General features: G+C 42.3%; 3 protein-coding genes across 12 annotated transcripts in view; 2 read left to right on the top strand and 1 right to left on the bottom strand.

The window, feature by feature from the left end:
- SYNJ2 (synaptojanin 2) overlaps window positions 1–31363 on the top strand; it is a 92631-nt gene extending 61268 nt beyond the window's left edge. For 3 of the 5 annotated variants that reach the window (XM_019749347.3, XM_074333750.2, XM_019749342.3), the window contains 20 exons: window positions 2197–2369; window positions 3645–3726; window positions 4407–4556; window positions 4632–4797; window positions 7519–7710; window positions 9514–9595; window positions 10317–10457; window positions 12109–12301; window positions 14380–14538; window positions 15329–15485; window positions 16525–16642; window positions 19996–20214; window positions 20323–20401; window positions 21239–21407; window positions 21854–22024; window positions 23964–24098; window positions 25696–25808; window positions 26878–26986; window positions 28856–29007; window positions 30501–31363. In XM_019749347.3, the coding sequence (XP_019604906.3) occupies window positions 2197–2369; window positions 3645–3726; window positions 4407–4556; window positions 4632–4797; window positions 7519–7710; window positions 9514–9595; window positions 10317–10457; window positions 12109–12301; window positions 14380–14538; window positions 15329–15485; window positions 16525–16642; window positions 19996–20214; window positions 20323–20401; window positions 21239–21407; window positions 21854–22024; window positions 23964–24098; window positions 25696–25808; window positions 26878–26986; window positions 28856–29007; window positions 30501–31229 (3489 nt within the window). In that variant the 3' untranslated portion in view covers window positions 31230–31363. Of the gene's footprint in view, window positions 1–2196; window positions 2370–3644; window positions 3727–4406; window positions 4557–4631; window positions 4798–7518; window positions 7711–9513; window positions 9596–10316; window positions 10458–12108; window positions 12302–14379; window positions 14539–15328; window positions 15486–16524; window positions 16643–19995; window positions 20215–20322; window positions 20402–21238; window positions 21408–21853; window positions 22025–23963; window positions 24099–25695; window positions 25809–26877; window positions 26987–28855; window positions 29008–29468; window positions 29618–30500 lie in introns of all 5 variants that reach the window. The other 2 variants (XM_019749359.3, XM_019749353.3) reach the window with 2 other exon arrangements.
- A 10854-nt stretch (window positions 31364–42217) lies between these two features.
- SERAC1 (serine active site containing 1) lies at window positions 42218–104578 on the bottom strand. Of its 5 annotated transcripts, none has more exons than XM_019749382.3 (17): window positions 104438–104578; window positions 88454–88545; window positions 85828–85864; window positions 83645–83781; window positions 82343–82432; window positions 81146–81277; window positions 79241–79362; window positions 78099–78227; window positions 65104–65217; window positions 62636–62798; window positions 52779–52929; window positions 50726–50867; window positions 49657–49751; window positions 48390–48487; window positions 47145–47327; window positions 45893–46036; window positions 42218–44335 (listed from the first exon to the last, which is right to left on the bottom strand). In XM_019749382.3, exons 2-17 carry the CDS (start codon window positions 88542–88544, stop codon window positions 44199–44201), a joined length of 1965 nt encoding a protein of 654 aa, XP_019604941.3. In that variant the 5' UTR covers window position 88545; window positions 104438–104578; the 3' UTR covers window positions 42218–44198. The 5 variants fall into 5 exon arrangements, with proteins under 5 accessions (XP_019604941.3, XP_074189854.2, XP_074189855.2 ...); XM_074333753.2 differs by lacking the exon at window positions 104438–104578 and adding an exon at window positions 96067–96463; XM_074333754.2 differs by lacking the exon at window positions 104438–104578 and adding an exon at window positions 89693–89913.
- Window positions 104579–104616: 38 nt separating this feature from the next.
- GTF2H5 (general transcription factor IIH subunit 5) lies at window positions 104617–118729 on the top strand. 2 transcript variants are annotated; one of them, XM_019749406.3, is made up of 3 exons: window positions 104617–104717; window positions 105547–105620; window positions 118209–118729. In XM_019749406.3, the coding sequence occupies exons 2-3, from the start codon at window positions 105586–105588 to the stop codon at window positions 118387–118389; spliced, it is 216 nt and encodes a 71-aa protein (XP_019604965.1). In that variant the 5' UTR covers window positions 104617–104717; window positions 105547–105585; the 3' UTR covers window positions 118390–118729. The 2 variants fall into 2 exon arrangements, with proteins under 2 accessions (XP_019604965.1, XP_019604974.1); XM_019749415.3 differs by having other exon boundaries at window positions 104670–104746.
- Window positions 118730–133166: the final 14437 nt, after the last annotated feature.

Genomic DNA, 133166 nt, shown 5'->3' with positions numbered 1-133166 from the left:
TGGGGGTGGGGTGCACGGGGAGGCGAGGGGCCCTGCCCAGAGGCAGGCTCCTGTGGGGGACTGAAACAACAACACAGCTCTCACCATGTTTGGGAGGTGTGTTCCCCACCAGAGTTCCATCATTAGGTGATTTGGGATCCTGATGGGTGACGTTTAATTTTTATAAACTGACGGCTGGGATAATTTGCTGAAAGTCAAAAGAGAGCATCTCCTGCCTCCAGCTGCATTTCCTCCAGGGCTCCCACTGGAGCCTTGGGGACTCGGCAGCTGGGCCTGTCCCTGGCTCTCTTGGATGGACACACACACACACACGCATGCACACATACTCACCCCGCACACACGTATGTTTGGCTTCCCCCACGCACCCTTGACCTGCTCAGGGAGCCCGAGCTCCCCCCTTCCTTCCTTGGTTTGGCTCAGCTCCTGGCCGCAGCTCCTGGCTCGGTCTCACCAACACCCGCGGGGCACGTGTGCCTGGAGTGGCCCTTCTCGGCTTAAAGCAGGGAATCTTCCATGGTCTCCCCCTGCTACCTTGGAGCCTTCAAACCTTCCAGCCTTGTGTGGGCTGCCCCTGAAAGCTGCGTCCTGTGCCCGGCTGCCCATGGGCTGCCCATGGCTTCCCTTCACAGCGTCAGCAAGGTGCAGGGAGAAACCCGGGATGGGGAGGAGGCAGAGCAGAAGACGCTCTGTGTGTATTCAGTGTCCACTATGTGAACAGCTCCAGCTTGGGCTGTGGGTGCCTCCAAGTCCTTTCCCTGTCATCCATGGTCCCCACTTAATGGAGAAAAGTCCTCTGGTTGTTCACAGTCGAGGAAGCCCCTGAGGGAGAGAGTTTGAATTAATAGGTCACCAACGGGAAGTGGTATTTGCTGCCTTCTTGACCCCTGAGCCCTGGCTGGTGGCTGATGAATCCAGCTGGGTGCTCATTTCACTCAGTTTAGGTGAGCCATGCGCTTAGAGCAGACATTCTGGTTGCCAATTTCACTTGGCCAGACCTGCCTTTCCTGTTTGGTTTGTTGCTACTAGCAACAAATTTGAGAAGGATCTCTCCTCCACCCATCCTGGCAGCAACGTTGGCAGCTTATTTTAAGGAAGAAGAAGGGAAAAAAGGGAGCAGAAGAACCCAAGAATCTCTTTCCCTTTTATGCCTTAAGTTATAGGGAAAGGATGTCCTCAGCCGCCCGTCAGCTGTGGAAGTACTTCCTGTGCTGACAGGCTCTTTTGTCACAAGAGGGGCAAAAGATGGCAGCAGTCCCGTGGCCCAAGTCGGGAGGGCAGCCTCCCGGGCAGGTAGGAGGTAAGAGGCTGACCCCACCTGCAGGAGACCTCCCCCAGGTGTCCATGGAGCCCCGGCCCCCTCAGTCCATCAGCTCTGCAATGCTGTGGTCCATGCACCTGCAGCTGGCCTGCGCCCGGCAGGTATCAGGCCACAAGGGACAGGGCGCTTGCTCCAGAACAGAAAGCCACGAAACGACATACTGTTTGGTTCAGCTGGCTTTTTTCATAGCAAGACTTTCTTGATGATGGCAGCTGTGTGTTGATTTGCATTCTGGCCCATGGTGGACGGGCACTTGGAGTCATAGGGACCAGATGGCCTGAAGTCCTTCTAGTCCTTTAAAGTCCTTAGACTCTCTGGACAAGTCTGACCGGAAGCCCTGTGGTTGGGGGTGGGGTGGGGGCGGGCTGAGGCCGGGTCCCCTACTTGAGAGCACGCCCACCTGGAGGCTTGTGCTTGTCTGGGTGGGGCTGGTTACCAGGACAACAGTGGGCTGGATTATGAGCTCCTAGCCTGCTGTGCTGCCCTGGGCCTGAGGGCCTGTGGCACTCGGGGGCCTGAAGAACACAGTGGTCCTTCCCTCACTGGTGCCCTCGGAGAGCCCTGCAGAGTGTGATGTCGGGGCAGGGCTGTGGGCTGCCCCCGGGAGCCTCGCCCGCCGTTGGGGAGCTTCTGCCCTTCCGTAGGCAAGATGCTGTTTGTGGGTTTGTCCCCGGGTCTTGGTTCTGTGCTTCCCTTTCTGGGTCAGGACTGATAAACTGCTTGGCCCACCACAAGCCGTAAAGCTAAGCCATGAAGCTAACCCGTGTGCTCTAGTGAGTGATGGATGGGGTTAGCCGCTCACATTCCAGCCGTGAGAGGAGGTCCGCAGTCATCGTCCTTCCCTCGGTCCCTGCCACCCTCTCCCTTTCCCCTTTCAGAAGTTGCTCTGGGCTTCTTGCCACGCCGGTGACACGCCTATGATAAACTTTGACTTCCATCAGTTTGCCAAGGGTGGGAAGCTAGAGAAATTGGAGAACCTGTTGAGGCCCCAGTTAAAGCTCCACTGGGATGAGTTTGACGTGTTCACCAAGGGCCAGAATGTAAGTCCACGGTGAGTCTCTGCGTCTGCGTCTTCGTGCCCCGCGAGCTCGTGGAGAGGCGGGGGCTCCCTTGGGATGTGTGCTTTCCCTTGCGAGGAGCTATGCTTGCAGTTTCCTGGGCCACAGGCCCAGCAATGTTGGGGAGCTGGGGTCCCAACCTCTCCTTTCCCTTCCTGCAACCAGAACGTGCTTTTCAGTTTTGTGAGTAGATAGTAAAGCATAATGAATTTACTAATAAAGGGGAATCCGTTAACATGTGGAGCCCCAGTAACCTTATAACTTGTCCAAACTAATGAAAACCCATGAGGGAGAAGTGGGACAGCGAGCATAATCCCACTTGCCCAAGAAAACTGGGATCTGGATTTCCGTGCTCAGAGGAGAAAAAGGAAGTTCACTTTCTCAAATCACTATACAGTTGATCCTCATGGTTCACAGATTCTGCTTTTGCCAATTTGCCCACTCGCTAAAATTTGTTTGTAACCCCCGAACCCATGCTCATGGCATATTCACAGACGTGCTCAGAAGAGTGAAAAGTTTGAGTCGCCCAGTCTGTGTGCTCCCCGCCGAGCAGAACACGGCGAGGCAATGCCTTCTGGTTTCAGCTGTCATGCTGTGCACAAGTGTCCTTTTTGCCATGTTGTTAGCGCCACGCTTTCACATTTTTGTGCATTTTGTTGCTGATTTCACTGTTTAAAATGGCCTCCAAGTGGTAAGTACTGTCAGCACTTACAAGAAGGATGTGACATGCCTTACAGAGAAAATGTGTGTGTGTTAAGTACCTTCGATCAGGTATAGAGTGCTGTTGGCCGAGTTCAATGTGAACAAATGAACAGTGTGTATTAAATAAGGTGTCTTTAAACAGAAACACACATACAACGAGGTTATATGTGAATTAGTTGATGAAAATGTGTGACCAGAGGCTCCCATGAACCTAAGCCAGTGTTTCTCCCACCAGCAGTTCAGCCTTTGCTCATTTGCTAATGGTTCAGTTCACCAGTTGTTCACAGCAACTTTCTAGAACATGACGACTGTGAATCACGAGAATTGACTGTATTTATAATGGCCCATGTGCACAGGCTACTGAGAATGTGCTGTGGGGGCTGCCTGCCACCCCAGCAGTGCTGGGGTTCATCAGGATGTAAACCGGGATCCCGGTGAGCAACTAAGGAGGACGTGAGGGGGATGCGTTTGTTTGGGGGTCTACAGTCAAACATAGGCCACCGTGCTACAGCCGTTGCTCCTTTGAACCTAACGTAACCATTTGCATTTCTGGTGGTTTCCCGAAGTTTCCAGAAAGGCACGCTGCGGATGAACTGTCTCGACTGCCTGGACCGAACCAACGCGGTGCAGAGCTTCATTGCGCTCGAGGTCTGTCCCGCCGCAGCCCTGGGGCCACCTGTGTCACATCCGTGGGGCAGGCTGGGCTGAGCACCATCATCGGCAAGATGAGGGTGGCATCGCTGGGCTGACTTCCCAGCTGTGGGAGGTGGCACGGAATATGCAGGCATCTGCGGAGAGGTTTCCGTGGGTGGCTGGTTTGCCTTTGACCCGTCACACTTTTCACACTGTTTGGAATGCATCCCAGACATGGTGGCTCCAGGTGCCAAGTACACCTTGAGGAACAGGTTCTTTGTCAGGGCTACTGTGAACAGTGTTGGGCATAGTGTGGGGCTGGTGAGATGAGCCTGGCTTCAAGGCCTGGCAGGGAGACCTCGCCGGGCTCCCTGCTGGGGGAAGGGGTAGGGTTCACACCAGTTGCCCTCTCCCCCTGCCTGCTGTCCAGCCCTCTTGTGGTGGGTGGGTGCAGGGAACTCAGGAATAAGGGGGTCAGAGGCGGGCTGGGTGGAATGATCCAGTTAGATAAAATTGGGGGGACTTGTAGTGGAAGCCCCCATTCTCTGCTGCAAGGATTCCTCGTCCTCTGGCATGATCCACGATCTGCCGAAGAAGGAACTCATGGGCATGGCACCTGGTGACGTTTCCCTAGGCTGCTGTGGGGGAGCTTCCGTGTGAGAAGTCAGTGACAACTGGCCCTTACTCTCACCTAGGTCCTTCACCTGCAGCTCGAGAGTCTGGGGCTGAATTCAAAGCCCATCCCTGACCGTTTCGTGGAGTCCTTCAAAGCCATGTGGTCTCTGAATGGGCACAGCCTCAGCAAGATGTTCACAGGCAGCCGAGCCCTGGAGGGGAAGGCCAAGGTAGGGGCAGGCCTCGGGGGGAGGGTGGGGGCCTGCCCAGATCCCTCTCACGGCCCGTGGTCCGGCCCTCGGCAGGTGGGGAAGCTGAAGGATGGGGCCCGGTCCGTGTCTCGCACCATTCAGTCCAACTTCTTTGATGGGGTGAAGCAGGAGGCCATCAAACTGCTGCTGGTTGGGGACGTCTACACCGAGGAGTCTACAGACAAAGGAAGGCTGCTTCTGGACAACACGGCGCTGCTGGGTATGGGGCTCCCGCTCCGCGTGGAGGGCGTGGAGGGTGGTGCTGCCAGCTCCTCCCACCCCCTTGTGTAATCGCAGATGGTGTGGGGCGTAGAGCAGGGGGGCAGCTTCTGTGCTCTGCACTCTGGCTGCGACTTCAGCTGGACCAGTGGACATAAGCAGCTTGGAGCTGTGTTTCGTATTCTTTTATGAGGTGGCCAGTCACATGGGGCCACAAGAGGAAGCAGAAAAGAGGTTCAGGGAAAACCCAAAGATTTTTATACTCACTGGTCCTAGAGATGGTGGGTAGGGGGTGCAGGGGGGGCATACGGGACCACATGCAAAAACCCCAGAGTGGTCAGGAGGCAGAAGGCAGGAGCCAGAGGACCACTTGGGCCAGGGCCTCTGTCGGGGTTTCTGTGGGAAAGGACGTGTAGTGTGAACAGTTTAGGGTTGGTCAGTTTGAACAGTTCGATGGGCTTTGGGCTACGGGGCAGACTCTAGTTGACTGGTGCCTGGTACTGGGGTGATAGAGGCAGAGGAATGTTGCCTCCAGGGTGTGTGGGCCAGACAGAGGAGACATGAGCCTGGATTGGTTAGTTTTCATATCATATGCCTCCTCTTGGCTTCTTTACAATATATGGAAACAACCTAAGTGTCTGTGATCTATATACAATGAAATACTACTCAGCCGTAAAAAAGATGAAATATTGTCATTTGCAACAAAATGGATGGCTGTCGAGGTTATTATGCTGAGTGAAATAAGTCAAATGGAAAAGGACAAAAACCATATGACTTCACGCATATGGAATAAAAAATAACAAACGAATGAACAAAACCAAAACCAAAAGAAACTCATAGATACAGGCAACAGAGTGGTAGTTACCAGAGGGGAAGGTGCAGGAGAAGGGAAAACTTGGTAAAGGGGTCAATAGTATGGCGATGGATGGAAACCAGAATTCGGTGTTGAGCACACAGTAATACATACTGATATTGAATTATAATATTGTATACTGGAAACTTCTATGTTATTAGCCAATGTTGCCTTAATAAAAACATAATTTAAAAAAGAAAAAAGAATTGCTGCCCAGGAGGGGCAGCATCTCTCCAGCCAGGAAGGTTCTTTAAGATGTCAAACAGCCCAATGTATAGAAAATAAAAATACATATACAGAGCCAGCGGTCACTGTATTTCCCAGGAGTCTGTGCTTTCTGGCCTCGGGTGGGAACCCATTCTCGTACTTTCTCAGTTTGGACTGTTCTTCCAAGCCGAGAGGCGAGGAGAAATGGAATCTGTGTGCGACTCTAAAAGTGTCGGTTTCTTTGAATGCCGACACTTGTTCTCGCCCCGAATGGGTTCTTGGTCCCAGTACAGGTGTCTTTAGTTCCAATAAGTCTCCCATGAGGATGATGTCCTGTTTCTGTTTTGGCCCTGGGACCCTGTAGAAGTAGAGAGGGAAGGAGGACGTCTTCTCTTGGGGGCAAGACTGTCATGATTCTGTCAATAGTTAGACGTTTCTTTTTTAATTGAGGTATAATTGACATATTAGTTTCGGGTGTACAGTGTAATGATTAGATATTTGTATGCATATATTGGGAAAAGATCACCATAGTAAGTCTTGTTAACATCCATCACCATACAAAAAAATGTTCTTATGAGAACTTTTAAGACTTACTCCCTTAGCAGCTTTCAAATATACAATATAGTATTGTTAACTGTAGTCACCATGCTGTACGTCACATTCCCAGGACCTAGTTATTTTATAACTGGATGTTTGTGCCTCTGACCCCCCCCCCGCCCTTCACCCATCTACCCCACCCCCACCCCCACCTCTGGCAACCACCAGTCTGTTCTCTGCATCTGTGAGTTTCTGGGGGGTGTTTTGTTTTGTTTAGATTCCCTATATAAGTAAAAATTATAGGGCTCATAGAAAAGTAAGGGAGACCCAGTATTTTCCCTTACAAGAATGTAAGTTTTGTTTTAGAAGTTTTTGTTGTTTTCAAAAACTTAATTTGCCCATGTTTAAAATGGTTTCACAGCGCTTTTCCTACTTCCATTCTTCCGGGGGCTGTGGTGGGTGGGGGGTGGGGCTCTTACTTGGCCCCTAAGAGCCAAGGTGACATTTGTGGCTACCTGGAAATAAGGGTGGTCCAGTAAAAGCTGAAGGAGCTCCGAGTAGTATAGTGAGTCTCGTTTGGTAGCAAGGAAGATACGACTTACCTTTGAGTTATTAAGTCACTAGCTTAAAAAATGGACTATATTTTGGATATGTAGAGGATGGGGGGACATGGTTCAGAGTAACGATTTTTTAAAGGCTTGAGTCCGAGGTGAAATTAAACATTTCAGGCATGTGGGATGGAAGGGGGAAAGTGCACAGATAGGCATCACATGTTCAAAGCGTCATGAACATATTTAAAGCACGGTAAGCTGCAGGGTCCCCTTGCTTACGTCCCCCCTGGGTCACGCATTGAATGCCGAGGATGAGGTTTCAGTGCCCAGATGTTGCAGCTTCTGTGCCTCTGGTTGGGGGGAGGATGCAGGGGGGGCGGACTACCTGGTTCTGTGGTTTTAGGAGCCTGTGACGAAAGTGCCCTAGGGGAGTGTCCTGGTTATGGTGATTTTTAGCCTCTGTCTTTATACCATTGGCCTGTATCTATTGCTGAGGGACCCGTCCGTCCGTGTTTCTGGAGGAGGTGTGGGGTTTCGGGTGCAGACAACGTGCCCTTCTTATCCCCCCTCACAGTGACCCCGAGGATCCTGAAAGCTATGGCGGAGCGCCAGGCGGAATTCACAAGTTTCAAGCGGATCCAAATCGCCATGGGGACCTGGAACGTGAATGGAGGGAAGCAGTTCAGAAGCAACCTCCTGGGTACGGCCGAGCTGGCTGACTGGCTGCTGGACTCGCCCCGGCTTTCCGGAGTTGACGAACCCCAGGGTGAGTGCAGCCCCTTCGGCAAACTGGAGGAGCCCATCTACCAGTGCCATCGGCCTTCTCGACAGCAAATGAGCTCTTTGATGCCTTCTCTTTTCCAAATGCTTGGAAGGGTGATCACCGTGGTGGATCGCTCTTTCCTCTTCACGTTTAGAGGTTTGCAGTATTAGGCTTGCTCACAAGAACCTTTTTGTCGTGAGGAGGGAGAGGCGGCGTCTAGAGCCATTACTGCGAGGAGCCAGGCACACGTTTCTCAGTGCCACTGACCTGCCTTTTCCCAAACCAACCACTAATGATATACATTCGTTTTAAGTAGTCACGAAAGAATTTGTGTACCTCTTAAGAATGAAGTGATTCCAAATTCAGTAGCTCACCTTCTGCCTTAGATCATGCAAGGTAATATTTAATGACCTCAGAACTCAGGGTTTGAAGAATAAATGACGTTTCTCCGCCAGCACTTACCCGGGGACCTTACTTTTACCGGCTTCCTTGGACTCTGGAAGAGCCTGGTGATCCAGTTCTCGGCCTGTTGATGTGCAGGAACCTGTCACTCTCAACAGCTGCCTGGGGCTGCGGGTGCCCACAGCCACATGCCCCAGGTGGCACGCACAGTCTGCACCTCCCCCTTGCTGTCTTGGGGGGCAGGGTAGCTGGAGTCTGAAGTTCAGGGTCACTGGGCTCCTTGATTCCGTGGTGACCACACAGCGCGCCCACCGGGGCAGGCCCTGTACATGCTGAGGACGTTAGTGCAGCCTGGGTGGAAGAAACTGCCCTCCCCTTTCTCTAAAATGGCTCCTGTCATTTGCCTACAGAAACGGTGGGTGGCCACAGCAAGCTGGCTCTTACTTTGCGGGGGATTTTATTGGGATAGTGGGCTCACCAGGGCTCCCACTAAAATCACATTCAGGAGAGTGAAGCAGATCAGAGAAATAAGCTAGTTAAGCTTGAGGTGCCAGGTCGCCCTGTGTGGCCAACAGGAAAGGAAATGGGTGGCCTGGCCTTTCTGCTGGAGCCAGGGACATAGGGGTGTCACTTGCTGGAGCAGGTGGAACCACACTGGGCTCAATGGCTCAGGCCCACTGAGATGCGGCCAGCGGCTGCAGGGGTGTATTAAACCCTTAACTTCCCCGTTACAGGGAGCACCGCACAGGGAGCGGGGTGAGCGTCACCTCTCGGCTCGCGGTGCTTCCTGGAAACCAGGCTTTTCTGGAGCACGTTTCATCAGGACAGTGGTAGCTACCTTGAGTTGGGCTGGGTTTTCCCTTCTTTGGCCACCAAGTGACAGTCCCCTGGGCAGGACCATATCAGTCAGTCATTAACCAGGGAAGGCTAGGCCCAGCACTGTGGAAAGGACATGTGGGACACAAGTCTGAGACAGCGCTGCCCCCATGCAACTTAGGCTCTGGCTGGGGAGATGGGTCTGATGTACCTGAAAGTTATCCAGAAGGAAGAGGGACCAATGGGATCGCGCGCTTACTACACTCCAGGTGTCAGGTGGGGTGGGGACTTTACATGAGGCATCTGATTGACACTTCATGACCACACTGTGAGGTGGCAGTTACTGTGCCTTTCACAAAAAATGAAACAGGCTCAGAGAGGTCAATCACATGGCCCAGGGTGTAGACAGGGAAAGGCCGCGTGCACTGTGGGAGCAGAGAGGAGGCGGGGCCGCGTGGAGCTCTGCCCAGTGGTCTGGACGACTCTCCGGCAGTGGGACCCCTGGGCCCACAGGCAGACGCCGCTGCACAGCCCAGCGAGGGCAGGCCTTGGTAAGTCACCTCCCTCATTTCCTGCCTTGTCCCCCAGATGACAGCAGCCCAGCTGACATATTTGCCGTGGGGTTCGAAGAGATGGTGGAACTGAGTGCGGGGAATATCGTCAATGCCAGGTAAGCACCTGGGCACCAGGGGTGCAGCAGGGTGACGTGAAACCCACCAAGGTTTTCCTGAGCCAGGCGCCTGACCTGGAGCAGGGCCCCTGCACAGTCCGGCATCTGAATCCGCTGATCTGTGTCCCTTGATGTGTGGGGCCCTCTGACTGCACTCCCTCATACTCACACGTGTACATGTCCCTGATCAGCCTCCTCTGTTAATTAAGGAAATTGAAGGAAGGGCGGGTTGCCCGGTATGTTCTGCCTGGGCCACGTGTGCAGGCTGAGTGGCGCTGTGAGCTTGGAGGGCGCAGGCGGAGGGTAGGCTGGAGGTGGCTGAGTCACCTTTCCTGGGGAGAAGTGAGAAATAACAGGGCGGTGAGGGGGTACTTCTGGTGTCTTCATCAGGTGCAGGAGGAGTAACATCCAGTGTAAGGCCAACCGGACTTTTTCTGTCCTAAACTGGTGCAGCTTTATTTCGAGGAACTTCCTGAATAAATGATAAAACCTGACTCTATGGAGGTCTTCTGAGCAAGGCGGCAGGGGTGGGGTAGGGGGTATGTGCTGTGACGTATACGACACAACCAGAAATATGTGGAGAGGGTTAAGGCCTGGCACCAAGGGAGTGCAGGCAGCAGGACACCACTTCTGTGAAAGGAAGAGTTTGGAGGCGTTTGGAGGTGGGAGAGCCCACTGTCACCTACTCAGAAACAGCGTCATTCTTGTGTTTCTTTCCCAGTACCACCAACAGGAAGATGTGGGGTGAGCAGCTGCAGAAAGCCATCTCACGCTCTCATAGGTACATTCTCTTGACTTCGGCACAGCTGGTGGGCGTCTGTCTTTACATCTTTGTGCGTCCGTACCATGTCCCGTTCATCAGGTAAGAACACTGAGTTTACGCACATCTGGGGGACAGGGGTTGCTGTTCTTGGTGTGTTGTTCTGACTTCCTCTTCCTCCTCCCCTCCTGCAACAGGAATAAGGACCTGCCATTGTTCTAGATAAAGGGAGCAAAACCCCCAAGGAGAAGCTAGGCTGAATAGAATATTGTCTGTAACTAAACAGCCACAATGGGAACCTTCTAGCTCCGGAAGCCGAACTCTTTTAGGAGTGTCACGTGACCCTCATCACCTAAGCACAGCTTGGCACAAGGAGAGCGATGCCTTGTTGAAATTTTAGACAGGAAACCTGTGACCAAGAGCTGAGTAGCTCATCAGAAAGTGCTAATTCTTTTGCCAGTTTTTAAAGAATTCTAAATAATATGTGTGGGCAGAAAGCCTCTGCCACTGTCACCCCGTTATTAGTCTCTACAGTGACAGCTTCGTGAATGTCAGAAAGGGAAAAACCTCAGGAAATGGTTGTCCTTTTAGGAAAGGGTGTGCGTGGGTGTGGGTGTAGGTGCGTAGATGGGGGTGTGTTTTAGGGTTTGGGAGGAACTCACCTTTCCCATCCTGTCTCATAGCCACGGATTGCTAGCCCCCATCCATGTCGTTAGAATTCCCTCCCCTCCCTGCCGATACCAAGCCTGAAGCGTGCCCTTCCTCCTGAGCTGAGCAGGGCCGTGCCTGTGGCATCTGCACACATTTGGGGACCACAGGTGTAGAGAGGAACACTCGCTCTGTATTCATAATCCTCTTCTGTGACTTTCGGAAAGTGTTTAAGTCCCCTTGCCTGAGGCCCCTGATTACGGTGTCACGGCAGTTTGGCCGGGTTCACAGTGAGTGGGTAGAGGTCAGTAAAGCGTGGTGGGAAGGGGCGGTCAGGCTGAAGGTCAGGAGCAACGCTGAGGGGCTCGGATTTCCCAGGGGCTGCCTGCGGCCCTGGACGCCCGCCTGTCCTCAGCTCGCCTGTCCTCGGCCGCTTGCTCCTCTGGCCTCAAGCTTGTTTAGCTCACACGCCTACTGGCCAGTTATCCCCTCCCTTGTCTGCTGGGTGACAGCCCTAGGGAGGCGGTCTGCACTTTACTCTGTACTTCTGTTACCTGCGCTCTCCTGTGCGTTACAAGCTGGCATTTTAATGCAAGCCGCAGTCTGCATTGAAATCACCTGCCCAGTCTAACATAAGTAACTGGCAGTTTCCTGTTCCTTAAAATGTATTGATTACCTATGAAGCCTTCTGTGCTGTGCAGGAAAACCGGGTGGCATGGAGCGTGGGGCAGGAGATAGAGCAGGTGTGGGGGGAGCGAGACATGGAACAGAAAGAGGGGCGGAGGTGGTCCGGAGTCAGGGCTGCTCTGTGAGGTGTTCTTGTGAGTGCAGAGCTTCCGAGTGGGGGCCGTGGAAAAGATGCTGCCAGCCTCCCATGGGGAAGCTGCCGGCAGTCAGGGGTCAGGAGTGATGACGGAGTTGGTGGCGGTCCCCCGCTCGCTGTGTGGCTTGGTGCCTGAGGACGTGATGAGACAGCCTCGGACGGTCTGGGGAGTTCTCAGGGCCTCCAGCCTTGTACTGCTGTTGGATCTTTGGAGCAAAAACAGGTTTGTGCGTTTCCCGTAGCCACTAAGAAGCCACCGCATGTGCACGTCCTCTGTTCCAGGGACGTGGCGATCGACACGGTGAAGACGGGCATGGGAGGAAAGACGGGCAACAAAGGCGCCGTGGGCATCCGCTTCCAGTTCCACAGCAGCAGCTTCTGCTTCGTGTGCAGCCACCTGACGGCCGGGCAGTGCCAGGTGAAGGAGAGGAATGAGGACTACAGGGAGATCACCCAGAAGCTGAGTTTCCCCATGGTGAGGAGCCTGCGCGGGTGGGTGGCGCCCAGCGGTGGGGCGGCTGGCAGTGGTGTGGGCGCCGGCCTCCCTCGCCACTCCAGCCCCACACGTGGGGTTCTGCGCTGCTAATATGGGCAGGCCGTGCGACCAGAGGAGGTTTCCTGCCCTTGGGGGCTCAGCACTGGGGAGAGATGGGCTGCTGTCGCAGAGCCAAGCCCAGGGCAGCCAGTCCTGCAGGATTCTAGCCCCCATCTGTAGGTTTCCTCAGCATCCTTCGTCCCCTACATTTTCTTACGTGCATTTTCTGATTTTCTATTTAAGCATGTGGAATGGAAAAAGAAAACCAATGTGTCCATGCTTTGTCCGAGTTGATGAAGAGTATTTGAATCCTAATAGTGTAAGACTCGGTTTTCTTGAGAGTCACAGTCTTGGCACATACATTCTGTTGTGGCTCAGCTAAGAAGGCCCATTTTCAAAACCAGTGAATTCTTGCCTGAGGAGCCCTGGAGCCGCCCCACTGGTGGCCGTCGCCAATAACATGCGTCATGCTGCCGTCTAGTGGTGATTCCGAGGTTTTCATTTTGAAGCCCGCCGCTTCTCCTTTTAAATTCAGACTTCAGTGTTCTCCTTCCTGTGCAAACCTACGGCCCGCATTCCAGGTGCAGTGGCCCATCACCCAGCGGCGAGGACAGGCTGTAGCTGTTCTTGCCACTTGTTCTGCCAGTGTCTGAGACATGGTGGGCTGGGGCCTGAGCTCTTCATGTGAGGCCAGGTCACTTAAAACTGACATCCCATTTACTAGGCTGCACAGCACGCGAGGCAAAAATCCCTTCATTTTCATTAATAAGTGCTGTAGACCTTGTAGTTTTTATTTCTTGTATTAAAGAAGAAACAAATAAATGAGTGGGGAAATTTGCGATTTGTAGTTTTCCAGACTATGGGGGACATGATGCGTGTTTTCTATGTAGTTCTTAAAAAGTCCAACGCTTTCCACTTAAAAAGTGCTATTTGAAGTAGTAAACTTGGGACGCATTCAAAATAATTAAAGGGCGTATAATATAGCTCCTTTTTTCAATGGAAATATTGAGGGTACCTATAAATTAATACTCTACACCTTCACTGTCCAGTAGAGTGGCCACCAGCCACACATAGCTATGTAAATTGAAATGTATTAAATAAAACGAAAACTCCCCTGGTTGCACTGGCCACATTTCAAGTGCTCAGTGGCTGGTGGCTCCTGTTTTGGACACAGAGGATGGAGAGAGTTGTACTGGACAGCACGGCTGTACACACTCATTTTATTTGCTTGTGAGAATTTTAATCTTCTGTCCAGATTATTGTTGTGGGTTGGGGGCCATGGGAATGCCACATGGCATAAGAGAACAGAAACAGATTCTGGAGCAGAGGTCAGATCTTGTCTTTATCATGTCCTAGAAGTATAACCTGCACGTTTTTCTGAACTTGTCCATTTTTAATCTAAAAGAGAGCCAGCCGTGTATTATGCTTCATAGGGCTGCTGTGAGGACAGTGTGTCCCCAGAGCAGAGCCCAGCCCCTGCAGACACTCCCAGGGCTATTGGGCCACCCCGGGGCTCAGAATCACTGCACAAGATTTAGAGGCAAGGGGAGCGAGACTGTGATGGAGGATCACAGGATGACAATATATGAAGTCAATGGAATTTTGCAGCGCTGTACGTTCTGAGCATTTCCACTTGTTTCCTAAAACCTCATCCTCGTGACGCTGAATGTCTGGGCACTTCTTAGAATGTAGACATAACGACGGCAAGAGCACAGCCTGGCCATGGAGGTTTGATTGGAAGAGTAAACACTGCCATTCGTGCTGCCCCGGTTAGACTTGGCACTTTCTCTAAAACCACTGAAAAACACTGTCATTTAAAATAAAAAAGTAAGCCATGTGAAAGCTCCTTAGTAGGTTTATGGGATAAGTGAAAAATGAGACACTCTAGTAGGAGACTTTTTTAAGTAACATGTTAAGAAAAATGTGTCTGCCCACCATCTGCATGATGAGCTTTTCTCCCCTCTCCCACTTCCCTTGCGCGACGGGCCAGCGTGACGACGATTTTCTTTACAACGTAGGGAAGAAACATTTTTTCTCATGACTACGTGTTCTGGTGCGGCGATTTAAACTACCGCATCGATCTCACTTACGAAGAAGTTTTCTATTTTGTTAAACGCCAAGACTGGAAGAAACTCCTGGAATTTGATCAGCTGCAGCTGCAGAAATCCAGTGGAAAAGTAAGTTGTGCTTTTAAAATAGTTTTTCGCAGCTGCTCCAATGGGGAGTAACATCTGCTAAATGTATCTGCTGTGTTCGGCAAATTAAGTTGCACGAGTGGATTTAACACTGACTCAGACGTGGTAGAAAACATGTGCAGCCTAGGAAGGTAGAGAAACGTGAGTGTCCGTCCCCACACACTTCCTGTTCCTCGTCAAACGGGCTGCATTCGGGGTCTGTGTGTCCTCTCATGGCCAGAGGGGTCATTGTTGTGTGAGGGGACGTTGGTGATCAGGTACGCCAGCTGCAGGAGCCAATGACAGTGGAAGTCTCTCTGCTGACACCACGGCCTGTGCTCTGTGGTTCGAGGTGGGGCTGCTGTCCCCTACTCACCAGACAGTACATGGCTGCATTCAGTTGGGGTCTCAACTGTTTCAGACAGCTCCGTGGCGGCCTCGGAGCACTCCGCCGTGTGAGGAGGGCACTTGCTGATGTCCCCAAGCCCACCCCACCTCACACTCATGCACAAGCCTTGTAGGGACTGTCACGTACTTCAGACACACTAAGCCACTGGGTGACACATCAGACTCTGCTCCAAACACTTTATTTTCGTCATATCACTGTTTCTCATTGGTGAACACACTAACAACTATAACAATATCTAATCTACTTTACACACCAACTTGTAAATATGTAGATTCTGTGACTTAGGAATAGAGCCCTCTACAGTGTGCCTTTTTGTTTTTTGCATAAAGTAGAGAGAGTCTAAGAGAACTCAGGTGGTCTTGTGACTTCTTTTTCTCCCAATAGATTTTTAAAGACTTTCATGAAGGCAGCATTAATTTTGGACCCACCTACAAATATGATGTTGGCTCTGCTGCCTATGACACGAGTGACAAATGCCGCACCCCTGCCTGGACAGACAGGGTCCTGTGGTGGAGGAAGAAGCACCCTTCTGATAGGACAGGTGCGTGAGACATGCGCTTTCAGAGCTGAGGAGAGCAGGTGACCAGCGCCAGAGAGGGAAGGTCCCATTTATCCAGCCCGGTGCTCTCCGCTCTAAAGACAACACGTTCTTGATAACCCACAACTGTGCAAAACGCACAACTTTGGAAGTTGTGCTTTGGGGACGCTCCTCCCTCTGCCCTGTCTAGAGCCTGATCTGCACACGGACATGCTTCTGCTCCCCCCACCCGTGCCTCACGGCTGTCCCCTCACACCGCCCCATCTGCCTTCTGTTCTGGGCGGGGCACGGGGACAGAGCCAGGGGTCTTCCCCTCCACTGTTCCTGCCCTCAACACGCATGCACGTTAACACGCATGCACGTTATGCATCCCCTTCTGTTGGACCAAACTCTTATCTGCTTAGACCCCCATTCCAAGTGGAACATGTGTGAGGCACGGGGACGGTAAGAGTTGGTTATCGATTAGCTGCCAAGCCTGTCTTGAATGATGATTGATGCCCAGCCAGGAAGTGCTGCTGACTTAGAAGTAGGACCGCTACTAACTGGTACATCAACAGCTAAACCTTTCTGGTGATGTGTGTGCTGAGATGGCAAAGCCAGGAAATCACATCTGTACATTGAAAAGATACATTTACGTTCAGATCCGTTTGTGGACATTGCATGGCCCTGGGGCACCGAGTCAGGGATGCCTGCGTCTCCTCCTGTGCAGAAGTCTGCAGCTCTCCTGTGTCCCTATGCCCCTGGGGCGGAAACCCCACAGCAGCGATTTCTGTGCGCCCCCCTACCCCGCATGTGCCCGCTGGAGAGGGTGCAGGTGGCGCTGGTCTTGCTGTTTTGGACAATCCACATGGGGGGCGTTTTCACCCTCGGCCCCAAGGCCACCGTGGCATGGTTGCAAGCCCAAAGGGTTAGCCTGAATGAGTCTGAGGCCTGAGTGGCCCGTAACCTGGGTCCCTTTGCAGAAGCTCCACCGTCCGCATTCATGTATGTTGATACAATTTTGTGTTGTCTGTGGGTCTCTTGATTGGAATCCTGTGAGTAGCTGAAGAACTCAACCTTCTAGACAACGACCTGGATGTTGGCACCAAAGTCAGACACACCTGGTCGCCTGGGATCCTCAAATATTACGGCCGGGCAGAGCTGCAGGCCTCTGATCACAGGTATGGCCCTCGCTGCCACGGGCACATGGCCCTCCACTGGGGAAGCCAGGCCTGCTGCTCCCCACAGCGGACGACGCGCTGTCCCCGGCGGAGTGTGTGTGTGCGTGTGTGTGTGTGTGTGTGTGTGTGTGGGCGCGTGTGCGCAATGCAGCAAAGAACAAAGAATAGGATGACCAGTAGCTGTGTACTCACCACCAAGGATTAATCAACTTTAGCGTTTGATCATTGCTCTGCACCTTAAGTGACATTACTTAGGAAAATTTCAGACACAACCTGCAGTATTTTGTGTCATTTAAATTTTCATAAAATGACATCGAGCAACTTGCCTTTTTGCTGTTTAATATTTTTGAGACACAGTCACATCACTGTTGTGCACATGGCCCCTTCATTTGTAACTGCTGTCCAGGGTTCCACCAAATAAACCCCTGGAGGTTACCCACTCACCTATCGCTGAATGTGCGTTCCTAATATGATGACAAACACCGTAGGGTTTCAGCGTTTTTAAATGCACTGAGCTGTTGGGCTGGCCTTGTTTGTCACACGTTAAGGATGGAACACTGGAAACGGGTCTGTCACCCGGCATGCACTAGGACCGGCCACAGGGAGACGGGTCTTGTAGAATGTCTTTGAAAGGGCGACGGATGGCATTTGAGAGTGTAGACAGGAAGAATTTGATCTTCCCGTGTCTGCTACCAAAACCAGCATGTCAGTTTCAACTTACACAAGGAAAGAAATTAAGAAAGAGAGTTGGTGGTGACCAGTTAGTGCGTCAGCCAGTAGACCTAAATCTTTCCATACTTCTAAGTTCTTTAGAAACCTCTGGTTGCAAGTACATACCTAGAAATGAGCCTTGGGAAATCTTCAGCTGTATGACCTTCAGGTTTGCTGGTTTAGTGAGTGTATTTAGAAGCATTCATTTCACCACTGTTTACTGGGGGTTTTATGTGCTAAGCCCTGTTCCTGGCACTGAGGTTAAGCAGTGAACAAAACAGAGGAGATTGTGCTCTCCTGGAATTTTCTAGTGCGGACAGACAGACAGTAAACAAATGTAGGTTCTGTGAAAGAAAAATGTGGGGGCCAGGGTCAGGCAAGGGGTTGGTGCTATTCTATACCCAGTGTTTGGGGAAGGCCTCTCTGATAAGGTGACCTTGGAGCCGAGACCGGAAGGAGTGAGAGTGTGAGCCATGTGGGTATTAGGGGGAGAGCATTCCAGGTGGGGAGCGTGGCAGTGAACATCCAGGGCTCGGAGAATAGTGAGGGGAAGCGTCAGAAGGAGGTGAGGTGAGGTGAGCAGGCTGGATAGAAGCTTGTGGGCCATGAAGAGGAGCTGGGTTTTACTCTGCGCTGAGGAGTGGTGTTATCTGACTAGCTTCAGACAGACTCTGGTCGGGCCAGGGAGGAAGCCAACGTAGCGAGCACGGGAAGAAACGCTGCCGCCTCTGGCCAGGGTGGGTCACCTTGGGGAGCAGCGGTTGGGTTCTGGATAGATGTAGAGAATGGAGCCAACAATGGCTGATGGATGGGCTGCAGGGCACGGGGGACAGGAGTTGAGGGTGACTCCTGAGTTTGGGGCCTGAGCCACTGGAAGAGTGGAGTCGCATTTACTCGTCTGGGAAGACGGAGGTGCACATTGGGACATAATGGTTTGAGATGCACCACATTTATTGGTTTTTCTAATTACAAAAGCAGGACGTTTTAGTGATTGACAACTAGGAAAAAATATACATCACCAAACTAGCAAATCATCCATAGTCCCACCCTCTGAGATAGTGTCCGTAACGGCTTGTGAGGCGTCTTTCCACTACACTGTCCATGAGTGTTAGACGATTCTACACCAGAAGTTAACCTGTGTGGAGTGTGTGTCGTGTGCACACATACTTAGAGATGTAAACTGTATGTGAGAAAATTAGGATGATGGTATGTGAACTGTTAGCATTTGCTTTTTTACTTACTACTTTTTTTAAAACTACACTTGTCATTTTGAGGTGAGACCCCATACATCTGTAGTACAAGGTCACAGCCAGGAATGTGGACACTGAGATAGTCAAGACAAGCACACTCCCACCGCCACAAGGGCCCTTGCCTGTTTCTAGCCCTGCTTGCCTCCCTGGCCCCCACTGCTCCCCAACTGCTGTCCACCACTGATCTGTACTCCCTTTGCATAATTGTGTCATTTCAAGAATGTTGCATAAATGGAATCCGAATGGGGGCATTGGCTTTTTTCACTCAGCAGAATTCTCTGGGACGCAGCCCGTGTTGCACGTGTCAGTCGTCTGTTCTGTCTTGTTGCTGAGTGAACAGAGCTGCCCACTCCCACTTCCTCAGAGATGCTTCCCTTCTCGCTAATGAGTGGGGCTCTCTGAAAAGGTTTTCTGCTAAAAGAAGTTTGGAAAAACACACAGTGCATATCCCTGTGTCAGATTTTTCTCAACCTTTTTTCTTGCTTCTAGATGCAAAACAAGCTAACGAGAATAATATAAATTGGGGAGGGGGTACTGATATTTTCACCCATACCTCTTAATTTTTACAGCATTCCCTACTTTTAAAGGTTGCAACCATGTTACATACTATTTTGTGTTATGCTTTGTTTCCACTTAATAATATAATGTAAATGTCTTCAATGTTCTATGATCTTCATAACAAAGGATTTTTTAAATCTTTTGTAGAGTAAACCCATCCCTATATCACAATTACAATAATGATGGCATCGTTTCCTGCTGATCTGTTGTCCTGTGTATGTCAAGTAGATTTCTACAGCGTTCTTAATGAGCACATACCGTGTTATCACATGGCTGCATTGTAACTTTCCTATTATGGAAATTAGATGGTTTCCCCTTTTCCCCCTTCTCACCAGCAGTGCTGTAATGATCGGCTTTGTGCATAAACCTTGGTCTGAATCTCGGGTCAATTCCTTAGAACAGAGGCCTATCATTGAGCTTGGTAGGTCAGAAGAGATGAGTATTTTTGGATTCTTAGCACACATTACCACATAACCCTCCGAAAAGCTTGACCCCCGAGCAGAGGTCGAGAAAGCCCACTTCTCTGCATCCTCAGCCATCCTGGGAGGTTCTGGATAGATGGTGATTACCATGTAAAAAGTCTTTGCTGATGGCTGGTATTGTTTTCTCGCAACTCATCCTTAGATAAAAATGCCGAGGTGATACTAAGATTGGGGGGAAATGAAGACCTCAGCCAGAGGACACGCCAGGGAGGCTGCCGGTGCCCCTGCTGGCGCCACGTCAGAGGCTGCTGACGTTTACTGTTTATAGCAGAGCTCTGGGGACCCAGGCGGGGGCTGTGTGGCTTCTTGTCCCCGCTTAACTGCTGCCCGTCTCTCCTCGTGTCTAACACAGACCTGTGCTGGCGGTCATGGAGGTGGAAGTACAAGAAGTTGACGTGGGTGCTCGAGAGAGGGTGTTCCAGGAAGTGTCCTCTTTCCAGGGACCCCTGGACGCCACCGTCGTGGTCAACCTTCAGTCGCCAACCTTAGAAGAGAAAAACGAGTTCCCTGAGGATGTGCGCACCGAACTCATGCACACCTTGGGGAATTACGGGACAATTGTCCTTGTCAGGTGACTAGTGCCCCAGCTGGCGTGGCTTTTGGTGTGGGTGGCCGCAAGGACCCGTGGCAGCTGCTGAGTCTCTCTTGGGGTTGACTTGACGTATTTCCTTTATTCCAGGATCAACCAAGGGCAGATGCTGGTGACTTTTGCAGATAGTCACTCAGCTCTCAGCGTCCTGGATGTGGACGGTATGAAGGTGAGTCACGCTTGGTCGCTGTGGAGCGGGGGCTCCTTAATCGCCATGGGTTTTTTTGTTGTTGTTTTGGTTTTTCATTAAAGTTTATTGGGGTGACGATGGTTAGTAAAGCTAATAGGTTTCAAGTGTACAATTTTGTTATACATCACATTGTGTGTTCATCACCCAGAGTCAATTCTTCTTCTATCACCATGTATTTGATCCCCCTTACCCTCATCTACCACCCCCCACCCCCTTACCCTCTGGTAACCACTAAACTATTGTCTGTGTCTATGAGTTTTTGTTTCTTTATTTGTTTGTCTTGTTTCCATGGTTTTCTTTCACGGGGTCCTATTGCCCCCTCTCCTCACCCGTGTGTTTAGGTAAGGGTGCCACTTGAGGGCAGGAGCTAGGGCTCTTCATTCTGGTATCTAATTCTAGTATGTCTGTTGAGGTGTCTCATGTCCAACCCTGGCCACTTGCAGAATTTAGGAGAGAGAGCAAGTTGAGTACAGTTCCCACTGAGTTACGGGGTCTGTCTTTGCTCACACCTCCATGTGGGAAAGTGTTGTGATCTCTCTTTAGAGTATATAGTTTGCAGAATGCAGCTCACAGGTAGTTACCATGTTGATAATATCCTGATATTCTGTTCACGTGGAGTGCAAAGCTGGAGATGATAGTTCAACTTTTATTTAGAGCAAATGTGAGCCTGCCTGAGGTCTGGACGCTCCATTTTCCTTGGCAAATCAGAAGATTGGCCTGGCTCCCGATGCATGAGTTTGAGCAAGAAACACTTGGGGACCAAAGGGGGTTTTCTGGCTCCTGCATTTGTTCTCAGATGGCCACACTCCCTCACAGGTGAAAGGCAGAGCAGTGAAGATCCGACCGAAGACCAAGGACTGGCTGAAAGGTTGGCAAGAGGAGATCATTGGAAAGCGGGATAGCATGGCTTCCATGTCGCCCACGGCCAATTCGTGTTTGTTGGAGGAGAACTTTGACTTCACGAGCTTGGACTATGAGTCAGAAGGTGAGTATCGCTGCAGGGCCTCCTTAGTCGGTATGGCGAGGCGGGCAGGCAAGCAGTTCTCCCAGCGGCGGGTGTGAGATGGTCGGGAGCCCTTCGAGGACCCGGCCTCATAAAGGTGACGGGCGGTGCTTGAAGCGCAGGCATTCCATTCCACACGATGAGTGGGCGCTATTCACATGTGGGGTGATGCAGGACATGGAGATGTCTAAAATGACAGTGAAAATGGTGGTTCTGAGAATGTCGCTGCAGCGGGCTTGGTCCCCATCCCAGGCATGAATGAAATTCGGGTCCCGCCCTTGCTGACACATGGGTACCCGTGGGCTGCTGGCAGCTGTGTCTCTGATGTCCTGACACCAACCTCAGGCTTTGATGTTGAAACAGACCCACTGGTGAAAGGCTATGCCACCTCACCCTAACGTTTGCTGTGACTCACTTCCTTCCTCAAGGGGATATTCTCGAAGATGACGAAGACTATTTGGATGAGCTAAGTCAGCCTGTGGTCTCAGACAGTGAACTGGGGGGAGACGACCTTTCAGATACCCCCAGCTCCACAGCTGCGGCACCTCCCAGCAGGTCACCTGTGCTAACCAAGAAGAAGCAGCACCCGACCTACAAAGGTAGTAGCTTGGACCTTCCTTTTCTAAGTAGCCTCCAGTACTGAGTTCTCTGTCTCTCTCTGCACCCGTTGAGTGCTGCCATCCCATGAGAGGCTAAAACAATAAGTCATGGCAAGTGGTGGACACTGGGCTCCAGGAAGGTATCCGTTACCACCACACTGAGTTTCTCTAGCAATTTGTATGATTTTTGCAACTGCAACATCGCAGATTCACGATAATTCCTGTTTCTTGTGTGTGTTCAGATGGCTACAGCTCTGAACTGGTTCTACATTTGTGATTTTTTTTATTTTCCTCCAAAACTTTTCTGATTTCAATCCCATAAGAGACATACTCAATGTCTATGTCCTGAGTTGCTCGTGTGTTGTTACCTGCTTATAAAATTATATTATACAGTAATAATTTTATACGTTATATAATTATATGTATATAATTAACAACATTATACATTAGCATCATTATATCATTGTAGACTTAAGAGGGGCTGAAAGTCGTATGGATTGAACAGCATGTCCCTAGGTTATACAGAATAGTGATTCTTGAGTAACTCTTAGAACTCAGCAGTGGTACCTGGGCTGGAAACTAGGGCTGTAGACGCAGGAACTACACCAGACTCCTGTGCAGTTCCATCCAGTCGTGAATGGCCTTCTGGCAGTTGGTCATTGTGTCATGTGTTGGAGGAGAGCTATAGCCAGCAGGTACAGGACCTTTGGAGCTGGGGCTGAAAACAGAGAACAGGGGTGAAAGTGAATTAAAATGTTTCCCAGGAATGTACGTTGCCAGGAGAGGTGCAAAGACCCTCAAACCCCTTTGACTGTATAGCAGCCCCAAAGCTCATCAGTAGCCTGGCCGATTGACCCATCAGGAGCCTTTGAATTTACAGGTTGCTAAACCCCATCATATAGGTGTGGATTTGTCAGGTGGGCTGGGCCCTGGGAGTCTGGCACATGTGGAGCTCCCCAGGTGACTGAGACGCACAGCCAGCTTTGGGGACTGCTGCCCCATGCAGGCCCAGCAGCCTTCGTCTGCGTGTCGAGGGTTCTGTGCACTGCACATGCAGAGGGCTCCTGCTGGAGTGGGACTGGCTGTGTGGATGTGCTCTTTAGACAAGGGGGGCCCTTTTCTCCAGGGGCGGCCATTGCTCAGGCAGACGGAGAGCAGGTGCCTCTTTGAAAGAAAAATAGAGCAGCGGGCTGCCTGGCCACCTGGGGGGCATCGAGGAGCTGTATTCCCCCTACGGGGTTCAGGCATTTCCCTTAGAAGGAGAACCCGCTTCCCCTAGAGCAACCTCATGTCTTGGGGCGGAGGAGCTGTGGATTGAAGGGATGGGGTGTCTGAGCCAAAACGAAATGAACCAGGCTGTGTTGTCGTGTGGGAGAGAAGAAAGACTCACATATTCATGACTTTCTATGTAATAAATGTACAGGTAATCAGACAGAAGCAGTCCCCTCCTCATGCGCTCTTACCGGAGAAGGACGTGACAGGACAGGTGAGGGTGGCGGACACTTGTGACGTAGCTGGCACTGGGCTCCAGGGTTTGGGACTTGATGAGTTCTCAGGGACATCCATACCAGGAGCTTGCCGCTGGGCGGCAGAATAGTCTCAGCTTCCAAAACAGTTGTCCCGTTTTTAGACAGAGGACAGGAAAATGAGGGGCTCTGGCTTTCAGCTGTCTGCTCTGTGTGGATGTCTTGCCGATTGTTTCAGAAGGAAACTCGCCCACACTTTCAATTGGGTTAGTGTCTCGTATCTGGACAAGAAAACTTGGCCAGGGTTCACTGAATGTTCTGAGCAGGCACGGAGTGTCCTCCGTCCCTCCCTCCCGTGCCAGCAGAAAGGGGGACAGTTCTGCTGTCCTGCAGGAGCTCCTCCTGCCACAGGTGGCTCTGCACACCTGAGCCTGACCCGACTCACCTCATTCACGTCCCGCCGTGTCCTCCAGATGACGCCGACGTGGTGGAGTTAAAGCAGGAGCTGCAAGCGCTTGGGGACTTCCATCACCGTTCTCCAAGCAGGTCTCTGTCGGTTCCCAATAGGCCTCGGCCACCGCACCCACCGCAGAGACCCCCCCCTCCAAGTAAGACTTTGCTGCTTTGGGCTCACACGCCTGCTGGGAATAATTGCACATTTCCTGCTACTGAACCAATGGCTCTAAATCACCTGCTGCCTCGCCTTCGAGTCCCCACCGTGCTTTTGGCCTCCTTGGGCTCCTTTTTATCTTAAATTCGCGACGTGTCTGATATCAGAGGTACAGCTGTTTCTCGTGGCAAATTAAGTGATCCCTTTATAAAGTTGTTGGTCCTTCTGTAGCTGTGGTTTGCTTTAAGCTGCTTTCTTTTCGACATCTTAGAAAATGGAAAATTGGGTGCCAGCCAAGGCAGGCAAGGCACTTTTTCAAAGCTCCTTCCTCGCCTACCTCACAGCATCTCTCGGAATCTTCTCTCTTTGCTCTCTACCGAGTGAGCCCAGGTGGCCTGACGTGCAAGGCGACCCACACCTGGTCTAACCAGGCGTCTTCTGGCCTGGGAGCCCAGGCCTGCCCGCCCCTGGCATTCCTGGAACCTGAGGACAAGCTCTTCCCAGCCGGGCTCTCATAGGAGAGTGCTTTCTATTCCTGGCTCCTCTAAAACCAATGCTTTGCCCATCAGTCTTGCTTTGATAGCCTGACAATAAAGTTGTGACTTGCTTCTGAGCAGTTTCTAGTTGCCTCTGCTGTTCACTTCTCCCCCACAATCCCCAAAATGTGACAATTAGGCAGAGAGATTTTCCAAACGATTTACTTTCAGGATCAGGTTTATCTTGGCTCACATCACGACAGTCATCGATGGCAAGGATTATTTTAAGCATATTTTTTTTTACTTTTCTGAGTTGATACTCAGAAAATAAAATATAAATAAAAAATGTTAAGTGGTGTGTCATATATTATGGTGGAAAAATTACAAATGTAGATAAATATAAAGAAGAATAAAATTTTTTATTTCACTTGACTACCTAGAGATGAGAGCTGTTCATCAAAAAACTTGCAGCCTTTCTCCAATTATATAGATCTATATCTACAGGGAATTTATATTTATTTTTTTTATTCTTTTTTACAAAATTGGTATCCATTTTGTTTGGTCATTTGTGTTTAATGTCTGTATCATTAAATATTCTAGAACGTGATTTGTTGATAGCTGCAAGTATAATTTAACATAGATTATTCTCCTGCTTCAGGGTATTTTTTAGATTTTGGCAACAACTCATTTAAAAAATTTGGTCCTAGTAACAGGAGTGGGTTTTAAACCACTTAAAAATGAATGGACTTTGATATCAGATTTGAAACTCCCAGGATGTTAGATTAAAATTTACATTCAGGGGTGGCCGGTTAGCTCAGTTGGTTAGAGCGTGCTGCTGACAACGCCAAGGCTGCCGGTTCCATCCCTGCCTGGGCCACTCACTGTGAGCTGTGCCCTCCTTGGGAAAAAAAAAAAAATTGCATTCAAATCCTGCTTCTCCAGAGAACCTACTTTAAGGCACAAGCAGTTAGAGAATCTGAAACATTCAGTTGTGCCTCTGTGAATGTCCTAACGACGTCAGGCCTCTAGCCCTCCTTGCTCTCAGCTGGCTGGGAACTTGCCTCGCAGCAGCCAGTGACATCACTCAGACTGAGACTCCACCCTTGTTGGTTTTTGCAGCTGGTTTGATGGTGAAAAAGTCAGCCTCGGATGTGTCCATCTCCTCTGGGACCCACGGGCAGTACTCAGTCTTGCAGACAGCAAAGCTTCTGCCAGGAGCCCCTCAGGAAGCGGTGAGTTCTGTATTCAGCTCAAAGCAAAACGGACGGCATTTCCAACCTGAGGGGTTGGCCCCGTGGTTCATCCTCAGCCCCTGAGATCACGCAGGATCACCTCTTTTCAGTGACTTTCTATCTCTTTAACCCTCCACCTGTCCACCAGGTCATCCCCGAACCCCATAACTTAGTCCTTTCTGGGCTTTGAAATGATCAAGCAGGGTATTAGAGAGAGATCACGTTTGATGCAAAATCCAAGTGTCCCTACATGGTGCGATTATTGGTTTCCAGACATACCTGCTTCTCTCGTCCAATGCCTGGCTTTGACCTTGGTGTGTACAGCAATGCTTGGTAGAAGGGAAAACAAATTCAGATCAGTTTTCTTGAAAAATGGTGATCATTCTGGTACAAAGTCAGCTGAGAGAAGAGGCTGAAAAGAGAGCTGATGGGCCTCAATAATGCAGTCGGGATCCTAGTAATAGTAACAGTCACTGGGGCTTTGGAGGTGAAGAGTTCCGGAGGATGGCAGTGAGCTGCTAAAGGCGGTAGGTGAGGGGGGAGGGAGGAGAAGTCGGGGTGCTGGGTGGAAGCTGAAGCCTCCTGGAAGGGTGCGGAGAGCTGGGCCAGAGGCTCATGCGTTCACGGCAGGAGAAGGGGGTTGACTAGATGTCCGAGGTTTACAGGACCAAGGCGGGTCATCAAAGTCGACCAGAGGTTTGGGTGAAGAGAGGCAGAAAGGCAAAGAGGCAGAAGCATATGTCTGGAAGGTGTTTTAATAACAGCTGGGCCCTGGGCTTTCTGGCTGTGGCGTGGTTATTGAAATAAAGTTAGAGGATGGTTTGTCCACACTGCAAAATCCTGTAGCCACCCAGTTCGGGAGATGAAGCTCGTCAGCTTTAAATAGTATTGCGTTCCTCTTCTTGGTGTGCAGGTGCTCCCGGGAGAAAAGGAGGCGTGAGGGATGCGGGTTAGGTAGGAGTTTGCGTTTCGATCACCGCCTGGCGGAGCTCTGTAAGGCTCACATACAGGGCGGCGGGCAGTGAGCCTACCTTGTTAACACACTCCTCTTCCTCATTCTGTCCTCAAGCCCAAAGCTAGGACCGGGATAAGTAAACCTTACAATGTCAAGCAGATCAAAACTACCAACGCTCAGGAGGCAGAAGCAGCCATCCGATGTCTCCTGGAAGCCGGAGGAGGTAGGCGCTCCCTGGGCTCTCTCCCTGGAAGAGAAAAACCATTTCCTTTCATCTCCCTACTAAAAGGGGCCTAGAAGAGAAAATAACTTTTTTTTTCCTGAATGTAGTATATTAAATGAAAGTACCCTGTAGCAACATCTTTAAAATTCCACCACTGAGATTTATTGTCCATTTAAAATTATATATTTAAAATTCAGTAAGTATATAAAAATAATCCCAGGATTATTAAACAGCACTTAAGGGAGACACTGAATTAAACAGAAATGAAGTTTAGAAAAGGTAAATGCTCCAGGCACTAACTCTTTGTGCTGCAGAAAGAGTTAGGTACACGTCCCCGTGTGAGGCACAGAATCTACTTTTTAAATCACCAGCAACTGCAGATTCTTTACTGTCAGGCAGAGAAGGATGTCTTCTCTGCCACACTGCCCGTTAATTTTTATTACTGTTACTTCGCTTAACCCACATTAATCATACTTTACCTTGGAGTCTCCCTATACACTCAAAACCACTGGTGATTAACATTTTTGTTTTTTGTTTTTATTTTGGAGAGGGGAGATTATGCCAGCTAAATAGTTATACTCATATGTAATTACAATCGCCTGATTTGTTTTTAGTCAGGATATTTAACTTATTTGGAATTTTCAAATCACATTTAAGAGGATACAAAACACTATTGTAGGATAACACTGTTGCAAGTGGTTTCTTCTTTATTTGAAAGTATTTTTTATTTAAAAAAAATAACTGCAATTGTATGTAACAACTCAAATAATCATCAACTGATGAATGGATAAAATGTGGTGAAACCATATAACGGAATATTAATTCAGCCATAAAAAAGAATGAAGTACTAACCCATGCTATATCATAGGTGAATCTTGAAAATAGTATGCTAAGTGAAAGAAGCAAAACACAAAAGGCCATATAAATATGAAATATCAAGAATAGGCAAATCTACAGAAAGTTGTAGTGGTTTCTAAGAGCTGGAGAGAGAAGGGAACGGGAGTGACTGCTGTGGGTATGTATGGGCTTTCTATTGGCGGTGGCGAAGTGGTTCTGGAATTAGTGGTGATGATTGCAGAACCTTGTGAATACACTAAAAACCACGAACTGTATTCTTTAAAAGGGTATATTTTATGGTATGTGAATTGTTTTGCAATTTTTAAAAAAAATTCACTCACATGGAATATAAAACTAAAAGCAACAAATGAAGAAACAAACAAAGAAACAAAAACTCATAGACACAGACAACAGTTTAGTGGTTACCAAAGGGCGGCGGCGGGGGCGGGGGGGGGTAGAAGAGGGAAAAGGGGGTCAAACATATGGTGATAGAAGGAGAACTGACTCTGGGTGTTGAACACACAATGCAATATATACATGATGTATTATAGAAACTTGAAACCTATATAATTTTACTAACCAATGTCACCCCGATAAATTTAACATAAAGGAATAAAACAAGAAAGAAAAATATTCTGTAGATGATGTGGAAGTTAGGAGAGACTTGAGGTCTGAAATCACCTGGGGTCGCAACTTAACCTTTCCTTGCTTATGGGCCCTGCTGAGAAAGTGAGGGGTTTTGGATCATGTCCCCTGAGAAACACACCTGCACATGAAACTTCGCATGTGATGTCAGGGCCCACGAGTCCCCCATCAGGACCATCCACGGACCCAGCTCACCATCCCTGTTAAGAAAGTGAGCATGAGAAACGGGTTAAAACTAGCTGGTTGGGCCTGACAACCCTCAAAATTGTCTTTTAGAAAAACGGAAATACATTGCATTAGTAAATTACTCTGAGTGTGGACTGCCTAAAGGTTACACTGTGCGGTGAGCTGTCCCATGCTCTTCAGCCGTGCATTGGTGTGTTGCAGGCGCCCCAGGGGAAGCCCTGAATGCCACCGACCTCAGGGACCAAGAGTCCTCCAAACCAGAGCCCATGGCAGGGGGGGCCCCGCTCCTGCCACGCCGGCCCGCACCCAGGGTCCCTGCCATCAAGAAGCCAACCTTGAGGAGGACCGGAAAGGTAAGAACTGATCGCATCAGCCTCTTACTCCTGAGTTACTCAGACGTCTTGTTCGATAAGACTCCCATCTCTGTTGAGTCTGTCTCTACATATTCATGAGTCTCTGACTCAGCCCCATCCTTGAGGAAAATGCCTGGCACATGCTTTCTCCTTCGTAGCCCTGCCACCTCCGGGCTCTAGCTGAGCAGACAAAGCAGGAACTTCTCAGCACCACAGGAACGGCTTGGAGGTGTCACACACGTCCTACATGTCCTAGTTGAGTCCCCATGTCAAACCACAGCCGGACGCCGGATCCTGGCTGTTCCAGTATTTCCCGTGTGTGTGTGGTCTGTGTCATGTGCACATGGTTTCCCGTGGACAGGTTTTATTTGCATTAGAAGAACAACAACCGGTTCCTAGATGAACGGTGTGGACCTCAGGTGCTGGACGTTCGACAGCTTTTCTTGCCACTTTTCTTGCAGATTGTGTTTTGCTCTCGCTCCCAAGCTTCTCCACCTTGCTTACTGCTTCAAAGACATGAGTTTGTCAGGACAGTCGCAGCCCAAAGCCTGGCGCCTCTAGAGCCATCTGGATCTTCTGTTTGATCAGTGTTCTAGTAGCGGGACACTCGGTAACCCCTTGCTGGTCATTACAGATGGCCACTGCTTTTCCCTCTGTGCAAGTGTGAGCCGTGGCTCGGTGCCGCCCGCCTTCTTACAGAGCTCGCTTTGGCTCGTTGCACCTGTCATTGTCCTATGCCTGCTTGCAAATCAGACCTCTTTCCTTCTTGCCCCTGTGTTCGCTGTGTCTTTTCTCTAAAAAGCCAGAGGCAAAACCAGATCCGTGTTCCCAGCCTGCTGCACAGGAGCGGCAGTCAGAGGCTGCTGGAGAAGGGACTGTGTTTGCTGTTTGCTTCCTAAAGAACCAAAGGAAATACTGAAAGGCGGATCCTTAAACTGGATCCACCGCTCCCGGACCCAAGCTCACTTGCTTTGTGATAGTTTTTAATCAGAACCAAGGAAGGGAAATGTCTGTGAAACTTTCCGTTCCTCTATATTTAAGTATCAAAGATTCAAGGAGCAAGTATATCCTTTAGTCCTTCCATTAGCTTAGTGCCGGAACATGAGTGGCTAAAGCCTCACGTGGACTGTGTGAATTATCAAAGCTGCGGTCTCAAAGACAGAGTTTCGGGGAGGTTTGCTCTTAAGGGAGAGCATCACCCCATTTCCTGAGGCAACAAAGGAAAACCTGTCTCAGATTATTCTGTGGCCCTGGCTGTAAAGTTTCCACTCATATTTCATTGAACCTGCTGGGACTACTTGATAAACGTGTGTGTTTCTCTTTCGTACTTCGTCACGTTTCTGTAACCCAGACATTCTCAAATTCTCGAATTTGCTAGAATGTCCGCTTAGCGCCATCTCTGCTCCCGTGCTGACATGGTCTGAGTGCTCTCTGATTCCCAACTCCCCCGGTGCTGGCTTCTTATTTACACTCTGTGTCATGCCTTTTCTCAGCCCACATCACCAGAAGAACAATTTGGGCAACAGCCTTTCCATTTTACAATGGAGCCCCTGGAGACGAGCCTTGAAACCCCGCCTCTAATGACAGTCCGTCCTGTTCCCAAACCACGAACCCTTCAGCCCGGGAAAGGCGCGGAGAGGAGGCCCAGCGTGGGAAAGCCAGCGCCAGACCACGCCCCCGCCACGGCCACCACGCCCCCTCTGGAGGCGCCGCCTCCTGTGCCCCAGGTCCCGCCCAGGAGGAAGAAGTCCGCCCCTGCCGCCTTCCACCTGCAGGTTCTGCAGACCAGCAGCCAGTTCCGCCAAAGCCTCACCTGCGGCAGCAGCGACTGTCCCCCAGCACACCAGCCTGATGGGGGCGCACTGTTTCCACAACCGGCTTTCCTTAGCGCGTCGTCAGCTGCGAGCCCCGAGACTGATGGCCCCAAGGAGACCAAACCAGAGGCCGCCTCCCTTCTGGGCGATTATCAGGATCCCTTCTGGAACCTTCTCCACCATCCTAACCTGTTGAATAATGCTTGGTGTTCCAAGAGCTCTGACCCCCTGGACTCGGGGCCTCGGAACCTCAGAAGGGCACACACCGCCCCCCTGCAAGTCAGTGGCTCCGCTGCCCAGGAGCCACCACCGGCGCACAGACAGAAAGACTTCGGTCACTGGGTAGCGATCGGTGACCAGGAGCAGAGGACGGTGCTGCAGGCGTTTGACCCGCTGGCGAAAACATGAGTGGGAAAGCGACAGCCGCTCTCGAGCAGAACGCGTGCCTTCTTCCCTGAGGCGGCGCTTTACAGGGAAAAGCCCGGTGGCCTCAACCAAAAAAGAGACGTCTGTGTAAAGGCACAGAAAAAACATTTGTACTTGTGTCTCTGTGTACTTGACAAAGGTGGTGTCTCCTAGTCAATAAGATGATTCTTCAGCCACCGAAATGTGTTTTCTTCCAGGCTTGTGCATTTTGAGCTTCCCCTCATGGGTGTGGGACACCTCCCATTAGACTCAGTGTGTGGCTTTTGGGGACGAGAATTAGCTGATAATGCCTAAGGAGTTCTGTCCTGTAGAATTTTAAATCATCGTTCAGTTTATGTGTGTACGTGGTATTTTTTTAAATTTTGTTATTTTACCGATTTGGAATAATTTTTTGGTGAACCACCTGGAGGTTGATGCATTAAGTAAGGATTGCACCAAAAGGTGGTTGGGACCAGTAAGAGCCGTACCTGGCCCCCTGACACCAGGTTAAAAGCTCAGAGTTGGAAGCAGCAAATAGGTCAACGAAACGACTAGGCTGTCCCTTCCTACTGTGAGCCCTTGTGTTTATTTACGAACGTGTATATCGACCTTGATCGTGTGGGACACGGTGTCTGCACTGAAGCATATACCATTAGCTTAACCTGAGCTTGAACCAGCGCAAGAACCAGCGCTCTGTCGCAGATCCCGCATGGCCCGTCCACGGCCAGTCCTGAGCCTGTGTGCTACTTAAACCTGTTTTTACACACTACCCATCCCCTAGTAAAGGAAACCTCGTGGAGTCTTTTTATCCCACGTATTCCATCCCTGTTGAAAGCACAAATGTGAAAACTCATTCTTGCACATAATGTTGATACTTGTTATACGAGGCTGAATATTTGTTTTAACCCCGTCTGCCTGGCTGCAGCTGCAGGAGGGAAAGTACCATATGTCCTACATGTAAGAAACCCCAGGGCAGCATGTCTGGGCTTGCTTATCTGTATGTTGACTAGGTTTATTTTTTACCTATACATTTCCAACACCACTTCTTACCTAGTTAATCATTTAAAAAGACCTCACTGTACTGTTTTACATTTTAGAAATAAAAAATGTTATAAGGCCTAGAGTCCACTTGGAACAAATATATTTTTGCTAATAAGAAATTCACTGGCAGAATCATAGTGTGTCACATCCCACATTTAGGAGACTTTCATGTCATAGAATCAGATAGCAATGATCCTGCATCATCCCTAACGAGCGGGGAACCCTGTAGTCAATTCCAGTGCTTAGGACGGCAGTGATCGTCTTGTCTGGGGGATACCACTTACCGATCAGACCTCTGGGATTTCAGATTTATTTCCCATCACCACTATTAAAATACAGATTATTTAAATCTGGCACTCAAAACGAAAAACTACTACATTTATCTTACTTCATCTGAAAACTGATAAAGGAAAAGATATTGGTTACCCATAGAGATAAACAGAGAATACTTGTACTTGTAGTTGACCAGTCAGAAAAGATGGTCAAGGTGATTAGGACATCTTCTGTAGTAAGTGTTTTCTATCATTTTTATCTCTGTAACAAACACAAGCAAACAACATAATCCTTGAAAGAGTTAAGAGGAGAAAGAAAGCAAGATGGGTAATCGGCTTGGAGAAGTTAAGTGATTTGCTACGATTCACACTGCTACCAAAGGTACAATTGCAAATGGAAGCGAAAGTTTCTTAAGTGCTCTTTTTTCTCTAACCTCTTTTCCCACCAAAAAGGAGGTGAATTTGAAAGCAGGTGAATGTAACAACCAGGTAGAAGAGCCTGAGAAAGACCATGTCAGGGGTGGGACTAGGCCTAGTTTGGGGGTTTCTTCTTTTTCTAGAAAGCAAATAGCCAGTAAATGGTACAGAGAACAGAATTTCAATTAAGACAGGTGTTTGTCACACAAGTAGCTCTTAAGGATCCTGCAGTAAGTATTAATGCACAAAATTGTGTTGACCTTGGGAGGCAGGTCACAAGAAAAATTACAGGAAGTTTAACATGAAGAATTGAACAAATATTTGATTGTGGGTGTTCCAACTTAGTGAACAGCATAGACGGGATTTTGAGTTGATAAATACGTAAGGTTCTCACACCAACATTCTCTTAAAAAAAATTGGAATTGCCTTATTTATTTTTTAAATCAATGCTTAATAGTTGGTAGGTTTCCTGGATTAGCAGCAGAGTCAGTTGAATAATCTCGACAATGAGCAGCTGCCATCCTGGGCATTTCATTCTGTGGTTTTTGTATTTTTAGTTTTCTTTGATGTTCCCACACAGGGCTTTTTATTGTGACCTTGCTTATGTCATGACTTTTTTGTAAGACATTACAGCTCACTGCAGAGTATTTTAAGCATAGTACTTTACAATTCAACATTGTCTCTAATGACTCCAATTACTCTATTCCCTTTTATAATATAATCTCCGACTTCTTGCCTGTTTTCAAAATTTATTCCAGTAGGACATCTGCCCAAGCAATTCCTGTAAAAGTTTAAAGTTGTTGAAGTTTAAGACACTTAATAAAATTCTACTGATGTGTATAAGTAATGTATTAAAACGTTCGCTTTATAATGAAGTGATTTCATCAGAAAGGAAAGCCACAAAAATTATTTATTGACTGGCAATTAATAAAAACCCTGTAATGTTTATTTGAAGTGACAATTTGTACTGAACATGTGAAAAAAAACTATTAAATGTTTTGTCTTTTTTTTTTTAATTTGGCTTATTTCTTTTCAGATATGGAGAGAACCTTGGGATATCTTCTTTGGTTAGCCTCCTATTCTGGCTGAAATGCGACTACTAGTTATTCTTCTGTTTGAGTTTTTGTTTTGGGGTTTTGTTTTCAACCACCAGACTAAGTTGAAAAAGCACAAAAAATAATTTGGTTAAGAATTTATGACTTGAATGATGCCAGTAGAGACCACTACGATAATATATATAACTTTATGCTATAACATGTATAAGACTTGAGATATGCGAGAATTCATTTTTTATAGGATCTTATAGCAAATTTATAAAATCTTAGACTGCTAGATTGGTTTGAGTACATTACTGCACAGAGGCAGGAGAAGAATAAACAATCTTCAAGTTCTGTCTAGGTGTGTTATCAGCTAATTAATGCACGAAATGTAGATTGTAAATGTTATCAGATGGCTTTCAGGAATAAGAATATACCAACAATCTCAAAATAATAAAGCTGGCTGTTCCTTCCTGACCAGTAAGTACCATATTGAATTCATTTAATCTGAATGCACAGCCCTGGGACTTGGTCAGGGAGGGAGAAAAAAGCCGGTTCTAGTTCCTTCTTTTCCAAGGTAGTAAGACAGAGCGATTTGAAACTCACGAGGCCAACTGTTTGTGTCTCTAGAGTAACCTCTATCTCAGTGAGATAGGAAAGTACAAATGAGAGAGTGACTGTGAACAGAGGGTCAGAGAAGATTTGAGAGAAGAGGATTAAGAATTTAACAACTAGTATAGTGCCAGGTGGGCACTCGACTAATCAGATCACTGCATAAATTATATAAACGTCTAGCCACTACGCTATACACCTGAGACTAAGAATAATATTGGATGTCAACTATAGCTGAAATAAGAAAGAATTTAACAAGTAGTAAAGTGCACGTACGTACATGGAAAGGGTGTTCGCTGATGGGAAAGCACGTCAGAGGACCTCGAATGGCGTTTTAGGATTTTGCTTCTGTGCAGAAGTCGTGGGTAGTGGAAACACCTGAATAAATCTCTGTGTTAGAGTGGTTAAGATTATACTAGGCTAACAGCAACTCTTCAAAGCATCTGGAATATAATTTACAAATGGTGTGAGGTAAGGGCTCCAACATCCAGTTATACCATACCACGTATTAAATAACAAATGATTGCTCTCTCTTTAATTAGGTTTCTTAAAGGCGTTATTCAGTTTGATTGACATTTTCGAATAACAACATTGGGATTTATATATCCTTTCTATTGCTTTTTAAAAAAAATTTGTCAGTTTTAAAAACATTTTTCATTAACTTCAACTTATTTAATTTACACCCTTTTTCTACTTTAATTTTGTTCTTTTCCTAACTCATTAAAACTAGCACTGGATTCCATTATTTTTAATCTTAACAATAAAGATATTTAGATACGTATTTCCCGATTATACCTTTAACTACACCCTACAAATTTTAGCATGAAATAGTCTCCTTTTCATTAATTTCTAGATTGTAATTTGCTCTTATTTTCTCTTTGATACAAGGGAGACTGTGTAATTTTCCACAAATTAAGAGTTTATTTGGCATTTTAAAATTGTTTACTCCTAATTTTATTTGATTATGACCTGAGAATATGGCCTCAATAAACATCAATTTTTAAATTTTATTAAGTTTTGCTCTGTGGTCAAATGAAGGATTGATTTTTGAAGTGATTTCATCAATATAAAATAACGTTTTTTACTCATAGGCTACAATAGTGTGTGTGTGTGTGTGGGGGGGGTGTTAGAGAGAGAGAGATTGGTTGACTTGATGTGTTGATTTCCCTGTACCCCAATAGAACAGGTCCTTCTGCAAGGCAGATGGGGACCAGCGGGAACCAATGCAGGCTCTGGTTCTAGCTCCGATGTGATGACCTCCCATAGTTTTTACCAAGATTCCTTAGATTTTGTTGAATAAATGTTTCTCAATTTGTTGTTTTTTGATCAGTCTCTACACGTTTTGAATGACCACGTTTGCTAATTTTGCCCAGTTTAATAGATGTATCTCTGGGGGAGAGGTCTTCCTGAGCTTCCCATAGCTCCACCCCAACATTTCTGCCCCATGGATCTCTTTGTTCTGTGCCACAGGTTCACTTGTTAATTCTGTGCCAATATTGTGTCATCTTGTTTCATTTAACTTTGATATCCGGTAAACCAAGCCCTCCTACCTTATTCTTTTTCTTTAGAGCATCTTGGCTATTCTCAACCCTTCGTAATTATGAATTTTAGAATCAGTTCACCAAGTTCCATTAAACTAAAACCTATTGGAATTTTTGACTGGGACTGCATGGAATAGAATAGACATCTTTACAAATACTGACTGTTTAAGAACAGTCAATGGTATATTTCTCTGTTTCAGGATTTCATTGATGTTTTTCAAAGGTTTTAACTTGTTATAAAAATTTTCAAATATATATGAAATCAGGGAATAGTTTGAATGCTCATATATCTGTGACCAGGATTTAATAGTAATTAACATTTTGCTGTATTTCCTTTGCTGAAATATTTTAAAGCAATTCTGCTGTCATATTTGACTCCTAAATACTTCTAATATGTATCGCTAAATAATATTTTATTTTATAACCTTAATACCACGATTATACATAACAATTCTTTAAAATTCATTTGCTATTTTCTGCTAGTATTTTAAATCAGGTTTTTTGTATGTATTGGCTGCATCAAGCAACCTTCCTAAACTCTCATAAAACTCTGACAACTTACTGTATTTTAATATGCCTAATATGCTATCAATTATAAGATACACCATTCATATAATATTCTTCAGAGGATGTTGTGGTTTGAATGTTTGTGTTCCCACAGAATTCATGTTGCAATGTTAACCCCCAAGATGATGGTTATTTGGAGGTGGGGCCTTGGGGAGGTGCTTAGGTCACGAAGATGGAGACCCCCCCCCCCCGTCCCCTCCCCCCCCCCCCAGATCACTCTCCCCTTCCCCCAGGTGAGGACACAGCAAGGAGTTCCCCCGCTATGAACTGGGAGGAGGGCCCTCACCAGAATGTTACACTGCTGGCATCTGGTTCCTGGGCTCCCCAGCCTCCAGAGCTACAAGAAATCAAGTTTGTTTTTATCAGCCACCCAGTTTGTGGTACTTTGTTAGAGCAGCCTGAACAGACTGAGACAGGCTTCCAACTACAGTGTGATTCACCATCTGTTGTGGGATGTAGCCCACTTACAGAGGTATTAAAATACTTTTACTGTATCTTAAAATTGATAAAATAAGGTATCCGTAGATCCTTTGGATCTTCTATGTAGACAATCTGTTGGAGCCTGCCGACGAGACGAACGGTTCCTGAAGTGGGGAGTGAGGATTGAGAAAAAAATAGACAAGAGACAAAGATGGGATCGGGAGGGCGAGCAGTTCTAATTAGACTGCAGCGCCTACTTTATTTTTCAGCTTTCTTTTATACACACAGAAACAAGAAGGTTACATAAAGCGGCTGAGGCAGCAAGTACAGATTAGTTATGTTTTCTCAAAGTTTGGCCCTGACCGTTCTTAGACCTTTAGATATTTTCCCATTCCCAGGGTAGCAGGTGTCTGTTTGTTCTTTATGCTTATCGGAGTTCCCCTTAGCGATCCTCCCAAACTCTGCTTGAAGTTACATTTTCTTAACCCTTAATGCTCCGGCTCCCTACAACAATCCCTTGCAAACAATGAGTTTTGTTTTTTCCTCTCCCATCCTTATACCTTTTTATGTCTTTCTCCTATTAAGGTAAGAGGGCTCTTACAGAGCTAGCTAGGACATTTAGCATAATATCAGAAATATTGATAATAGGCATTCTTGTGTTATTCCTTAAAGGGAAAGTATTAATATTTTTGCCATGAAGATGATGTTTGTCTTTTGTTGTTGTTCTTTAGAATCCCTTTATTAGAGTAAGGAAATTCTCTTCCTGGACTGCTAAATTTATCTTTTTCATGAATGGTTGTTGAATTTTATCAAAGATATTTTCTACATGTGTTGAAATGATTTAAGATTTTTTCTCCTAGCATTTGTTAATATGGTGAATTGCATTGATCAATTTTCCAATGCTATACAACCTTGCATTCTTGGTATAAATCCAACTTGAACAGATTATATTATTTTGCTGCATTCAGTATTTTTGATTAGGATTTTTGCAGCTATGGTCTTACGTGGTCTGACAATTAAGTTCACGAACTTGCCACCATGCTCTTACATTGGCAGCACTGTACACACAGCTCGGTAAGGTTTCATCTTTGGTCTATCAGTGTCTCACAGCTGTTCATGTTGATGTGTGGCAGTGTCTTGCTGAGTGGCATTCATTATTGTGTGTTTTTGTGTGTCACTGAGAGAATATCTGAGCTTGAATTAGAGCAACAAACAAACATTAAATTTCTTGTTAAACATGGCAAGAGTGAAAGTGAAATCAGGGATATGTCCAAGTTTATGGGGATAATGCCATGAAGAAACCGGCAGTGTACAAATGGATTAAATGTTTGTCTGAGGGGAGAGAACTCATCACTGATGAAGAGAGGTCAGGGCAGCTAGTAACGAGCAGAACTGACAAAAACATTGCAAAAATTCGTTGAATTGTGCGTCAAAATCATCGGCTGACTGTGAGAAGCATTGCAGACCAAGTAAACATTGATAGGGAAACAGGAAAATCTTAACTGAAAATCTTGGCATGAGCAAGGTGTGTGCAAAAATGGTCTCGAAGGAGCTCACCGATGAACGAAAGCAAAGGAGTCGGAGTTTGCCAAGACTGTTTGGAGAGGCAAGATGATGTTTTGGGCCGTGTGATCACTGGTGATGAAACGTGGGTGTACCGATACAACCCTGAAACAAAGCGTCAAAGTGCACAATGGAAGTCAGCCAGTTCTCCATGACCAAAAACGTTCCGTCCGTCCAGATCAAGAGTCAAAACGATGTTGCTAACCTTTTTTGATATCAGAGGTATTGTTCATTATGAATTTGTACCAACTGGATGTTAACCATGTGTACTATTTGGAAGTGCTGAAAAGGCTGCGTGAAAAAGTTAGATGACCTGAACTTTTCGCCAGTTCATGGCTCTTGCATCACAATGCACCAGCTCACACGGCACTGTCTGTGAGGGAGTTTTTACCCAGTAAACAAATAACTGTACTGGAACACCCTCCCTACTCACCTGATCTGCCCCCAATGACTCCTTTCTTTACCTGAAGATAAAGGAAATATTAAAAGGAAGACATGTTGATGGCATTCAGGACATCAAGGGTAATATGGCAGCTCTGATGGCCATTCCAGAAAAAGAGTTCCAAAATTGCTTTGAAGGGTGGACTAGACGCTGGCATTGGTTCATAGCTTCCCAAGGGGAGTACTTTGAAGGTGACCGTAGTGATATTCAGCAATGAGGTGTGTAGTGCTTTTTCTAGGATGAGTTTGTGAACTTAATTGTCCAACATACTTAAGCTGTTTTTCTCTTGCTGCTTTTAAGATTTCTCTCCTTGTCTTTAATTTTTGACGATTTAATTAGAATACGTCTTCATTTGGATCTGTTCAGATTCATCTTATCTGGAATTCTCTGGGCTTCCTAGTTAGGGAAGATTTCAGCCATCATTACTTTGAATAAACTTTCTGCCCCTTTCTCCCTCTTTTTCTTCTGGGACCCCTATAATACAAATATTGGTTGGCTTGACAGTAATCCATAAGTCCCTTATGCTGTCTTGACTCTTTTTCAGTCTTGTTTGTTTTTGCTCCTCTGATTGGCTGGATATCACTTTGATCCTTTCCTCCACATGAATTAGTCTGCCATCAACACCCCCCATTGAGTTTTTTAGTTTAGTTACTGTATTCTTCAGCTCTGTGATTTCTGTTTGGTACTTTAGTGTATTTTCTATGTCTTTGCAGAAATTCTCACTTTGTTTATGCATTATTCCCCTGACCTTGGTGAGCATTTTTATTATTTTGAACTCTTTATCAATCATTTATTTCCATTTCATTAAGGTCTGTTTCTGGAGTTTTATCCTATACTTTGGAAAACATTCGACTCTCTCATTTTCCAAGACTCTCTGTGTTGGTTTCTGTGCATTAGATAAAACAGCCACTTCTCCCAAGCTTGAGTGGGTGGTTTTGTGTAGAAGAACCTTGTCATTCAGCCCACTGTGCTCCTGGTTCTCTCTCAAATCTGCGTGATGGTGCAGCCACCTGCTTTGTTCTTGAATAGCTGAGGATCTGCAAAGATCTGTTAGTTCCAAAGGAGAGGAGCTCAGTCAGTACCTAGATGCAGGCTTATTGGAAGCTGGAACCTCAGGCAGCAGCTTTTAAAGTATGCAAATAGACCTCTTTCAGGGAAAGACTGGGAAATGGGGGTTTCTGCCTGCTCCCTCTGCAATAAGCCCTGGGTGGATAGGTTGAGAACGGTTTATTTGCTACTGTCCTGTGGGACCCACAAACACAAGCCCCACTGGCCACTAGAGCCAGGTGATCAAGGAGTGTGCTTCCTGGGCAGCAGTCACAAAAGCCCGAGCAGATGTGCACAGGCTCCTTCCAGAGACACACCAGCGACTGGAGTGGGCCAGAGGGAGAACGTGGAGATGGCACCCACTGGCCTCACCAGTCTGCAGGGAAGAACGGTCTAGAAGGTGGGGGCATTTCTCTGCTGCCTCTGCACTGAACCCTGGGGGGACAGCCATGGTAAGTCCTTGCAAATAAATTAAGAACTGCTTCTTTCTTAGCTATAGTTGTGGGTCTCGTGGACACATGCCATTGGGTTTCAGAATTTGGGGGCCCGTCCTTCAGATGGAAGTCTTAAAAGGTGGAGTCCTAGATGTTGGGTCCAAACCCTTCATTCCTCAGGGAGATGCTGAAAGTTGTGTGTTCCCTTCCAATTGTCTCATTGTGCTGGGGGTGGGTTTATGGCACAAGTGTACCTCAGCTTTTCCTGCCCGTTTCAATGTGGGCGTTTTCTCATTCACTCAACGAGTAGGAGTTGCTCAGCTAGTTTCTGCATTTCTTTCAGAAGAAAATTGCTCCCTGTGTAGCTGTACATTCGGTATCCATGGGAACAGGTGAGTTCGGGAGCCTCCTATGTCACCATCTTGGACCAGGACTCTTTAAAATGTTTTAATCTAATAATCCCAGATATTAAAAATATTCTGAAATCTAAATTATAGACGTATGCATGACAAAAACCTTTTATGCTTGGTGAATGTGTTCACATCCAGGCACTAATACTCCCAGGAATCAGTGCAATTTGGCTTTCATTATAAATTAGTCTTAACAATCCTAAGATGAAGTTTGGATTAAACTCAAAATCAAAAGGTTCTAGTAAACTTAGTGTTTCCAAACTCTGGGACCTGGTGCGGAATTACACGACACTGCTTCTAAACTCCAAGGCCAACCTGAAAGCAGATTCAGAACTGGAATTTTTACAAGAACGGCTTGTTCTAAATTTGGAAATTTCTTAGATCATTAAACTGACTTTATGTCTTCTGCTTTATTAAGGTGATTTATAATAAAATGCCACTTTTTATAAAGCACATTTCTAACAAATTCTGAGCAGCTTTCGGGCATGTTCAACATCCAATAAGGGCACAATCAGTTGTAGGAAGTACTTTAAAGTGACATTTATTGAACATGTTTAAAATTTTTTCATGAATATAATTTTTATACCAAATGTCAATCAAATCATAAAATGTATATTACAAACAGATGAAAACTCAGGAGGTATGCCTGAAATTTAAATTTCAAGAACTAGAATTTGAGGGGCATTGTAAATTATGAAGCAAGTTGAAAAGCAATCCCCCCTGTGTCACGGGACTGTTTTTCTCAACAGGAAGTCAGTGCTGGTGCCCAGTCGCTGTGGGTACTGTCACTGAGCAAGGCCTGCGCCCCCTCCACACGCTGCTGTCGCGGACCTGGGGTGAACGGCTGAGAGCCTGTCAGGAAGGTATCGTGACCGTCTGTGTTGTAGTCTGACTCTGGGGTGACAATTTAAACACTGGGGGAAAGGGGACCCAGCGCCCACGAGATTGAGGGTTAACAATGTGACCTAGCAGGTTTGGGGGGATGTGATGAGAAGTGAAAGGGTTGTGAGTGAGGGTCACTGACTTTTCCTTTCTCATCCCAGCTTTGTATCTGCTTCCAGTAGTTTGCTCTGCGACACCTCTACTCCTAAATAAGATCATTTAAAGCGACTTTTCACCTGAGGGGAAAGGTAATATGAAGCTTCATTTGAATTTTTTCCCCCAGAAATAGTATTTAAACAAAACTGATTGAACTAAGAAAACTATTTTATTGATGGTCTCAGTTTAAAACTATTTCAAGTACATGTTTTCATACTTTGTATTCTTCAGGCAATTATTATTTTCAAAACATTGACTTAAATCTCACAGAACGGATGAACTGAACCTGTGTACACAATACCCATTTCACAGACAGAATAAAAAAAATGTTAAATGACTCGCCTGGAAAACTACAGTAATTTAGTAATACATTGGCTCTCTCTTTGACTGTATTTTAAAAGCACAGCTATATTGAGATTTTAAGGAGTGGGATTTCATTCCATTACTCATAAACAGTTTCAACCATGGTTTATCTGCCATGGCTCATGGAAAACAGAAAACGAAAATGAAGCAAACATATTAACCCCTTCTCCCAATGTCATCCCATTAGCTAGCGATTTTTGTTTTTAACTAACTTACTGTTAGCTAACCATCACATTCGCTGTATCTACATAATAAAACGTGGTTAAGTCACCTTGTTAGGTTGTTGCATAATTAAACAATTAGATGTTGACAGGGTTTACTCATGACCCCAGTTTACCTTCAGATGCTATACTCCAGTATTAGCTTTGACTTTCCCATTCTATAAATGTCCATCATCTTTGAAATAGTAAACATGAGCTTAGTATGACTCAGCAATTCCACTCCCAATATATACCCAAAGAGAATGGAAAACCATACATCCACAAACAAATGCACATGGATATTCATAGCAGCGTAACAGCCAAAAAACTGGAAAGACCCTAAATGTCCATCAACTGATGAAAGCATCAGTAAATGTGGCACGTCCATACAATGGAAATTTATTTGGCCATAAAAAGGAATGAAGTGCTGATACTGCTCCATCATGGATGAACCTTGAAAACACTGTGCTAAGAGACAAGAAGCCTGACACAGAAGGGCACATACTGTATGATTTAGTTTATATGAAATGTCCAAAATAGGTAAATCAAAGACACAAAGAGGATTAGTGTTTGCCAGGGGCTGGCAGGAGGAGGTAAAGAGTGATTGCTAATGGTTATGGGTTATTTGGGGGGAGGATCAAATGTTCTGAAATTAGATAGTGATGGTTGTACAATTCTGTAAATATACGAAAACAATGATCTGTGTATTTAAAAGGATGAATTTTATGGTATGTGAGTTACATCTCAAGAATACTGTTATTAAAAAAAAAGTCTCAACATGATTTCTTGTTTCTCACATACCACTTCCAAATGAGCAAGAAAGGTATATTTTATTTAGCTAAAGAGAATCTGAGAATGTTGATACTAAGTATTGCTAATATATATAATGGCTTAGAAAATAGTTTTATTTCACACTCTGATCAAGAATAGATTCGCTACTTTATCTGGGAAAAATTACAAGTATAGGTAGCTAAAGTCTGGAATTACTATAAGCTAGAATTTTTTTTAAAAAAGAGAAATATTTGTTCTCAGCAATATGAAAATAAAAATTTACAAGGAACGGACCCATGGATGACAAATAGGTCTAACAAAGTTAACATGTAGACAAAAGTTTATGCTGACATGTTTTTAAAAATATACAGCACATGGAAACCCAGAACAAAACCAGAATGTTTTATGTTCTAGTTCATTCTCTCATAGGTACCCTCCAAGTGGCATCTGTATGGTATGAGGATGATGGCTATCCTTTCAGAAGCCACCAGTGCTCCTCTAGCATAAGCCACAGATAGTTCCAGATGACAAAAGGCATTCTCCAGCCATAGCAGCTTGCCCTGTGTCACCATGGACAACATGGTGGCACACATGGAATTTCTTTTAAATCAAAAGAATCCAGTCTAGTCCATTACTTTTTGATCACCACTTCTGTTTGTGCTTTACAGAATATTGTTGCCTGCGACATCCTCCAGACCATGCTGGTGCCACAGTGACTATACTTGCGTGATTGCTTAGAAAAAGAGAACACCAAGTTTCTTGCACTGTGTTCACATATGAAAAATGGAAGACAACTGTCAGTTTTCAAGGTCTTTGGCTAAAGTTTCACGGATGAACTGTAAGGTACGTTGATACAAAAAGGCATCCTTTTTCTTTGGCTTACAAATGTTCAAATGGTTAACATCCACTGGAATTAGATCTCCAATGCCTAAATCTGAAGAAAACAAAAATGTCAATTAAGTCTAAAAATGTACACTCCCCCTCTCCCCCAAACCCTGAAAGAGGCCAAATGGTTGTTTTAAATGTTGTTTGCTTATGATAAGGGACTCGCAAGCCATAAACGGGAAGTGTGACAGATCGCACCAGAATGGAGTCTCAGCAGGTAGAATTTCCACTCGCATAAACTCTCCATATGTGTCCTGGCCTGCTTCCTAATGTAATAGTGAACAGAGCCTAAGCATGACCATCTCCAAAACCTTGACACACTTGCAAGTTATGCCTAAGTTATCCCACACTTCTTCTAGAGTTTTTATCACCAACTTGATAACGCGCTCCCTTGTCCTGAGAGAATGGAACATCTCACACAGGATCCGATCTGTACCCAATCCGCCACGGTCACCCACTCGGGGGAGCTGGGGATTCAGTGTCTCCAGCTTTGGTGAGCCTAACAAAGCCCAGCCAGATGGAAGTGACAGAGGTTAGTTCTGTGAGGAAGGCAGGTGGTAGTTAGGGAGCAGACAAGCCTCCTGGGGACACACAAGGTGTAGACAGAATTATGCGAAGACGATGTCACTATGAGAAGCTGGTCCACAATATTAGCTTTGCTTTTGCTTTAAGCTTCCAAAGTCCTTTTTGTAAACGCCCAGCAGCTTTTCCCTGACCTTCTGGTTCTTCATCTGCTAAACAGGAACCCCTCACCCGACGGCAGTGCTTTAAGGCTCCACTACCGAGCGTTAAGTCTTTTGCAGTTTAGTTAGGACAAAACCTACTATGCAAACCAAAGAATCAGCTGGCAGGTGCCCCAGATACACACTGTGTCTGGCTGCAAGGAGCCCTTCGTATGGCCCAGTGCTACCAGGACAGCGCCTACCCAGCCTCAGAGCTGATCAGAAAAGGCTCTGACAAGCAGCTGAGGAGTTTCAGGGAGTGAAAGGTAAGGGTTACCCACTAGGCACAGTCATAAAAGAGGCTATAAAATGAACTAAGATTGGGCCCCCGCCCCCCGCAAGAGTGTATGACACATTACAAAACACTAAAGTAGCAGGTATGGGTCACTTCCCCCCACTTCAGGATTATAAAGAGGTTGTACTTTTAACACTAGTTTTCTTCCACTGAAATCTTTGTTGCTTGAATATTCTTCATAGAGCTTCCATTTACTTACTAAAGCTTCCACACTCTTAGCTGATTTTTTTAAAGGGTTCTGAATGCAGCGCTCAGTCTTTTAAATGAAATGCCCCTTTCAGTCTAGCTGATAGAAGGGCTTTGGATTCTTACCGTAATGCAACCCAGTTCACTGCTGCTGGCTAATTTAGAGTTAGCCAATTAACTTTTGCCATCTAATCAGTCAAATGAAGGAAGGGGAGGGGTAATACCAAGGTTATACCTTTGCAGAGAAATCTTTATCTATGGCTGAAAGAGTAGTAGTTTTATGACGATTCTAATTCCATCTCCTAAAACTGAGAAACTGAGTATCAAAGCTGACGTTTATGACTAAATGCTAGGCCCACCGACTAGGCATCTAATGGCCAACAAATTTCAAAAGCCCAGTTACCTGCTGATTCCACAGGCACCACGTGGAGTCTGATCATGCTGCCGATGGAGGTTGGTAGTGTTTCTACAAAGCTCAGCACCTGGAAGTTTCTGTCTTTAGCAAACTTCACAAAGTCATCCTGTAGTGTTTTAAGTGCAGGAGAATCTGTAAAATTATAGGGAACAAGATGGTGACAAGTTTGGTTTACCCAATTCCTAAGAAAATGCATTCACCTTCCACATTTAGAGAGGAAGTTAGGGTCCTGATTCAAGAAAGCGGATTGTTTTCTTCTCTCCTTCCTAAGCCCTTAAGATGAGAGTAAAGGGCTAAAAGCAAGCCAGACGTGAGCGGCCAGTGTCAAGGGGAGAGCTTTCCCATGTCATCAGCCAACAGGAAGCAGTCCCCAGGACAGTCTGGTGTGGGGGACTCAGGGACTCCCCAGTGTGCTGGCAGGTACCCCACACCCACCGAACAGCACAGCCCCCACAACAAAGCCTGTCTGTAAAACAGTGCCCATCCCTTTCTGCCCCGCAGCCTCAAATATGAAAGGGCAACCAAAAAGCACTGGATATTAGAGGAAACCTATAACCAAAAAGACACAGACCCGAGGAGCAAACAGAAAACCTAAGCACAGAAGAAAGAGAACGCAGTGAAGAAACAGAGAGGAACTTTAAAAAGCCCCTAACTAGTATCTTTAGAATGATTTCAAAAGATAATGGATCAAAGAAGATAGAATTAAATTTGACTGCAAAAAAATAAAATTCAACAAAGGTTTAGGAGCTGAAGCAGAATAAAGAGAAAATATGAGCAAAAAGACAACTGATGTATTTCGGTTCAAGCCAGAGGCTCCAAATTCTGATTAACAGGAATTCCAGAAAAAGAAGAAATGCTTATTAATCAAATATATAGTGCTTTATAGTTAATATGCTGAAAAGCTTAAAAGCTTGTATATATTTATGCAGCTGATGATTTTCCAAACTCATGGAAAAAATTATTGGCAATTTGGAAGAATACTTCAAGTAAAACACACAACTTTAAAAATGTTACATATTTAAGATGGTATTGAACTTATAGTTGAGTAAATAATGGCTTAAGAACAAAGGGGGAAGGTATAAAGAAAAAACAGGCCCAAACTAAAAAATAGCGGTATTTCCACGATAGCCTAAACACAGTTCATGTTCAAATAATGAGATTATGCAGTTAAGTCAGAAACTGTTTTTGTTTCTAGCTAATGTTACTACAACCCCAGTTTCCTTGACAACAGAAGTCTTACCCTTGCTGAGCTCTTTGACTTCCAAAGAGGGAAAGAGCAGATAGCGAACGCTAACCGAGTACTCTGCCAGGTGGGACCCGTGATGGGGCACGCTGTAAAACAGGATCCCTCTCGTGTTGTTTATAACACTGCTCATCTCTGGCCTTTGAGAGGCTTCCAGCAGCATCTTTTTGACAAGGAGACCTACCCACCGAGAAGAAAGAAAAACAATACATAAGCTATTTTATTTCCTTTCCCTCCATTAGTCTTAAAAAAAAAAGGCAAAACAAGAAAGAGATGCGTTCTTTAAAAAAAAATGTGTAAACAGTAATTCTCTGGAGCCCAATCAATGGGCCTTAAAATACTAACACTCGGGAATATGTACTCCTGTCTAGATCAGAATCTTCCCTACAGACAAGTACGATTCCACAAACCCATTCTTAAGGCAGATCCTGTATCACTGGACGCACTGGCCCACAGAAGGGTTATCACTGCTACTTGTGTCCACCAGGGAAGTGAATGTGTAGCCGCCATGATGACCACACCGTAGGCTGTACAAATAGTCATAAAACACTGTTCCATAAAGTTTATCCACTGTGGAAAACAAAGTTTCTATGATTGGAAAATACACCTAGAAAGGCACTTCCTCTTTTGTCTCCCCACACCGGGCTAGGAGCCAGTAGAGAAACACAAAGGTCACACAGATGGTGACACTGGATCTCAGAGGACACAAAAGGTGACATCTACCTTTCACTCAACAATCCTGAGCTTTTCATCAGATGAACGAGGCAGAGGCTGCAGAAAGGGCCTCTGCAAAGTGGATGGTCAATATTGAGAACTGGCTTGGGGAGAGGGCTGGGAGAAGCAGCTGCCGCTTCGCAAACAAGACCAGGAGCTGCAGAGCAGACACGTGTGGCGTTGGGGCTGTGGGCACTGGGGCACTAAGGGACTGTGATGTGTGGGGTGCAGGGAAGACAGGGGTGCCCTGGGACCAGCCAGGAATGCTGAGGGACAGTGACAAGTCGGGCTTGTATAAATAAAGCACTGACTGCTTCTGCTATTTATTCATTATCACTACATGAAAGCAGTAAGTTGTCAAACTCATACCCCTTTTATATGGTTTGTTACTAGTTGTCTCCTGGAAAAAGAAATAGTATGGAACAAGAGCAGTCATTTAAAACTCCTAGTCATAGCCAAAAACCAATTAATTTAGGGGTGAAAGGGGCCACTTTGAAGTAAAACAGAGCGCGGCAGTAACTTACTTACCTCCCATGCTGTGTGATACCCAAATCACTGGCCTATCCCCAACACCCGCAGCTCTGAGCTTCCGAAGAAGTTCGTTGCTCCTGAATGCAATGGACTTTCTGAACAAAAGGAAAACAGCAAGCATGACATCTGACGCCCCCACCAAATTTTGCTATGCAATTTTTAAGGCAAGAACTTTTGTTCATTGGACCAATGCTATATTTGAGTCAGGAATACCCCTAATTCTCTCTGCTCAATTTCTGCAATTGCTCGTTTCCTATTTCTAACAGTCACACTGGTGTAACTGGGAATATCTAAGCCCAGAACAAGCCATTCATTTACTAGACAAGCATTGTTTGAGCTTCCAATATGCGTCTGGCAATTTTCACAGATCAAACATGCGTCTCACACCAACTGCTCCCACCATGTAGGACGTATGTCCTTGCTCATTACGTGGCCTGACAGTAAGACTACGTCTTTCCTGTGAGTTCACAGACATCCAGTCAGCTGTCACTGCTACTGAGTCGTTGTTTGCATTTATGCTGCAAACATTAAGCATTCGATAATTTTGGTTTGTTACTTAGAAATACCAGAAAGCTATCAGAATCAGAATTCAACCAAGTAATTTTCAAAACTAAAAGGGAACTTCTAAACTATCTGGTCTGGTAGTTTCACTGTTTATCTGTAGAATCCTTTCTTCAAAATAAACGTTTACGAGAGCTCCTCTGGGTGAAATGGGGAAGGAGCCCTGGGGTCTTGTCTGCTGGCCCTCAGCACCCTTCCTCTGGTACCTAGTGGGGCCATTCAGAACCCCCCCACCACTGATTCAGGCCAATTCTCTCAGCTTTCCTGACCAGTTAAATGGCGTGTCTAATATCGCACAAAGGTAGACCTCGCTACAGGCTAGGTCCTCAGTTCCTTCCTGTACATACAATTGGCACACGTGACATACGAGCCTATATTGCTCAGCACCTTTCTCTTTCTTTCCTTTAGCCAGTATGACCGTGAACACAAAAGCCAAAAGCATCACAGTCACAGCCAGGATGGAAGGAGATTCTGCTGGAGAATCCGTGCCCTGTACTATTAGGACAGTTCGAAGTGAGTCTCATTAGGAGCCCAACAGTGACACTCTATCTAAGCCCTGTACAATTTCAGTAATTTACTTATAGCTAACTCCTTCTAGAAGGAAGAGAAAAAAGGTTAGTTCTTCAAAGGAAAATTCTGTCTGTGGCATCAAAAGATAAAACTCCCCTTCACCCCAGGGGGCCCTTGCCAAGCTCCCCGTTACCTTTCCGAGGGGCACCTTGCTCTCCACTCACTAAGGCTTGTGTCGTACTCCACAGATATGATTCGGAGAGCGGGACAGTCTCTTGCTAACCACGTCTGCGTAAAATACAAGGTACAAAAGAACATATATGAACTCCCTGTGCCTCCATTATTTCCTAGTAATTGAAATTCACAACTAAAGGACTCTGGCAATATTGACGACTAAAGGTCGCATTGGAATGAAGGATAAAGGTGACTAGAAAAACAATTCCAGCATTTTATCTTTTTATGGCCCTGGTCACAAGGTGGTAGCAATTTTTTTAGCACAAGACCAATGCAGGGTTCAAGAGCATATTCTCAATTTCAATCTCCCATGGCCACAAGCAAGGCCTGTTTTGGGAGTCTAGGGCAAACTGGCTTTCTGCAAGCATTTAACGGAACGCTATGATCTCAGGACAGACAGTACAGTCTGGCAGTTAGAGATTCGACCTGAGAACCGAGACACTAACTACAGTCGAGTTCTGTCTCTGCACCTGGGGTCTCATCATCTCCGTACTTCAGTGCCACCAGACTGCAAACCCTTCTTTCTGCTTGATAAGCCTTTGTGAAGGTAAACAAGCAGCAGTGGGACAAAGCCCTGGAAACTGTTCCGTTATAGCAGCAGCAATTTTCACCGATGAATTCACCCCTGCGTTAAGGCTCGCTGGCAGAAATAATGTTAAAGAAATCCAAAGCAGAACTACTTCTTCAAAGTCTTCCTGTTTTTATAATAAAATCACAGAACTAGTCAACTATTATGAATATATTATTTGTTGTACTTTTAATGAAAGTGAATTTTTTTTTACTTATGGGAATATTTTTATATGCACTCTATAATTTTTTATATGTACTCTACATTACACAACACAGGGCGACAAGTCCAGCTGTTCATGTAACATACCACAGTGTCACTAAGGGAAAGAAAAACTGCACGGAAAAAGAATTCCAGTGGAAAGAGCAAACTAAGCACGTCACAGGAAGGGTCCCCACAGCCAGTGACGCTGCAGTGTGTTGTGAGCAAGGGGGCCGACCGGACCTGGCAGTGTGCTTACCTTGGGCCAACATGTTGTGTACCCAGTTTCATCCTCTGAAACCTTTTCAGTTAAAACCTGGTCACTGTCCTGCTGGCGCCACGTTTTGAACGCTGCCCCCATGAGGCCGTGGATAAAAAGGACATCTGCTTTAATGGGCTGACTAATAGGGGAGAGAGTTTTAAAAAGAGGCAGAATAAACACATTATTGTTTTGGTAAGAATCTACATAGCACTCTCTGTGTGGGGTTTACGTGACATAAAATAACAATGATGGAAGCTTTATAAGCACAAGTTTGCTGAAGAACCCTCTAAGGAACTCTGGTGAAGACAGGCACAGAGTGTGCTCTCTATAGAAATGGAGACATACTTAGCCAGGCAACCCAACCAAAACCAACTGCAGTGACTCTGGTGATCAGGAAGTGACAGCTGTTATATTACCCTCCAAAGAATTCCAATGAGAATATCCCACAAATCACTAAAAGTATTTAAAAAGTTAAGTAAAAATATGCTAGTGTGGTTTCAAAGTCAGCATGCATGAAAGAGATTTTCAAAAATTTTATCAAGGATAATGTTTGTCAGAAATACAGCAAATTGGGAATGCAGACTAGTGCACCCACTATGGAAGGCAGTGAGGAGGTCCCTCAAAAAATTAAGAATAGAATTACCATGTGACCCAGGAATCCCTCTCCTGGGTATCTACCCAAAAAATCTGAAACCATTGATCCATAAAGACATATGTGCTCCAGTGTTTATTGCAGCTTTATTTATGGTGGCCAAAACATGGAAGCAACCAAAGTGTCCTTCAGTGGATGAATGGATAAAGAAGTTGTGTGGTATATATACACGATGGAATAGTATTCTGCCAGAAGAAAAGATGAAATAGTACCATTTATGACAATATGGATGGATCTTGAGATTATAATGCTAAGCAAAATGTAAGTCAGGAAAAGTAGAGAACCATATGATTTCACTGATATGTGGTATATAAAACTGAAATCAACAAAAGAATAAGACAAACAAATGAAGAAACAAAAACTCATAGACACAGACAATAGTTTAGTGGTTACCAGCGGGTCAGGGGGCAGTGGTAGATGAGGGTAAAGAGGAGCAAATATATAGTGATAGAAGGAGAACTGACTCTGGGTGGTGAACACACAATGTGATATACAGATGATGTAATACAGAATTGTACACCTGAAATCTATGTAACTTTACTAACAATTGTCACCCCAATAAACTTTAATTTAAAAAAAAATACAGCAAATGACATTTTAAGGTAACATTGTTTCTCTGGATATGATGTTTAAAAAATATATTACTTGCAGTATATTACTTGCAGCTAATTAGAGTACACACACAATTAGGCAACACATATAAAATGTCATTATTTTATTTACAAACTGGAATTAACCAGGCAATCTATTTTTCAAATTAAAAGTTTTTGCTATTTTCTGAGGTATTATTTTAGTGCCTGACAAAAATCCAAGAAATATGTGACTTTTTCATTGCGGTCCTTTCTGTATTTATCGTTTCAATAATGATACAACTAGAAAAAGTGACTAGAAGTAACCTTACAATGGCAATGAGTCAAATTTAATAAAAACGTATCCTTCCAGTGCCTGCTTTTATTCCTGACGCAAACTTTCTCCAGTCCCTTGATGTCAGGCCCAGGCTAATTGGTTGCCTGCATATATTAGCATCCTATTATCTCTTCCCATCCAAACCGACCTCTACAATCCAAATCAGTTACTGAGTGAGATCTACGTGAAAAATGCCATGAAACAAAGAAATATGTGTACAAATTTTAAGTGCAACATGTTATAAAAGGTGACTACAACCTTACTTAACGTAAGCCCTTGGTGTAAAAAACCCTGACAATTCAGCTAGCTCTCTGAATTTTTGTGACAGTCTGCAATTCTGAGGTTATTACGGACAAACTGTTTCAGTACATACGGTATACGACCTATCTGTAAGGTATTTCACCTCCCTAGATTATGCAGAAATAGACTAAACGCTAAGCCCTCGAGGCCTTGTGTCCCCACGGGCACAGAGCAGCCGTCCTGCTCTCTTACCTTGTGCAGTGCTGGGGGTGGAGCACGTACACACCATCCTGGTACTTTTCTGGCACAGTCTCACGGTCTAGATTAGCCAGGGCCCTGGCGGCGTGCGAGGCTTCCATGATGTCGGGAGACTTCACTGCTGCTGCCAGTATGGAAACCCAGCCTGGTGACAAGAACAGACCTCCTAAATGTGGCACTCACCCATCTCGGGCTGTTGAGAGGTTTCAGACCGAAAATGAGGGGAGGAAGGCAAACCTCAGCATCTGTCTGCAGAAAGGCCCAATCATGCCACTTCCATGCTTCCCTAAGGTCCTCTGGGTCCCACGGCACAACAGCACGATGCCCCCAGCCGAGTACCCCTTAGGGGCCTCAAAGAATGGTTCCAAAGCCATTTTCTTAATTTACAGAGTCTGACAAAAGTTGCAGTTACTAGACATGAGGTCATAAACAGAAGAATCATGATATTTTGCTTTTCGCAAGAACTATTAAACTCACTGAGTTAATACTAGTGTTTCATGCTGACTGGCAGTCGTATTAGCAGCTTTTGTGAGGAAATTCTTTCTTAATAATGAGCTTGCTTGATAAGACAAAAATCTTGTAAAATCTCGGGTTCAGGAAGGAAAACCTTCTTTAAAGGGAGACAAAGCAGTACTATGTGCAGTACGATTTCATTTATTTTTTTTATGTTTTTATTTAAATAAATGTATTACTTTACGTATGTAAGTATGAACGTGCATACACATACACATGTCAAAAGAAGCCACAAATAGTCATTACCTCTTAGGAGGGACCTGGGATTGGAGAGGGCTTATAAAAAGGTGGGTTTAACTCTTGCGCTGTATCTATGTTCTCTGAAGTATTTATAATGAGAATCTATTCATGTATTACTTACATAATTTAAAATTGAGACTTGGTCTCAGATTTCTGTCCTCCACTTACTTACTGTGGAACCTGAGTTGAGTTACTTGGCTCCTCTGAGTTGGGGGAAGTTCTAATAGAGTAATCCATATAAAACCTGCCTTTTACCAAGCCAGCAGGTGCTCCATAGATGGAAGCTGTGTCCATGTCCTCCTCTCACTGTGTGGGTAAGTGTTGAGAATCATTGCAATATAGAAAGCCAGTATTTAATAATCCAAAAGAACTTTCAAACCCAATAATTCTTTAACAATATTCAAATTTGTAATATCAGAAAATTCCTCTTCAAAATGTGTTAAAGAATGCTTTATAATAATAAAATGTTTTAAAATTCTACCTATAGAGATATACAAGTATGTTATTGGTATGTACAAAAATATGGCTCTATTTTTAATGGAGTCACCAGATTCCAAGAAAAAAGGGAAAGCATGGCACTAGTCATTTTTATGGCATTTTTCAGGTGACAAAAGTATTTTCACAATGCCTGAGATGCTTCTTCACCTTTTATAAAACATCAAATGCCCCTTGGAAAACTTGTGTCTTTCTTTAATATTTAGTGCTTTTAAACTTCATAACATCTGAATATATGTTAATTGTAAAAACAAATAACATTTAACAATGGAAGTCCCAGTTTATCACTACCACGTTTCCCCATTCTATTTATAGCCTCAGAAGTAACCACAGTTAGAAGTTTGGAGGACACCCTTCCAAACCTTTTTAGAACTTCAGCCATATACCTCTGTTTCTGCACACATGTACACTGTCGCTTGACACAGAATCACACACACTCTTCCTACTTCCCTGTGACTTGAGTCTTGGCATGCTCTCCTCACACACCGGCATCACACAGTTTGAGGGACCGCGGGTCATTCATCCAGTTCCTACTGGCAGACATTTAGCTTGCTTCCAATTTTTCCATACTATAAATAACAGTCCAATAAACATTTTTATACACAGATCTTTAAGGACACCCATGGTAGAAGAGATTCCTCATAGTATTATTACTAGTCAAATGGTATATACTTTATTTTAACAGACACTACTAAGTGCCTGTCAAAAAAACGGAATCACTATGCACTCCCATCAGCGATGTATGAGAGGGCTAGTTTTCACACACCTTCACCAATAGTGGATAGTATCTGTTATCTTTTTAACTTTTGTAAATCTGAATGGCAAGAAGTTACAGATCTAATGCTATTAAGAATCATAAAAAAATATATGTGTGTATATATATATATATATATATATATATATATATATATATATATACAGGTATATGTGTATATATATATATATATATATATATATATATATATATATATATATATATATACAGGTAAAGACACAGGATGCCTAAGGAAAAAAACAAGATAAGGCAGCAAAATTCAAATTAAAGTATTCAGAAGTAATGGGAGCTGAGCAGAGGAAGTATTGATAACTCTTCTAAAAGGTTAGCTATAAGATGGAGAAGAGGAAGAGAAGGAGAGGGTAGAAATTCAGGGGATATGGTAGCAAGACTCCAGGTCTTGGTTTTTCGTATCTTCTCTAGTTTGTGTTGACCAAAAGGGTCCAGCTGACCACAGACTAGGAAAGAGCAGCAATCCCACAAACAGTAAAGGGAGACAGTATCCACGCATAGCTGGAGGTCTTATAAGAGGTGTCCCTTTTCCTGTCATCAAGAGGAGAAAAGGAGAGGACACGTTTTTTTGGCAGTGGGCAATGGAGGGAACATTTCTTTGAGGGTTTCAATTGGTTCACTGAAATGGGAGGAAAGGTCGCCTGCTGGGAGGAAAGGAAGCAAATTGTGGAAGGTTTGAGGACAGTTTAAAATAGTCACTGGTTTTAAAGTAGCCAGAGGGTTTAAAGTAGTCATTGCTAGGACACTAAGGCGTGTTGACTGGAGAAACATGATGGCTGAGCAATCCTTTCATGTGATGATCTTATCAGTCTGCAATGTTTCTATCCTCAGCCACAGAAGCAGCAGGTACGTAGGTTTTATCTAGTGTTGGGGTCTTGACCAAGGGTGTGTTAAAAGGATAAAAGTGAAGGGAGTTCTAGGCACTGGCAAAAATGTTCTTCAAATGATGGAACATGCTCGTACGCTGAATCAGGAGGGCAGTAAAGAATAAAGAGGACTGAGGGGAGAAAATAAAGGGTCAGTGGATGGCAGATTCCGGCAGAGGAAACCAGTCATTGGGGAGTAGATGCAAAAACCAGCTTGACCGAGAGCGGCATGTTCTCAGAGAGGTGAATTACTGATTTTTCAGGTGAAGTGGTTTCAGCAAATGACTAGCTCCGAGGTATGGCACGTGGTGAGGAGCGCGGAAGGAAAGCAGTGGGGGGAGAAGGTCAGGAGCTGAGAGGCCACGTGGTTTAGGAGACTGTCCAGAAGGGACTGAAATCACCCAAGAGGACTGAGGGCTTGGGGTAGAGTCAGGTTTCAGTTAAAGGAAAAGTGATTTTTAAAAAATAAAATACTGATTTTTATCAATTATCTACTTCTTCAGTGAAAATGAAGATAGAAACTATCCAAAGTAAAGCACAGAGAAAAATTTTGGAAAGAAGTGAACAGAGTTTCAATGACTTGTGGAACAGAATCAGCGATCTAATAAACATAACACGTCCCAGAAGGAGAGAAGAGAGAAAGGGACAGAAAAAACATTTGAAGATATACTTACTGACTAGGAAGTTTCCAAATTTGATCAAAATCATCGACCTACAGATTCAGTCAGCTCAGTGGACCCTGAGCAGGATTTATATTTAAAAAGACACCCAGGTACTTGCTTCATTGTCAAACTGCTGAACACTAAACACAAAAATCTTAAAAGAAGCCAAACAAAAAAAAAAGACATAAAAAAAAAAAAAAAAAAAAAAAAAAAAAGACATTATACATAGGAGAACAAAAGTGGGAGTAAAGGGGCCGGCCCGGTGGCTCAGGCGGTTAGAGCTCCGTGCTCCTAACTCCGAAGGCTGCCGGTTCGATTCCCACATGGGCCAGTGAGCTCTCAACCACAAGGTTGCCAGTTCAATTCCTCGAGTCCCGCAAGGGATGGTGGGTTCTGCCCCCTGCAACTAAGATTGAACACGGCACCTTGAGCTGAGCTGCCTCCCGGATGGCTCAGTTGTTGGTTGGAGCGCGGGCTCTCAACCACAAGGTTGCCAGTTCAATTCCTCGAGTCCCGCAAGGGATGGTGAGCAGCGCCCCCTGCAACTAAAAATTTGAACACGGCACCTTGAGCTGAGCTGCTGCTGAGCTCTCGGATGGCTCAGTTGGTTGGAGCCTGTCCTCTCAATCACAGGTTGCCAGTTCGACTCCCGCAAGGGATGGTGGGCTGTGCCCCCTGCAACTAGCAACGGCAACTGGACCTGGAGCTGAGCTGTGCCCTCCACAACTAAGACTGCAAGAACAACAACTTGAAGCTGAACAGAACCCTCCACAACTAAGATTGAAAGGACAACAATTTGACCATTGTTCCCCAATAAAATCCTGTATTAAAAAAAAAAAAAAAAAAAAAAAGTGGGAGTAAGGAGCAAGGGCTTCTCAGCACACACGGGACACTAGGAGTGGAATGACATTTTTAGTGTTGACAACACACTGTCAACAAAGAATTCTTTATCCGTGGAAAATATCTTTCCCGGAATAATAAACTAAAGGTGAAATGAAGGCATTTTCAGAAAATGGAAGGTGAGAGAATTTGTTGCCTTTAGGCTCAAGGGAAATGACATCAGATGTAACTTTAGATACACAGAAAAGAAGGAAGAGTACTGGATGTTATAAGTATGTAAATAAAAAAGATAGTAAATATCACTTCATTTTACACAAAAATAACTATTGCGAAGTCTATAACATACATACAAATAAAATATAACAATACCACAAGGGATGGCAGGAGGTGTAAACTGAATTTTATATTATTGTAAGAATCTCATACCAGGGATGCCAAAAAAATACACACACATGACTTGTATTCATCTCTTGTTATAGGTATATACTGACTATAACTTTATATAGTCAGTTTTTTCTTTTCTTAAAGTGTGTATACATTTTTCTGGCACCCTCTGTATATGAAGTGTTCTAAAACTAATTCAAGATAGACTGATAAGTCAAGGACACAACCATTAAAAAAATACTAAAAATATAAAAAGCCAAAAGAAGAGAAAGAATAGAATGTAAAAAATATTCAAGTAACCCAAAAAAAGTCAGAAAGGAGAAAGAAAAAGAAAATCACAGTGAGAAAACAGAAAGAAGGAGCAAGATGATACATACAACCGAACAATATCAGTAATTACATTAGAGGTAAAGAGACAAAACACTCCAATTAAAGGGAGAGATCATCAAACTGGATTTAAAAAAAAAAAAAAAATCCAACTATATACTGTCAATAAAGGATGTTTTTTTAAAGTCAGAAAAATGAAAGCCAAAGAAGACGGCAAAAAGATAAAAGATATGCAACACAAATAGCAAGCATAAGAAAAAGCCAATGTGGCTATGTTAATACCAAAGTAGACTTAAAGAAAAGAAGTATTGCCAGTGACAGGTAGAGACATTACTTAATAATAAAAAGTAAACAATTCACCAGGAAGAAAAATCTGACAGAACTAAAGGGAGAAACAGACAAATCTACAATCATAGCTGAAAAATTAACACATCTCTCGGTAATTCATGGAACTAGACAAAACTCAGTAAAGACCTAGAGAAGTTTGAACAATATTATCAACCAACTTGGTTTAATTGTTATGTATAGACCACTTCACCCAACAACTACAGAATACTTATTCTTTTGAAGTGCACACAGAACATTCACCAAGACAGACCTTAACTAAGAGAGCCCATCAACTAAGTCTCAGTCAATTTCCAAAGACTAAAATCTCATAGGGTATGTTATCTGAAGATATGGAATATTAATTTAGAAATCAGAGACATACGATGTCTAGAAAACCTTTAATATTTGTAAATTACAGAACACATTTTTAAATAACTCATGAGACAAAAAAAAGAAATCACAGGGAAATTAGAAAATATTTCAAACTGAAGAATGATAAAAACACAATATAGCCAGAACTTGAGGAATGTATCTAAAGCAGGATGGAGGAAATTTACAGCTTTAAATACCTATATTAGAAATTTGTAGCAATTTTAAAACATGTCTTCACATTCCTTGACTCTGTTCTCCTCAAGTGACCGAGCCTGAACCCCTTCTACATCCCTTCTTGAATATGGGCTAGCCTTAGTGCCTACCGTGTTTCCCCGAAAATAAGACCTAGCTGGACAATCAGTTCTAATGTGTCTTTTAGAGCAAAAATTAATATAAGACCTGGTCTTATTTTACTATAATATAAGATCTGGTATAATATAATATAATATAATATAATATAGTATAGTATAGTATAGTATAGTATAGTATAGTATATAATATATAATATAATATATAATATAATATAATATATAATATAATATATAATATAATATATAATATAATATATAATATAAAATATAATATAAAATATAATATAATATAAAATAAAATATAAAATAAAATATAATATATAATATAATATAAAATATAATATAAAATATAATATAATATAAAATATAATATAATATAAAATATAATATAATATAAAATATAATATAAAATATAATATAAAATATAATATAAAATATAATATAAAATATAATATAATATAAAATATAATATAATATAAAATATAATATAATATAAAATATAATATAAAATATAAAATAAAATATAAAATAAAATATAATATAAAATATAAAATAAAATATAATATAAAATATAAAATAAAATATAATATAAAATATAAAATAAAATATAATATAAAATATAATATAAAATATAAAATAAAATATAAAATAAAATATAATATAAAATATAATATAAAATATAATATAAAATATAATATAATATAAAATATAATATAATATAAAATATAATATAATATAAAATATAATATAAAATATAAAATAAAATATAAAATAAAATATAATATAAAATATAAAATAAAATATAATATAAAATATAAAATAAAATATAATATAAAATATAAAATAAAATATAATATAAAATATAATATAAAATATAAAATAAAATATAAAATAAAATATAATATAAAATATAAAATAAAATATAATATAAAATATAAAATAAAATATAATATAAAATATAAAATAAAATATAATATAAAATATACTATAAAATATACTATAAAATATACTATAAAATAAAATATAATATAAAATATAATATAAAATATAATATAAAATATAAAATAAAATATAATATAAAATATAATATAAAATATAATATAAAATATAATATAATATAAAATATAATATAAAATATAATATAAAATATAATATAAAATATAATATAAAATATAATATAAAATATAATATATAATATAAAATATAATATAATATAAAATATAATATAAAATATAATATAAAATATAATATAAAATATAATATAAAATATAATATAAAATATAATATAAAATATAATATAAAATATAATATAAAATATAATATAATAAAATATAATATAAAATATAATATAAAATATAATATAAAATATAATATAAAATATAATATAAAATATAAAATATAATATAAAATAAAATATAAAATAAAATATAATATAAAATATACTATAAAATATACTATAAAATATACTATAAAATAAAATATAATATAAAATATAATATAAAATATAATATAAAATATAATATAAAATATAAAATATAATATAAAATATAATATAAAATATAATATAAAATATAATATAATAAAATATAATATAAAATAAAATATAAAATATAATATAAAATATAATATAAAATATAAAATATAATATAAAATATAATATAATATAAAATATAATATAAAATATAATATAAAATATAATATAAAATATAATATAAAATATAATATAAAATATAATAAAATATAATATAATAAAATATAAAATATAATATAATAAAATATAAAATATAATAAAATATAATATAATAAAATATAATATAATAAAATATAATATAATATAATATAATATAATATAATATAATATAATATAATATACCGGGTCATATTAATTTTTGCTCCAAAAGACGCATTAGAGCTGACTGGCTGGCCAGGTCTTATTTTTGGGGAAACACAGTAGTTTCTAATCAATGGATTGTGGCAGAAGTTACCTTCAAGGCTAGCTTACAAAAGGCAAGAGTTTACACCTGGCTTTCCCTCAGGACTTTTGCCCTGGGGCCCAGCCATCATGCTTCCTTAAAGCCACAGGAGAGGTGCATGGGGAGCGGAACCAGATGGCCCCAGCGCCCCCTGAGCTCTCACCTGATAGCCAGTACCAATGTGCAAGCCCTTTGAGCAAGTGATCTTCTTTTTTCATTCTAATTGCTTTATTTTTATTTTTTATTAGTTTCAGGTGTACAAAACAATGTACGAGACATTTACCCTCCTCACAAAGGGATAACCCCCCTCCCCCAATCTACTACCCCTCTGACATCGTATATGCTGTTACAATTCCACTGACTATTCCCCTGGCTGTACTCCCATGACTATAAATACATATATATTTAATTACAGTTATTCAGCTTCAGCTTCAGGTGTACACTGCAGTGGTCAGGCATCTACACCGTCCATGAAGTGGTCTCCCTAATGAGACAAGTGCCCATCTGACATCCTACAAAATCTTTACAACATTATTGATTATATTCCCCCAACTGTCTTTCGTACCCCAGTGGCTTTCGTTCCCCCAACTGTCTTTCGTACCCCAGTGGCAATATTGTGCCCACCAATTTGTACTTTCTAATCCCTTTACCTTCTCCTCCATCCCCAAACCCCTCCCATCTAGCCACCGTCTTGAAAGTGTATCCTCTGTCCCACGGCTCAGCTGCCCCAACTGACGCTGCACAGAGCAGACAAGCCTTCGCTACTCAACCTTGTCCTAATTTCAGATTCACAAGAAAAATGCATGACTTGTTTTAACCAGATTTTTGGGGTGGTCTGATACAGAGCAATATGTAATTGAAACAAGAAAAAAAGTTATAATCAGTGATCTAAGTTTCCACCTTAAGAATCTATAAAAAGAGGGACAAATAAAACCCACAGCAAATAGTTCTTTATAAAAAAAGGTTTGCTGACCCCTTTTCTGCTGATGAAAAGACACTTAAATGTAATTCATAATTTCTAATATATGTACATGTATGACACATACATATACAGTTTACCCTTGGACGAGGAGATCAGGTGCGCTGACCACCCCCTACGCAGTAGAAAATCCACATATAACTTTTGACTCCCCCAAAACTTAAGCTGTGCTTCAGTCCCCGTGGAGACTTGGTTCCAGGACCCTGGTACATACCCAAATTCGTGGACGCCCCAGTCCCCTGCATAAAATGGCGTAGTTCAATCGTACAGTCGGTCCTCTGCATCCACAGACTCCCCACCACAGATCGAAACACCACAGTGGTTATTGCAAACTGTCCGCAGAGAAGTGGACCATTTCAAACCCATGTTGTTCAAGGATCAGCTGTACATGTGCGCAGATGTGTGTGCATGTATGTGCGTGCATGTGCAGCCTTTCCCATTGGAAGGGCCAAGCACAAAGACACCCCAGGACCAATAAGCACACAAAGCACCCAGATCTTGGTCTCTAATAATCATTCATATCAAAGACATCACCAATGAGATGGTCCCGGCAAACACTGCTCTCCCGTGGCTGTCCACACACTGATTATCTTGGGTGTGGATGACCCACACATCTCAAGCAATTCCCTGCCTCAACTGAAATGACACGCCCTAAGGATCCATAACTAACTTTAAGCAAACTCTTCAGTCTACTGAAAAATGAATGTGTCATGAATGGGTGGAGGTAAGAGAACAAAGGACTGGATCCAAAATACTCAACATGTAAAGTTGTTACCTGAGCGAACTATAGTAGAATGAAGGTGTTCATTTAAAGCCATATTTCCAACGACACGCATTATGCCTCTTTGGACTTTAGGGGAGTCCTTGTAAAGTTGGTACAGCCTCTGAAGTAGTTGCAAGCCTCCATTTGCTTCAATTTTATCACAATGTGTGGGTATCTAGCACAATAAATTAATGAAAACTCATTTTATGTTGTACAAATTCACTAACCAGGTAACAGCATGATGATGGGGCAGCTCGTGGCTCCTGCTCAAGGACAGAGACCCAGAGAGACCACCCAAAACTCTCAGCTGATTTAAATACATACACAAACCCCTATCTACATGGGAAGTGCTTCAAAATCACTGAAAAAACTTAAGTCATATCTCACCAGGACTTCTGAAATTTTTATTCTTAAAGTTACTCTGTTTAGCTCTTGGTCAGATATAAACTGATAATGTCATTATTACAGAATTGTTTCAATTTATAGTGATACTTTGATGGACTTAAAATTACTTCAAAATGGCTCTCTACCATTGAGAAACCTGCCACCTGGTAACAGGAAATACCCCATGGGAGTGGCAGACTGTGCTTCTGCAAACAGGAACTCCCACACAGAGGTAAGCAACATCTGCTCACACAAGCCCACAGCTATGGGGCTGGCCTAAACTTGGGAGGCGGAAAATTCTTTAAAGAGAAAGATCAAGTAAAAAGAAAATGGGATATGAATTTTTAATGGAGAAAAGAGATAAAAAGAGCCAAAGGAAATATATGTACTAAGGTTAGGTAACAGAACTGACCCACAAGTAATTATAGTTGGCCAAGGTCATCAGCATGGTCTTGCCTCTTCCTACCACTAGTTTTACTCACTAACATGACACCATGTCACGTATATGCAACAATTATCATTCTCTGATTTTTTATTAAATCTTATCCCATTTTTACATGTAATTAAAAGTATGCGTTTTAGACATATGAGGTCTGACTATTAAGTTCACGAACTCATCCTAGAAAAAATGCTGCATATCTCACTGCTGAATGTCACTAAAGTCACCTTTGAAGTACTCCCCTTGGGAAGCTATGCACTGACGCCAGCGCCTAGTCCACCCTTCAAAGCAATTTTGGAACTTTTTCTGGAATGGTTATCAGAGCTGTTGTCATATTACCCTTGATGTCCTGAATGTCATCAAAATGTCTTCCTTTCAATATTTCTGTTATCTTCAGGTAAAGAAGTCACTGGGGGCCAGATCAGGTGAGTAGAGAGGGTGTTCCAATACAGTTATTTGCTTACTGGTTGAAAACTCCCTCACAGACAGTGCCGTGTGAGCTGGTGCATTGTCGTGATGCAAGAGCCATGAATTGTTGGCGAAAAGTTCAGGTCGTCTAACTTTTTCACGCAGCCTTTTCAGCACTTCCAAATAGTAAACTAGGTTAACTGTACAGTTGGTACAAATTCCCTCTGATGAATAATCTCTCTGGTATCAAAAAAGGTTAGCAACATCGTTGCAACAAGTTTGCAAACTTAACTGTCAGAGCTCATATATCAGCTAAGTAGTAACTTCAGAGGCTTCTGGAAAAGTAACTATTATATTCCATGCACTGGACTTTCTACTGAAGATGCATCTACTGTTTCAGAAACTAGTCATTAAATCACAAACTCACATTCCCTTCTGTTGTCCAACACTAAAGACTAACTGCTTTGTGCCCAATTCCTAATTCCACAGGTGGGAACTAAGATGACCAGAAAGCACCGAGCTGTTGAGCCACATCTAATGGTTCCCAAATTGAACTGGAGAGTTTACATCTGTAGGATGATGTCTGTCACGCTGTGGGATGACCACTGGCAACAGCCTCATCAGGGACGCCTGCCACAAACACAATTCCCACACACTACCCATGTCCAGGGCATTAAAATCGCTGAAGGTGAGCAGGAAATGCACATTTTTAATGTGCTTCCTGAATGATTTTTATGCACTAATGCTTGAGCACCACAAAGTTTGTTACCTTTTTCTTTTTAAAATCAAACTATGATCATGACAGAAAACTTGCCATAATACCAAGAAGTTTAAAAATCATTGATATATGGTATGGTTAAAATTTGGTCATTTAAATATTTCTTTTCTTCTATCTTACCACACCTTTGGCAAATGTTTTAATGGAAATTAACTACCTGATAATATTATTTGTATAAATGATTTGAGAAAGGTAATTGAAGATAGCATAACTCAAAGGTAAATGCCATATTTAGACAATGGGTTGCAATTAAATCCATTTTTAGAAATACTTCGCAAAAATGAAATTCATGTATTTGTGCTAAATAATGATGATCAATTTTGAACAATTAAATGGAAGAAAAGCAGAAATTTAAAAACAAGCAACTAGCTTTTTTTCTTTTGTAATAAACAAGGATAATTTCCCTTGAAAGAAAATGTGTAACTTTTTCAATGTGATAAAAATAAACCATATTTTGAAAATGTAAGTTACCTCAGAATGTTTTACTAAAGCTTCTAAAAAGAACATTTCCACTGTAGCGGAAGGAACTTCTCCAAAGCTTTCAGCATAAGGAAGTCCATTTCCTCCAAAACTCCATAAGCCACCCTGAAAGTAAGATAATTAAAATTTTTACTAAAAAAAGAGACTAATAATTTTTGTTGGACAAAAATACCTCTGTACTATATACAGTATTAGAAAGAACGAATATGTAGGACTCTAAATATTATGGAAACTTAAAGGGAACTTTTAGTTATGCAAACTGCTGCTTACTAGAATAGAAAACATGGAATTATTTCTAGAAGAGAGCAACCTTTGAGTCTTTAATTCTTTCCTCTGTGTCCTCTTATCTAAAAGTACAAAGTCCTAACACACAATCTTTAACGTGTAAGAAAAGCCTGGGGTTGATCATAATGTTTCAGTGTCATATTATGCTAGCAGAATCTACTTAAAGTCTATCATTATTTAGATTATATAGAGAAAAGCATTATTGAAAAAAACTAAAATAAAGGCAATGATGACAATGATCATAGAATTTTTAATTCTTCTCAAATTGAAATTCAAGTTCATATGGAAGGATAAACTAGAGGAATTAGGAAAATGATGGAACAGAAGAGTAGTGGGGACTAGTCCCTAATAGATAATAAAACATATTATGAGAATAAACTGGGGGAAAAAAAATGTCAACCCTTACGACAGATTAAGGGCTAACTAACATCACTAATATGCAATCATCTACAAATCAGTGAGAAAAAAACCAACAATGCTATGGAAAAACGAGCAACAGTCATAACAGAAAGTTCTTAGGAAAAGAAATACAACGCCTCTAAAATACATGGAATGCTGTCCATCCAACATCATTCCTGAGAGGCATGCAGGCGAGAGTGCACTGAGGACATTGAGCATCTATGAGACGGGTGAGGAAACAGGCCTTCTCATCACGCTGCTGCTGGTGGTACCAACGGGGCTTCCTCTATGGAGGACCAGTTAGTGACAACGGTCAAAATGACAAGTGCCTGTGCTCTTCAACGTGTATCACACAGACGAAGTGTACAGGTTTATTCCCTGCAGCGTTGTCTGTAAGAACAAGAGACTGAAACCACCTAATGTCCATCAATGGGGGCCACCTAAATAAATGATGGGAGCGCTATACAGTGACTGCTGAGTATAAAACATTTTGAGTCTCTTCATATATTGATATATATCAATCTCCAAGGTATATAGAGCTCATTTCTGTAAAAGAGCCTGCATAACTGTGTGTGTGTGTGTGTGTGTGTGTGTTCGGGTAGGGGAGGTAGACGGGGTAAAAGAAGACTTATTACTGCAGCTCCTTTAGAAGCCCTTTGCATTTGCACGAGGGGTCATAACTAAGCATACAAACCACTGCTGGCAAAAGAGGTCAAGTACAAGGTAACTTCTCTCGAAAATGTATATGTAAAGCCCGGTTTCCTATAGGAAATATAATGCATAAGTTTCTGCATGTTGAGTTACTTTATAGGGTCTATGGTTCAGGAAACCCAGTAAATGTTCAAACTGGCCGCTCTAACTCTTAGCAGGCACAGGCTTCGACTCGCTAGAGTCGGCTTCTTCACCACCTTCTGACGGTCCCTTCCCGCTCCTCCTTCCCTTATGCTCGCTCATTTGGCTCCAGCCACACTGGCTTTTTCTCTCCATTCCTTGAAGTTGCTAAGTGTGTATCTACTTGTGTTCCCTCTGCCTGGAATTCTGATGTAATATTCTGCTTTTCCAACTTTAAACATGCTGGAGCTCCAAGACTTACACGATTTAAGTGGAGGGCTGGAAATGGGCTGATCACGGGGCGTCGCTCCCTCCTCTGGCGCGGGGACAAAGAAGGGTAAAGGGGACTGGCGGGCTGCGGGGGGAGGGGAAGTTTGCTCAAGGATGCAGCACCACAGCCTGCCTCCCCGAAATCCTTCTCTCTGTCCCACACCCTCAAATCAGCTGACCGCTGTCTATTCTAAGTGCTCTAGGGATAGAACGGGGAGAAGGAAAAGAACGATGATCTAGGGTTTTCGTTTTTCTTGACCATTTCTTAAGCGGGAGGTAAGAGAGCAGGTCCAATTCCATTCTTACCGCTGGCAAAGCCTGTACATTATTTATGAACTGGCACTTGTGTGGCAGGAAGAAGCACAAGCAAAAACGAATGAATAAAAAGGTATAAACTCTTGATGTAGTCGTATGGACTATATTCTAACTCCTAACATGAATATAAATATACATAGGTTACTGCTGCTTTACCACTGGATTAAGATATAGAAGGTTAAATAAATTCATAAAGATTTAAGAAATGCTACATATCAAATTCCCTAAGTGAAACGAAAAAACAGTTTCTTGAGGATTAATAAAATCTATAGGAAAAGGTGGAGAGAGTGACAGTGTTAAAAACAATAATAAAAGGTCAAGGAGAAAAATGAAGAGGCAACAAGAATAATAAAGCTCACGAGAGGAAATGTCAATGAAGTTACTACAGAATCTCTATCCCTGTCATACGGTGACTGCAGGCGTGCAGCAGACCATTTGATGCATGACTTCATTATGATACTCAAACTGAGACACAACATTATCACGAGTTAACATGGTATGTTTCAAATGCATTTCAGCAAGTTTGTACCAGCCAAATGACTGACTACTAGAGGGATGTTTTCTTACCCCATAGTCCACACTCCAGTTAAACAGAAGCCTTAGAGTTACCTCTATTTGTGTCGTTGTCATACAAAAATACTTTGACACGCATGAGAAATATGCCATTGTTACTGAAGTACATACAAGTCTGTGCACAATGTAGCTCTTCAGCCACGTCACAATTCATCCATTCGTCATTCAATAAATATTTATTGAGCGTATACTGTGTATGAAGCACTGTATCTGGTACTGGGGAAATTACAGACTACTGGAAGAGAATAAGAGAACTAAATGAACTAGCAAAAAATAAATACATAAAACACCGGGGGTGCCAAAAAAATGTGTACAAGTGGACACTTTGGTCAACGTTGCTCAAGCAGTAGTTCGCCGTCATCAGGTGTCTGGACACTGATGGGAACCACTTTGAGCCCCTCTTGTCACTGCTGAAGTCAAACGTGACTTGTATTCTTCTTTGGTTATCGGTATATATTATTACAATTTTAATAGTTTTTTCCTTTCTTAAAACATGTACACATTTTTTGGCACCCTCTGTAATTACAGAATGGGATGGAAGCTATAAAGGGCAATAAATACAAGAAACAGTTGAGATAAAGAGGAAGGTCCCTCTGAGGAGCTGACAAGCTGGGATCTGAAGGATAAGGAGGCGGCAGCCATGTGACAAGCTGCTGGCACAGCATTCCAGGCAGAAGGAACACAAGCAGAGACACACTTAGCAACTTCAAGGAATGGGGAGAAAAGGCCAGTGTGGCTGGAGCATAGGGAGCGGGAAGGGACCGTCAGAAGGTGGTAAAGAAAGACTCCGGTGAGTGGAAATCAAGCCCCACTAAGAGGTGCGCTACTGAAAATAACAATCTATTCTCTTAGAAACAATTCCAAATGAGCTGGGTTTGCTTTGTCTTTGTTATTTACACTTGATGAGCAGATTTACCCACAACCAAAGTCAGCAGAAGGGGGTGCATGAAGTTTGCAGGTGAAAATGTGAGTTCATTCCAACAGGGAATCCTTGACTGCACAGGTCAACACCCTGGGGAACCTGCACACCCAGGGGGCCTGCCCACCCATCTGAAGAAGCTGCACAGTCCCGTTTTGGGTCAGCACCTCTGCAGGTTTCCAAATCCTCTGGCATTAAAGAACTCTCCCACCCTTAAACACTGTCTGCTGGTGTCTTTCTCTCAGTCACAATACACGACTGTACTCATGCAGATCGCTGTCAGAAGTGTCTTGTTCTAAAGATTCCAGGCCCTCATGGCTAAGCTGATTCCAGACAGACACTGGGAAATTACAGGGGAAGATGATAATACAAGAATTGCAAGATTTCAGCTGGATTGTCCTTAAGGCAAGAGCACAAAAGCTTTGTGATGGCAAATCATTTCAGTGTACACAGCCAGGTTTCTTGACTCCAGCAGCTTACCACATTACAGCAACAGGAAATCACAATCCAAAATGCCCAACCTTCTGCATCCCTGGTTGCCTCCTTAGGCTCGAGGGCACAGGCACCTGGGGTCCTCTAAGAGGTTCAAACAGGGGACACGCTGACTGATTCGAAGTATCCAGATGGTAACAACAAGACTGAAACCTGGATCCTAAAGAGCCATCTTGCTGGTAACATCTAGGATGGAGGAAGGCCAAGAACCTCCCCTCCCTGTCCCCCAACCTCCCATCAAATTGCCAGCAGCAAATTCATTGGCAGACAGATACTGGACAGCTGCCAAGGTCCCAGTTGTGAGAGTCGTGACAGTAAAACTGAGCCGTGCTTTCGCTCTCATCCGGTTCTCCCGATAAAACAGAAGGGACAAAAGGAGGGAAGGCAGATCACTGCCAGGATGAGTAGGGGCGGGGGCACAGGGAGTTTTGATACTGCTTCTAATTGTGGGTCCCTTTATTTTAATATGCGTAAGGGCTAACCTCTGATGTTTCTTTGTAAAACATCACAACCTTAGCACTCTGCAATTTGTGCAAACTAATTGGGCTTAAAAACATTGTTCACTTTAAAGTATGAGTTTTTAAGCCAGGGTCATCCCTAAGGGTCTGGGGTAGACAGAATCAATGTAAACTTGGATGGAAAAAATGACATCTTTGTTTTCCTAACCTCTAACTGTAACTCTGCATTGTATTCAATTACGAACACAGACAATAAACCACAGTAAGTAGCAGTCTGGGTGAGGCTGTCAGCAATGGAAAGTGCAGACATTTTCCTATCACATCTCATTGTTGCAGCCATTGGAAAATAACATACGTAACCTCATTGTTCCTTCAAACACCAACTACACATTCTCATGCTGGTGACGCAGAATCAACACTGCTGTCCAGTGTCCCCTAGCTGCAATTATTTGAGACCCATATATGGACAGACGAGTCCTCAGTTTATAACCTTATTCAGCTAAGTAACAACAGCATTCACGCTGATATGACTTTAAAAAATAAAATTCACACACTGAATTGAACCATATGAAACCGCCACTCTTCCCAACTCTGTTCACTGAAAGGGTCTGAAAGCAACACCAGTATCAGTGAGCTAGTTCCGCCCCAGAACTTAGTTTCTAAAAACCATTAGCCCTAGAAGGAACCAGGGCTTCTGAAGAATCAGCTGATTCCACGGCGAAGCAGGGCAAGTTTATAACGGGGATATTTTCTAACACCACAAAATAAGGAAGTGCTCAAAAAGTAATGGAGACATTTCCAAGATGAGGAAGACAACCTGAGGGGTCCCATGGCCAAATCTGAGACTCTCTGAGCATGAATATGAATAATAACAACAGATTATAATCTACTGACTAAAACAGCAATCCTTGAGCCCATGGATCTGTGATCAGGACAAAACGAGGAAGGGGTGGAAGAAGGAAAAAAAGCTTTTCCTTACAGTAGATTGACTAACTGGTAAGTAAAGAGTAAATGATCAGGTTGGGGGTAGCAGAAATCACCATTTTGCAACCATCCAACAATAACTATTATGCAGGCAAGATTCATTCAAAGGATACTAAGAGCATTGTCTGAAAGTTTAAAGGGGAACAGGATGGTCTAAGAGTCTCAAAATACCTCCTCTCCCCACAGACCTTATATTCATTGCAAATAAAACATATATTAACATTAAAGCAGAGAAACCTGGCAAGTTAACAGCAACAATAAAGGAACCAACTGGCAATATGAGCTTCTGGATGGAATGTACTGAGGAAAACAAAACACAAAATCACCTGTCTTGCATTTCTGTGGTAAATGTATAACCTGAAGTAATCATGAGGAAAAGTGAGACAAACTAAACTGAGGGCATTCTATATAAGCCACCACTTCGTACTCTTCAAAAATGTCAATGATGGGCCAGCCCGGTGGCTCAGGCGGTTAGAGCTCCGTGCTCCTAACTCCGAAGGCTGCCAGTTCGATTCCCACATGGGCCAGTGGGCTTTCAACCACAAGGTTGCCAGTTCAATTCCTCGAGTCCCGCAAGGGATGGTGGGCTCTGCCCCCTGCAACTAAGATTGAACACGGCACCTTGAGCTGAGTCACCTCCCGGATGGCTCAGTTGTTGGTTGGAGCACGGGCTCTCAACCACAAGGTTGCCAGTTCAATTCCTCGAATCCCACAAGAGATGGTGGGCAGCGCCCCCTGCAACTAAAAAATTGAACACGGGACCTTGAGCTGAGCTGCCGCTGAGCTCCTGGATGGCTCAGTTGGTTGGAGCCTGTCCTCTCAACCACAAGGTTGCCGGTTCGACTCCCGCAAGGGATGGTGGGCTGTGCCCCCTGCAACTAGCAACGGCAACTGGACCTGGAGCTGAGCTGCGCCCTCCACAACTAAGACTGAAAGAACAACAACTTGAAGCTGAACAGAACCCTCCACAACTAAGATTGAAAGGACAACAATTTGACCATTGTTCCCCAATAAAGTCCTGTTCCCCTTCTCCAATAAAATCTTAAAAAAAAAATTTAAAAAAAAATGTCAATGACGTGAAGACAAAGACTGGAGCATTTTTCCAGATAAAAGGAGACGAAACAGACATGAGCAGCAAATGCCATGTTCAATCCTAGACCAGATCCGGAATCAGATTCACACAAAAACAACAAAACTGCCATGAAGGAATTACTGACACAACTGGCAAATTCAAATGTGGAGTCTACCTTAGCTCCCAGTATTCTGCCAGTGCTGAGTTTGAGTTTGTAACTGTCCTGTGGTTATGTCAGAGAATGCCCTTGTTGGCAGGAAATACATGCCTAAGTGTTTTTGAGGTGATGGAGCATCATCTCTGCATCTAACGCTCAAATGGTTCAGGAAGGAAAATAGTAAATGTATGTGAATAGACATTTAAAAATATGTCTGTAGAGAGAATGGGAGTAAATGGGGGATGATAAAACAAATGGGATAAAATAATAATTGGTGAGTCTTAGTGAGTGTATATTTTTGCAGGTCTTTAAGTCAAGAATTATTTCAAAATAAAGAGTTAAAATACTTTTAAATGAACTTCAACTTCGCTGTTTGAAATTTCCTTGTTATTTAATGCATTAATAAGAAGCATATATACTAATTCTGTGACAAAGTTGTTTTTTATTTGGGTATTTCAGTATCATTGGTTTCCTCTGTACCGTATTTTATGCATCCAGAAATGAGTTCATAGGTTTTAGGGGTCCGTGGTCTACAAAAGTGAAAAAACTCTTCTAAACCCAGAGCCGTGCAGGCTCTGCCGAGGCTCACACTGGCCTCTACAGGGAAGGAGCTTTGTCCAGAAGCAGCATATTGTCACTCGAAGGGCGCTTGGGGACTATCACCAGGCAGGTTTGTCATAACCTGGACAGATCTCGAAAAACAAGATGGACACCCCTCCTATCCCTTCACCCCCAACTTTTTGGCATGTAAAAAATCCAGGGAGCCTGACTAAACTGGAGTGGGGGGTTGGGGAGTGGATATGAATAACTGACTGGAGTTGCTTGCTGGTCTGATGAGATGGGACCTCAGAACTGATATCAAATATTTACTTAAATATTAAATTAATTAAAGATGTGCTACTTCTGGTTTTAAAACAAAGTGTTCAGAGAATAGGGACTCAAATCAAGGTGAAAGTAGCACTTTCCAAGTGGAAAATAAAAGGTACTTCATTAAACACAAAACTTTCACTGTTTCTTGTTTTTACCAAGTGCCAAAAACAAATTATTTTTGAAATTTTGACATGAAGGATAAATCTTGTATGCATGTGATCTGCCCAAGTAGAACGGAAATGTTCTGATTAAGCATCAGTTTCACCATTTCCAGTGTGATCTATGATTTCTCAATATACTGAACTGGAACTGTGTCAAGACAACACAATTAAAAGGTCACATGAATTACTTTTGCAGACATCCCTTTGTTTAGGGAAAGATCTGGTTTAAAATGAGTTGAGATGGGTGAGGGAGGAGGGTGGGGGAAAATGGCAGCAGACCCACAGCCTCTCCAAGGTGGTAAATGTTAACACACACACACACACACACACACACACACACACACACACACACACACGTTAATTATGAACACATACACGGTCAGTTTAAACGGTGAAACTCTTTGAGCTGCTGACTGAGGTCGTGACTTCTAGGCAGACAGAGCAGTGGCACCATGTACTAAACCACATTCTCTCTCTTTACTTAGCAAGAGTAAGGAAATGCTGTAGAAGGAGATAGAACAGTACAGAAGGTAGAGAGCTGTTAACTAAATAGTAATGAGGAGAAGAAAATCTTTGTACTGAAAAAGAAGAACATCAGGCCCGGTACCCGGGGCTCTGGCATGGGAAGGAGAGGAGGCAGTGACGGCCGTGGGAGACGCAGGTGGAGAGCAATGAGGCATCTGTCCCCACTACGACTGTGCCCACTGCCCTGTCCATAAATAGCCTGGTACTATCAGAAGTTAGACAACATGTGCTGAAATTAAGGCTGTCTGTGTTCCCTAGCTCCCAGATGAAAAGGGGCACCTGAGAACATAAAAGGGAAGGATACAGATTAGGTAAGAAATTACTCAGAATGAGACGCCCATGGTCCCTTAGATACCACACCAAAAGAAAAAATGCATAAACTGAACTTCATCAAAATTAAAAATGCTGGGCCGGCCCGGTGGCTCAGGCGATTAGAGCTCCATGCTCCTAACTCTGAAGGCTGCCGGTTCGATTCCCACATGGGCCAGTGGGCTCTCAACCACAAGGTTGCTGGTTCAACTCCTCAAATCCCGCAAGGGATGGTGGGCAGTGCCCCCTGCAAGTAAGATTGAACACGGCACCTTGAGCTGAGCTGCCTCCCGGATGGCTCAGTTGGTTGGAGCTTGTCCTCTTAACCACAAGGTTGCTGGTTCGACTCCCGCAAGGGATGGTGAGCTGTGCCCCCTGCAACTAGAAAATGGCAACTGGACCTGGAGCTGAGCTGCGCCCTCCACAACTAAGACTGAAAGGACAACAACTTGAAGCTGAACGGCACCCTCCACAACTAAGATTGAAAGGACAACGACTTGGAAAAAATGCCTGCAAGTACACACTGTTCCCCAATAAAGTCCTGTTCCCCTTCCCCAACAAAAATCTTTAAAAAAATAAATAAATAAATAAAAAATGCTTGCACTGCAAAAGACACTATCAGAAAAGTGAAAAAATCCACAATATGGGAAAAATATTTGCAAATAACATATCTGATAAGGGATTTGTATCCAAAAATTTATGAAGAATTCTTACAACTCAACAATAAAAAGACAAGTGACCCAATTGGGCAAGGGATTTGAATAGATATTTCTCCAAAGAAGATATGTAAATGGCGAATAGGCACATAAAGATGCTCAACATAACTAATCACTAGGGAAATGCAAATCAAAACCAGAATGAAGATACCACTTCACATACAATGGGATGATGGGTGATAACAAGTGTTGGCGAGGATGTGGAGAAATGGAAATCCTCATACTCTGCTAGTGGGGATGTAAAATGGTGCAGCTGCTGTGGAAAACGGTTGTCCACAAAACGTGGAAACAAACAGTTCCTCAAAAAGTTAAACACAGAGTCACCATATGACCCAGGAATTCCACTCCTAGGTATATATCCAAATTAAAAACCTACGTCCACACAAACACTTGTACACAGATGTCGATAGCAGCTTTATTCATAAGAGCCAAAAAGTGGAAACAACCCAATATCCATCCACCGATGAATGGACAAACACAATGTGGTCCATCCACACGATGGGATATTATTGGCCATAAGAAGCAATCACGTCCTGATACATGATACAACATGAACCTTGAGAACATTACAGTAAATGTAAGTTAGACACAAAAGGTAACATAGTGCATGATACCACTTCTATGAAATGTCCAGAACAGGCAAATCCATATAGAGAGGGAGCAGATTAGTGCCAGGGATGGGGGTGGGGAGGAGATGGAGAGTGACTGCTGATGGGTGCTGTTTTCTTTCTGGAGAGATGAGAATGTTCTCGAATTCGATAGTGGTGATGGTTGCACAACTCTCTAAATATACTAAAACCTGATACATATTTTTAAAGGGTGAATTTTATGGAATGTAAATTGTATCTCAATAAAGCTGCTATTTTTTTTTTTTTTTAAACCTAGTTGAATTGGAAATAACATCATGAATTTAAGGCCTCGTAAGAAAAGGTCATGGTTCTGCTCTTGTTATTAGGTAGCTGGGCACCCAGGGCCCACCTGCTCTACCTTCACATGAAATACAACTGTATGTACCACAAGTGCCTGGGTTTTGGACATACTATTCTCCACTAAGAGGAACCAGGTGTCCTTGGAGGAATAGTCAATTCATGTTTTAGCAGGAAGTGTCAAGGAGAGCCAGGGACATCTTCCTGTCAAATAAGAAAGGCGCTTTCACAGCCGCCTCGGGGACAGAATGAAAAGGGATAAAGAGGTCAGCCTTTTAAGAGCTCCAGTGGCGAGACTGGCACTCTGAGCACCAAAAAGAAAACAGTGAAATCACAGGAACAATTCCAAGACATGGCCCAAAGGCGAAATTATGTAGGGTATACTAGAGAAGCCACAGCTACTGGGTGTCCTTAATTTCTCATAAAGAGGGAAATGAAAAAAAGACCACTCAGTTGGTAAAAGAATATAGAATACTATGATTTGTTTTACTGATAAAATACTTTCCCCTCACGAAGTAAATTATGTAGTGATTATAGTAATAACGATTCTAACTTGTTTTGATTTCTCCAAGAAACATGAGACATTTTATGAAGATAAAAAAACTTGCTGAAATGATACCAAAAGAACACTAGAATTCAGTAACGGCCCTCGGGAGGGCCGGAGTTGGAGTCTGTTTAGGATGTCACACCCAGGACACGGCGAAGCTTTCTGCTATGTATCGGGGTGTTTTATGCCAATTATTTACATCTAGTGAACAGGCCAAAGCTAAAACAGTAGGAGCAGGGGATGCAGGGAGAGAGAACATAAACCCCTCTACCAGAGTGCCTTCCCATGTCTGAAGGCGCCTTACTTCAATGGAGTGGAGCACCCACGGGGAGTACCCTAAGTGCTCCGACGAGACCACCTACGGCCAGAGCATGCTGTGCCCTGCTGACCTATGGCATGGTCTGCTTCAGTTCTCACACCCTTGGCCATCAAACTAACTTTACAGCCTGTAACTGTGCCTACTGGTTCCTTCCTGTCGATCTTATTGCCATCCCTAGGGGCAGCCATGCTGACAAACAAGGGCCGGTCCATGCCTTGATCACAAAAAGTAAAGAGTTCGGATTTAACGTGTAATGGGAAGCCACCTGAAGCGCTTTAGGCAGGAGCATAACCAGATCTAATTCATGTTTTAAAAACAAAAATCACTCTGGCTGCTGTGAGGACAGAGACCTGGAGAGAGAAGATGGAGCCTGAGGCAGTGTCTGTAGCTTATAGAGCTGAGGGAGACGTGACGAGGAAGCTTTCTGGATCCAACAAGATGGCGAACTTGGCTTCTGGTTTGATCAAGTTTGATCAAATAAAAGCCAAAACATGATAAAAGCTAAAACACTGCCAAGCTATAAAGAAAATAAGAAGAGAAATAAAGGGAGATCGCTGGGTGCCAGAATGGAGAACAGAACATTCAGCAGAAGTGGTAAGCACACAGCTGATGATGTGAAGAGCCTGCAGCCCCCTGGGATGGGATTTAAAACCCACTCGGTGCAGGAGATGTGGTTTGGGGTCTCACGCTCTGTGGGAGCTAGATCTGAGATCCTCATATAAAGGCAGGGCCCTGGAAGGGTCCTTTCTATAAGAGGGTCTAGAAAAACTCTGCCCACAAGCCCATGAAAACAACAAGAAAGTCTGTTTCTGCTTAGGGCTTTGGGGGAGAAATCACTATGCTATCTACTGATGTATCTGAATTTACACTCCCTATGTGCTACAGAAATTCCAAACTAAGGAATTAATATAAAAAACTAGTCCTGTATCAGTGAACTCCTGCAGTATCCAACAGAAGCAAACACAAAAATTGCTCTGTAGCGACAAATTTAGACTCCTGGCTGCTTGGGGCTCCTGTAGAAAACAACTGCTCCGGCCAAAGATAAGCTCATAGCATTATAACCTGTATATTAACCCACGTTAATCCATAACCTAACATAAAGGACAGTCAATGTCATCACAAACAGGAATTAACACCCTAATAAACTGAAACAATAAAAGACTCTGAAAGAGACTTTAAAATTATTTTTTAAATAAAAGAACAGAAGCCAAGATGAAAGAACAGGACCCTGAAAAAGATGATGGTGGCCGAGAGACAAATAGATTCAAGGTATATTTTAAAGACAGTTCACAGGATCTGCTGATTATTGGAGATGGAAGAAAGGAATCAAGAACTCCTAGCTTTTGCTTAAGCCATTAGGTGGATGCTGCACCATTTACTGAGACATAAAAGACTAACAGAGGAAGAGCTCTGTGGAAGGAGGGCAGGTTCCCCAGGTTAATTCTGGGGTGCCTTTCACACATCCAAGTAGAGATGTCACGTGGGAGGCTGGCTATCCAAATCTGGAGCTTAGGTTAGCACACAGGGCTAGAGCTATCGATTTGGGCATCGGCAGCATACAGGTGATATTCTAGATCACCATCTATTCACTCTTCAAGATGCAGCCTCAGTTACCTCCTGCAAAGCCTTAAGTGACCTCTTAAGCAGAGTGAAGGGCGCTTGGAGTAACCTGTATCTCTCTCACACACACTGTGACTTTGTTTATTTACCTGTCTCCCCATTATCCCGAACACTCAGCCCAGCACAGGCCATACAACCAGGAGTCACCCTTCTAAGGTTCTAAGCGCTGGCCCCTGGCACAGTATCTTGGAAAGAGTGGGCACTCAAAATTATTTACTGAATGAACAGATGAGCTAACCTTCTGAGCTGCTAGACTCTGGCTGCTTTCACTCAGAGCCAAAGATGTGAAATACTGGATACACTCATCCAGCTCCGTTTGAGGTAAAGAAGCCAGCAAGTGTCTGAGCTCTTCTTCGATGGAAGAATCCTGAAATAAAAGGAAAAGAGATTCTTCAAAATTAAGCTCAACAACAGAGCACAACAAAAAGTATCCAAAGAATCAAAGTCAAAAAAGCAAAACAAAAAAACCCCAGATAAGTTCGTGCTTTTAGTCTCAAAAACAGTCACCCACACAGGTTAACAGAAGATCATTTAATTTTGGATTCTATACTTGGGTGTCTGCTACCTCAATCTAAAAGACCCATTGCAAAGCAGAGCTCTAGATTTTCACCTCATCTTGGCTACCTCACATCTTGACTCAAAATTATTATACTTTTTCTAACTAAAGCTGGCTTTGGAAATCCAGAACTCATTACTATCTCATTATCCCTAACAACTTACATCCAGTATACTCATTTTTCTATTTTTCAAAAACTGATAGCAACTTTTCAGATTTTCATTTTCTGGTCTAGGCAAGATACTCAAGCACATGCTCAAATACCTATACTAGTGGTTAACAACTAATATCTATATGTATTAATACATTAATAACTATATGTAGTGGTTCTCCCGCTACTGTTTCGCACCCTAGGAAACATTTAGAAATATCGGGAGACGTTTCTGGTAGTCACAACTTGGGGCTGACACTGGCATCTAGTGAGTAGAGGCCAGGGACACTGGTAAAACACCCTGCAATGCACAGCACCGCTTCCAACATCAAAGAATTATTTGGCCCAAAATGTCCATAGCACTGAAGTTGAGAAAAACTGGATCTAATAGCAACCTTAGAACAAGGGACCAATTTATGGATGCTGATATGCTATGAAGTTACCCTCGGGTGTACGAGACTCCTAGCCCCCGAAAAGGGGGAAACAGTACAAGTGAATCAGCATCTCCTGAGGAATCAAGAATCCTCTGCATGGAAATTACAAGTTCAGGTTTATATCATTTACCTGCTTGTAAAAAGTAGCCAACATACAACTTTTTGAACATTTATTTTGTACCCAAAGTGAAGACTGTGTTAAACTATTTTTCATTCACTGGATTATTTTATTTACTTACTTCTTTTAAAGGTGGTAAAGGAGGCGGTGGGAGAAAAAAGCGAGGATCACTCTCTTTGCTTCGTGCCAAACCAATAAGAGTTCTCAGATCACAGGCTTGAGCAATTGTCCTAAACTGGTAATCTATTGTAAAAGTATACTGTTAGCACCCAAATTAGCTTAGAGTTGTTTCAAGGACTAAATGAACAACCTACTTGAAAACACTCTAATTTTTAAATTACAAGTTTGTAATTCAAAATTTCCCCAGTGTTTTTTCACAACCCCAACTTCAATAAGCTAAATATCCATCATTTCCATATCTAACCTCACAATTCTCAACATTTATCTGGGTGTATTGGGGTCTAACTAACATTTTTGAAAAAGTGAAACTCAAATGTGAAAACTGATAGGTCAGGACCAAGTTAACTTTTCCTCTTGTAAAATAATTCCAGCGCTCGAAAGCTGTTTTGAACACTACTCTAAAAACCCGAGGTTGCGTTTAGGTCTACTGTGCCCTGGTAACAGCATGATGCTTTGACATCCCATGATGTCCATGAATAGTCTGAGGTCCCAGATGGTGGTCCTTTGTCTTAGCCTTTATGATTTAACCACTCCATTCTTATGCACTGCTACAGACTGAAAGTTTGTGCTTCCCTCAAATCCATATGTTGAAACCTAAGCCCCAATGTCATGGTATTTGGAGGAAGGGCTTTTGGGAGGCGATTAGGTCATGATGGCAGAGCCCTCATGAATGGGATTAATGCCCTTATAAAAGAGACCATCCCAGAGATCCTGTGTCTCTTCTGCCATGTGAAGACACAAAGAAAAGATGGCCAGCTATGAATCAGGAAGCAGGTCCTCACCAGACACCAAATCTGCTGGCACACTGACCTTGGACTTCCAGCCTCCACAATTGTGAGAAATGAATTTCTGTTGTTTGTAAGCCACCTAATCTGTGGTATTTTGTTATAGTGGCCCAAACGGACGAAGACATGTATCAAAGCAAAATTCTAACCATTGAAGCACAATTCTTTTTAACAATGGCAGTTCATAACCTGGGTGAGTGAGTTCTCCAGGATCAAGTGGGAAACTTCTCAAAATATACAAACCAGGGCTCCAACCCTGATTTTGCTGACACAGTTAAGTCTGAAATGGAGTCCTGGGAGGCAGATTTTGAAAAAGATTTTTATTCTAAGTCTCCACTAACATTAAATAAGTTTATATTTACATTATAAATTATTATAATTATGGCCATCAATCAACTAATCAACTAATTAACTTGTGTGGAGGCAGAGATCTTATTCTGAGATTAAACTTTTCTTTGAGAACACTATTATTTTCTAGTTGTTTACCCATTTTTATAAGATGACTCTATTAGCAAAGTGTACGTTAGTCTCCACACCAGAAACAGGAATCTGAGTTCTTGCTCACGTATTATATTTTTAGTGCAAAACTTGTGAAAGTTAAATACACTTAAATCCTTTAAATACCCCTTAAAATGATAATATGCACATAAATTAGATACAGGTGACTAACTATTAGTATTAGAACCAGGTAGATTGTCAAGTGAAAGCAAATATAATTGTATGATGCAGCAAGCAATTACCGTGTATTTCATTAAATAGGAAGTAAAGAAAATGCAAACACAACATTAGGCCATAACTATCAGAATCAAGAGTTTCTCGAATCAAGAAAATTCTGTTCCGGTACAAAGCTACACAAATATATCTACCTCAGTTTTGACATTGTTCTTACCAAACACATCTGGTTACCAGGTCAGCAGGTTTTCACTGGAGTTTTTTTTTTTTAATTTCTGGAAATATTTTTAACATATTTTAAGATTGCCTGAATTATTTCCCTTCCTTAATTTTACTCCCTTCCTTTCACATCAGAAACGACGGGCCATGTGTTCAGACGGTCTCATTACCATGCCAGTGATGGGCCTCCACCATTTCCTGCACAGCCTGCAATCGGGCGGCTCTGTCGTCCGACTTACTCTTCTTTAGCAGCAGCCACACGGCACACTCATGATCCTCTATGTCAAATGTAGTGAAAGTGTCTGCAAAAAGGAAAAAAAAGACAACACAAATAATGTGAACAGTCAGAAGCAACACTGTTATCCTCTCATTTAATGTGGTAATTTATAAATATTTCAAATCTGTAATAGAGTTAAATCTAATTCTTGGTATTGATACTGATGTTTATTCTCAGTTCTGTCATATTTACATTTATCATGCCTATTACCTATATGCTTTGTTTTATATACTATGTTGCTTTTACAATGTGGGTGTTGTTTTTTGCTTTTTCCCTAAAATACTTTGTTATAAAAAATATAAAACATAGGGAAGAATTAAAAGAATAATACATTAAGAGCCAAATGCCTACCACAGGTAGATGTGATAACTTGTTCTGCCATATTTGCTCAATCTATATGCATGTGTATTTTTTTCCAAACCACGTAAAAGGAAGTTGCAGACATAATGACATTCCTAGTTCATCCTGCATCTCCTAAGAATAAGCCTGTATTCTCCCATATGATCACAATGCCGTAATACCCAAAAACACTAACAAAAATTTTCCTAAATCATCTAAAATCCAGTCTAACTCCATATTCAAATTTCTACAACTGTCCCCAAAATATCTTTAGAACTGTGTTTTAAAACCAGGATTTGATTAAATCTCTTTAGTCTCTCTTAATTCTAGAAAGCTTTCCCACCTTTTCTTTTTCATGAAGTCAACTTTTTAAAGAGATCTGATTAGCTGTTTTACAGTTAGCTCCACACTGTAGAGTTGCCTGGTTGTGGAATCTACATTTTTGATGTAATATTCTCATTATAAGAAAGCCTGGGAGAGATTTTTCTAACAAATTTTAAATTTTGAAGAGGATACCTTTAGTCTCAATACTGATTTACAAATATCTAACAATACATCCACAAAGATGGAAGGCAGGAAACTGTCCACGGCAGTTAGCCCTTAAAATTAAACACAGCCCAAGAGAATGTTACTCCATTTTCCATAACTATAATAAATGTTAGTAACGTAAAATGAAAAAAAATCTCAAGAAGACCATCGAATAACTTTCAGATTACTGATAAGGATTCCCAGTTAAATAGTCGACACTTACCAGCAAACGGACCCCGCAATATCCTGGCTGATATTGCCAATACTTTTCTTACTGCTTTGTGAAGCTCTTTTCTCGCCTGGTAGGTGATTCCTAAAGTGATTGATTACAAATTTAAATAAAACCAAGTATATACTCTAAATGCTAAGTTACAATACTTCAAAGAGAAATGTAAACTAAACTCCAAGTTTTTCAAGAAGAAAATATAAAATAGCATGTTTTTATTGGCATTATCGAAGCAACTAAAACCATTATACGAATACAGAGCTCTAGATCCCAAAATAAAAGACTGCTCTCTAAGTCAGGGAAAAAGTAAAAAACGAAACAAAAATACTAACCAAAGCTAACAAAAATCCTCATATACAACACAGGATTAGCTACATAGAAGAAAACGTCCCTTAAAAATAGCCCTTCTCAGACTAAAATCTGGAGATATGAGTAGCTTACTGAGATTAAGCTTCACTATAACACAGGTAAATTATAAGCTATAAAAATCATCTGTGTAATTGAAATTGTTACCACCATCAAAGCATGTTGAAATATAGGAAGGTGAAATCACAATAAACCCGAACAGGACAGAGTGGTGACATACACAGCTCGTAGATGGGGAGCAGTAGAACCTGCCCCACTCAGGGATCACGGTTATTCTGACTGACAAGGTCCAGACAGACAGCTGGAAGTCAGGGGTGTGACTCACCAGACTGCCCCTGTCCTAATGAAAAGATACTCCTCTGCTCTAAAATTTCACGTTCACCAAGCAATCGTCTGATTACTCATTAGGTTTCCTTCCACATGACCTAACTACGGACAAGAGGAATGTTCTGACTAGAAAAGACAGGTTCTCCAGCCTTTGTAAGATTTTGTTTTTCCCTCTGTAAATAAGTAAGTTGGCATTCATACCTATGAATCCATCTCGTGAATTTAGTGTGCATGAAAAAAAAATCCCTGAAACCAGAACTATCTCTGAGCTAAGCGACAAAATCACGTTTTTATGCTTGCCAAATGGAGGGCCAACCTCCGAACAGACGGTCCCCACTATGGCGTGGAACTCCAAATTCAGACTACAACGCCTGGCTAGCCTTCACTTCATTTAGTTACAGGACAGCTGCAAACTTGAGTTAAATGTGGAAGTCCACAATTTGGTCTTCAATGAACTCTCTAGGAACTTGGTTCTCACACTGTTTGGTGATTATCTTAGAGTTAGCTGAACCTATCTTATGAATATTGTTTTAAATACTGACCTTTAAAATTCAATAACTAGCTTCCATTTTTAACAAAAATAGGGTTACGTTACCATAAACTTACCATGATTTTCTCTTTTATCTAAAGAAACTGTGTGTACATATATATATGACTTCATTTTTTCTTTTTCTACAACTTGAGTATCCAATGTCAGAGACTTTTTCAGAGCCCGGATCTCATATGTAAGAAATAATGAACCTCTTAAAAGAAACAAAAAAATCCATCATAAATATATGACCTAAATGTAGCCCAAGAGCCATTCTTTTATTAAGGTTTTATAGTGAACTTTACTTTTATGTTGGGAAACAATATACAGTAATGGGTTAATTTATTAACCCATTCTACCAGAGATGGGTGTATATATTATATTTGTATATGTATATGCAAAATACATGTATAAAGGTACATACACATTTCAGTTTAACAAATAATAACAGCTCCATTATCACATCCAGGCAAAACACAGAACTTTAACAGTCACCCCAGAAGCCCTGGTCCTGACCACTCTCTCATCTCCTTAGCGAACGATTATTCTGACTTATAATAATATCCTTGCTTTTCTTTGTAGTTCACCATCTACAAATACTTCCTTAAACAACAGAGCTTAGCGCTGTCTGCCTGTGAATGTCATAGGAATGGAATCACACTGTGTGGATGCTTTTGTTCAGCCCTGTGAGAGTCATCCTCATTATTACATGTATCTGGGGTCACGCATTGATATTTTCATATGGTTGTGATTCATCCATTGTATGAATATACCACAATTTATTAACCCATTCTACCAGAGATGGGTCTTTACAGAATTTCTAGTGTGAGTCTATTACAAACAATACTGTTAACACATCTCATACATCCCCACTGCACACATCCTTACGTTCTTCTAGGGGACATATCTAGTAGCAGAATTACAGACTTTCTTACAGCACATTCACCTTCACTAGGTAATGCTGTCTTTTCAAAAAGATTAGCCGATTTGTACTGCGGTTACCGGCATATGAAAGTTTCTCCTAAGAGTTATACTTAATATCCATTTTTAAATGTTACATACACGTACAATGCTGTTTGTTGTGTACCCCCAAAGGAAGGTTTTTTTCGCCTAATCAGACTGACCTGCACACTCCCAAATCCAGACACAAAGGCTGCATTCAGAGCTTCTGTCTAGATTCAGAGCTTAGAAATATTAGTTACACTAAACCTTCTCCTGAACTTCCTCCTAAAACAAAAGCTGGTTAGACAAAAAGGCCAGACAGTGGGCGGCCCAGCGGAGGAATAAGGAGAGAAGGCTCTAAAGAATCTTCTTCTCTCTTGGGAATCTATCTGAGCAGCCAAAAAAAGCAAATGTATTCAGTATTTTTATCATGCTTTCCATGAAAGACAAAATTCTTTACTAGAAATTGTGTGATTAATTTCCACTCTATTCCTGAGTATAATTGTAATATAAACAAAGAAAATGCATTACAGAGAAGAGTATTCATTTATCTTTTGCCTGGAATAAGTCAAGGGGAGAAATCATCTAAGTATATTTTTTGCCTTACCGTACAATATCATGGAGAAATGTCTGTATTTGGGTAAAATGCCAAATACTGTTTTATCATTTTAGCATCTAAGAGTTGATTTTATATTTATACTAGTGAAAAAGAGTATTATTAACAAAAACACTAGAGTAGTATTAGACATTCATTTAACATATATATCCCCCCTTAAAAACAAAAGGAAAGAAAAAAAATGAAAAATGAAGTTTTTAGAGAGTCACTTCATTCATTAAGCATGCGCCTATGAAACAGCATGAGCTGGGAGGTGTCTCTTGGTTTTCTAAGTCACTCTCAATTTCCTTTCATAAGAGCTTTATGGTGATTTAAAGGATTTGCAAAAATAATTTTGACTATAGTCAATCTTTACCTTCTTCACCCACTGGAGAACCTGCCAGGATTTTAGGCAAGTGAAAGCTACTTAGTGCATCCCTGCTCTGTACATGTCAGCTGCTCTCCTCGGAGCCACAGTGCCAGGTGGGCAGGGGGGCAGAATCCCCATCATGCACTTGGACCCGAGAAAACAATACTCAGAAGGTAAAGTAACTGGATCAATACAACACTGCGGTGTAGAACTAGTGATTAACCAGTGATGAATCTGCCTAATTGCAAAATCTATACCCTTTTCACTAACCGATGCTACCCGTAAATCACTTCCACTGGGATTTCAAATAGTAGTATAATGAAACCAATTAGTATTCCATAGTTGACACTTACCCTAAAATAAGGGATCCAGTAAACTTTATTATATTTCCTTCAAAAAGAAAAAAAGTCAGTGTGAAGAATTTCATTTTAAAACCGTGATAGGAAACAGGCAACACTGTAAGTCTCTATCTATATCACACATAATCAGGTCAGAAGTTATTGGTCTTTTTACGTAAATATAATCAGTTGCTATCAACACATGGCTTCCTATCCCTAGATACAAACAAATGAACCAACAAGCACTGGGCACAAAAACAGAACCTATATATGTCATGCTGCTCGTTCTCTTTTCATGCTCATTCTCCAATTGCTCCCCTTCTTGTTCTGCCATCCCCCTCCAAATCCGCAGAGACCCTACTTCCTGCTGGTAGGCCTACAATGCTTCCACTGAGTGTGACGTCCAGGGAGCTCATTGTCATCCTGACTCTTTTAGTTCACAACCAATTAAATAAAGGAATAGGGATAATTCTTCCTACCACTACTAAGACTATCTTGAGGGATTGTTTGTCAAGTGGGGACACAAAAGGACTCTTCCCAACGTAATTCTGTTATAATTACTTTTGGTGGCTAAGTACTATATGCAGATATCCCCTTTTTAAATATAGGTTATATTCTACATGCTTATTTGTAATTTTTTTGTTCAGAGCTTAAAAAACACTTTTTTTAATATTTAAAGCAACTCCTAGCGACAGACACAGCAGTCGCCTACCCAATACACAGAGCCCCTCAGTCCTTACTAACACAAGCGGATTGCTATCTAATCCCCAGGCCCCCGCCATGAGGGCTGGCTGCACAACAGAGCTGTAGCCAATCAGATTTCAATGGAAGTCGGACAGGGAGGGATCCCTCCCAAATAAAAAGACAAAGTCTCATTAGATGGCTTTTGGCTTTTCTGCCTTCTTGATGTCCAGGGATTCAGCAACCACCTGTGACCATGAGGACAGTGACGAGAATGGAGCAAGAAGACGAGAGGACTGCTGAACTGCAATTCCTGCCCTAAACTGTCTCTGTCTTGACTTCCTATCATGTAATAAGAAAAATGAAAACCTTACGAATTTAAGCCATGGCAGTCAAGTTTCTGTTAACATGCACTGAACACAATCTCAACTGATGTATTTCCCATGATGGTTCGGTACTACAGCCAGCCCACAAAAAATCTGTTACCTATAATTTGTTGGCTGTATAGAGGTAGCCCTTTGTTCAGAGCGTCTCCTTATGCTGCCAAGAACACAGGTCTCCTCCCTAATGAATAAGGAACTTGCCCCGATCGACTTTGCTACACATCAGGCAAGGGGATGAACATTCCTCCCAACCTCTAGGGCCTACTGGTTCCAGAGCAGGGAAGAGGGCAGTTCCAGGACCTCTGCAGGGACGAGATCAGAACCTGTGACACACAGATGCCTGACTGTGCAACTCCTCTGGGACGCGTTTCATTCTGAGATGGCTGCCTGGACTTCCTTGCCCCCACCCTCCCTCTGCAGGCCCCGAGACAGGCAGTTTACTTGCCTCTCTGCAGCTACCACCATTACTTTCTACTAGAATGTTTCTTTTTCACGGGACCCTGGAAACAGAACACAGTCTCACAGCCTTTTCTCCTACCCTAAAGTCAACTCATCACTCTTTGGAATTTGTTCTGCTAGAAATGAGGAAAAAAAGCTCCTTTCTTTGTCCCCACTCCTCTTTTTATACTTAAAATACAGAATCATAAAATTTTCTAGATGAAAAAGATCTATTGTAAAAATAGGTCTATTGCAAAGGTCAAAAGGAAGCTCCACAAGAACAGAGACTCTGTGTTATTCAATACACGCATACCTCATTTTACTGCACTTCACTTTATTGTGTTTTTTAATAAATTGACGGTTAAGACCCTCCACCAGAAAAGAGGTGACAACTTGCTGAAGGCTCAGGTAATGGTTAGCATCTTTTAGTAACAACATTTTTTAATTAAGGCATATACATTATTTTTTTAGACACTAACATAATACTGCACACTGAATAGACTACAGTGTAGTATAAACATAACTTTTATATGCACTGGGAAACCAAAAACTTCGTGACTTGCTTTATTGCAATAGTTGCTTTGTTGCAGTGGTCTGGCACGGAGCCGGCAGTATCTCTGAGGCATGCCTGTACTGAATCCTCAGTGCCTGGGACAATACTTGGCACACAGCAGATGATAAATAAATATTTGTCAAATGAATGAAAGATGACCTAGGCCAATCTTCTGATTTTACAAATAAAGACAGTTAGATTAGTGCTAGATCCTAAGCTCCCGCAAAGCAAGCACAACATCCTCCTGGCTCGCCACTGAATTCCCAGAAGTTAATACATGCCTGGTACCTTGTTTTGCAGGAACATAATAAATAGCCGCTGAATGAGAATGCTGTGATACTTAAACTGAGTTGAGAAGGAAGAACACTAATCTGACAGGAAGCATAGGGGAGGGAAAAGATCCCCAAGGAAAAGCAGTTATGCATGGCTCTGGGCCTACAAATTTGGGGTGGACCATTAGTATAGAAAAGACATACACAAATCTGAGATTTGTCATGGGTTAAATAAATGTTTGTGGACCACCCTATGAACTTGGAAACAGGGCACTGTTTCTCCAAGAAAATATTATTGTTTAAACTGTACTCACTGATATCTTTCCAGTATGTGTTGTTTTTTGGCGGAGGAGTTGAGGTTCCTAGTCTTCTGCAACACATGACACAATAAGCAGCCAGGGACATTCTGTATATTTAGAACAATTACAACAAATTAAATTCAGTGTCTAATTAAAAACATTCCTTTCAATCATAAGAACATGTCACAATCACAGTGGACTGCCCATAGTTAGTTATTTTTCCAGACCAGGAAGAAAACTTTTCGATTAAAAAATATTTCTTCCTTAAAAACTTAAAGCTGACTCAAGAGAATATTTTGTTAGTACTTTGATTATTCTTCTTCAAACTGTGTCCAATTGTGAACAATTAGTAGGAAAACTGGAAAACAGATTATTAATCAGGCTATCAATCTAGGAATTTAAAACTTTGAATGTCTTTTTAAAAGTCTATACGCACATAGATGTTTATATTTACCTCTGATGACAAAAGGCCCTACAGAAATGAAAAGCAGCTCTGAATGGAAGATATACTTAGAACCCGTGGAAGGAGCTAGCTTTTTCTAGCTGCTTCAGAACAGTATCCAACATTGTTTAAAATCTCTGAAATGTGTTCACTGTTGGCATCCTATCAAAGGAGAACTGCTGATCCATTTCATCAGCTGAGTCAAGATGATCTAAAATGATGCAATGGTTCCTAGAGCAACTTACTATTCTAGAATCATATCAGATTCTCTTTGGGTGAGGTACTTTTTTCAGTTTCTTGAGGGACTCATGTGACAAGTGGTCCTTTGATTCAACATATAAAACACTTCTAGCAGCTTTATAGAGATTAGTGGGAAATTACTTGGTGTACATGTGTAAGAAATACGTTAGTGATAACACAAAAAGTTTTTAAATTTTTTTCTTGGAATTCCAGTAGACTAAGCAAACTAGTTTAGGCAACGGGTAAACTTGTAAAGGTCACTGTTTTAAAGGTCATTGTTTCTTATCTTCTCACTTGTTTAATGGGTTGCTGCTACTTCTCTATGAGACATTAAGGATAATGGTAAAAATTATAAAAAGACTGCAATGAAAACTACTTTGAGTTTGGGTATAGCTTTGTATTTCAGTTACTGTATGAAAATCTGACTAAAACACAAATGCAGAGCCATAAATAACCACTGCTTCTTTCAATCCTCACTCCTACTATAAAGCCGTCAACTGTAAGACAGCATACAAATATTCTTTACTGTTACTTCTCTGGCCAAAGAAAGTTCAGTGCTAACTTACACGTACCTTCCCGCAGCAGGGTCCTCCCCACGGAGTCCTGGACATAAATCGGGGTATACTGCAAAGTACCTTTCATCTCACTGCTTTCTGGATTTCCTCAGATGACATCCCAGGCCCTTGCAGCTTTCTCCAGATAAACTATAACTTTCAACTCTGAGTCTGATTACTTCCAGTTCCCCTGCTCCCCGGCCTCAACAAACCTTCCACTCCTTGCGTTTCCAGAACGAGCAGCCTGCCTGTGTCTGTACTTCCCTCCTGCCCAGCCTCCACTCCATGGTGCCTCACTCCATCCTCTCCGCCTGCTCCCTCCCCTCCCTAGGACCCTCCTCTTCCTACCACCCTGCAATCCTAACCTGACAGATGTGCCTTCTCCATTTCTGCACTTGGACAGCCAATATGGGGGCGGGGTAAGACAAATTGCGAGTGGGCTCTCAATCCTGTTTGCTGTCCCCTGTCAGTTCTCTTCTCATCCCCACAAGGACTACTCGGAGCAATCCACATACTTTGCCAAGCCTCCTGTCCTGCCTCCATCCCTCTCAAATGGTCTTGTCTCTTATTTCCCTCAGAAACTTGAACTCCCTCAACTTCTGCCCCCATGTCTACAAGCTGGGAGACATCCAGGTATGAAGGGCTTAACATTCAAATGGGGAGAGGCCCTTTAAAAAAACAAAACACAAAACCGCAAATAGCAGACTAGATACTAAAGTGAAAGTTATTTATAATGAGCAAAGATATCACACAATAAACTACTAGAGTCTTAGAAATTTTGATACCTTTCTTCTGAGATTCTGTTAAGCAATCTGTCAGACATGCTTATGTATAAATGCTTCAGGATTACAATGTTCCCTCCCTACCTATCTCGGACATTACAACTCCCAGTAACTCCTAACACTCAAGGGGCCATGCAAGGAAGACACCCCAAAGCCTAAGCTTCCTGACTCCGCAGTAAATCTACCTTGGCCTACAAAGGTATATGTATCTGCATCGCCTTTTCCAGATTCCAAATGGACCTTTACTTCATTGTTCCTTCCTGGGTCTAAGAGGTCTCATCCCTTTCTCAAAAGGAAATGTACCATCTCTGTTCAAGATCTCATCTCTTCACTTCCATGCGGACCTTGAGTCATCATCTACTGCCTTTCTCGTCTTCATCTTCACACTCCCTCTCTGTCAGCTCTTCTACTCCTCCCCCCTAAATATCCTCCCCCTAAATGTTCTCCCATCAAAACACAAAAAGAAAACAAAAAACAAACGATCCAAGCAGGCTCTAGCTTCTTCTCTCACTTCCCCTTAGAAGATTCTTTCCCTCCAGCACTGAGTGACACCTTTGTTGTTCAGTCCCCTTTCAGTCACCTTATTGCTTCATCTGAAGCACCTGACAACTCCCTCCTTCTCTAGCTACTATGCTCTGTCTTCCAGTTTTATTCTCACATTTCTGGCTACTCCATCCCACATTTAGTCAACAAACATTTATTGAGCACCTATGACCTGTCAGGGACAGAAACGTGAGATGTGAATAAGGCAACCCAAGCCCCTGCCCTTACTGAGCTTAAAGCTGGCTCAGCTGCCTTTGCCTGGCCCTTAAATATTAGTGTCCCACTGGGTTCCCATCTGTGGTCCCGTTTTTTTCTCATGCTATTCTCTCTGGCTGAGTAATTTTAGTGCTTTCCTCACAAACATGAACACCTATAAGCTTATGATCCCCAAATCTCTAAGCCAGGTCTAAGCTTCAGAGGCATATATTCAACTGCCTCATGCACACTTCCATTTTGAAGCATTACAAACACCTAAAACCCAGAATGCCTAAAATCAAACCATCATACTCTTAAAACCAAACATCTCAAGTCCATTTATTATTAGACCGTCGTTTTCCCATTGATTAGAAGCGACTCCTCATATACCAAGGTCTGATCTAGCTAGGGCCCATTTCTGGACAGTTTTGTTCCATTGGTCTGTCTGTCTAAACCTGCATCTCTGATGTAACATGTTTTTAATTCCTACACTTTTAAAATAGGCCTTGACAGCTTTTAGAGGGAGCACCCCACCCCAGTTTATTTCAAGATTGTCTCGATTGGGATTTTGGAACTGAACTGCATTGACAGATTAATTTGGGGAGAACTGATAGTCCCTCCATTCATGAAAAGTGTATCTTCAAGTCTGCTTTTAGATCTTTTGTAATTTTCTTCACAAAGGTCATGCATGTTTTTTGTTTCCTCCTTTCATGGAAAATTTCAAATGTATAAAAATGCAGCCAATAAAATAAACCTCATCAGTCAACTTCAAAAATTTTCAACACATGGCCAATCCTGTTTCACCTATAGCTACTCTATCCAATTGGGTATCTGCATGAGAGACATTTCTTGTATTGGCACCACTAGTGCGAAATTATGCTAGTGGGACCGAGGAACTGAAACATTTATCTTACTTAATTTTAATAGCCACATATGACTGGTGGCTATGGTACTGAACGGTACAATCTATACTGTAACCCACATTTACTTCCCACCACCACCACCACCACCACGACCAGACTCCATTATTTTGAAGCAAATCCAAAATGTCATATCATTTAACTTGTAATTGGTTTAGTATGTATCTAAAATAAAAAAATTAAGCACCATTATGTCCAAAAAAATAAATAATTCCTTAGTATCATCAATCAACTATCCAATGAATGTTTCAATTATTTCATAAACTTTTGTGCTATTGGTTAGAATTAGGATCTAAACAAGGTCCACACATTGCATTGGGTTGATAAGTTGCCTCTTTTTTAGTCATTATTTCTATAGTTACTGGTTTATTCAGATTTTCTTTCTTCTTGAATTAGTTTTGATAATACCTGTTTTTCAAGAAAATGAGCATTTAAGTTTTCAAAATCATGAGCATAAAGTTGTTCATCACGCTATTCCTGTTTTGTTCTGTTTTTTAAAGTTTATTGGGGAGACAATTGTTAGTAAAGTTATATAGATTTCAGGTGTGCAATTCTGTATTACATCATCTATAAATCCCATTGTGTGTTCACCACCCAGAGTCAGTTCTTCCATCACCATATATTCGATCCCCCTTACCCTCATCTCCCACCCCCCACTCCCCGCCCCCGTTACCCTCTGGTAACCACTAAACTATTGTCTGTGTCTATGAGCTTTTGTTTCTCATTTGTTTGTCTTGTTCTTTTGTTGTTTTTGGTTTATATACCACATATCAGTGAAATCATATGGTTCTCTGCTTTTTTTGTCTGACTTATTTCGCTTAGCATTATACTCTCAAGACCCATCCATGTTGTCACAAATGTTCCTATATCATCTTTTCTTACCGCCGAATAGTATTCCATTGTGTATATATACCACAACTTCTTTATCCATTCATCTATCGAAGGACATTTTGGTTGTTTCCATGTCTTGGCCACCGTAAATAAAGCTGCAATGAACATTGAAGCACACGTGCTATTCCTGTTTTTCATCCCTAAAATTGTCTACCATTTTTTGTTCTTAGCATTGTTTATTTGTGCTTTTTTACTTTTGCACATCTTCTAGAGTTTATTAGTAGAAAAATTGTTTATTAATTTTTTATCATCTGTTGGCTTTGCCTATCATTTCTCTATCTACTTTTGTTTTTCATTTTTGCTCATTATTTTCTTGTTTCTTTTTTTGGGTTCACTCTGTCCTTTTCCTAACTTCTTCAACAATCCTTAACTAATATATTATAAGCATTTTTGTTCTTTCATACATTCATTTAGGACTATAAATTCCCATATAACTTTTGCTTCACCTAAATTTCACAAGTCCTAATTTTTCCACTGTGATTTCCTCTAATCCATGGGTTGTTTGGGATTGTTTTTGGTTTCCAAACAAAAAATGCCTAAAGATTACCTTTTTATTGTGCTCTGCAACATAGATTCTTTGGAATTGTGGAGACGTGCTTTGTTACCTGGTTGCAGCCAATATTTATAAATCTATCATAAAAACTTATTCTCCGTTATGGACAGAATTTAGTACATCCATTATATCAACCATGTTAATTGTATTGTTAAAAGTTCTTACAGGGATTGCTGGATGGCTCAGTTGGTTAGAGCACGAGCTCTGAACATCAGGATTGCTGGTTGGATTCCCACATGGGCCAGTGAGCTGCGCCCTCCACAGCTAGATTGAAGACAACAAGCTGCCGCTGAGCTGTCGGAGGGGCAGCCGGATGGCTCAGTTGGTTAGAATGTGAGCTCTCAACAACAAGGTTGCCAGTTCAACTCCCACATGGGATGGTGGGCTGCACCCCCTGCAACTAAAGATTGAAAACGGCGACTGGACTTGGAGCTGAGCTGCGCCCTACACAACTAGATTGAAGGACAACGACTTGGAGCTGATGGGCCCTGGAGAAACACACTGTTTCCCAATATTCCCCAATTTAAAAAAGAATTGGAAAAAAAAAAGTTCCTACAGCCTTACCAATTTTGTCTGCACCATCTACTAGTACCTGAGAGAGGCTTTTAAAATTTTCATACCCTCTTGTGCATTTATCAACTTCCCCCCATAGCTGTCCATTATTTCTTTAAATTATTTATTCATCCAACAAATACTTATCTGAATCCCTGTGAACCAGGAACTGTTGTAAGCACTGGAAATATAGCAGCGAACGTGAAAATTATGTCCCTGCCTTCATGGATCTCACCCTGTAAAGCAGAACTCTCTAATTACTGTGCTAAATGAATACTCCATTTTTTTTGTCATGTGAAAAGATATATTAGTGCATACAAATTCAAGATTATTCCAATCTTAGTACCCTGTTCTTTTTATCATCATATACAATCTTTCTTTGTCCCTATCAACATGTATTGCCTTAAGTTCTAGTTCACATATTAGTCTTTCCTTACCAGTTTTCTTTTAACAAGTATTCAATTATCACATTTTTCCCCATCATGCTTATAATCTTTGGTGTCGTGTATAGTTCATTTCAAAATCTGTCTTTTAATAGATGAGTTAAATCCTTTTACATTTATTGTATGTCGGATAGATCAAGTTTTCTTTATGACCCCTTAACTGGTTTAAAGTTATACCATCTATTTCTATTCATTTAGAAAATAACTACATTTCAAACCTGCTATTTAAATATAAATTTAAGCAATACCATTATCCTCCCAAATGAGAATGTTAAAATGCTTTAAATCCAATCTGACCTCTCCGATCTTCTTAGGCATTTTTGTCTAGTATTTTAATTCCAACACATGATTTTTAAACACCCTAAAAGATGTCATTTTAAAAGTAGTCCATCTATATATTTACCAATGTTTCTGCCTATTTCTTTCCTTACCACTGCTGCTTACATCTACGACTTCCTCGTGGGTTCAAATCATTCTGGAAGAAGGTAGATCTGTTGGTAGTTCTCTCATGAAGGCCTGAATGCAGCACCCTCAGTCTTAGCAAATCTGAAGATGTGACATTTCACCCTCTTTCTGAAAATAGCTGGTTTAGAATTCTAGATTAGCAGGTTTCCTTCAGCACATAATGGTACTCCCACTGATATTACATCGGATATTCCTTGTTGCTCCCGAGCAACCTGCTGTAAGTCTGCTCTGTAATCTTTGCAGGCAAAACAATAATCAAGAGGACAAGACTGTTCTCTACAGAACCTCGCTGCCCAGTTTCAAATCAGTTCCACCAATAACTTGTACTAATTAGGTCTTATTTTATGATGCGTAACATCCTGCGACCTGAGGACCCAGGAGACTAACCCTTCCAGGGTTAGCTAACTTCTACAGACTGCAAACAATGTGCTCTGGAGCACACCTTTCATATGCAAACTGACCCTACCTAGTCCCTACCGCCAAACACCACCTTCAGCTATCACATGCCCAGCCAAAGTGCCCCCAGCCCTACATCAACCCAGGGCCAGGTATGGGTAATGAGGGACCATCCCTACAGCCCAGAGCCTGCCAAAAATTATTCAAAACAGCCTAATCTAAACTTGTTCAGCTTGCCAATCCTGTCTTGTCCATTCCCTCCCAAAAAATCGTAACAAAGGCTCTGACCCGAGATTTCCCCTCACTTCCTTCCACCTCCTGACCAACCGTGATGTTTCCCCACATGGCTCTGCAGAGTGTGACATGCCCCTCCTTTTGGGAACTACGTAGAAATAATAAACTCTTCTTTCAAGGCAGATGTCTCTGTGTATGTCATCTTACCATACATGAGTAAAACAAAATCCTGGACATATTTTAAAACACAACTAGACATGACTATAGGCTAGTTAAGCTCTGTGTCTCGCTTTCCTCATCTATAAAATGGCAATAATAGGACTACTATAAAGGGTCATCAATATTGTATGAGTTAACACATGTAAAGCACACAGAACAGTGCCTATTCCAGGTGAAGTGCTCGGTAAGTGTTACTTACCATTATCATTGATATTGCATTCCATCTGGCAGTTTCAAGATCTTCTCTTTGTTTCTGAAGTTCTTAAACTTCTCTCCTTTACATCTGGGTATGGGTTTGTTTTTATGTATCCCACTCAGGATTTAGTGTGCTCCTTCAATCTTTGAACTTGTATCTTCCTCCAATTCTGCAATTTTCTTAATAATTACCACCTAGAACTCCATCTGTTTTGTTTTCTTTTAATCTTCTGGTATGAGTACTTCCTACTAGATATTTAGACTTATTCTATCCTCCAAATCTCAACTTTCTCCATATTTTCTTCCTTTTTCTGTCTCTCTGGTAGTATTATGGATTGTTTCCCTAAATCTATCTTCCAATTCACCAATCCTTTATTACGTGTTTCCCCAAAAATAAGACCTAGCTGGACAATCAGCTCTAATGCGCCTTTTGGAGCAAATATTAATGAGACTCGGGTCTTATTTTTCTATAAATAACAAAAAGTAAGTAAAATATTTTGATAGTAAAATAAGACCGGGTCTTATATTAATTTTTACTCCAAAAGACACATTAGAGCTGATTGTCCGGCTAGGTCTTATTTTTGGGGAAACACAGTAGCTGCAGTTAGCCTGCCATTCAATCCACTGAGTATTTCAATGACTTTTTTGATTTCTAAAATTTCACATCAGCTCACTTTCACACTCGTCTGCTCTTTTTAAAGGCTATTGTTTTTTGTCTTAAAGCACAGCAGATTGTAAAAACAATGGCCATAAGTTACTCACTTTCCTAGTTCCCTGTTCTCTGGCAGACCCCCCCCCCCCCCATACTGACTCTGAACTGGCCTTACAACTGACTTTGGCCGTCAAGACAATAGAAACACCAAAACTCATAGACACGGACAATAGTTTAATGGTTACCAGAGGGTAAGGGGAGAATGGGGTGGTAGATGTGGGTAAAGGGGATCAAATATGGTGATGGAAAGAGAACTGACTCTGGGTGGTTGAACACACAATGTGATATAGATGATGTATTACAGAACTGTACACCTGAAATTTATGTAACTTGACTAACAATTGTCACCCCAATAAACCTAAAAAAAGAAAGAAAAAGACAATAGAAACAGGATGCAAAGACACCTGAGAAGCACCTGCACACAGAGGGTTGTCTCTGCTGCCTTGGGAATCCTGTGACCATCGCATTGTGAAAATACCCAGCTCAATCTGCTGGATGACAAGAAAAATGCTGCCCGATACCCCCATTAGCCCAGCCACCAGCACCAACCAACAGCCAGCAGGCACGTGAGGCCATCCCAGACTAAGTAGCCCATCACTGACCCGACAGACCCTGTATTCAAACCTTAGACTTGTAAGCAATAATTACTGGTTCCTTTAGCTAACAGGCTTTCCTGTAGTTTATAATATTCCTTTATACTTTAAACATACTTAAAGTCTGTCTGTTGAACCACTATTTCTAATAATTAGGCCTGCTATCCTTCACAGATTGCTTATATGCTTTGTAATCTTTGAGAGCTCATCTTCAGTGGAAGTATTTCCTGTGGGAGTCCTCTGGGCTACAGCATAGTTTCAAATTTTCTCGGCCAAAGTGAAACAAGTATTACAAATTTATGGATTTTTCAACTTGGGTTCCCAGCATTCTGAAGACAATGTGAATTCAAACCCCACAACCAAATTTGGCATAGAATTAGAGTGGAGTTCCAATTTCTACTCTTTCATGCTCCTGGTAAAAGCAAGTTTCTGTGCCACTTCTAATGGAGGAGATGCTCTACTCCCTATTTCCTTGAAGGGTATGCCTTCAAGACAATCACCTTTAGGCTAAGCTGACTTTAACTCTAGAGGCATTTTATGTCCAAGTAATTAAGGTCTCTATCAGTTTCTGATAATCCTGTAACTTACTGCAACCTCTCCCAGTGCTATGACTGTCTTCTGAGTTTCCTCTTGTCTTCCTTCTCACAATTCCACGTTCTCATTACATTTTAACTAAAATTTTCATGTGTATAGAGGGAGCAGAGGGTGCTGCCTGGAGGCAAGTACACAGGGATAACATTTACCAAAATAGGGAAATACAAGAAGAGAAATGGATTTGAGGGAAAGGATGAATCCCCAATTTCAACATGCTGAGATTAAGGTTCTTGTACAATATTCATGGAAGATCTCCATAAAGCTAAGTGGGCTCAGCAGAGAGGCCTACGCTGTAGACATAGATTTGAGTCATCAGCATACAAGGTCTGAAGTTCGTGAACTCATCCTAGAAAAAGTGCCACACACCTCATTGCTGAGTATCACTATGGTCACCTTCCAAGTACTCCCCTTGGGAAGCTATGAATCAATGCCAGTACCTAGTCCACCCTTTAAAGCAATTTTGGAACTCTTTTTCTGGAATGGCCATCAGAGTTGTCGTCGTATTACCCTCGATGTCCTGAATGTCATCAAAATGTCTTCTTTCAATATTTCCTTTATCTTCGGATAAAGAAAGAAGTCATTGGGGGCCAGATCAGGTGAGTAGGGAGGGTGTTCCAATACAGTTATTTGTTTATTGGCTAAAAACTCCCTCACAGACAGTGCCGTGTGAGCTGGTGCATTGTAGTGATGCAGGAGCCATGAATTGTTGGCAAAAAGTTCAATTCGTCTGTTTCACACAGCCTTTTCAGCACTTCCAAATAGCAAACTTGGTTAACTGTTTGTTCAGTTGGTACAAATTCATAATGAATAATCCCTCTGATATCAAAAAAAGGTTACTAACATCATTTCAACAAGTTCACGAACTTAATTGTCAGACCTCGTATACTATTTGTTGAAACCATGAACTTTGAGTGAAATTATGGAAGAATAGTATATAAAATAGTGTTTCTCAAAATGTCATCCTAGGATTATCTGCAGATTAAAATTCAGATTCCTAGGCACGAGTTTAGATTGAATTTCTCTGCTCTAAGTCTCACAGGGCTGACAGCAAGGTGTTAGCAGGGCTGCATTCCTTACTGAAAGCTATGGGAAGAACGCACCTCCAGGCTCCTTCAGGTTGTTGGCAGAATTCAGTTCCACGCAGCTGCAGAACTCAAGTCCTTGTTTCCTTGCCAGTTTTTGTCTGGGCACCGCCCTCGGCTCTCAGACACCTCCCTCTGATCTCTGAAGGCAGCTTCCTACATCTCAGAACCAGCAACAGCTTATCCTTCGCACACTGCCACAACTCTGATTTTTCTGCTTTCCTCTTCCACTTCTAATCCACGCGATTACATGAGGCTCTCCCTGATCATCTAAAATCACCTCCCTACCTGAAGATATATAACTTTAATTCCACTTGCAGAGTCCCTTTGCCATGTAAGGTGATACTCACAGGTTTCAGGGATTTGGGCACAGACATTTTTGGGGGGCCAATATTCTGCCTACCACAGGCCACTATGAGCATTCTAATACAAATCTTTTTGGAGACATATTTTCACTTCTCTGGGTAAATATCTAGGAGTGGGATTGCTGGGTCATATGGCAAATATATCTTTAACTTTATGACACTGCAAAATATTTTTCCAACATTACTGCAGCATTTTACACTGCGCCAGTACTGCAGGAGAAGGAGGTGTTCCACACCCTTGCCAATACGTGACGCTGTTGGCCTGTTTGATGCTAGCCATGTTAGTGGGTATATGGTAGGATCTCATTGTGGGGTTATTTTACAATTCTCGAAAAATTAACAACAATGTTGAACACTTTTATACTCATGCTAGTGATTTACATTTATTTTTGTGTGAAGTGTCTGTTCAAGTCTTTTGCCCATTTTTAAATTGAATTATTTTTTTAAATTAGTTATGAGTTCTTTATAAATTCTGGAAACAAATTCTTTATCACATATATGTACACATATACTGCAAATATCTTCTACTCTGTGACTTGCCTATTTATTTCCCTAAAGGTAGCTTTTGATGAGCAGTTTTAATTTTCATAACATCTCTTTTATGAAATTTTTGCTTTTATGGTTATTATATTGCTGTCTTAGAAATTGTTGCCTACTCAAAGACACAGACATTCTCCTGAGTTTCTCTAAAAGGCATTTTTGTTTCAACTTTTACATTTACCTCTATGATCCATCTCAAATTATTTTTTATGTATTGGGTGAGATAGGAGTTGAGGTGGGGTTTTTTTTTTCCCCCTTTGTGGCTACCCAATAGTTCCAGCATCATTTGGTGAAAAGACTTTCCTTTCTTCATTGAATTGCCTTTGTACCTTGGTCGAAAATCAAGTGGCTATATAAATACAGGGCTATTTCTGAACTGTGTTCCATTCCATTCATCTATCTGCCTATCCTTATATAAATATCAAACCATATTGATTATTGTAGTTTTATAATAAATCTTACAGCCAGGCAGTATAAATTCTCTGAATTTGTTCTTCCTTTTCAAGATTGACTATTCTAGGTTTTTGACACTTCCACGTAATTTTAAACTCAACTTGTAAATTTCTATTTTTATAAAGCCTTTGAAATAATTGTGATGGCATTAAGTCTGAAACATTAATTTTAAGTAGAGAACAGAGGAGAAATTATGAGAAGGAGACTAAGAAGGACACAGAAAATAAAAAGGAAGAGACTGAGTACCAAACGAAACAAACATTTAAAATTCCATGAAATTCAACAACAGGAAGCTCACTGGAGCCTTTTTAACGGTAGCTTCACTGCCCTGCTTGGCAAAGAAACCACACTGACAATAAACTTCCATTCTCCTCTTCATTCTTATTAATAAAACCCCTGAATGATAGCTGGGCACACAAAAAATGAATAAAGACTACATTGTCTATCTTTACCTCTAGTTAAGCATGGTCACTAAGACCTGGCTAATGGGTTGTAAGTGGATGTGTTATGTGCAACTTCTGAGAAGTGTCCTTGAAGAAGAGTATGTGCCTTTCTGCCACCTCCCCCTTCCCTCTTGCTGTAAGCAGGGGACAGCTGGCATTAAAGCAGCCATCTCCACCATGACGCAGCGTGCTAAGGATGGCAGAGCAGCAAGTCCCCGATGCCCATGGGGCTGCTTCCATACCAGCAGAGGCCTGCCTACCTATAGAATCATTTGCCTATTTAAGCCACTATCATCTGATATTTTCTGTGTAATTCAACTGAATCTAATCCTAACACATCACAGTTTTAACTATCTATATGCCTGTGGCCCCAAAGTTGTACCGCCAGCCACAATCTTTCCAGATCCATCTATCCAACAGCTACTGGAACATTTACACTTGGATATTCAACAGGCCTTTCAAACTTAACTGTCCGAAGCAGAATTCTGTATCTTTTTCTCCCCAAATTCTTTCTCCATTCATCTACCAAATAAATGGTAAGTAGTTTTTGATGATAAATGGTAAATGATTCATCTCATAGCTCAAGCAAAAAACCTAGATGTCGCCCTTGTTCCTTGTTTTCCTCTCACCGCCCCATCCAAACCATGCACAATACTTGTTTACTGCCACCAAAACATACCCCAAATCTATCTACTGTTCTCCACCTTCACTATTACCACCACTGTAGCTCAAGTCACCATCATCTCTCATTTGGAGAAACGCAATAGCATCCTCAATGGTGTTTTTTGTAACTTAAGAAATCCTTCCCAGAAACATGAAAAAGTTCTGGAGATAGCAGTGATAGCTATACAATAATAACATGAATCCCAGAGAACTGTATACCTAGAAGTGGCTAATATGATAATTTTATGCTGTGTATTTAACCACAATGAAACAAAAAAAGAAATATTTCCTAGGAACAATATAGCCTCCTGTATCTTTTCCTAAATAGTTTACAGATGTGTCTTTCACATCTAGGGCTTTAATCCACCTGCAAATGACTGTTGTGAATGGTATGAAGTAGGAATCTAATTTTGTCTTTATTCTATATGGACACCACATATCTCAGCATCATTACCGGACTCTTCTAGGATTTTCCCCTTGCTTTGTATACCAGTTAGTGGTATGCTAAGCTCCCCTAAGTATGCGGGTGTGTTTCTAGGCTCTCTATGCTGTTCCATGATTCTACTTTTCTATCCCTGAGCCAGTATCAGTAATTAAGACAGTAGTCTTAATTATTACGGTTTTATATTAAGTTTTGATATCTGGGAGAAAAAGACTTTATTTTTCTTCAAAACTGACTTAGCTATTCTTGGTCCTTTTCCTTTCCATACATATGTTAGGTTCAGCATGTCAAGTCCCATGAAAAATCATACAGCAATTTTAATCAGAATAGCACTCAATTTGTAGAACTGGGGAAAACTGACATCTTTATGATATCAAGTCTTCCCATCCATAAATACTATATATCTCTCCATTTACTTGGGTTTTCCTTTATGTTTCAATAGAGCATCGTAATTTTCTCCCTAAAGGACTACACAGCTTTAATTTATTTGTAGGTAACTTTAGTTTTGATACTGTTATGAATAATATCTTTTGTTAGTTTTAAAATTCCTAGTTAGTTATTGCTGGTGTATAGAAGTGAATTTTTTATTCAGAAATTTTCCCAAACTGACCCCTTTTTTCTTTTCTTTCAGTTTATTGAATAATCCCGCTTTTTCCCATAGATTTGTGATCTTTCCTTTACCTTATAAATTCGTGTGTATGTATGCATACATATGTACATACCGTGTTTCCCCGAAAATAAGACCTAGCCAGAAAATAAGCCCTAGCATGATTTTTCAGGATCACATGCCCCGAACATAAGCCCTAATGCATCTTTTGGAGCAAAAATTAATATAAGACCCGGTCTTACTTTCAGGGAAACACGGTACAAACACATATATGTCCTTCTCGTTTTCTTTCTGGCTATCTATTCGGTTCCAGTGCTACCATAGTCTTTAATGCTATCTGAAGCTTTGTAATGTATTTTGATAGCATTACTCCTCTATCTCAAACTTGACTTATTTATGTCAGTTTACTCTTCCTGATAAATATTATAATCATTTTGCCAGGAGATCTGGTTCCTCCCCAGAGTGGGCCAAAGTTATACAATTTGGAGGTTCTGGAGGCCATTGCTCACACTGTCTAACTAACGTAGCCCCTCCAATCACTCTATGACATCACCATCTGATAACTTCTTGTGAACTAATTTTAGTGTCTCTCTCCCCACCTTCTGTAATTAGTTGCTTACCATTATATTCCCAGGGTCTAGAACAGTGTCTGACACATAGTCTGTGCACAAAAAAGTTTGCTGAATACATGAATGGAGGTTTAAAATCCGGATAATTTGTAGAAATAGGAAGAAAAGCAGGTTTTCACGTGAGAGTGAAAGAGGAGAACTCCTAGTTCAGTTCGAGGAGTAGTTTAGAGCACTCACACGTCATTCATTAATGTGCAGGTGTTCCAGCCAGTGCCTGGAGCACAAGAGTGGAGGTTCAATGTGATGGAACTGATGAGACGGTCAAAGAGGAGAATGCATGCAACAAAGACAAAAGGCAAAGATACTTGGGAAGAGGCGGCCAGTTGGCTCGGTTTGTTAGAACACAGTGCTCATAACACTAACGTCACAGGTTCGATTCCCACATGGGCCAGTGGGCTGCACCCTCCACAACAAGATTGAAAACGACTTGACTTAGAGATGAGGGGTCCTGGAAAAGCACAGTTCCCCAATATTCCCCAATAAAAATTAAAAAAATAAAAATAAATGGTAATTATTACTTAAAAAAAAAGATACTTGGGAAGACCTAGACTTAGGGGCAAATTAGAGAGAGAGCACCTCCGTGCAACAATATGGGAACCAACAGGAGGAAAAGATTTGAGGACTAGGAAAAGGGAAATAAATGGAAGAGCCGGGTTTGTAAATCATATGAACACAGGAAGTAAAAAAGAGCGTGAGCTCAACTGGGGAAGCACAATTTAACCTAAGGAACAGAAACATGGCCATCCTACCTCCACTGGTAAAAATAACTAAGAGTGTGGGACTACAGACCAGAATTTGGAAAAGGAATTAATTGTAGAACCTTCTGGGGTTTCTCACGTTAAAATGACCGTTGCCGGGTTTAGAAATCTATTAGCATTCAATCCATTCAACCTCCACTGTCAGAGCCAGAAGCCGAGTCCGGAAGGTTCCAATTTGAATGAGACTTGTTTCGTCCTGCTTGTTACCACTCCGTGACTACCGCGCCCGGGCTGAAGGTGCCGGCACGTGCTCTGTGGGCCTCAGAAAGGAACCACAGAAGGGCGACGACCAGAGAAGAGCAGGGCTGCGGAGGCTCGGAGACAGGCCCTCACCACCCGCGGAGGGTCGGCGGGTCAGTCGGGGTCCGCGCGTCCTCGCGGGGGCGCCCCGGCCACTCCCCAGCCGCGCCCCGTCGCCGCCCTCCCAGCTCTCCTCTTTGCCCTGCTTGGCTGACGCTCTCGCCCGCCCCCACGAGCAGGCCTCCCCTTCCTACCTGCCAGCGCGTGGTCCTGGGCTGCTCCCAGCCGCTCACCGCGGACCTGGTCAGCGGAGAGCCCACCTTCCTCCCCAGCGCCCAGCCCGCGCCCTCCACCCCGCGGCGGGCGGCATGTGACCCCGCCCCCAGAGCGCCGCGACCGGTGCCCTCGGCCCAGCCTGCTCCCCGCCTCCCACCGGCGCGCTCCACCCACTAGAGCGACGCCGACGTGATGACGTAACTGGCGCAGGCGCAGTCTGTCGGCGACGCTGAGGAGCTGCCTGGTCATTTCGCGGAGGTACGTAGAGTCGGCTCTGCCAGCGAGAGGTGAAAGCGGGGTGCATGGAAGAGAGGGGCCCCGGAAAAGAGAGGAGAGGGAAATAAGACCCAGCAGACTGTGCTCCAGGTGCTGGGGTACAGGCGGTGTCTCGCACCCTCTCCGGGCCCTTTTTGACGAGGCCGGGCGGCTGTCCCGCAGTAATTGAATCGTGAATTTCCTTTGGGGAGGCATTGCCCCGCGCCCGGGTGTATATAAATTTAACGGTTAAGTTGGCGTGCACCGGGTGGGTTCCCTTCCTTCTAGCGCACATCCTTGGGGTCCGTGATTTGATTGGTAAAGTAATATACAAATCTGGGAGACCTGGCTTGTGTCTTTTTTTTGTTTTTTTTTTGACCGGGAGCAACTGCTAAATCGCTTCGGAGGCTGTCATCGTAAAACGAGACGATTGGACTCAATATATAATTTTTAAGGTCCCTTTCAGAGCTATCATTCTGTGGTTCTTGCCTCCCAGGATCTTATCTTTTATCACATTCCTGATTGGGAAGAGAAATCTTTTGACTAATGTTTCAAAACTTACGTTCGGCACACAGGTGTGGTTAGACCGCTTGTTTTCAATAGGATTGACTGGGTAGAACTGGAAGTAAAATTTATGCATTGTTATTCCAATAGACTCATTTTAATTTTGTTGGAAGATCAGAATATCTATTTTCTTAATGTTTGCCCTATGTCTTTAATAGACTTAATGTTTAAACTTTATTTAACATTTTGCCTCATTTCATAGGTAAATCTCCCAAATGTATTGAAGTTGATGCTTTTGAATTTTATGTCACCTTATCCCTTTTACTAGCATTTTTAAGGTCATCTCCATCTTCTGACCGAAGAAAAGATGGTCAACGTTTTGAAAGGAGTGCTTATAGAATGGTTAGTATGTTTAATGCTTAATGATATTTTTAGAATTCTTTGTTTTAAGATCTGAATGAATCGAGTCTTTCAGCTTTCTTAACTTCATTTTTTCTTACTTATGTAAGAAGTGGGTCAGGTTTTGTTGCTAAGTTTCTTCCTGGTGCCAGATTTCAACGTCTCTGTTCAATTAATGTGACTGGCATTGTTTCCAACAAGTTTTGATCAGAGGCAACATATTTGTTAGATTAACCCTCTTTAGAGAAACAGTGCTGGTGTTCTCATACCATCATGGATTGACTAGAATTTTAGGGTCTGCCTACGTCTTCACCATCACAAACTATGGCCTTTTAAAAAAGAGGAAAAAAAACAAGAGCCAGTTGAAGGTTGCTTAAACTGGTTACGCATTTCAGAGAAACTAGAAACTTGAATGGGCAGAGTTGAGTTCCTCAAAGCAAGCTAATGCAGGGCTTAGATATCACGCAGCCTGAAAACCTGAACTGCTGGACCAGTCTTGCTGAGTCCCCACTTGCGTGCTTGACAGTAATTCTGGGAATTCTGCTCAGTGGACACTCCCGTTGTCTAACAATACTGCTGTCTATGTTTCTGTGCCCCGAATATGAGCCGTGACATAGGTAGCGGTGCTGTTTACTGTAATGGCAAGGCTAGGGGAGGAGCAAGACCAAACCCTAGGATACTTCTGGCCATTTACAGCAGCGCTGTCCAATAGAGATATAATGCAAGCCACATATGTAGTCTTAAACTTTCTAGTAGCCACATTGAAAAGTAAAATGTAACAGGTGAGATGAATATATTTTATTTAACTGAATGTATGCAAAATATTTCAACAGGGATGAAGTCTTCATAATCCATACTGAGACTTCAAAACTGTACAGTCTCTTTTCATATTAAAGCTTCAAAATCCAATGTGCCTTTTATTTTTACAGCACATTTCATAGACTATTCCCATTTCAGGTGCTCGGTAGTGACATGTGACTAGTGGGCTACCTTACGGACAGTACAGATTTAGAGTTTGGGTAGAGGAGACACCAATAAAAGCAATTTAGAAGAAAATAGCAAGTGAAGTAGGGAGGCTAAGAGAGGGAATGTCTCATGAAGGTGAGTGGGCTGTGTCAAGTGATGGTGAGAGATGGAATGAGATGACACACTGGAGGTCACTGATCTTTTGAGAGCTGTTTACATTGAAAGGTGGGCTATATACTTTGGAAACGGAAAGGGAGGTGAAGTGGAGACTAGACTTTTGTTGTGATAATGAGCAAAGGAATAGAGAAATGGGTTGGCAGCTAAAGGAGGATATGGTAAGGGATTCTGGTTCTTGTTATTTTTGTTGTTTTCATGGGAAAGACTAGAATGTATATTGAAAAGAAAGTGCTAGAGAGGAGAAGTATTGGGAAAACAAAGGGGGCAGAATCTAGATCTCAAGTTCTGAACACACTGCTGTTTTCTTTTGGAGAAGACTTCTAGGCTAATGTTTGTACTTAATTTTTCTTATTACTTTGTCATAATTAATGGAAACATTTCCTGTTTGGCCTTTTAATGTTGTTATTATTATTATTTTTTTTTTTTTTTTAACACAGAGGACCCACAGTGCCAGCTATCAGTATTTTCCCTTTTGTTTCTTACAATTCTCCTAAATTTAATCGTAACCCCAGGATTTGATCAACTTTCACTTCTCTCATAGAGTTTTCCTATTTTTGTTTTTGTTGATGTTTAAAGTTTTATTTATCTGGAATTTATTGGGAGAGGGGTATATTATGAATTGAAGATCCCAATTAGCCCCTTTTTTGGTCAAATATCTGAACAGTTGTCCAACACCAGTTATTCCCTTCCGTAATGGTAGCTGATGCCTCTTTTAACACAGTTTCACTAACCTGGCTACTTTCCCCATTCCCATCCCACATCTGTTTTTTTCTTTGTCATTGCTGCTCTTGGAGAATAACTTGGAATAATTTAGCCTATTTACAAAGTAATCCTTTCATGATGTTTGGGATTGTGTTAAACCTATATTTTGTTATTTATTTCCCCCCCTATATTTTAATTTGAAGAAATATGGTGGTTGGATTGCATTTTAAAGAGAACTCTGGGAGTCTCATTAAAATCTCAGTGGTAGGCTTTCAGTTTCACCGTAAGGACAACGAGTGAAGATTTGTAAGAGGAACTGAGGTGTTAGTTTTCTTTCCTGATTGCGTGAGCTCTCTGCCTGGTTTGCTGTTCTGTTATCAAGCCTGAGCTCTGCTGGCCCTGTCACCCTGCTCTTCCTTGTGCTCTCCAGACTGGCAGGGTTGGAGCTTGTTAGAAACACACAAATCTCAGACCTCAACCCAAATCTACTAAATCACGATTGTGCGTACAAAGGATCTTGTTAAAATGCATTTAAAGTTTGAGAAGCACTCAGCCAACTTAAGTTTCATGATCAGTTTCCCAGTGGAGGATTGTTTTGCACCAGGACTACATAAATTTTATTTTGCAGATGGATACTGCCCTTGCAAAACTAATTTTTCCCTTCAAGGTGAATACTAAAGTGTAGCCTACACAATCTTAAAAAAGGGTAACTGTCTTCCCAAAGGTAAATCTTCCAAAAACACTCCAGGCCTAAGAAATGGCAGGTTTATGAAGGGCATGGCTAAGGCTGGTGAGTACTCTTTCACAATCAGGTACATATGTTGGGATGGTAACAGGGAAAAATCCTTCCTTCTCTTTGGGATGCCAAAGAGAAGATTATTAGTAGTATAATATCAGCATAAATTTGTTAGTAAGGAATACAGTATCAGCCTAAGTCTGTTTGTTACCTCATAATATAGCCTAGATTATGTGAAGCATTTAGGTATGTTTGAGTACCGATTTTGATAGGTGTGCAGTTTATAGGCAAACCACTCAAGGATCTCCTAGAACTATTTCTATTGTCCCAATGATTCTCCAAATTCCAGTCACATCACTATACAAGGTCACATAATCGCCTAGATAGTGCCGTTCCACACACTCAGTGCAGGCAGCCAGCAAAATACTTCTCAGACAGGTATGGCCTCATCAAGAAAGGAATCTTAACGTGACACCTGTCTTAGAATGGCTTAATTCACTGCCAGATTTAAATTCCATATCTGTCAGTTCCTTGTAACTGATTTTGAGTCTACAGTAAAGAAGCAAATTAACTAGATTATAATGGTGGCCATTTAGGCCCAACTATCAGTGAATTGAAAAGTCAAGGTACTTGGAAATAAGATTCATTCCTCCCAAGTACCAAAATCTGAAACTAAATAAAAATTTTTTTGTAAATTTGTGTTTTTATGTCAAAATGAGATTGGTGAAAACGTTCTCTTGGTTGGGATCCACCATTATCAACTGCTGGTCTCGCACCAAGCATTTTCCCACACCTAGCCCTCTACAGCAGTATCGAAGCAAGCAGCATGTGCCCCACAAATGTCTTACCAATTCCAGGTGCCAGAGCAGCCCTCTGGTGTGACAGTTACCACACATGGTTTGGCAAGTGCTTGGGCAAGGAAGATTTGCAGAGGTGTAAATTGCAACTAGTTTACAGCATAATAGCAAAGCATCTGGAGAAATAGGTATTATTAGAGCAGACTTACCCTTATGGGTTTGGCTTCTAAACCTGTACTGAGAAGCAAATAAGAACTAAGGCAAGACCAATCTAACCGTTCTATTCGTTTGCAGTGTTTATACATCTCTGTGGCCTTTGCTGCTTTGCAGGGCCACATTCACTACAGTTTCTGGCACTCAGAACAGTGCCTGAGATATATATGGGGAGTGCTTAGTAAATATTTGTTTACTGAATGAATTTGGTTAGCAGAATTGAGTCAAGGAGTGTAACCTCAGCCTAAATCCCACAATAATTACATTTCTAGAAGTTTATCCTAAGGAAGTGATAAGAACTGCAGATAAAAATGTAGGTAGTTGACTATGCTAATAAAACAGTATTGATTGTAAGATAGTTTTATAGTCAAATAACATAGCTGTTAAAATATTTGGAAACACTCTGAGTGGTATGGCATCTTTCTAAGTGATATAATACATTGTTCAATGAAAAGGGCTGAATTCCTTTAATAACACTGAGCGTTTACCAGGTACTACATACACTAAGCACTTGGTAATATTCAGTTAGCTCTCACAACAACCCTATGAGCTACAGATGTTATTATCCCTATTTTATCTATGCAGAAATTGAGGCACAGAGAAATTAATCAACTTGCTCAGGTTACACCGCTACTAAACTGGGATTTTTAAACCATGGTGTTTCGACGCTGGAGCCCAGGCTACTGCTCCTTATATAGACAGTCTCTCCAACAGGAATCTAAGTATAATATTGTGTTAACTTAAAAAAATGTACGTATGTAGTCTTAGAATAATACCATGTATATTCCACAGGTTAACATTTTTGTAACAAATAGTAAATCTGTTAATAGAGCTGGGTAATTTGAACCTCCCTGCACGTCCTCCCACACACCCAAATGCTCTTGGCATTTTAATTACGCCTGATCTGAGTGTCTACATTAAGGCAAGGTGTTGTCGATATCCCTTAATCCAGCCACCCTGCAGCACGAGCAGGGTCCTACCTCCAGCTCACTCCTTAGCCTACGACATGGAGAGGATGAGTGATTTTACAAAATCAGACAGTTTGGTTGGCTGAATTGGAGCTTGGGGTTAGGCTTTCTGAATTCAGTACTCTCTTTAGAGTCTTGTGTCTTTGTAACAGTAAAACCTATTATATGTCATATTGGCAACTTGGGTCCTGTCATTCTGGTTAACATAATGCCTCCTGTGGTGGCCCTTTCTTTCTCTTAAGACCCTACTCATGTAGCAAATATTTATTGAGCACCTCCAATATGCTGGCCCCTAATTTAGGTACCCACCTCTCGGGCTGGACAAAACCCAAATTCAGAAAACATTTTGGAAAAGGCTTATAAGAGGGAAATGTAAGTGAACAAAGCCATTTCACATTCAATAACAATTTTCTAAAACATTCTGTTCTCAGGACATACAGAATTTATGCAGAAATTGTTTTAAATTGTTTATGTAATTATATCTGTTAGCTGATTATCAGCAAGGATAGTTTACCATTGACTAAGCCAAGACTATCATTCTAATGGGATACACAGTGCTGACAGCTTTATCCAACTGACCAATTAGCTTCATGGTCTGATTTACAGCCATATGCATCGTTCTAATAGACCCCTCGTGGTGTAATACTTTTTAGAAACGTATGTTATAGGGGCTATACTACACTTTTTTTTAGCAGTAGATTGATTGATAGCTGCCTTTCACATTTCCAGGACAAGATTTTTTTTCCTGCTCACTAGCCCTGATCCCAAGACTTTTAACCAACTATATTTATGGTCACTTGGTTTTGGTTTCTTTCCTTGCCGGCAGGTTCTCCGAGAGACCCTCCATATAGAAGTAGAATAGCCCTGTATTCAGGTAGGATATTCCAGGCCCTCCACATTTAACAAAATGTCCCTTAAACTTTTGAGTGTCTTTTTGAATTAGTACAGATTGTATTTCAGGTACATGTTTGAAATCTGACTCCAAATTGACTGCTTTCCATTTCCTTTGAAAAAGGTTAGTGTGGGCGATTGATACTAGAAGGTAGTTATGTCAGTGTCTCACTGACCAATCACTCTTATCTCATTTGTCAGCAGTGTTTCCTAGGTATGGGGAATGCCACTGGTATTCAAGATGATTTGTAATAGAACACACATTTGGGGGTGACCGCTGGGGGTAAAACACAAAAATAGTTTTTATATGACCGGTTTAATTTATTTGAGAAAAATATAAAACATCAAATTGACTGGAGATTCGTACCAGGTGAACTTAAGCTTAAAAGTTGATATAAAGGCAATTTAAAGAAAACTATTAAGTAACGTATAATCCAAGTGTCACAAGAGATGGCTGAAATAGCAAGGATAGTATGTGTAGGGGGTTCGGAATGAGATGTGCCTCCTATGTAGATAATTTTGAGCAAAAGACAATCAAGACCCTGCAGCTCAAGAAAAACTTCCACCCCACTTAACTCCCCGAAGAATTTAAATCGAGGGCCTTGCCTATAATAAGAGTTAGCACCAGAAATAACCTTTTCTGACCTATCTGTAGGGCAGGGCACACATCTAATTACTGAACATCTGCTGCCTTCTGAAGCTGCAGGAGCCGTAACCTCATTCCTTAGCTCAGGAGGTTACATGTGCCTCATTGTACTGTTCTGTCTCCGAACCTCTCGTGTACGTGAGGTCTCTGACTCTCCAGCCAAAAGAACCCGATGAGGAAAGGAGGACTTTCCCCCTCCCCCATATGTGCAAATGGAAAAATTTTGAAAACACTGATAATGATTCTTTTGAATCATGAGTCCCCTGATACATCTTGGTTTCCGTTCTTTAGCTTTTATTTCATTGAAATGGTGTAAATTTATTTCATCTGGAAATGTTCCAAAGATGTACTAGTCTTCACAACCACTGAACTTTTGCTGTCTCTAATCCCTCTTACAGCCACCAAGCACTGGCATAAATTGGTGTCATCTGAATGGACTGAGCTCAAACAGTAACAAGATAATCTTACATTTGGACAGGAATTTTTTTAATGTCCATATTTGTCCTCATTACTATGTTACATTTGGACCCGAAATTTATTTTAAAGAGCTCACGAAAAACAATTGTTTGTCTTGTGTAAAGTACATCCTTCTAAGAAACCTCTGAGTGTGATTTTTATAGAAAATACTGAGATTTCTTGTGGGACCTGAGCTCGTCCAGGACAAAAAGGGCCTGGAGGGTGAATTGGGCACCACTTGTCACCGTGTGTGTGTGTGTGTGTGTGTGTGTGTGTGTGTGAGAGAGAGAGAGAGAGAGAGAGAGAGAGAGAGAGAGAGGTGAATCCTGTGTCCCAGGATTGCCAGACAGGAGGAAGCAGCCCAGTTGGGGAGCACTAAAGCAGAGGGGGTTTGTCTGTCACTAAAGCAGAGGGGGTTTGTCTGTCACTGAAGCAGAGGGGGTTTGTCTGTCACTAAAGCAGAGGGGGTTTGTCTGTCACTAAAGCAGAGGGGGTTTGTCTGTCACTGAAGCAGAGGGGGTTTGTCTGACACTAAAGCAGAGGGGGTTTGTCTGTGCCGCACACCAGTCTACTCCGGAACTGCTCTCCTTTTGTTCTCCACCCACCCTTTTATTTGTGAAGGCCGGGCAGGTGAGTGGGACAATGGAGTTTTTAGAGAAGAGTCTGAGCAGGAACACAATTAGTTGTAGAGAAGCTGAAGCTCTGGTTTCTCTGTCCTGTGGGTCGCCTCATTTCTGCTTCTGAAATACCTGAAAGAACCCTGGTCAAGCTGCTTCCTCACCCCCAGGTTCCTTCTAGAATTGTTCTTTAGGGTCTTCGTAATACTATGTTTCACAGCCAGCTTTTTGTCAATAACTGATAAATTGTGTACTTCAGTGAGATTTTTCAATGTATAGTGTGTTACTTACTACTTTACAAAAAAGTCATTTAATTTTTTTTCTTCTGCGTAACTGCCAAAATTAGGGAATTGCTGAAAGTGTTAAATTTAACTTCCTTACCTGCTTAAATCTGTGACCATTACATTATCTCTCTTTGTTTGTCAAAGACCCCCCATTCTCTCCCATGCACCACTGGCTGTTGTTGCCTCTCAGTTTCATGTCACTATCCGCCTGGAGACCCTCATTCTCATGTCTTTTCTCCTTTCCTGTTTCCAGTCGCCCAAAAGGCCACAGACTTCCAGGCCAGCCCTCACCCGGTGACATGCATTATCGTATGGCTGTACGCGTCTGCTTTTCTCATTGCATCTCCTACTCGCCCTCCACCGCCATCCTTTCCACTTTGCCCTCTAGAACAGGCAGGAGAATCCCTGTATCCTCAGCCTCTTCTCTGAACTGTTCCTCTCCCCGCCCCCCACCCCCCGCAGCCGCCTTTCCTTTTCGCTGTAACAAAACCTGGCTTTCTCCTGAGCACACTGCTGCTCCCACAACCCTGTCTACTGTTGACTTTTTTCTCTAATACCTCCTGTACCAGTGAATTGGGATAGTTCACATACCAGGAATGTGTACCCAGAAATGGGATGGTTACCTCCCTGCCTTCCCATTGCCACTTCTCGAAATTCTCCTTCCCTCTTCCATGGAAACCGCCAGCTCGGAATCTCCTGCCATCAGACTAGACCGCGCACTTTGAATGATCTGCAGACACCTGACTTTCCTTGAGGGTTTTTCCGGAAGATTCCCTGTCACCTTCAGTAGCTCTCCTCTCATACTCAGTGATGTCAGCGTCCATGTGGGTAGTCCTTCCAGTTCCTGCCTTCTCAGCTCCCTGACCACCTCCTCCATGCGCGTGCCCTACACCCTGTCCCAGCCCCCCATTCACACAGACCGACCCCAGACCCCACTATACTGCCGTCGCTTCAAAATCGCCATCTCACGCATCTGACTGACCCCCACGTCCTCCTTCCAGTTCACTCCCTCTGATGCCCTGTGATTTCTGCGGCTCTACCAGACGTGTAGGCTGTGGACTCGCCGACCTTGTCCTTGTCCTTCAGCACCCCCCGACCTCACATTCCTCCTTACCCAGCTATGTGCCTCCATCCATCAATGTACTGTCCCCCTCAGTCACCAGATCTGGTTTCATCCAGCTCTCCCCCTGCTCTGAACCTTCACCTCTGCAGCAACCAGTGGCTGGAGAAAAGCATACAATGCAAGCGTAGTGATTAGTCTCACTTCAGAGTCACGGCTGCTGAACTCGGTGGAGCCTGAGTGCTCGCCAGCAAACCCGTGGCGGGTCCTGGTCCGCGTAGACGTACTCCCACTTTCCTGGTGAAGCTGTGCTACGTCATCACATCTACGGTTTCATCAACTTAATAACGTAGCAATATTTTAAGGACCTCTAAGAAAAATCACTGCCAATTATACTGTTACATGCCCCTCATTGTAAGCCTCATCCCAGTTTCAGAGATGTTAAAATGTGGGGGGAAATGTGCTTAGAATGGATGAAATATAGTATTCCATACCTTCAGTTTCTCTTACCTCAAACAGCTTCTGTGTCCCCACTTCCAGCTGATTCCCTGCTTCCTGTTTCACAGAGAAAATAAAAACCAGAAGAGAATGTCCACCAGTCTTTAGCACATCAACCTGTGCCCATATACTCTTCCCTCCCCTCCCCCCAGTTCCTATGGATGAACTGTCCCTTCTATCTAGAGCCAGCTTTCCTGCTTGAGAACTGAGTCCCATCTCCTCTTGCCTGTAAGGAACCTTTCCAGCAGGTTTCCTCTTTTCTCCTGCTTTCTCAGTTTTCCTTTATTAGCTCATCCCATCAGCATCACAAACATGCTGTAATGCTGCCCCCACACTGCTCCAGGCGAAACCTCCTGCTCTCTGTAGCAGAATGTGTCTGAAGACCTGCCTGAGTTCACTTTCTTTCATTCTCTTCCTCCCGTTCTGACACCCACTCAGTCAGGCCTTCTCCCCTGACTACCGAGTCTGCTCTTGCCAAGGTCCGGCAAGTTTCTGAGTCCCATAGTTAGTTCTCAGCCTGTGAACAACATGAGATGCAGTCCGTCACTTCCTCTTCCCGAATCTCCTTGGTTCACTGACTCCAGGACTCTTCACGTTTTCTTCCTACCTCAGTGACCGCTTCTTTATAATCTGCTTTGCAGATCAAATTTATGCTTCTTAACCATCTGATGGGTGTCCACGGCTTGGCCCTTGGACTCTTCTCTGTAGCTGTGCTCACTCCCTTGTCGTGGCTTTAAATGTCATATATACAGTGATGGCTGACTTTTCCTCTGCAGCCTGCGCTTCACTGCTAAAATCCAGAAGTGCATATCCAGCGCCTGCTCAACGTCTTTACTTGGGCACCAGGAGGCATCTCACCAGTGACATGCCTAAAAGCAAACTCTTGATCTTACCAGCAACCTACGTTCATCCTCAGCTAAAGACAACTCCATCCCTCCATTTGCTCAAACCAAGAAGTTTAGTCTCCTTAAATCCTCTTTCAAAGCTCAAGTCTTGTCTCCGCACATTATGTTCACTTTATATTCAACATATGTCTAGAATTCAACCACTTCTCATCGTCTTCACCATTACCACGTAGGTCCACGTCATTGTCATCTCCTGCCCGGCTTGCTGCAGTCACCTCACTGATCGCCCTGCTCCCCGCTTGCATCTGCCACCACCCCTCCTCGACCCAGTCTTTTCTCAGACCAGCAGGCTGTATGATCCTTACATTAAAATTTAAGTCTTTGGGGCCGGCCCGGTGGCTCAGGCAGTTAGAGCTCCATGCTCCTAACTCCGAAGGCTGCCGGTTCGATTCCCACATGGGCCAGTGGGCTCTCAACCACAAAGTTGCCCGTTCAACTCTTCAAGTCCCTCAAGGGATGGTGGGCTCCGCCCCCTGCAACTAAGATTGAACACGGCACCTTGAGCTGAGCTGCCGCTGAGCTCCCGGATGGCTCAGTTGGTTGGAGCACAGGCTCTCAACCACAAGGTTGCCAGTTCGACTCCCGCAAGGGATGGTGGGCAGCGCCCCCTGCAACTAGAAAATGGCAACTGGACCTAGAGCTGAGCTGCGCCCTCCACAACTAAGATTGAAAGGACAACTTGACTTGGAAAAAAGTCCTGGAAGTATACACTGTTCCCCAATAAAGTCCTGTTCCCCTTCCCCAATAAAATCTTAATATATATATATATATATATATATATATATATATATATATATATATTTAAGTCCGTTTGTAAGTTAGTCATGTCACTTAGCAAAAGCCAAAGTCCATAAAATCATCTCTAAGGCCCTGCGTCATTGGAGCCAGTTACAACTTTCCGACCTGTCGCGCACTGCTCTCCCCTCAGTCACCACGACCTTACTGTTCACTCTGCTACAACGCTCATCCCCCGCTTCACCACGTGGCTGCTCACACCTCCTGGGTTTTGTTCAGATGTCACCTGCTCAGTAAGGCCTTCCTTCACTCCCTATTTAAACTTGCAAGATCTTATCATGTTCATCACTGCCATTTCTCATCTTTTCTGGTTTTTGTGTTGGTTTGTTTATCATGGTGCTGCCACTAGACTGTAAGCTCCGTGACATGGAAGGATCTTGTTTGTTCACTGCTGGATCCCCAGGACCGGAATAGTACCTATTAATGATAGGTACTCAATAAGTATTTATTGAATGAGTGAGTAAAACTTGAAATAGCAAATTGACTACTTCTGAACAAATCAATTTCACACATTAGTAAGGTCATTCTGATACTGCAACCATAGAATTTAACTGAATTTTGCCAAATCTAAGTGAATAGGTATAGCCTGAGTGTTCTGAACCTAGGTGTAAGAAAAACATACTAGAAACTAAATTTAAAATCTGTGTTCTGACGTGGGTAGATCTATTCATGTCATTTTACAGCATAGTAAATTATTATAATAATAATTTTAGTGATAAATTGAAAGTAATTAAGAAATTCATTAGGAAGCCTTGACTTTATTAATAGTTAATATGCGATGAACCTTATTCATTTAGTGATTAAACTAAATACTTTGTTAGCTTCACTTATACATATGTTTGTACTTGAAAGAAGTAAACCTTACTGTTTTCATTAAATTAACTCACCTCTTTTGAATTATCTTTGTAATTGATGTTGACATTCAAGAAACCAAAAGATCGTGTAAGATTATCTCTTCTCTGAGAATTGAAAAATATATGCAACTTGATGTTTAATATTGTTTTGCTGAACCTATTATTGTATGTTATATAAGAACTAAAGAGTGTCCTTTGTTGTGATTCAGGGCTTTTGTGGAAGAGACTTGTTACTGTAAACCCAAGAAAGTATATCACTCTTTCCCTATGACTATCCTATTCCTAACTAAAGCCACAAATAAATACAGTAGAACTTGGATCTCTTCTTTGAGCTTAGTATGCTCAAGAGATTTTGTTAGCATTTCTTTTAAAGATTCTGAATGATAGTTAAGACTTACAAGGTTCAGAATTTTAAGGAAGGGGGTGAAGAAAAACCTGAGTACCTACTGCAAAGCAAACCAAATACTACCCTTGGCATTTTTCTCCTTTGATGTCCACGACAGTTCTGTTATGTAGACTCACGTAGGGGGAGATTAAATACATATTAAGGTCACACAAGTAAGTGATAAAGCCAGGGATGAATGCAGGTCTGACTCTTGCTGTACGCCCTGCTTTATCAAAGTGACAATGTAACTGGTTTTGTAAATTGTCACTGGCAAGGTAGTAGAAAGCTTTTGGTTTTTTAAATGTAATGGTCATAGACAGGAAATTCATTTTTTAAAGTCAGTTTAGGAGGCTGTGATGCTAGGCCCTATTAACTACAAAGCTCTGAACCTTACTGTATCACTTGTCAGTGACAAATTATTCTTTTTAAATCTTGTCATTGGCCTCTCTCTTTCTCTTAAATAAACTTCCACTAACAGTTCTAAAATGAGGCTACATCTATAAATCATTAGCACTTGAGGCAGAGAGGAGTTTAGAACTTTTTAAATTAACCTAAAAATTCTACATGCTCATGTCTAATCACTCAGGTCCTGGCATAATTTGGCAATCAGGTGTCTCCTCATCATGTGTTTCTCTCTGCAGTGACCCTGCCATGAAGCAGTTTCTGCTGTACTTGGATGAGTCAAATGCCCTGGGGAAGAAGTTCATCATTCAAGACATTGATGACACTCACGTCTTCGTCATAGCAGAGTTGGTTAATGTCCTGCAGGAGCGTGTGGGTGAATTAATGGACCAAAACGCTTTTTCTCTTACCCAGAAGTGAAAATACTAGGTATTGACCACTTAGGAATTAAAAGTAACGAATATGAGAGACTGTTACCCATTCAGTATCTTATGTGACTTGGTTAGACTTGGAGAATTGTTTAGAAGCATGTAGTGGGAAAGACTGTGGTGTCATTTGTTCAGAAAAAAGCCCCAAACTGATTTTCTTGTTCTGTTTTTTTCAGTATGTGTACCCTAGAACTTAAAAAAAAAAAGAAAAGAAAAGAAATACGTTAACACCTGGCTACAATTTGGCTTTTATTGTCATTTATTAAAATGTAAATAGTTTTCCTACTTTTTAATGCTGATTTACAAATATAATGGAATATGTTTTTTAATTATCAGCCTAGCCCAGATATTTGTTTTGCGAAGTATAACATACAGAAAGTGCACAAGACATAAATGTACAAATTTTGAATTTCCACAAACTGAACACACTTGTATAATCAGCACACAGATGAGGAAAATCACCACCATCCCAGAAGCATTTTCATAGAAACACCTAGTGTCACATCAAGAGTAAACACTGTGCAGACATTGAAGAACATCGGTTACTTTTGCTTGTTTTTTAACTTTCTGTCCGTGGAGTCATGCAGCATGTACTCGTGTCTGGCATCTGTCACTCAGCATTAGATTTGTGACATTCTCCATGCTGTTGCATGACGTACAGTTGACCCTTGAACAACACGGGTTTGAACCGTGCAAGAAAACTTATACATGGATTTTTTTCACTAAATACTATAAATGTATTTTCTCTTCCATATAATTTTCTTAATTCTTGTCTTTAGCTTATTTAAGGTTACTGTATATAATAGATACAACATACAAAATATGTGTTAGCTGACTATGTTATTGGTAAGGCTTCCAGCCAACAGTAGGCTATTAGTAAAGTTTTTGGAGAGTCAGAAGTTATATATGGATTTTCAACTACACAGGGGTTGGCACCTCTAACCACCACCCCCACCCACATTGTTCAAGGTTCAACTGTAGTTTTTTCGTTTTCATTGCTGTATGATAGGTATTCTTGTTGTTTGCCTCAACCACACTAGAGATACTTTGGTTAATAACTATACATTCATTAAACCTCAATTTGAACTTGATAAACACGTCAAATGGTTTTACCACTCTTAGTGGTCACACTAATTTTTCTCCTGTGGCAGAATATATACAACATTATTGTATTTGTTTGAGAAAAGAAATACAAGTATAGAATCTAATTGCAAAATATACTGGCCTTGGTTACATTGATAGTCTACGGTTATTGTTATAGCTTCTCCGATTCAGTCAGTCCTTCCCTTACTCATTCAAAACACAAGTGCCTGCCGTGTCCCAGACGTGTAGGACAGGTGTGGTTGTACAAAAGATGGATGAGGATTCTGACCCAGGAGTGCTTTTAACTTCCACTAACAGAACACCAGTGAAGACTTATTTAAACAGACAGGTCTAGGTGGCTCAGCCTGCTGCTGCTCTGCCATCCTAATGTTGGCTTTTCGTTCCTGGCGTGTTGCCTCGTGATCACAAGGTGGTTACAGTCACAGCAGCAGCCCAAGGACAGGAAGGCTCCACTGGCCAGCAGAGAAAAGAAAAACTTCCTCCTGGCGTAGCTCTATCAGGGAGAAAAATCCTTCCCAGAACCTTCCCACATGTCCACCCCTAGGCTTATTGTCAAAGAGGAATGGAATAAGAATGGACTTAGATCAGTGATTCTCAAGTTTTAGCATCACCTGGGGTCTGACAGAAGAATTCCAAATTGTGTCCACACTGTGCCTTCTGCGTGGAGCTCGGTCCCCTGCTGGGTGTATGGGCGGCACTTAGTGTCTTGCTTCCGAGGAATGGATTTGGCCGGGGTGAGAAAGTAACTACAGTGGAGAAACCTGGGACATACTACCTTAGCCAGGTGACCGGGATTAACATCAGATGTCCTGTTGAGAGCAGGTACCCCGAATGTGATGTGATGAGAAGGGTACTTCTTAAAAGACAACAACCCCGGCCTTACCATGAGAAAAGCATTAGACCAACATAAACTGAAGGGAATTCTACAAAATATCTGGCCAGTACTCAAAACTGCCAGGGTCACGAAAAACAAGGCGAGACTGAAAAGCTGTCACAGATCAGAAGAGACTAAAGAGGGTCACCATGGGAAGCGGATTCTCGGATGGGATCTGGGAACAGAAAAGGGACACTAGGTAAAATCCAAGAAAATCTACATAAAGTCTGCCGTTAATAAAAATGTTCTGTCTGCTTTTGTATATCCTTGAAGTTTTCCATCAAGAGTATTTAAATGTAAATATTTTTTTCTAGTACATAACATGCCTATATTTGTTTCAATAGAAAAGTATAGCTTAATGGTTAATAGCACGGATTTTGGTATTAAGAATTCTGTGTTTGATCTCAGTTTTACCATTGAATAGGTCGTGATTTGGGGGAAATTGCTGAACTTTGTAAATCTTGGTTTCATTATCTGTAAATGCCAGTAATAATCATGGTAATACCTACCTCGGGGGTGGTTTTAAGGGTTAAGCAAGATAAAGCATGTAACATTGTTACAGCACCTGGCACTTAACAGGCACTTACAAGTGTATTGTGTTTGGTGGTGCTTTATCCCACCATCCCAAAATAATGCAGTGTCTTATTTACTTATATGACTCTTCTATTTGGGAAGAACAAAGGCAACACATTAATTCTTCAAACACTTTTAAAATGTTACTTCTAACAGCTGATCTTGAGAGCCACACATTGCCAGGTGGCAAAGCCTTGTAGAAATGCACAAGAAGCCCATTGAGGTTATTGAAATAATTACACCTTAGGAATAGGGAGTGTTTCCTGGGCTTTTCCTCTTGCAGCCTCCAGGCGACACCCCTTCTTAGGAGTCCTCAGTACTCCCCCAAACTCCATGACCTCAATCTGAAGGACAGAATGTTCTCTCTGCGCCTTCGTCTCATAAAGCCAGGAGTCTCACTCAGTGGAGGGCTCTTGCCTAGAAAGCCAAATTTGGGTGTCTGCTATGTTAGTATCGGAGGCCCAGTCCAGAAAGGGGCAAACTCACCCTTACCAAACTAAAGCCAGGCTCATTACTTCATAAGAAACGGTCAAACTCACGTTAGTAAAAGAAATACAAATGCTGAGATGTCCCACTTTACAGATGGCAAGCCCAGAGCTGCCCTATGCAGCAGGGCTCTTGTGCGACTCAGAAAAAGGTGGCAGGTCCTTGGCTTTGGGTGAAGAGAAAGGTGCCTCTTCTTCCACAGCACTTCTGCCCCCACTCAGCCTGTCTGCAGGATGCCCTTGTGTACAGCCAACGGGTGGTAACCAGGGACGCACAGCACACAAAAAACAAGGATGTGACAGGACGGCCGTGCTGCTGCCCCCCCCCCCCCACCTCCTGCCAGGTCACTACGTTCCCTCAGGCTGTGCCAGGCGGGTAAACTGCTTCCTTTGCTAATTTTATACAACACTGGGACCAAATGTATCCTGTTATTTCATCTGCAATCATTAGATGTCCACTTCTTTTTAAATGTTAATTTTCTCCTTGTATAAGCAAGGTAACAGAAAAATAGGAAAATATCAGCCACAACCTCACCACCCTAACCCAACCCAAATTAGCATTTTGTTGTATTTTCTCAAACCTCTGGTGTACTCTGCAGTTCTGTGGACATCCCAGGCCACGCATGTAGAGAAGATGGACCACATTCTAGAAACGAGTGTCCCAACTGGCCTTGAAACCCCTGCACCTTGATGTGGGCTCCACCCACCTCATTCCCACACTTCTCATGCAGTTGTCTTCCCATTGTCTCTGCTCTTTTCATTTCATGATATGTAAGTCAACAGCTTAGGGTCCTGCCCCAATTTCTGACACCCTACCTTCTGGTCGCCAACTTCCCTTCTCCCCCAAGCCCATCTTTAGGCAGTTGACCTGGTAAGAGTCCCCACTTGGCTCAACCCAGAACCCAGCTCACCGTGAACTCCACTTCCACCAAATGGCGTAGTCCAGAACCATGCCCTCCCCACCCCGCTCCCAGACGTGGGATTTGGGTTCCTTTTCCCTTGTGTCTATATCACCGGCTTGATGGCCGTCTGCCTTGACCTTGTGGTTTACGCCATGTCAACTTCAGAGCCTCAGAAAACCAAGTGTTCATAGCAAGTGCCCAAACTCTGTTTCTACCCTCGCTGCCTTTATTGTAGCCTGGTCCCCTCTTTCAAGATGGCATGGTGGCTTTTGGAACTTAGCCATTGTGCCTGGTTCTCCAGCTTCTGGCCTTCAGCTCCCCTTGAAGGATTTTGTTTTGGACTCAGGTTACTCTGCGTGTCCCAGACAGTCTCAGAAGCAGACCCTAGGTCTGGGGCAACCGCCAGGGGCCCATTGTAATTGGAGCCTACATGCAAATGTGTACCCAATGGTGGTGGTAATGTAACAGGTCCCCATGTTGCCCAATGGTAATTTAAAAATCACAAATTTTAATGACAGCAGTGTATCTGCATGTCATGTCATAATTTACTTAGCCATCTTTTAATGCCGGAATTTAGGTGGTTTCCAGTATTTTTAGTAAGTAATACAATGATAAATAACTTGTACAAAACTTTTTGGATTATTTTCTTAAGAAAGACTCCTAGATATAGTCACGGAGTTAAAGAATATCAGTATTTGTATGGTCCTTGATATATGTTTCTAAAATTGCTTTCCAAAGTTAAGGTACCAACTGAAAGTGCCACCAGCAATGTCTAGTTTCACAGTACACTGACCAGATGTCATTTCATCACTCAGCAAACAGGTGTTACAGAATTCTCTGCTTGGGGAGAGCACCACAGAATTCTCGTTGCCCCCAAGCTCAGACTCCAATGCAGGAAAGAGATAACAACATAATAAAAACCCTAAATGTAGGTATTTATAACACGCTGTATGAGAGAAGTGGGAACGTCTAATTCTGCCTGAAACTTCACAGAGGAGGTACCGTTTATACTAAAACTTAAAGGATGACTGGTTCACCAGGCAGCAGGACGGGAGAGGGATTTCACGCGAAAACAACATGGGCAAAGCAGTGGAGATGTGCAATGGTGTGTCATGTTCAAATAACCACAAGCTGTTCAGTAAGGCTGGCGAGGGTTATGGGGGACAGATGGAGTGTTTGGGGGAGTGGCAGCGAGCAGATCCTGTAGGACCTTGTATTTTTATGACAGCATGTCTTAATTTCATCCCATAGGCAATGGGAAGTCGGAGAAAAAATTTTAAGCAAAATAGTTTCATAATTTACCATTGTTTGTTCTGATACAGATGTATTTCTGGCATCTATTTAGAAGGGTCAAAGGAGCCATTGACAGGAGTATGGAGAATGACCTGGGGTGGGAATGGACTAGAGGTACAAGATCTGGTTAAGAAATAGTCTCAACATACAAGGTGAAAAATGAGGGGTCTCAACTCCTGAGGTTACCATGGAAATGGAAAGGAGTAAGTGGTCGTATTTGGGACGAGTGAGGGAGATTTGTTCACCCATTCACCAAGCAAGAGAAAGAGAGTTAAGAAAGAAATATGTTTGATTTTGGAATGCAGAAGTTAAATCCATGCAAATGGAGAAATCCAGTGGCTCTAATGGTTCACTATTCAGGAGAAAAAAAGTGAGATAGCAGTACAAATTTGGAAGTTAGTGTATGGAAGGTAACTACAGTTTTGACTGTTCCCTCTTAAAATTACCTGGGCACAACCTTTGCCTGTTTATCATTGTGGGATGGGGGTGTCTTAATGTATTTTTTATAAATCTGGGTAAGCTTATATTATCGTTTTGGCCAAAACTAAATGTTCCTTAAAACCTTTACTTTCTATTTTAATCCTTTCACGTTGAGGGAAAATAAAAGTTTGATAAATGAATGTCTATGGGAACAATAAGCTATGTGAACTGCAAATATGGAGACAGAGGTAGGAAATAGCCTTTTAACCTATTTTAGCCTAAAAAAGCAGGAGAGATGAAGATGGATAATACACACCTTACACTTGGCCACCAAAGAGAACAAAGCAGTGGTCGAATGACACTGGTACAGAGCACTGGTACACAGCATAGGTGGTGTCACCAGGTTGGATGGATCATGTGTTCCCAGTCAAGGGGTAGCATATGGTAAAGACAGGAGTTTGTGGAGTAGTCCAAGTCTTAGGCAATAACAGTGTACCACTTGCTACCGTGACCCCACTCCTCTCGTCCTGTCCTTGGCTGCACACGGCAGAACACTCCACCCAGCAAAAGCAGAATATGCATTCTTTTCGAGTGTACAAGTGGCAGTCTCCAAGACAGCACATGCTGGCTCATAAAACAAGTCTCAGTGAATTTCAAAGGATAGAAAAAAACCCAGAAATATAAGGAAGCAAAGAGGGAATGTAATTACCATGTTTCCCAAAAATAAGACCTAGCCAGATTATCAGCTCTAATGCGCCTTTTGGAGCAAAAATTAACATAAGACCCAGTCTTATTTTAATATAATATAAGACCTGGTCTAATATAATATAATACAATATAATACCAGGTCTTATATAAGACTGGGCATAATATAATATAATACTGGGTATAATATAATACCGGTTCTTATATAATATATTAATTTTTGCTCCAAAAGACGCATTAGAGCTGATGTTCTGGCTAGGTCTTACTTTTGGGGAAAAACAGTATAGATCCTGCAGACATTAAAAGCTTAATGAAGAAAATAACAAGGAACGTTATGCCAATCAATTTGAAAAATTAGATGAAATACATAAATTACTTGAAAAAATAAAATTTATCAAAAGCTGAACAGCCCTATACTTTTAAAGAAATGGAATGCTTAATAAAAAAAATCTTTCCACAAATTTTACTTGAAGTCTTTGAGAAAATATTAGGATGGTGCAAAAGTAATTGTGGGTTTTGAAATTATTTTTAACCTGTTAAATCGCAATTACTTTTGCACCAGCCTAATAGTAGAGAAGAGAATACTTCCCAACTCATTTTATGAGGCCAACATAACCCTGACACCAAACCTGGACAAATATTACAAGAAAAATTACCAATTAAAATTTCTCATGAGAACAGACACAACAGTCCTCACAAAATATTAATCATTCGTTCTAACTACATTAATGGAATATGGGAGAAAAACCATATGATCATCAAATATATGCAGAAAAAGTATCTGACAAAATTTAACATTCATAATAAAAACTCCACAAACTAGGAAAATATGGGAACTTCCTCAATCTGATAAACGCATCTATTGAAATAACTAAATTTAATATATAATCACAAGAGAATGAATGCTTCCCCCCTAAAACTGGGAACAAAGCAAGAATATACACTTTTACTATTTTAATCATTAGTATTCTGAAGTCCTAGCCAGTATATTAAGTCAGAAAAATAAATAACAGGCATGCAGATTGGAAAGGAAGAAGTACTACTATTGCATTCACAGATAAGAGGATTGTGTATGTTGAAAACCCCATAAAATTTAAAAAGAAAAAGACAACTAATAATTGAATTTAACAAAGTCACAGGATACTAGATCAATAAGTGAAAATCAATTTTTCTGCACTTGGCAATGAAAAACTGAAAAATGAAATTTTAGAAATACCATTTACAATAGCATTAAAATATCAAATACCTAGGAAATCGATCCATACACGTAGCTCAGTTTCCTCCCCTAAAATGAAGATCCCAGTCGTCCCTCCCTCATATGGCTGTTGTTAGGGTTAAATGAATTGTTATATTTACACACCTAGAATACTTCCAGGTAGGTCACAAGTTCTGTATAAATGTTTACCCAAATCTCAATGTACACATCAGTTATAAGGAAGTTACATGGAAGATACAATGTGGACTTCTAAAAATAGCAGTTATGTGAAATCTTTCCCCTGCCACAAAAAAAGGGATTTGTAGTTTATTGAATATGTGACACTGTTAACGTCTGTTAAGAATTTGAATCTTGACCTGGAGTCTGATCCCGTGGTACTGAATACGTTTTTCCAGTAGGAGGAGCTCTGACCAAGAGTTTGAAAAGCACAGACGTGCTGTTGTCTCTGCTTTGGGGATCCAGACTTTCCATGACCTAGAATTAGTCCTCCCTTTGCTACCTGTGTATTAGTGAAATAAAATGCTACTACAAACTATGTATTTTCTTCCTGAGAAGCAGTATAGTGGAATAAATGAACTTGATTTAGATTTCACACTGAATTTCTACCACAGAAATAATGTATTTTCCTTGTATTGGCAAAAAAAAAAAATTGTTTTCTACTTTATAAACATCCACATTTAGGGATTACAAACATATCTTTCTGTATATTTTTTCCTTCTTTTGAGACCACTGTACAGAAAGCTTTACAAAGGCTTTCTTGGCCTCAGACCTCAAATTTATCCGTATGCTTCTTCTATGCTTCCTTTACTATTAAAGAAAAAGCCCGCACACAGAGGCTCTGGAGAACCATGTCTTCATCAGCAAGAGCCATTTTGTTGTTGTGTTTTCATTGTTATTGAATTCAAAATATTTTTCCTATTTTCTTTTGACTTGTTCTTAACTTGTGTAGTCTTTAGAAGTACATTTGTTTAGTTTTGGTGTGGTTTTTTTTTTTTTGAGATATATTTGACAATGAGTAATTGTATATATTGAAGGTGTACAATCTGATGATTTGATATACAAATACATTGTGAAATAATCACCACATTTGAGCTAATTAACATATTTATCTCTTCAGATAGTTACCACTTTAGCAAGAGCCATTGTAAATAAGTTTAATCACGACAGGGAAAAGAAAGAGTATTTTAGACTAAAATTAGTTATTTTTCCAACTAACCTCTATATCCTAATGTGGGGACTACATATATTGCTTTGTTCCTAAAGCTCATTGTGTGGTGCTAGCATGATGAGTTTTTATATTTTTATCATTTATCTCATAGTTGCCCTTGAAGAGCTTGATTTAAAATCAAGTCAACTAAAGGGGACATGTCTCACTAATTTCAGGTTGCTAGGCAACTAGTCTACTTCTCCACAGCATCTATTCTATTGTTCAGGAGATGCAGGAAGGTTAGCAGAAAATATGTACCATGTAAGACAGACATATATTTTTAATAGAATCATTTTTAGAAAAACTGTCCAATCTGTGAACTTTGTGTTGTCTTAGTTCTCCAAGCCAGCTTCCTATTCCATCTTGCAATCTTATGAAGACAAAATTAGGATTTAGAATTCTTTTTCAGAGAAATGAATGAATGTCAATGTATATTTTCTTTCTCATCCTCTGAAAATTTTCAGTAAGGTCTAAGATTTCCTTAAAACTAGTATCAAAACCAAATATTTTTCATAATGTCATACCAACTGATGTTATTTTCACTATATGTGTTTAGGTTTTCAAGTCCAGAACTCCAGAAGCTGATGATTTCCTATTGGGTACTTGCCTATAATTATATCTACTTAATTTATAATGATTACTTTGATATGTGATATGAAAACCATTTAGACATATGGATTTTACATCTCGTTTTTTTACTTCTTAAAATTATAATTTAAAACCCTAAAAATAATAGTACTCATTATTAAAATAGCTAAATATAGAATCCTTAACTTTATTAATCACTTTATTTAAAAGATCAGAGAATAGCAAGGCAAAACTAGTCCAATCACCTTTCTAAGCTGAAACATCTCTATCACGTCTCACACACCTGCCAAGGGGCTGCCCAATCTATTTATCCTTGAATACCTCCAGAAATAAATACTAGTTAACATGTGAGCCTTTTCCACAAATGTTTCATGTTATTTTATTCCACACTGTTATAGCTTTGACATGAACGCTTATCATCCATCCATTGATTTGTTTATTCATTCATTCAATTAGTCACCACACATTTAATCACTATTTGCCATTGTTCTAGGCACTAGATGTAGGCATAGAATAGTAGACATGAGACTTGCCTTTTTTCTCCTAAAGTCAAAATTTTTTCTGATGCCTATTTAGAGCCTCAACACTTCAAGATAGCTTCTCATCTATGTTAACATTAGCTGTAGGTTTTTAGAGGCTTAACAAAACGAAATTTTCCTTTAGCAATCACACATAGGTATTTCTTGTTAGTGATCAGCTGTCCGTAATGAATGATTCAGAAATCCAGGGCCTTTCCATCTGGTGGCTTTGTTCCCTGGGGCCTCAAGCCCTTTGTGCCTAGCTGGCAGCCAAAGGAAGGGATAGGGTGGAGAAGCACCCCTGTTTCTTACCTGCTTTGGCCAGAAGTGACAGCATTGCTTCTTCTCACATTCCATTGGCAAGTTTCAGTCATATGGCCCCACCAGAGAAATGCTTGGACATTGGTGCTGCTAGTGACTTTTTACTGGTTACCAAGTATATCTTGGTTTCATGGCAAGGGATGAAAAGGGTGGGTGAGGGAGGAGGGACAGCAAAGGAAAGGATGGGGTAGAGATAGAAATTTAATTTGAAAATGTCATATCTTTTGCTTTTCCTCTATAGTCTTCCTAGCTTAAGCAATGAGTGGCTTTGATACGGAGAAAATAAATGTAAGTGGGGACGTGTACCCCTTGCAAACTCATTTTGCTACTGAATATTTTAAGAAGTATACTGCAGTCTAAAACTGCATGCAGCCAAGCCCCATTGCCCCTTGCAGTTAACCTTGTTCTTCCCTTTCATAGGGCTTAGTAAAATAAAATATTCCTTTCGGTAATGTCAACGAAAAAACATCCAGCCTAAGAGAAAGCTTATAAGAGTTTATTTGAGCCAAACTGACAACAATTACCAGGAAGCAAAGTCTCAACGGATTGAGAAAATGCCCCGGAAAATGGCCGTTTTTTGCTACTTATTTTATACATTAGAATCAAAGGACGAAGGTTACACGAAACCCATTGGTTGTAGATTAAGGGGGTGGGAGAAAGCAAAGCAGGAAAATCTCTGGGATTGGATAAACAGCAAAATGGAGAGACCCACACTTCTTTTACATTGGTGGGTACAGGATAGTTAATAGCATTTTACAGCACATAGAGATGGTATTTGGGGAACAAGATAACAATGAGGGATTTTGTAATTTCCTGCTCTCCTGTGGTGGGTTGTGCGCCCTGGGGGCTCTGGAGAAAGAGATTACTCTGAAATTCCAAGGGTATGTTATCTTAGATGCAAAAAGACAACAGATAGGCTCATTTAAGGTAAAGGTTGACCTTTGTCAAGGAAGCTACAGGGCAGACGTGACTTTCTGCCATGGCCCACCTTACTTAGGAATTTTTATGTTCATGCCATTCTATGTGGTTATTTTCAGTCTCCTGAGCTTGTCAGGTTTCACTTGTGGCCCTTTTTCTGTCCACAGTAGGTTGGTATAAATCTTCCAAACTACAGAGAAGCCATGGGTTAGGAAAGGTCCCTATATCTTTCTCTCCAATAACGATTTCACTGAAATAGCTATAGAATTTTAGAGTTGGATAGAATCGGGAACCAAGACGCCCCTCCCCATTTTACAGACTGAGGAATGAAGGCCAGCGAGATGGAGTCATGTGCCTAGACTCATCCAGTCACCATGTGGTGGTTCAGATGACAGACAACCCAGGTCTCGTGACCATGTCTCTTCTTCAGTTCTGACTAGTTCTCCCATGTGGCAGCTAAAACAAAAACAAGATACAACACACGGATTATATATAAATAACAGATAAGCCCAAAGTGGTTCAAGTGTTTGATATTTGAGTGAGTTTCACCGTATTATGCTTCAAGCCTTATACCCAAACCATCTTCGGCCCAAAACATTACAGCCCTGAGCTCCCAGCTCCAGGGCTCTCATTCCCAGTAGCTTCTCAGAGGGCAGCCAACCTCCTGAGGTTTGTGACAAAACTGGGTCTAGCCCAGCCCCAGGGGTCCAGGCCAGCTTCCCTGGACCAACCCCAGGTGTATGCTACAGGTTCTATCTGTTCTGCTCACTCAATGCCTTCCTAGCAGAGGCTTCCCAGTCCTGGGCTGGCATGTCACAGCCTTGATGTTGAAACTCAAAGGAACTTATGCAGGTCATTGATCTCTTAGGAATCACTTTTCCTCCTTCCCAGAGACTGATTCTGCTTGTTAAGAGGTTAGGCAGTTTTAGGACACTGCCAGGAAAAAAAACAAGTTTTCCCAAGACAACGGTGTCCGCCTGCCTGAACAGTTGCTTAACTAAGGCCCCTTTGGTGCTGTTGGGACAGAGTCTCAGAGAGCGGTTCCCAGGCTCTCAGCCTCACGTGGGAAGGTGCCGGCTCCGTTGTGTAGCCCGTGCATGCGCAGGACGCATCCCTATGTGAGCACTTATGTAACCAGTTGGCCATCAGCTGTAACCAGTTGGCCGTCAGCTGTAACCCACCAGTCGGCCGCCAGCCACCATTGTTCTGTACGCTATATAACTGCCATGGCTACATTAGCAAGCATGGATGTTGCGGATCCTACTTCCTGTGTCTTGCCCGGCCGCCGTCGAGACTGGTATAGGAAGAGCCCTTCTTGGGATATTGGTGGATGCTTGCTTCTTGTGCCTCGAACAGCCGCCATCGAGAACATAGTGGTATGAACCCCCTGTCCATGGCCCCGTTGTTCCTTTTCGGCCTCACCGTATCCTTCGTTCAGCTGCCAGGAGCTGAGCCCCTGCCTTACAGGTACCTTTTGGAAGGCCATGGACTACTCTGCTGAAGAAAAAATTGTACCCAACTACATTTACCTACTCAGACAGGGTCTGGTCAGAATTCAGGGCTGCCTAAAGGACACTTCAGCACTAAAAGGATTGGGAGGAAGGAGAATGATGCTTCAACTGTGGGGTGAAGGGTGGCAGCCTGCTCACCTCTCTTCTCCTCGATGGGGGAAGGAGATGATTATAAAAACTCTCTTAAAAGCCATTTTCTGTCCAGACGCAGGTGCAGGCCACAGCTTCCATCTGCTCTGTTCTTACATGCCTCTGACGTGAAGCCCCTGAGATAGCAGAGCAGATGTTTCCCATCTTTTTCCTTTCCCAAGTGAGCCGAGCAATACTTCTGGTCCTAGACATTGGGTGCAGGTGCTCCCTTTGCTCAGGAAGCACTCAGCAGGATGGGGAAGAGGAAGTAGTTAGCTGAGGAGAGGCTCTAGGATTTGAGACTGAGATAAAGTGAACTTTGCAGTTGCTTTCCATGTGTCCAGCCCAGCTCACCAAAGTAAAGGCAGAGGCACAGGTGGGCTCAAGGCTCCTTGACAAGGCTACCCCTTCCCTGATGGGCCACCGTGTTATGAGGTTCTTCCTTATCTGAACCAAATCCCTCTTCCATAAACCCACACACACCAGTTCTTGATATGGACAGTGCTTGGTCCAAAGTAGCAGCTCAATAAATAATTACAAAGGAATAGTATGCCCATGTGATCATTTCGCCTGCATATTCTTCTGTCTCTTTCCACACTGAGCGTTCCTATTTTCCTTAACAGCTGTTTATAAAACTATAACATAAAACATCTTCTAGAATCCTTACCATCCTGGTCATCCTTCATAGGTTGTGCTGCAACTTACCAATGTCCTTCTTAAAATGTGAGTGCGGTCGTGTCCAGAACAGAGAGAAATAGTTGGATGTGGCTGGCTATACAGAATAGAGTGGACCCAGGCATTTCCTCCTTATTCTGAATGTTGTCTTTCCGTAATGAAGCCTAAGATGGCACTGGTATTTTTGGCTCTCAGGACCTACTGAAAGACAAAAGGCTTGCATCTTATTCTCCAAAAGCTTTTGCCCCTTTGCCACGGACACAATCCATACTCCTATGTCCAGGATCCAGTTTCTCAGACCCTGTGTTGAATGTCTTGGTGGCTGAAGGGCTTGAGTCAGCAGAAACTCTGGGCTCTGAATTGTATTGTGGCCAGGAAGGAGGGGAGATGTGACCAGGGATGCTGGGTGATAGGGAGGCAGGAAAGAGGACTTGAGATCGAGACGAGCTTCTGGATCTTTACTATTTAGATGACTTAGAATCACATGATGGGGAGAGAAGGGTACAGAGAAGTGGGGAGAAAAGGGCACAAAGACCAACACAGGCACCCAGCTGTGATTCTGATCCCTGGTGCCTTCAGGCCCAGCCTTCCAGTGGTACAGTGGTGCTCAGCCATGGTGCCAGCCCCAAACTCCTTCACAGGTACAGGGCCAAATTGTCATGCTGTTACCAAGACGCCTATCAGATCTAGTTTGAGCTCTGAGCTCACTGCATGACCCAAGGCAAGGCAGATGTAAGGACAGTATAATTTTCAAAGAAAAGTCACATAGCTCTCAGAACTTTTGGGAGCTTGACCGGGGTAGTAAGAATTTTGTCTCCAATGAACCTAGAGCTAAAGGACCTAGAGCCAGTTCATAGAGTCACAATCATGAATGAGAGAGACTTTCTTCCAGTAATTACTATTTAACAATTATTGTGGATTGGTTTAATTTGTACAAATGTGTTGCCAAATTTTCTAATATTTAAAAGTATTTTAAGCACAACAAAATGAGAATTGTTGGATGAGTGGGATTTCAAAGTCCAGTGGAAGGGTCCCTATTGCCAAATTTCCTTCCTAATGGCTCCCAGTTGCCTCAGATTTCTAAATGAAAGGAAATCATTTTCATTTCATAATTAGATTTTTTAAAAAAGCTTAAAATGTAGATCCACCACAGATTTAATAGATTGTTATAAATGAGGCTTCAAGTTAAAATGTCTTAAGGAAACCATTTTCATCCTCGAAAGACATAGAGAGAGAGGGGGGAAGAGATCCCTAAGCAGGGACTTGCGGGTAAGGTGAGGGTAACAGGGAACAGAAAGAATAGTAAAAATAACCAGCAAGGCAAGCATTT

Source organism: Rhinolophus sinicus, chromosome 2 (genome assembly GCF_057876585.1).
Source record: "Rhinolophus sinicus isolate RSI-liver-muscle chromosome 2, RSI-T2T, whole genome shotgun sequence".
Taxonomy (NCBI): domain Eukaryota; kingdom Metazoa; phylum Chordata; class Mammalia; order Chiroptera; family Rhinolophidae; genus Rhinolophus; species Rhinolophus sinicus.
This window is presented reverse-complemented; position numbering and strand designations above follow the sequence as displayed.

Excerpts from the sequence above, each read along its gene's own strand:
- GTF2H5 (XM_019749406.3), top strand. The coding sequence starts at position 105,586 with ATGGTCAACGTTTTGAAAGGAGTGCTTATAGAATG. Across the intron at positions 105,621-118,208 it reads AAAGGAGTGCTTATAGAATG|TGACCCTGCCATGAAGCAGT; the intron begins GTTAGTATGTTT and ends TTCTCTCTGCAG.
- SERAC1 (XM_088795322.1), bottom strand. The coding sequence starts at position 89,731 with ATGTCCAGGACTCCGTGGGGAGGACCCTGCTGCGGGAAG. Across the intron at positions 79,363-81,145 it reads GGAGGCCCATCACTGGCATG|ATTACCAGTTTAGGACAATT; the intron begins GTAATGAGACCG and ends CTTTTACAATAG. Across the intron at positions 47,328-48,389 it reads GGTATCACACAGCATGGGAG|GTCTCCTTGTCAAAAAGATG; the intron begins GTAAGTAAGTTA and ends CTCGGTGGGTAG.